Here is a 126,759-nt window from a genome sequence, read left to right on the forward strand (position 1 = left end):
ATGCCCACACAGTCACATGGCTGGCAAGCCACTCCCACCTGGTCACATGGCCGGCAAGCCACTCCCACAAAGCAGGCCACACCTACAGAAGAGGTTCTAAAAAAATTTGAAACCCACCACTGCACACGGGGGACAGGTGATGAATGGCATTGCCTCAGCAGCAAGAACTGGCCTGTCTACTGGGCTGCAATTCAAGTTCAGGTTGCCTGCAAACGAGGCGCCTTGCTCCTGCGAGAACAAACGTCCCACATGTGTCATGCCACTGATGTGCAGCTTTCTCTCCCTTCCACCTACAGATTTTCACTGGACACCAATCTACTTAGAGTTAGTCCTCAGGTTACAATTGGTTGCTCAGCAACCCTTCGAAGTTATGACGGACCCGGATAAAGGCAGAGTTAGCCATTAACTTACGACCACAACTGAGCCCAAAATTTATGTTGCTAAGGGAGACATTTGTTAAGTGAGTTGTGCCCCTTTCCTGCCATAGTTGTTAAGAGAATTCCTGTGGTTGGTAACAAGGTTGTTAAATGGATCTGGCTTCCCCATTGACTTTGCTTGTCAGAAGGTCGCAAAAAGTGGATCACATGACCCCAGAATGCTGCCACCGTCATAAATATGAACCAGATGTCAAGAGCCCGAATGTGACCATGGGGATGCTACAGTGTGAAATATGGTCATAAGTCATTTTTTCACTGCCGTTGAAACTTTTAACTAAATGGACTGTTGTAAGTCGAGGACTACCTAGGCTTGTGTCCTGTATTCAAAATTATGATGTCCGGGACTCCTTGAACTCACCCGACCACAATTTATAACGCTTTTGCCAGAAACTGAAAATAAACACCAGTAGGCACCAAAAAATGCCTTAGCGAATGATAGGTTTGCTGATCACAGTGTTCATTTTACGATCGCCGGATTCACTTAACTACCACCACAAAAAAGATTGCAAAATCGGTCACAATCACGTGGTGACTCATTTAATGATTACCATGGCCTATGACTGAAATTGAAGGCTCAATTATGATGGTATATCAAGGATTACCCTGTTTCCCTGAAAATAAGACTTCCCCGCATAATAAGCCCAATCGCATGTGCTAAAATAAGCCCTCCCCGAAAATATTGCAACACAGCAGCAGTCATGAGGTGACCATACTCGCGGCCTCCTGCACCTCAAAAATAATAAGACCTCTCCGAAAATAAGGCCAAGTGCTTATTTCAGGGGTCAAAAGAAAATAAGACCTTGTCTTATTTTGGGGGAAACACGGTACTAGTATTTCTTCCTATCTCCTTACACCATCCCCACCTTCTGAGATACTACCTCTGTCCCCTGCATATGACCATGTGTGCAAGTCAGAAGCTGAGCACGGTCCAGTCAGATTTCACCAAGTCTCCCCACACCCGTTTCTACTAGGTTGAGCTGCATAGATCAGTGGGTGATGTCCCAAAAGCTGTGGCTGCATGTGGACCTGTCTTTTAGGCAACAAATGGGGAATCCAGAGGAGGGAAAGAAAGGGGTGGGTGGGAGGGAGGGAGGGAGGGAGGGAGGGAGGGAGGAAGGAAGGAAGGAAGGAAGGAAGGAAGGAAGGAAGGAAGGAAGGAAGGAAGGAAGGAAAGGAAAGGAAAGGAAAGGAAAGAATAGGTGAAAATGAGGCTAACCGAGCAAGAAAACTTGCAAAGGTTTTGAAGCCAGTTCAGATTTTTAGAAACTCCATTTAACATATTTTTTTTGAAAAGACAATTAAGGGAGAATAAAGTGAACCTGCTGAGACTAGTCATCTGAGGCTTCAGAGGGGCCTCCAACCTCTCTGCCCAAACAAGGAAACGATTAAAAGCCCAACTATTAATAATGATCTCATCAAGATTAACTACCCTTAGAAATGAAATGAAATCAAAGTCACCTTTCATTTTTTTGCGATAGTCTGGCCTCCTGCTTTTGAAGGGTAGCCCCTGGCAAGCCATTCAAAGGCCAGAGATGTTTCTGAGGGTGAGCCAGCCACTTTGGTGAGGCACATCGTGGCCAGAGGCACCGCAAAAAGCTTTATAATTTAATGGGGAATTAGTTCGGTACTAATGGCATGGAAGAAGCTATGAGAACTTTTATGACACAATTAGGCAAAAAGGGGAAATTAGACTTTGCGCTGACGGGATATGGGCTCTGAGAGATGACCCAAAGGATGCAAACGTTGTATAAAAAGAGGTGGGAGGTGAGGGGGGGGAGAATCCCTGAAAATGTCTTAAAGAAAAGCTTTTGCTTTCCTGACAATGAATTCTGGTCTTTGAATATTCAATGAAGATCTAAACCTCCCCAAGGACAAGCAGAATCTTTTTGACTCAGAGATGAAATATCCCAAGCTTTTTCATTCCAAAATTGTTTCTCCTAAGCAGCTATTAGCAAATCTCCCAAAAAACTCTTAACTCAGATGAGGAATTATGCAATTAAACACCCCCAGGATAACACCACACACTTCTTTGCTGATTTGTAAGTTCCTCCACAGGAAAGCCCTTCACCTCTGAAGAATTTTGTAAGGAACTCAGCTGGCTTTACATGTCTAAGGATGTAAATCTGACCCATTTCTGAGCAATGACCACTGGACTTCTGCGGGTGACCTCCGAGACTTTGGAGAAGAATTTTAAGAAAGCGCTGTGGAAGAAAAAGGCATCTCTAGGTACTTGATTGCCTTTGATAGGGGTTGGGGTTGGAAATTTGAATTTTTTACTTCTTCCAAGGACCCCAGAAAAGTTATCACTGTTTTTCTTTTTGGTTTTAAAGACAACACAAAAAATCCAACTTGCTCTGGACTGAATCTGGAAAGAGATAAACCTGAATTTGAATGGGTTTATTTCTTTCTATTTGATTTTTAAACCACCACCACCCCTTATGACTTTACAAATAATTCAAGGCAATGAACATACATCATTCTCCTCCCGCCCCCACAACCTTGTGAGATGGATGGAACAGGGAGAGAAGGAGGGAGAGGGGGGTGGAGGGTGAAAGAAAAGGAAAACGGTGGTGGTGGTGAGAGAGAGAGGAGGAAATTGGAAATTGGAAATTTTGCACTAGCAGCATGTGGACTCTGAGCGATGACCATTCCGCCACAGTATGCAAACATTGTATGAAAAGGGAGGGACTAGAACAGTGATGGCAAACCTTTTTTCCCTCGGGTGCCAAAAGCGTGGACGCACAGTATTGCACATGCATGCATGCCCATATCTATAATGAAATCTCCCCAGTGTTGAAAAAGGCCTCCCACACCCAGAAATGAATTTCTGGTGGGCCCCGTGGACCGTTTTTCACCCTCCCCAGGCTCCAGGAAAGCCTCTGGAAGGCTGGGAAAGGTGAAGGGTGAAAAACAGGCCCACTGGAAGTTGGGAAACGTCCTGCCTGAGGAGGGTTGGGCGGGGGGGGAGGACTTTTTCAACATGGGGGGGGGATTTAATTACGATGTGGACACGCACATGCGCGATAGCCCTCTGGAAGGCCCAAAACCAGCTTTTCCAGCACATGTATCACTCTAGAACTGACATAGGGCAATACCCCGCTCTCAGATATGGCTTCATGTGCCATCTGTGGCACACATGCCATAGGTTCACCATCGCAGGACTAGAACTTACAGTCTCCTGGTGATTGGTTCAAAGTCACCCAGCCAACTTTCACGCCAAAGGCATGAACTAGAACTCACTTCTCTTGGTTTCTAAGCCAGCACCTTAACTACTACGGCCATACTGGTTCTCTGGGAAATGGCCAGAAGCATTAAGGAGAGAGATGGTTACTGGGAGTTTTGGGTTTCATAAGAAAGGCTTGGCAAAGACAACATCAGATGCTAAGTTAGTTCAGACTGCCATACTCCAGGAAGTGAGGGAAATGTCAGTGAGTGTGCAATTGTGATTATTATAAAGGCCAGTAAGTATCACCCTACCAAGTGGCGGGGAAACATCCATGAGTGTGTTATTGTGGTTATTATAAAAGACCAGTAAATATCTCCCTATCAGGCACATTAGAGACAAACTTTTCTGGGCTCCCTGGGAAAACAGTGCAGAATGGAGGATAGGAATCCTTTCCCCTATCTTGTGTCCTGCCAATACATTGGCACCCATCTCCCATCACTCCCAGCCGAGGACCGAAGGCCCAGAACCTCTGGAGGTCCCAAGCCTGCATTGAGCGATTGGGGAAGGGTAGACCTTGCGTCCCACTCCCCGGGGCTCCCCTCGGGCCAGCTCTGCCCGAGGAACCTGTCCAGAAAGCGGCCAGGGCAGCTTCGGGAAGCGGCGGGGCTCCTCAGGCCCAGCGAAGGACGAGGGCGACTCGGAGGAGGAGGAAAGGGGGCCGTCCCGCTGAGCCAGCAGCGCGTTCCGGGTGTCGAGTGTCGCGGCAGGTGGCACCGGCGGGGAGGGGCGGAGGCGCGGGGCCATCTCAGCTGCCCGGGGCCGGGGAGGGGGGTTCGGTGGCGTCCGTCCGAACTCGGACACGGAGGGGGCCGCGGGGGGTGGGAGCAGAGCGCTCGGGCCAGCCTCTCTCCGCGCCGCCGGGCTCGTCGGGCGCTGCCAACCTCACCTGGGCAGCGAACAGAGGCAGGAGCGCGCTCGCCCCCTCCGCCCGCCCGCCCCTCTCCGAGAAGCCGTCGGGGCGCCCCTTGAGCCAGCGGCAGCCACAGGAGAAGGAGGGCCGCGCTCTCTCGTCGATCATTCCGGTGAGCCGGGGCGCTTTCTCGGGGCAGGGGCTGCTGGAGGGAAGGGGGCTCCCGGGGGGCACTCCTCGGGCTCTCTACATCCCCGCTCGACTCTCCTGAAAGCCAGCGGAGAGGCTGCCAGGCGCCCCAAACTGGCAGCATCGTTGCTTCCCACTAAGCTTTCCAGAAGGGCAGGCAGAAACTCACCCGGTGGAGCCCATCTCCTAAGCTTCCACCAGCGCAGACAAAAAAAAACCCCTCAACAGGTAAAGCCCATATCCTGCTAAGTTTCCACCAGAGCAGGCAGGAACTTACTGGGTGAAGCCCACTACTTCGTCTGCCATTCCTCCTCACTTTCCTCTGAGGGGTTTCTTCTTGCTACTTCTTCCCTTGTTTTGCCCAGTGAAACCAATAGACCAGTTAAGGGAAATGTATTTGGGGGGGGGGGACTTTAATAACCAAAGCTGGTGGGGGGGAAGGTGTGGATTCCGTTTGAGTGAAGTGTTGATTCAACTGATGGGGGGAATCTTGTATCATTCTTTTGATGTAGCAGCCCCTTCCATTGGGGGGGGGGGGGTGCCAGGCCATTGGCCCCATTGCCATCTCCTAAATGAGGCCTTGCTCCACCTGCTGCTTTTCTGCCAGTTGCGCAGCTGCTCAGTTGTGGTTTTGCCCTTGCCGCCACCGTGCCGTATCCTTACAGCAACCTTTGCTTCTTTGCCATTGCATTTGTAACGGTGCATTTCTGATTCTTTCCCCTTTCCTTGTTGTCTGAACAACAATCTCAAGAGGTAGGCAACCAACTGAAAATATTTCTACAGCAGGTCTCAATTCAACATTTACATTTCTAGGGCAATCGAGAATAATAATCATAAAAAAAATTAAAAATTTGGAGTTCTCCCTTGGACGTCCAGCTTTGTGGAGATTTAAATGCCCATCACCCATCCTAAATCCAAATAATCTGCCCAACAATAAAAACTACAGGTACGTGAACCTCTGCTAAAAAAGATCCTACCAAAATTTCTGAGATTAAGAACCTATTGTCATTTTTTTCCCTTTTAGATGATTCTCCTCCCCCTTTACCTCCTGTCACTACCACCTCCTCCTTCTCCTCCTCCTCCTCCTCCTTCTCCTCCTCCTCCTCCTCCACCACCACCATCAACACCACCATCAACACCACCACCACCACAATACCACCTTCTACTGCTACCAACTTCTCACCTTCTTTTTCTTTTCCAGTGTTGCCAAACATCAGTGAGGCCTACTTCATATTGGGATCTGTAGCTCCGAAAGCAGCCAAAGATGACGCTTCTGGCATCTGAACAATCCATGCTCATTCGAAGAAGATTTCGTTCTGGTAGGTAGGACCAGCATTGGTGTGTCATTTCAAAAGACAGGAAGCGTTTTGTATTTTTGGGTTGGAGGCCCAGCTACCCCAATCCCTTCCCTAATAGGACCCGTAAACCTTTTTTTTTTTTTTTTCATTCTTTGCATCTTCATGTCACCAAATAATGAAACTATGATTTTGTCTGACTTTTGGACTTTGCTCGTTCTGAGGATTTGGGGATCATAATGTCCCTAGTATTTAAGCCTTAGTTTTACTTTTCCCCTTCCCCAGGCATCTCCTGCTCTATAAGAGAACAATTTATCCCAGCTTCCTCACCCTGATATGGTCGGGGTCTGCAGGAAGAGCAAATGATATAATCAGCATCCTGATATCATTACAATAATGCTGCAAATTATATATTTTCCAAATTGACTGGTGATCCACTTCTCAGAATTCCCAACTAGTACACAGTCGCTACTGTATATCCAACTATTGATGGCTAGTTGATTTAAATCAATATTGCTCAACCTTGCAACTTTAAGATGTGTGGATTTCATCCACCAGCATGCTGGCTGGGAAATTTTGGGAGTTGAAGTCTATACATCTTAAAGTTGGCAGGGTTGAGAAACAGTGGCTCAAACCCTTATACCCAAACCCTTATACCTGTGCAAGATACAGGAAAAGCAGTGTAAGTCAGACCCATCTATTAGTTTTTTTTGCCTGCTGTTTTCTTGGTTGTTTCCTGCTGCTTTTATGTTGCAAAATTTATGTTATAAATATACTTTATATTTTATTACACTGGGAAGTGCACTGTAGAGCTGAGTAGCAAAAGGTCAGAGGACCAATTTGTGGCATCTCCAGGTAGGGATGGACAAAGTTCTTCCCCAAATTCTGCAAAGTTGCAATTCCAGTCTGGATTTTAAAAAAAATTGATTAGAAAGGTCAGTGGTTTCATCTGACCTAAAGCGGCTTCTTAATGATTTAAAATCCCCATTCCCCAACACTTAATTAGAGCCAACTTTTGCCTTGTAGCATATTTAGAAGTATTCTAATAAGTGTGGAGTAATATATTCATACAATTTAACCATTCCATGGATGACAAGATTAAGCTCTTCCAACAGAATTCCAATATACCATATTTTTCAGAGTATAAGACGCACCAGAGTATAAAACGCACCAAGATTTTGAAGAGGCAAATTAAAAAAAAAAGTTTTTGCACTCTGCAGACATCCCAAAAATGCTCCATTTTTTGTGAAAACGGGCCCCTTTCCCCCCCCCCAAAAAGAGCATGAACAGCCTTTAGGAGGCTTGTAGAGTGCTGGCGGTGGGGGGGGGGCAAAGATGAGCAAAAATGCCCTGTTTTTCACGAACACGGGCCCATTTTTTGTCAAAAAAGGGCATGCATAGCATTTAGGAGGGTTACAGATTGCTCCTGGGGGAGCAGGGGCAAAATTGAGCAATAAACGGCCCCTTTTTCACTCATTTCTGCCCTCCCCAGTCCCCAGGGGCACTCTACAAGCCCCCTAAAGGCTATGTGTGGCCATTTTGGTGAAGGGGGCAGGATTTCAGGAAGCCAAAAATGCTGTATTCAGTGTATAAGACGCACCCAGATTTTCAGCCTTTTTTTAAAGGGAGAAAGGTGCGTCTTATACTCTGAAAAATACAGTAATGCCTGTGTTGTAATGTTGCTATAGGAACACTGTAGAAAAGTCAGTGGTTGTAAGAGAGAAGCCAAGTACCAGGATCTCCATGTCAACCACCAATAACCACTGAGCTTCTCCAAAACCATGAAGTGAAGGGAAAATAATCTGTTAAAATATGGGAAAGATGGGAAGAAGAAGTGATGAGTTTAGACTGCTTTCATTTAATAAATAACTATAATAGGAAATCAAATGCCAATAAAGTGTAGTCAAGTGTTTAATATGACTTCAGCTAGCTTGCAATAAAGATTGTTATTGAACTTCACCCTGATAAATGTGCGAGAAATTTTGGCTGAGTTTGATTCTAGCAGCCCTGCAAAGTTAAGGATTGAAGATTCCCACTCATATCCAAGTCTGGGGATCCTTGACAGTAATGACGTTTATGTTCTTGATCCAAAGGTACCCCAACCCACTCATTCACCACCATGCACATACATATACATAAGTCATACATTATTATGGATTTATGCATGTTCGTGTTTCAATTAAAAAGTCAAAATGACATCTCATAGACAATCCAGGAATCAAGACTGCCACATGTCCTTCCCTGGTTGATTACTTGTAATAGGGCACAGTGCAAAAAATACTAAGAAAATGGTAACTCACTTCTGTCAATCAGTTGCCTACTTAAAGCACAGGCTGGCCTTGAATTTGAATATGTAGATGTGTATAACCGCACCTCTGTTTATTACCTTTGTTAGGGCACTCTTCCATCATGAGTTAAGCCAAGTTGAGCCATCATGATTTGCATTTAATGAAAATGGGGGTGGAGGGGGGAAAAAGAGCAACCCATGTATTTATGGATTGCACATAAGAGACCTTTGAACATGGAGGGTGGAGGGTAGGCTGGGAAAGGGAAAAGACCCACCATCTTTCATTTTCAAAGATCTCACCTCCAATAATTGCTCTACATCAGTGTTTTTCAATCATGGTCACTTTAAAACGTGTGGTCTTTAACTCCCAGCGTTCTCCAATCACCATGCTGGCTGGGGGATGCTGGGAATTGAAGTCCAGACATCTTAAAGTGGCCAGGATTGAAAAATACTGGTTTAATTTGGCAATTGGCACCTGGCATGCCTCGAGCAGGATAGGGGTCTGCCTTGGTTCTCAAACCTAAGGATTTCCTTCAGTTCTTAAGTTTTAAAAAAATAAATATTCACAATGACTTTTTAAGCCCCTTTTACTAGCTGTAATGGAACGCATTGGTGACCTTAAAAAAAGGGGAGAAAGTGGTAGGAAACAATCAGAGAAGAGAGGAAGGAGCCCGTCGTCACTAAATGGCCAAAATGAATAAAACTAAGGAAGGAGTCCCTAATAGAGCAAGTAATTAATTTGTACTTTCAGATTTGCAAGAGCCTGTTATTAGAATCTTACAATAAAATAGATTTAGCTCATTTAATCATGATTCCTATCTAGTTTACCTGGGAGGTCTGACTTTCCTGTTGGCCAATCTCTACTGATAAGAAATATGATGTCCCCAAGAGCATGGTTTCTGCATAAACATCTGGATGGTCTTCATTGATGGTGCCCACTCTGCTGCTGTTTAGAACTGGGCTCTCCAACCATGGTACGTTTAAGCCCGGCGGACTTCAATCCCAGAATTCCCCAGTCTTCCAGGCTTAAAGTTGCCACTGTTGGAGACTCCTGGTTTAGAAGACCTGTGAAGATCTGGCTCTTTACCTAGGCCTTCAGGGAGAAAGACTGACACCCTGTACTTTTCTATTATTAGGTTTTATTAATTTTATTGTAATTTCTTTGATCGTTATGAGCTACCCAGGGTCGTTGACAGTGAAGCAACATATCAGTGTAATAAATTATTATTACTAACATCGTCACTTTTCTTTTTGTGCCTTCATGTCAGTATTAACTTGGCATCCGCCTGGACGTGTCCCTTCAGTTTTCTTGGCAAGATTTTTGGAAGTAGTTTGCCCTTGCCTGCTTCCTACAGCTGAGAGAGAATGGCTGGTTAGCCAGATGGCTTTGAACTTAAAGTAGGACTAGGTCTCTGAATGTCTAGCCTTGTACCTTAACCATTACAATTTAGATGGCTTGTTATAGGATTACATTGTCCTTCTCTGTAGTAATGACTGGAACATGGACAACACTAATAAATCAGATAGGAGTAGCAAAAGAAGAATTAAGGGATATAAGGAGCAGATCATCCAGCATAGAACATACTGTACAGATGGTCCTCAATTTATGACTCTAATTGGGACTGGAAATCCAGTCATAAGTCATGGTGGTAAGTCAAAACACCCCACAAGATCAGGAATAATTTTCCGGCCTTTTCACAGCAATCATTAAGCAAATGCCATGGTCATCAAGCAAACCCATTCATTTGAATGGATGTTTTTAAACAAAATTTGACCCAAAGAAGCTCCAGAAACAGGCAAAAAAACATGAAGAATTAAGGTCACATGACTATGGAAGGCCATAACTGATAATAAAGCTGACTTGCCTGATATATGGTCATGTGGCCATGGGGGAGAGGGCATTGTGTCTATTTAGCACAGCAGATTGTGCTTTAAGGACCACAAAGGGCTGTAAATAGGGTGGTCATACCTTCACACAGTCTAAAACAAGTGGTCATACGTTGAGGACTACCTTTAATTAGGATAATCAAGCAAGTATTCCAACTGGGTAACAAAACATGCCCATTTAGACCAATATAATATATTTCTTAAAGGACGCTGTGGTTCAGTGGCTAAGACGCTGAACTTGTCGATTAGAAAGATTGGCAGTTTGGTGGTTTGAATCCCTAGTGCCACGTAACGGAGTGAGCTCCCGTTATTTGTCCCAGTTTCTGCCAACCTACCAATTCGAAAGCATGTAAAAAAATGCAAATAGAAAAATAGGAACCACCTTTGGTTGGAAGGTAACAGCGTTCCGTGCACCTTCGCCATTTAGTCAGGCCAGCCACATGACCACGGAAATGACACTGCTGTCTTTTCGGCTGTCAAACGGAGATGAGCACTGCCCCCACCCCCTAGAGTTGGGAACGACTAGCATGCATGTGAGAAGGGAACCTTTACCTTAATATCATTCTAGTTGCAAGAAGTTTTATGGCCCAGCGCTCCTCATGAATGATACCTGGTCTCTACCAGTCTCTGTCTTTAGGACCGAACTCCTAAAAACTCAACCTACTTCTGGATTTTTCTTGCTTACTGCAAAGTAGCAATGTATTGAATCTTGTGTGCCTTCCCATTTACGGTAAAATATTCTTCAGAATTATTCCACACATTTCATTTTTACGGTATTGCCATGGTATTGCTTCTGACATGTCTCCATGAAAATATGTTTGTTTAAATGCAAAGTCAGACCACTTGCCAGCTTTTGGGTACTCTGGATTATAAAACATAATGGCACTGAAGCATTATCCCAATAGAAGAGAATATCTGCAGCTCAGGGTTGAACTGTGGAGTTCTTGGCAGTCCCTGAGCCTGGTTGTTTGCTCACAGACCGTTCATTATCCAACTAGGCAACGTCATCAGTGCAAGGGAGTGTGTAGTTAGTTGTTCAAAAGAGGCAATTTAAAAAAAAAGTCTAAAAGAGACTATTTAAGAAAAAACTTTGAAGAAAACAGATTAGAGCACATGCCCTCCAGCAAACCACATTCAGATAAGGAATGATCAATATCAGACAAAACATCAGGCAGAAAAAAATACTCCAGTCAAGGAAGAAACCACATACCCACCCAAGCTGACAGGACAGGACTATTCTACTTCCAGAATCCCAGAAACACACGTACAGCTAATTTTGATGCAAACATTTGTCCATGCTGATCCGTTGACTGATTGCTAAGAAGCTAGATGATTGCTTCACTAAATTTTCTTCCATGGCTTGACAAACGTCGTGAAAATGAGAAGGTAGGGGGCAATCGAATGCTCCTTTGGTCAGATACCTGGAACCCTGCAATTAATCCCCACCGAGGTGCACCTGTGTCCTATATGAAGGGGCTCTCATACTGCATATTCTGTGGGTATCACCCACAGAACCCCAGCCCTTACAGCCTCTGGCCTGGGAATCGGGCATCTTGTATTTCCATCCTTTTAAATAAATAGCTAGTGGCGTCACCCCAGCTGTTGCTGACAACAGGAGAAATGCCAGCCAAGCAGGGGGCACAGGAATAGAAACGCTTAGAGCAATCCCACCCTCCAGAGATATGACGTGCCTGCTCTTGGAGGATGGGCAAAGGGGGCTCACCTATCTCACCCACCCCTGTGGGCTCTTCCTTTGCCCAAGGATTACCCTTGCCAGGACAGGGAGCCATTGTCCCCAGAAGGAGGGTACAGTATGCTGAGTTCAGTGCACAGAGCGACTTTTCAAAAGAAGAGTTCTCGGATGCCTTTTGATTTCATACCTAGCGAGTTGAGTTCAGGTTTCCATGCCAGGTCAGCCATTGAATTTCTGAAAGATTGCCAACCAGAATGTGGAGCAGCAGCATTCTGTCGCACCAGAGGGTAAGACTAGCCTCAATGGGTAGAGTGAGACATGCAGGGAAGCAGATGTTGGCTAACCTTTAGGAAAAACTCTAAAGACGAAAGCTGTTCCGTAATAGAACAGGCTTTCTTGGGGAGGTAGAAGTTTCCTACTCTGAAGCTAGTTCAGCAGAAAGTGGACGCCATCTGGCCATAATGCCTTAGCAACCACTTCCCAGCAACCAGCAGGAATTAGTTCAGGTCATCTTATACCTGTATTTTCCAACCTTAAGCGGGTGAAGGACGGCATGCGTCTGGGTTTCAATTCCAGAATTCTCTAGCCAGCCATGGAGGCTGGAGAATTCTGGGAGCTGGTCTGCACACCTTAAAAGTTCCCAAGGTTGGGAAATATTGGTTTAGGTGATCTCCAAAATGTTCTTCCATCTGAATTTGCCTTCCAGTAATCTCTCTGCCAGAATTATGATAAGCAAAAATGGCCATTGATGGTCTGTTTTCCTTCCTGGGTTTAGAACAACTCATGGCCTTTTCTTTCCAGGGTCAGAGTTCAAATCAGCTCTCCCAAGAAACTGAAGACAGCTAGAGAGATATTTGAATTAGAAATGACAGTCACGGTTCTGTCTTCATTGTTGCAGACAGGAATTGTAATTCTGTACAATTCTCAGGGGTTGGATTCAGTCGGTTCAGACTGGTTCTGGCGAGCTGATAGCTCAAATAATCAGCTGAGAACAAACCCGTTCGCTCTGACGATCAGATTGGCCTGCACACATACACCCTGTGCTTTACTTACCTATATCTTCTCAGCTGATTAGCATGGCAGAGTGGATTGCCACGCCTCCAGCTGTGTTACTCCCCAAGTAGTAACGTGGAAGGTAAGTTTTGGTAGAACTGTGCACACATGCATAGCGCATGTCAGGTGATTGCAAAACACATTATCACCGAACTGGTTGTTAAACTGACAGGATCCCACTACTGCATATACTGTATTAAGCATTCTGTCTGAAATTTCAACTTAAATCTCTTTAGAGGCTGAAATCTCAAATGATTTGGATTAGAGAAATGCCAAATGCTTCATGTCGTCTTGATCCATCAGTGGTGTTGTGTTGCGAGGAACAGAACATGATTTTTGAGCTAGTGTTAATTCCCAATCCGCCCGTGGAAGATGCTAAGTTTTACAAGTGTCTCCATTTCAGCTCCATTTCCTAAGTTAGCAGCATTTGCATGAACTGATATAGCAATCTTCATCTAGCATTATTTAATCCTTTAACTGTTCTTGTATTTATAATTTTTAACATATTTCTATTTTTATTACATGGTAAGTGATCGGAGTTACATTGGACAGTGGGATGGATGGCATATCAATTTAATAAATAAAATTGCCTTTTTGAAAAAAAAATTATAACATTGGCTTGTGAAAGATAAGCACTGTTGTATATACTTGTGGAACTGGTAGGATTGTGAGATTTTCCTGATTTTTCGTTCATTTAATATTTGCATGCGGATATTTGGGTCATGTGGAAAACCCATATATGTTGCTGCTGTAGTGTATGTTGAGAAACACAGGTCTTCTCCTAATGGTAGAGGATGAAAGAGATAAATGCAGAAAGAACAAGAAATATCCAAAATTCGCTCTAGTGATTTTCATTGCTACTCAGCTTTTCCTAATGTAAGCGCAAACCAACAATACACCATTCCATTCTATCTTAAGGAAGTGATTTTCAGCAGAGACTAAAAAGTTGTGTCATTGGATCATCTTCACACATTTTAGGTATGCCAAGGAGATACACTTGATCCCTGGGAATTCAATCTGTAAAACGGGAAGTCCATCTGTTGTCTTTGAGGTGCACCATATGGCTGGCCCATCCATGCAGGTGTCTTAAATGATCTCGCCATGGCTCCCTTAGGCTGACATATATTTTTTTTCTTGGGGAATGACCACAAGGAACAATTTTGTGCATCCATTATTCATCAGCTCATTTATGTGAACCAAGCTTATCTTGTTAGCAAACTCAATTGCCCATCCAATCCTCTACAACAGGAGTGTCCAACCTTGGCAACTTTAAGACTTGTGGATTTCAACTGGTTGGCTGAGGAATTCTGGGAGTTGAAGTCCACAAAACTTAAGGTTGAATATACCTGCTCTATACTATAGTATAGACCAGTGTTTCTCAACCTTGGTAACTTGAAGATGTCCGGACTTCAACTCCCAGAATTCCCCAGCCAGCGAATGCTGGCTGGGGAATTCTGGGAGTTGAAGTCCAGACATCTTCAAGTTACCAAGGTTGAGAAACACTGGTATAGACCATGGGTATCAAACTCACTGCGACACAATGCCATCACGTGACAATTTCCCCATTTGTGGAGCTGGGGTGGGCGTGGCCTGTGTGTGACGCATCCGGCCTGTGGGCCACAAGTTTGATATCCCTGGCATAGAGTATATGAGCAGAATTTACTGTGCAATTCTAAAACTCTCCTCTAGTTTTTCATTAGGAAGGTCATTCTCAAGCAATCATGCATTTATTTTGTAAAAACTGGAGACGGATTGATGCTGCAGACTCAGCTCCATAAGGTTAATTCAATTATGATAATTTATTAGCCAAAGCACACTACTATAATTCTTAATTTCTTAAATACTGATTTTAATCTAATCATCTGGTAGCACTTTGAGATTTTCCATTTCAGCTCCATTTTCTGGGTGTGCTTGAAAGAGGGAGAGCGTGTTCGTGTGAAGGTGTGCACGCACTTGTGTCCATGTTTTGCCTAAGTTGTTGCATTTTTCCTTTCTGTATCATTGACAAATATTACATGAATATATGTAACATGATCGTTGATGGCATTTGCCAGTATTCCAACCAGTCTTATTTTATTTAATGGCAACAATCCTGGAACTCCAAGAAATAGTTTCAGAGGAACTGTGTTGCTTTGTCATCCAAATTTTATTTATTTAAAACAATTCTATATCTGTTTCCATGCTTTTAAAAAAAGGAAATAGTTCATGGTAAAATTCAAGCAGTTGATAGAATAGTTTTTAAGCATCGCAAACCCAGATATAGCTTACACTGCCCAATAGCATGCTTGCTGTATTACAGTTTTTCTTGATTTCTTAAAGAAGGGTTCCTGCTTCCAACTTTGGCAATCTTGTTTCCCAGTATTAGCTGTTTCCTGGTATGTGGACCTCAACGCCCAGAATTTCAAAGCCAGCATAGCCGTTGCTGAGAATTTGGGGAGTTGAAGTCCACTCGCCTTGAATTTGCCAAGTTTGGGAAATTCTAGGCAAGTTAAGAGGTTTTAACAGAATAACAGAACAGTCCAATCTCTTTAAAACTTCCAGTTTTGGAGCACTCACAACTTTTGGAGGCAAGTCATTTCATTGATTCATTGTTCTAACTGTCTAATTAATCTCTTTGATTAGTTTCCATCCGCTGCTTCTTGTTCTCAGGTGTTTTGGAGAAAAGGTTGACTCAGTGGTGGGTTCCTACCTGTTCAGACCGGTTCAGCCAAACTAGCAGTAGCTTCGCAGCCTGGGTTGCTGGAACTGGCAGCGTCCCAGGCATGCCACGCCCTGAACCGGTTCTCCCGACAGCGCCATAGGCGGCGCCATCTTGTTTTTTGCTTTTTCACGTGCTTCTTCAGAGCAATTTTAGTTGCACTGTACATGCGCACGCAAGGTGCATCAAGCAAATGTGTGTGGCGCATCCCTGAGCGAACCGGCTATAGCGCCTGGGTTGACCCACTCCTTTTTGTGGCAGCCCCTGAAATATTGAAACACTGCTATCATGTCACCCCCTAGTCCTTCTTTTCATTAAACCAGACATACCCAATTCTTGCAAATATTCATATGTTTTAGCCTCCAGTCCCTCATATTTGCTGCTCTTGTCTGCACTCTTTCTAGTCTCAAAATCTTTTTTATATTGTAGCAGCCAAAACTGGATGCAATATTCCAAATGTGGTTTTACCAAAGTGGTATTAACATCTGGATTCTATACCCCTGTTAATGCAGCCTAGGACTGCATTAGCTTTTTTGGCAGCTGCAGCACACTTTTAAAATGATATTTGATTGTCTATTAGGATTCTAAGATCCCCCTCACAATTAGTACTAGTGAGCTAGATACCACCTATTCTATACCTGTGCATTAGTTTTTCTTGTCTAAACTAAAACCTTACTTTTCTCACCATTGTATTTCATTTTCTTAGAAAGGACCCAGTGTTCAAGTCTGTCAAGATCCTTTTGTATTTTGAGCCTATCTTCTGAAGTGTTGACTATTCCCGCTAGCTTGGTGTCATCTGCAAATTTGATGAGCTCCCCTTCTATCCCCACATCTAAATCATTGATGAAGATATTGAAGAGTACTGAGCCTAAGACAGGGCCTTGTGGGTTCCCCACTGTGTACTTCCTACCAGACAGATGCAATTTCATTAAGGACCACACATTGGGTGTCGATTGGTCAGCCTATTACAAATCCATTTGGTGGTGATGCTGTCTAACTCACATTTTTTAATCTTATCAAGTAGTAGGTTGTGGTCTACTTATTAAATGCCAAACAAATTATATCTGCAGTGTTTCACTGGTCCATTAATTTTGTCACTGTCAAAGAATGCAGTAAGATTTATTTGGCATGATCTGTTTTTGACAAACTAATGTTGGCTTTTGGTTACGACTTTGTTTGCCTCTAGGTGTTTGTAGATTCATTGCTTGATTATCTTTTCCAGAATCTTCCCAGGCATTGATGTCAGACTGATAGGTCTGTAGTTTCCTGGTTCCATTGTTTCTCCCTTTTTTGAAGATGGGAATTGCATCAGCCCTATTCCAGTCCTCTGGTCATTCCCTAGTGCTCCAGGATCTTTGAAAGACGTTGTTCAGTGGTTTTGAGATCACTGGGATCACTTTGAACCCATATTATAGAAAGCTAAACTGATAGTTGCAGGCAACACTGAATTCAATGGATCCATTTGTGGTGTCACTTCTTGCCCATTATCAAATAGCAGCTTTACCTGTTCTCTTTTACCAGATCCCCATTCTGTATTGTTCATATTCATTCTCTGACCTATTCTCTCCCTGTCTTTTAGAAGGGTCAACCAGATATGTCCAAAAATGTCAAGATGGCAATCTGGACTGCATGATCATACTTATGATGCACACAAAAAGAGTGGGCCCTTGTTCACTTAGTCTGGATCTGCACCTTCACTTTCACTGTGGCACAATAGATATAAATTTTAAAAAATCCCTAGAAAAAGCACAGCAACATCCCATATTTCTGGTAATGTGCTTTGTTCCTTGCTAGTTTGTGGTTTGAGAACAAGAGGTACAAGAGATGACAGAACACCAAAAGTTATGAATGCTATAATACCTTTATTATGAGTTTATAGTAATAGAATCTTGTATGTCTTGATATGCTTTCCACCCTCCCTGTTTTAGTCTCCATGAAAATTATGGAGGGTTAGTTTTCTCAAATTACATTTCTGCCTGAGACTCAAATTTCTCTTATTTGTCTATTGTCTTCTTTGTACCTGTTATTCCTATTCCTCAAGGTTATTCCTATTTCCTGTTTAGAGGAAGGGACTGTCTTCCTTATTGAAACTACTCATTCCATGGGGGTCTTTGGGGGTGTGATCATTGAAGACTGGAATAGCCAATCAAAGTAGTCATTATAGAAGAAAGAGGAAATGGGAACTTTTGAGGGGTAAATGGAAGGAGTGGTTTGAGAAAGAATCGAGTCTAATATTTTAATTAGGTATATGCTTATGACTAAGCACACTGGTAGTCCTTGCATTACAACCAGAATGGAGCCTGACTTTCAGTGATAAGTCGTGATGGTTGTAAAATGGGTTGGTTGTGGCCAGTGGAGGGGGGGGCAACAATTAGAACTAAGTTGCCCCAAAGTAGTCTGTCATAATTTTGAACAGTCGCTAAGTGACTGTTGATGAGTTGAGGACTACCTGTACTTAAATAGATAAAATGTACTTATCTCCACAATAACCCTGTGAGATAGGCTGGACTGAGAAAGAGCGCCTGATCTAAAATACGGTAATCCAGAAAGCTTCTATGACTGAGGGGGGACTAGATCCTGCATTTCCCTACTCTTGACTCTTATATCTTGACGACTACAATACACTGATCTCTCCCTTCTAGCCAGTGGTGGGTTGTAGGCGGTACGTCCCAGTACAGGCGTACTGGATCCTGCCCGGAGCACCAGATACCATTCCGGTACGGTGCTCCGGAGGGTCCACCTGCCCGCCTGCGCTCCTTACCGGTGCATTATGCTGTTGGCACTTCTGCACATGACACGTATGGGGCCTGCGCAATGCTCTGCGGAACAGCTGGAGGGTCATGGAGATTTGCAGAAGTGTCATTTGACGCTAGATTGCATCCGTGCGCTGCGTGCATTCATGTAGATAATTCCGGGGCTGTTCCAACTGTACTGGTTGGAACAGAATTCGGAACCCACCACTGCTTCTAGCCCAGAAAATACTTCCATCTGTCTAGTAGGCAGAGTTCGGAATACATTTAACTAGGCCCAGACTGAGTGGAATCAAGTGATAAACCATTTCCAAGTTATTTAAGAAAAGTCAGTTGTCTTTGTTTAAGTGTTAATCAAGGGCTGTGCTTTCCTATGTCTTCCCCATGTTCCTTGGACATAAAAGATAATGAAGTGGGTGGGGAAGAAAGGAGTGTCTAACCGGAACAGGGCTTAAGGGAGCAACAAGCCAAATGCTGGAGATCCCATAGAGTTCTCATAGACCTCTCTGAATTGGTTTAATTTGAAAAGAGCATAAGGAAAAGACAGCCACAATTAAAAGGGCATTCGTGATGGAGAATCAGTGGAAACCAGCGCAACGAAGATTATGGGGACTAGTTTAATCTCTGTTAAACGGAAAGACCTTGAATCTGCAGGTCTCCATTGTCCTTGTCCTCCCACACGCCCTATTTTAATGCTTAGCGCTAGCAGAAGCATTACCATGGAAGATTTATACCAGAGGAACATGGCGTAAGCAAAACAGGGCCCCTGGAGTATTACTTCCCACCCACCCTCATCCCTGCCAGGGTCGAACTCTCTCTGTTTGCTGGCAGATGGATGCCTCAATTACATCTTCGCCCCACTTGGACAGCTGTCGAAGGAGATTAAATACGGCTCTCATCGTGAACTTGTTTCCACTCGCTCCTTTTGATTTGTCTGTTTAATTTTTGCTTTTAAAATATTAAGTAGTGCTGAGTAACCTCACTTCAGCTCCATTTAGAAGGGGATTATTACAAGCCTGCCATGTGAGCCTTGGGGAGGGGAAAAATTGCCTCCCACCTTGTTAGTTTGATGCATGCATCCTGAAGGTGCTGTGCCCGGACACCTTTGCATAATATCTCTAGCTTTTGCCCTGGAGGGAAGCCACAACGGCCCAATTGAGTTGCATTCAGCATAATTTATTTAAAAGAATCTTCTCTGCCAGCCAGACTCTTATCAGGCAGCAGATGTGGGGAGAAGGCTGAATACATGTATGCACAATAGCAGAAAAAATCTCTGTTTTACATTTTGAGCTGAACTTTGGGGGAAAATAATCCTCAATTTGGTAATGCAACTGAGTATTTGCCAGGAGGAATAGCTTGTTCTTTTAAAGCAGGTGAGTCTGACCTTGGCAACTTAAATGCCTCTGGACTTCAATTCCCAGAATCCCCCAGCCTGCCACAAGTCTTAAAGTTGCCACGGTTGGGTCCTCTTGCTTTAAACACTGCCAGTATAATTTATAACACTCATTTGACAGGTTGCATCCTAATCTCGAATCTGTTGCTGTGGGGGCTTGTGGCACTGTTGCTATGGGGTTTTGTGGGGTGAGTTTTCAGCGAGTTTGATTTTAGAATGTGCATTTCACTTTATGCTTTCATGTGCCCCTTGGCTGATGCAACCCATCATTCTCACGATGCCTTCCTGGTGGCCTCTCTCCAGTGCTCCAAATGCGAATGCAGCATCGGAGGTCCCAAGAACAGCTCTCTGAACGACACTTAATTCCAGGTGAGTCTTATAAAAAGCCAAGAAAATCAGATGGCAAAAAAAGATGCGGGGGGGAGAGGAGTGGATGCCCGGGAAAAGAGTTGGCACCAACATCAGAATATTAATGGAGAAAGCTTTCCTGCCATAAAGAGAAAGCTGCACCTTTTGATTTTCTGTAATCCTCAGCTTACAATTGGTCACTTAGTGACTATTCAAAGTTATGAGTGGCCTACCTGGGAGCTACTTGGGACCAGTGTTCAAAGTTACAACAGCCAGGCCCACCTTCCTGGATCAAATGACTGAATTTCAGACACTCGGCTGCCAGCCTGCATTTACAATCATTTGCAACCATCGACAATTATGTGATCACGTTTTACGTTGTCTTGCTGAAAACTGAAGTTCCTTCCGGTTTTTTGGCAAAACTGCACCCGTAGTGAACCATTGGTTTGCTTAACGGTCATGGCATTTCCTTAGCAACTGCCACAAGAAAGGTTGTAAAAATCAGGTCGATCGCATGATCAATCTGTTTTACAACCATCGCGAATCACAGCCATAATGGGCAAACAGTAACACCACTGCTTGAATTCCTTGATTTCTGGTGCACACCCAAGAGAGGACTTCAATTAACCCAGTCAGGAGAATGTTCAGTCAATGCAAGCTTTGAAAAGTTAAAACTCAACATTTGCTTTGATTTCTGCAATGGAGGCACCGAAGTTTTATCTCTCCTATCAAGAGCCATAACAACAACTTGAGCCAAAATGGGTAACAGCATAAATGCTAAATAGATGGAAGGCTCTCCTTTTTTGCCATGCATACCCTGTTTACCCCAAAATAAGATCTCAGTGAATAATAAGCCCAAACGGGCTTTTGAGCGCATGTGCTAAAATAAGCCCTGCCCCCAAAATAAGCCCTCCCTGAAAGTATTGCAACACAGCATCAGCCATGAGGTGACCATGCTCGCCGCCTCCTGCACCTCAAACATAATAAGACCTCCCCATAAATAAGACCATGCACTTACTTTTTGGGGGGTGGGAGTCAAAAAAATAAGCACATGGTCTTTTTTTCGGGAAAACACTGTAATACGGAAGGTTTTTTTTAATGACATTTTAAAAGAGAATCCCCAAAACAATCATTTCTATGCTAGATTTTGTAATCGAATAAAATACCAAGCCTAAATAACACAGCCAGTTCAAACAATTTCATAGCTGAGAATACAAAAGTGGACTGAACACATGTCAAAAGACTCAGCTAAGGGTTGTGTCCAAGTCTCTCCACTTTCTAGAAGGATTGGACTACCCTATATATGCTCCTAAACTAGGAGGGAAGCGTAGTGATGGATGGCAGAACGCTTCCTCTGGTGCTTATCTGATATTTTTTTTTCCTTTTTACCCTCCAGGGCTCAGCAAATCCCTCCCAACTTTCTCGCAGCCTAGTGGGACACAAGGGCAGACCAGGGTGAGTATAAATGGGATTATGTCACTAGCCTGCTATTTGGACAGTAGGGCTGGCTGTCAATAAAAATGGCAGCTAAGTAGAGATCCATGTTCTGCACCATCCATCATCCATAACTCTTGGCTTGCCTCAAAATGTATATAAGTTTCTCAAGCTCTGTCCTCTTTCCCATTAACATAGTGAACCAGATAGGACAGACAAACAGAAACCGATATATACTGATTTAGGCAGGGGTGGGCTGCTACGAGTTCTCCCATGTTCGGGAGAACCCGGAGCTATGGCCGGTTTGGAGGACCTCCAAATCCCACCCTTGGCTGTCTCCCCTGCCTCCTCCTCCCATCCTGCCCCTCCCCTCCCAGGAGTCTCCACGTGGCCCGTTTTGGATGCAAGGTAAGTGCACGGAGGCTCGGGGAGGGGGGGAAACAGACCGCCCAGAAGGTCTCTGGAGCCCAGGAGAGGCAGTTTCCACCCTCCTAGAGCTCAAGGAAAGCCTCCAGAGCCTGGGGAAGATGAACATTCTCCCCACACACCATGGTGCAGGACGCTGACCAGGCCACGCCTACTCAGCAATCGGGCAGAGAACCCGTTGCTGAAATTTTTGAAGCCCATCCCTGGATTTAGTCCATTGGCCCATCTTGCTAAATATGCTTATTTCCCACTTTTCCAATAGAATGTTTTACAAATGCAATGAATATGGATCCGCAATTCCCACTTAACATGGAACAAGCCGAGGCCTTCCAAGCGAAGATGATTGTCCTGTAGTATCACTACTCTAAATTGCTATTGTGATCAACAGTGCATTTCCAAAGTTTAGGACAGAGGGAGGTGGCATATAGTATCTATGGATTGGAAATACATGTAGTCTCCTATATCCAAAACGTTTCTCATTAAGTTTCCAGGTGTGTTTCTATCACCTTTGATATTAGAACTGAACACCAAGGGTAATCTAAATCTCCTTCTTTTAAAAACATTAAATGACATCACCCAGATTTAAAACTCTATGCAGAATCCCATTAATTCTACTTATGATAGCTATATAAATAAATTAGACCACTTGAGATGTCTGATGGAACAACATGGCTGGCATGTTCATTCATAACATGGCTTATTGAAATGGGATATGCTTGTCTAAACATGGTTAGCACTCTGTTGAGGAGACCTTATACTTGACTTTTTCATTTTCTTCCCTTGGTTGTCCTAGTACAGTGTTTCCAAGCCTTGGCAATTTCCAAATGATGGGGCTTTTATTCCCACAATTCTCCAGCTAGCATTATTATTAAAGAGAATTCTGGGAATTAATATCTACAGATTTGGAAGTTGCCAAGTTTGGGAGTGTATTGTAGAGTGTCAACCACAGGCACAATGAACCCTTCAGGCTAAACAATTGTTTCAGCTCAAAACTCCGTGATTGATTGAGATATTATTACAGAGAGACTGAAGAAGTAGTTCTAGTGATGACTAGACAATCCCATGAGCTGTTGGGTCATCATTTCAGATATATTTCCTTACCCGATTCCTTAGTATCTTCAATGGCAAAACTTCTAATGTTCTGGAAATATTCTTTAAAAATCAGGGAAATATTCAGACATGTGTCTGCCTTGAAAGCAGCCCATGTTGAACATTATAGCACAATCGAACACCTGGAGTTGACCACAGGAAGTGTTTTATGATATTTATATTATGTCATGAAATGTTTTATAAAATTTGGCAAATTTTAATTCTACGGGAATCAAAGATTCTGGATTTTGGATGAATTCCCGTAAGTTAGCCCATTTAAGTAGCTTGATTCAAACATTGTTGCCCTATGCACTATTTTACTTGATTAAAGTTTACAGGGAAGACAGTTTTAGTGATATATAAATTGTCTGGGCATATTGGCTGTGTTATGAAGTTTTTCCTTTGCTTCTCTCAGGCCAATGAGACTGCCAAGCTCAAAGTTTCACCCCGGCCTCACAAGACCAGCTCTGCTAAGGGCCAGCTGGCTGAAGGTAGGGAAAAACACAGTATCTGTCCAGATTGGAAACCTCTCTGCCGATCCAACATCATAATCTGAAAATCAAGATGTTGGGTTTGTATAACATACTAGACAAGGCTCAACATGGGTTGAGTAGTTTGTGGAATTGTATTGTGAGAATACTTAGGCTAGCACCTTAAGCCATGATATTGGATTTTTTTAGGCGTAATATATTACGTGAGGAAGGCACTAATGTTTTGTCAATACAGAGTAAAGGATATGTTGTGTAAACGCAGGCAAATCGCTTTAAAACTCTGAGACAAAATCCAAATCTTTTTGTGGAAACCATTTTTCACCTACGTATCTTCAAAATCCTGCCAGATCCTTCTTTTCCTTTTTTTTTTTTTAACTATTTCCAGGAGAGAATCGTGTTTTTGATCTTTCCGATTTTTCCATGGTTCTAAGCAGAACATTTGTGTTTGATTAGCAAGTATGGGAATAAAAATTATGACACTCTCGTAGCAAATTTTGAGGTGCATTGGCAACGTTTATAAAACTCAGAGGGTGGGCAATCTCCTTTCATAAAAGTATTTTCATACTTTATTTCTGTTTGCAAAACCTTTTTGCAATTAGTGATATGGGTGGGGGCGGCGGCAAGGGGTAGGATCATGTTGTCCCAATTACCTTTGTTAGCTAGAAATATTTTTTTTAATAGTGCCCCATCTTTCCAGCTTCCACTTGCTGTGCTGCTGAATATCATAGCTCTGGGAAGCGAGAACAATTCTCAGCACAGCCCTGATCAAATGAATACATGCACCATTATAAATAAATAACAAGGGGAGAGATTTAGAATGAGTTTTGCTCTTAAATTTTGTAGGGGGAAAAAAAAAACCTCTTCTTCCACCAGTTTTCTCTATACTCTCTTCCAACAACTTCAGGTGTTACTCCTTCAAAGAATGAGGTTAAGATGATGAGAAGGAACTTTAGAGCTTAATGTTTTCCACTCGACTCCCTAATGGTAACAGTGAAAAGAGTTCTCATTCTCCAGGCTCAGTGATATATTCTGATATCAGGAATCCTCCTTCCCTCAAGAGAAAAAAATGCTCAGCCTTAAGGGTTGGATGATAAGTCCTATAGCTGTGATGGTGAACCTATGGCACGTGTGCCAGAAGTAGCACACAGAGCCATCTCTCTGGGCACATGAGCTGACACTCGTTGCCCTTCCTGGTGGGCCGTCCAGCTGGTCTTCACCAGGCGCATGCTGGGAAGATGATCTTCCAGTTTCTGGTGTACACATGCACACTGGCCACCTGGTCTTCTGGTTTCTGGCACACATGAAGACCAGAAACCAGAAGATCATGCTCCTGGCGCATGCATGCATACCAGCCAGCTGGTCTTTGCGTGCATGCATGCCAGAAACCGAAAGATTAAGTGGCCAGCGCGCATGCGCACACCGGAAACTAGAGGATCATCTTCCCAGCCCATGCCTGTGCATCAGGTGGCTGCTCTTCCAGTTTCCAGCACGCATGCATGCTCATTTTGGCACTCGGTGCTGAAAAGGTTCACCAACACTGTCTTATAGGAAACCTCCCCCCCCCCCGCATCCTTTTCAGTGCCTCTTTCCCCCTGCCTATCTGAAGCCCTGCCTTTCACTCGCCTTCATTTTCTAATTTGAACTAGCTTAGACATCTGGAAGTCACTTAGGAGGAATTTAACTCACTTTTCTGGGGGAAAAAACAAGTCCCCCGCCCCCCTTGAAACCAAAATCCAGATTTAGGCCATGAATGTTCACTTTGAGCCAGCCTTTTTTAAAGGCCACCTGGTTATTGTTGAGGAGAAAAATTGGAGAAGGAACTACTTTGTGCACAATCTTGAAGTCCTAAATGAAAGTCAGAATAGAATATACCCACCTAACAATCCCATCAGTGATTCTAGCTTACAGGTAGCCCTTGACTTACGACTACAATTGAGCCCAAAATTTCTGTTGCTAAGCAAGGCAATTGTTAAGTGAGTTGTTCATTCTGTGACCCTTTTTGCCACAGACATTAGGTGAATTGCTACAGTTAAGTAAATCAAGCAGTTATTAAGCAAATCTAGCTTACCCCATTGGCTTTACTTGCCAGAAACCAATTGGAAAGGTCGCAAATGACAATCTGACACAACCCTGGGATGCCGCAACTTTCTTAAATACATGTTTTGTGCCAATCATGTGACTAGGAATGCAGGGACGGTCGTGAAAGTGGGTCACCTTTTTCCCTCCATTGTAACTTTGGTCACTAAATGAATGGTTATAATTCGAGGGCTACATGTACTCTGAATGATCCCCAGGGGATGATAAAATCCTTTGTAATTATTTGCGATCATCTTGTTTTAGATTCAGGCTTCTACGTGAGGTAAAATTCCCCTCAGATCTAGCCAGGTTGTTCTGATTTTACCTCATCTGCTTTCCATGAACACTGAATTCCTTCTGGTCCTCCATTTCAGCGTCTCAAGGGGACCGTTCCGAGTTGCAGGAAAAGAAGGCTCGCTTGGCCGAAGACTTGAGCGAGAAGATCTTGCATCGTCCTGGGCCACTTGAGTTGGTGAAGAAAAACATTCTCCCCTTGGAGCCTGGTATCACGGATGTGGTGGCAGGTAATGACATTGTTAATAGTACTTCAGAAGGAGGAGAGAACCCAGCCTCATGCAAGCTTCATTCTTTCATAGCTACTCCCGATTGTACGGGAGAAAGTATATTTAAAAGAGTGGGTGTAATGGGGTGAGATGACTGGAATTATAATCTTGCGATTGAAGAAAGCTTCAAATGTACCCACCATTCATTTAGCAACCATTTGAAGTTGGAACAACACTGAAAAAAGATATTTATGACGCTTAAAACTCATAGCGTCCCTAGGATCATGTGATCAAAATTTGGGTGGCTGGCAACTAGGATGTATTTACAAGAGTTGTAGCATCTCAGGAACATGGTGACCTTCTCAGCTGGCTTACAAGCATAAAAAGCAATATAGAAAGCTCAATTTGTTTAACAACCACATGATTCGCTTTACAAATTATCGACCATGGCAAAAAAAAATCATAAAATTGGGCGCAATTCACTTAACAATTGCATTGTATAGCAATAGAAATCCAGGTCCCAATTGTGGTCGTAAATCAAGGACTTCTTGTACTATGGCCCAGAATAAGTTTTGTTGACTGTGAGATCTCCAAGAACAGAACGATTAGACATTTATGACGCAGATAAATGGATCGTCAAGCTCAATATAAAATGTTTTTGTGGATAATAAAGGAACAGGATAGCGTTTTCCTTTCACTCTATTGTGAGTTCCAAGTAATTTGTCCTGCCTTTCTACCTCTTCTTTCCCCCAACACCATCTTCAGATGCAGCCCGTTGTAGAACTCCAGAGTCCTTCAACTTTGAAGAAGATCTTAGCAGTTCCTCTTCCTCCTCCTCCCCATGTTTTGCATTGTCTCCAGGAAGTGGTCAAGGAAATCCTTCCACTTCAGAAGCAGTTTTTCAAGTAAGCAACTTCTATGTATAGACATATCTCTCTGTATGTCTTTCTGTGGTTTGTTGAAATATTGTTTGATGAAAGTTGAAAAGCTCCAGGATACAGTGGGGAGCTCCTTGCTATTTGGAGGAACTGATTAAAAGTAGTGTTTTTCAACTTTGGTGACTTTAAGACATGTGGACTTCAAATCCCAGAATCCCATAGCCAGCTGGGGAATTCTGGGAGTTGAAGTCCACATGTTTTAAAGTTGCTGAGGTTGTGAAACGCTGGGTATGCTAACATGAAACTACCTAAAGCAAGGATGATGCCTTTATGGGAGCCCAACTTCTATCTTCCATGCTGTCTGTGGCTAATAGAATTAAGAATCCATATTGTGCCTTACTCCATAAACCATAAACCATAAACCTCCCAAGTTTAAAATTCTTGTCCAGGAACAAGAATTGATGTTTTTGGAACAGAATCTACTTTGGATCTTGATGCAATGTAACAGAGCCATAGCCAAGGAAATAGAGTTTCCTAGATCAGCTAGCAATACTTGAAGATAAAAATGACTTGCATACCCTGGGATGTCCATTAAAAGTGGTGCATTATAACTATTTCTAATATCTCTATAAAAGAGGCAGTGTAGTCAAATATAACACAAACAGAACTACACTAACACTCTTACATTCATGCAGAGCGGGACTACTGGGGATTTGCAGGGGGGTTGGGAGAACCTCTAGCTAAGATTCTGTGCAGTTTGGAGAACCCTCAAATCCTATTCCTGGCTGGCACTGCCTGCCCCTCCCAGGAGCTCCCATGTGGCCCATTTTGAATGTAGGTAAGTGCAGGGCGCACGGGGGGGGGGGGGGGGCGGCTCGGGGAGGGTGAAAAACGGGCCTAGCAGAAGTTCGGGAAAAGGGCCTCCAGAGCCTGAGGAGGATTACACCTCCCTGATGTGCATGAGGCTGACTAGGCCATTCCCACCCAGCAACCAGGCAGAGAACCCCTTACTAAACATTTTGAAGCCCACCCCTGCATGCATGCATGCATGCATGCATGCATGCATGCTTGCTTACATACATACATACATACATACATACATACATACATACATACATACATACATATATTTCCTGGTGCTCCAAATAGTTTGTGCTAATAGGATTGCATCCATTCCATTTCCAATTAGATAACCAAAATTTAATAATGAAAACCACAGGCAGCAACAATTCCTAACAAAAATAAAGCTACAGGCTGGTCACTGTAAAAATCCCTTAATCACATTCAGAATCAATTAAATTACACCATTTTAATAGCTCTGCAGAATATCAATAGAGAAGTGCCAGGTACAAACGGCAAGATTTTCACAGAACAGGAACAGCTGCAGAATAGCAATTCTGTGTTCATCAAACAGAAGAGGTCAACACCTAAAAGAAAAGTTTTTCCAGCAATAATCATTAAATTTGACCCATAGGAACAGTTACCAACACGCCGGCTAGGGAATTCTGGGAGTTGAAGTCCACACATCTTAAGAGCTCTGAGACTGAGGAACACTAGTGGAAGTGTTTGCCTTATGTGACTAACCGTTACATTTTCTTCCATAAACAAAGACACTTTGCTCTGACTGGTTCCTAGAATATCCTGACATATATGACTTCCTTATATGTGACTTGTTCATTTAGAGAGCACAGAGAAAGGTCTTTATTTCTACCTCCAGTGAGAATTGTTGCTCCATATCTCCCCAAATATATTATTTGTTTTCAAATTTATTTAATGCCCTCCTTTATTATTTTTATAAATAATTCAAGGTCACAAACAGACCTAATACATTTCCCACCTCCTATTTTCCTGACAACAGTGAGGTGAGTTGGGCTGAGAGGGGGGGGGACAGGGCCAAAGTCACCCAGCTGGGTTTCAGGCCTGAGCAGGGACTAGAACTCACAGTCTACTGGTGATTGGCCCAAAGTCATCCAACTGGCTCTTTCAAGTCTAAGACAGGACTAGAACTCCAGTTTTCCTAGCTTCCTCTCTCTTTCTCTCCCTCCCTCCTCCCCTTGCCCCTTCTTTTTTCCCTCTCAATGAACCAAAATACTGATAGTGTAACTTGTACAGCTCACTTTAGCAACTGTGTGATTCATGGGTGGGCTTTTCTGACCTTCACCTTTATTAAACAGCCAGGGTTCAAATTATGGGGGAGAAGGTAAATGCAGTGTGGTATGGGGAGAAGACAAACTGAGTGATAGCCTTTGTGGCCTCTAGCATTAATACAAATGATTGAAATCCAGATGGAGCAGCACAGGTGGGTCTCTACACAAAATGTTGCAGTGTGTAGGGCTTTCTATTTGGGTTATGACATTCATTCCACTTCTAATAATATTTTTGTGGAGGTTTCCCAGCACCACTTCAGACTCTGCATCCTATGAATTGGAATAATCCTGCTGTTTACCATGGGGTTTTTTTCACTATTAAAAAAAGGAAGAAGTAAATATTGCATTCTTTCCCTAGCTGGCCTAACATCTTTTATGCGCTGTGCCGCTGTTGCTTTTAATGCCTATAAGCAAAGAGACTGACAGTCTGAAGGATGGAAATAGATTAATTGAACATCCTGGTGAAAATGCTCTATTCAGCTGCGGTTTCTCATGAAGTTTTATTGAATTACAGGCAATCCATAACTTACGACCACAATTGGACCAGGATTTCTGTTGCTATGCAACGCAATTGTTAAGTGAGTTGTGCCCAATTTGAAGACTGGTTTTTTTTTGCCATGGTTGTTAAGCGAATCACACTGAAGGTGTTAAGGACAGGACAGAGAATAGAATTCATTACTGGCCAAGTGTGATTGGACACACAAAGAATTTGTCTTTGGTGCATATGCTCTCAGTGTACATAAAAAGACAAGATACATTCATCAAGAATAATAAGGTACCGCACTTAATGATAGTCATATAAGCAATCAGGAAACAATCAATATCAATATAAATCGTAAGGATACAAGCAACAAAGTTACATGAAAATGAATAAATGAAGCTGTCGTTAAGCAAATTCAGGTTCCCCCATTGACTTTGCTTGTCGGAAGCAGACAAGGAAGGTCGCAAACGGTGATCACGTGTCTCTGGGATGCTGCAACAATTGTCAATGTGCTGGTTGCCAAGCATCCACATTTTGATCACGTGACACTGAGGATGCTGCAACAATCGTAAGTGCGAGACCAATCAAGAGATTTTTTCCAGTGGCATTGTAACTTCAAACGGTTGCTAAAAGAATGGTTGCAAGTTGAGGGCTAACTATATTGTGTGAGTAAAAGAAAGTGGTGCAAACTATTAAAATGTCTAGTGTCAGTTGGTTATGCCACTACTTTGCACACATCATGAAAAAAAATGGACTGCTAAAGTTCATGGCTTACTTCCAAGTACCACAATATTAATTCCTCAACATTTCTCTATTTTTTATTTACTGTTTTTTTTTAAAAAAAAAATCTTGGGGCTGTGGCTCTAATGAGCATAAAAATGTAGTGGCTGGGCTCAGTTGACAGGAAGCCCTTTATGGTTTTGTTAAATTAAAGAAGTTTGGCTTTATTTTCTTGGCTCAAATTTATAAATGAAGACTCTGGACAGCATCCAATATTAAAAGCAAGAAGAAAAAAACCCAAATAACAAAGAAAAGAGTGGTATTTGTGTTTCATACTGTTGTGTAGAATTAAATAAAAGCCTAAACTTGGAGGCAAAGCCGGTTCATTAAGACCTTTCAAACAGGGTAAGCGAGGCCCTGCAATAGAGGAGACCAATTTCCAGGATACCATCAAATGATATTGTTTAATTGATGGAATTCAGAGCAGGCCAACTCTGTCTAATCAGGCAGCTCAGACAGAAAGTATTGGGAGGAGAGATTGTCTCAACAAGTAGGTCAATTTACTCCTTTCCTCAACTTAAATAATGGAAATCAGGTTTTATTAAAAGCCAGGAAAGAGCCCTGTGGCATTGAAGTATACATTAAGGTTTTGTATGTGTATGTGTGTGTATGCGCACACATGTGTGCCCATATGTATGTATATTTGAGTGTATATATGTCTGTCTGTCTGTCTGTGTGGTAAACTGCTGCCCTCTGCAGGACACTTTGAAATATTGTTGAACTTGGAGCTGAAGTCCCCAATGTGGCAAATGCCTTCTTGATATTTCCTGTCTCATTTATATAGATAATCCTTAACTTACAACCAGTTGCCTAGCGACTATGGAATTTATAATGGACTGCCAAAAAAGGTACTTCCACCCCAGATTCAGTTTCAACAGCTACGCTTATACACACAGACAGACACAGACACAGACACACACCCGCCATGAGGGGTTCAGCAATCTGCATTTACAGCCATTTGCAGCATCCTGAGGTCATGTGACCACATATTTACTATAATATTTCTGAGAAATAGGTATTTACTTCTGGTTTTCAGCACAAAAAAACACACCCATTTCAGGAGAGAGGGGGGAGGGAAAGAAAGAAAGAAGGAAGGAAAGAAAGAAAGAAAGAAAGAAAGAAAGAAAGAAAGAAAGAAAGAAAGAAAGAAAGAAAGAAAGAAAGTAAGTAAGTTGCAACCTGGTTGCAACTTCTCCATTAAAGCTACTCCATCTTACTTGCCTAATCACCCTGCCGCTCACTTAATGATAACATATTTGCTTAAGAATTGTTGTAAAAAAAGTCATAAAATTGGGTGAGTCACATGATGGCTTGCTTAATGACAAGTATGATGTATGATTTCCGGGCTCCACAACAGTTGTAAGAGGATTACAGGTCAAACACTACATGTAAACTTCATATTTAACATATTTTAAATATTAAGACAAGTTATAAAAAGTTGGCAGGCTACAAAAGAAAGTATTGGTAATGAAAATCAACTTGTTCTCCTGTGCGCTGCTTGGGGAATCCTTGATTCTACAGGCATCTGTTTCCGGAACAGGTGCAGGAACAGGATCGGAACCAGGACCGCTCCGGTGCCAGGGATAGGGGCCGCCAGCAGTCCCAGAATCAGCCTCAGGGCTGGTGGCCAACTGTTCCTTTCGTAGATACTGGTGACTCGCGCGAGGTGGGGCCTATTGGCCGGCGCTTAACAGCCTTCACTCACCAATGGGCAGAGACCACCTCAGACACCTGGGCCCTCCAAACTGTGAGGCTGGGCCTCACTCCAGAATTTCTCTCCATTCCCCCAAGGTGTTTCATCAGGTGCCCCGTGCCCAGGTATCAGGTAAAGAGGTGTCTGATGGACATCGAAATCCAACATCTCTCTATCTACGCCATAGAAGAGGTACCAAAGGGGCAGGAGCAACTAGGGTGCTACTCTATCCTATTCCTAGTCCCCAAGAACTTGGGAGGATGGCGAGCCATCCTAGACTTGAAACGGCTCAACCTTTACCTAAAATATCAAAGATTCAAGATGCCATCACTCAAAAACATCTTATCCTGCATACGCCAAGGCGACCTGCTGACCTCTGTTTACATCAAGGAGGCATACCTGCACATGCCAATACATCCGGCACATCGGAGGTTCCTGAGGTTCCAGTTTGCAGGCCGTCTCATTGGCCTCACGAACTTTCATGAAGTTGCTGGCAGTCATTGCTGCCTCTCTTCGGTCAATACCCATAAGAGTCAATTGCTACCTGGACAACATCCTGGTCCTATTGTCATCCCAGAACTAGGCCATTCAAGACATGCAGTGCATGATCGACACCCTGCAGAGCACGGCTTCATCCTGAACTTTCCAAAGAGCCAACTGCAGCCAACCTCGTCCATCTTGCACCTCGGGACCGTCATCACCTCGAAAGGTGCGAGGTGTCCTTGTCTCAGGAGAGGCGACAAAGTCTGCACAACATGGTGAGTCACATGATGTCACAGAGATCCTTGCCGCTGGCAGTTCTTTCCCAGCTACTGCTCGACCGCTCCAATGGTTTTTGCTCCTCTTCTAGAGGCCCCGTACCAATCACTCACAAATCAGAGTCCAGCTCCACCCAAGGTGTTATGGTCTCTCCGGTGGCGGACATCCTCCAAGCTGCTCGGGGGATGCCTCTTCAAGGAGCCAGACCGCATCGTTGTGACGACGGATGCGAGCCTCTTCGGATGGGGAGCCCATGCCTTGGACCAAGTCGTGCAGGATCGCTGGATGGACCGGGAATTAAGGAACAGCATTAACTGGCTAGAGCTGCAAGCCATCCACCCAGCCCTCCATGAATTCCGAAACTTGATGACAAACAACCATGTACTAATTCTCACCAACAATGTGGCCTCCAAGACTAATGTCAACCGCCAGGGAGGCACGCGGTCCAAATCCCTGATGATGGAAGCGGAGAGACTCCACCACTGGGCAGAGAGACGGTTACTGTCAATCCGAGCAGAGCACATATCGGGCACAGCCAACACGCAAGCAGATTGGCTGAGCAAAACTACTGTGGACCAGGCGGAGTAGCGCCTCCATCTTGCTCTATTCCAGGAACTCTCTCATAGTTTCAGCGGGCCCGAAGTGGACCTCTTTGCACAGTATCACAACTCTCAGCTGCCAAGGTATTATACCAGGTACTGGACACCAGGGGCAGAGGGCATTGACGCACTCTGCTGTCCATGGCCGGAGGGCCTTCTTTATGCCTTCCTGCCTCTACCAATCATCCTGCTTGTCATTCAGAAAATCCTAGTGGAACAGGCGGAAGTTCTTCTGATCGAACCAATGTGGTTGCGTCGCCCTTGGTAAGCTGACCGTGTCCATCTGTCCATCTCATGATCTTGGAGAATCCCGGATGATTGGATCCACCTCTCCCAAGGGGCTCTCGTTCACCCGAACCCTCAACTGCTGCAGTTAGCTGCGTGGCATATGAGCAGGCTATCTTGACTCAACAACATTTTTCGGATAAGGTCATTGAGATGATTCAGGCGGTGTGACGCCTGTCCATGACTCGTATCTATGAGGCTACCTGGCAGGCCTTCTACAGATGGTATCGGACAGCCAGTGCTGACCCAATCAAGACGTCCGTATCACAGGTATTGGAATTTTTGCAGATGGCCTTGGACAAGGGTCTGATGCCCAACACTCTCCGCCACCAAGTTGCGGCCCTATCAACGGTGGTTGGCAGCAGGCAAGGCCATTCCCTGATGCAGCACCCAAGGGTCCGCTCAATCCTGAAGCGTGCTACGAATCTCAGGCTGCCGCTAGTGCATCGCTACCCTACCTGGGACTTGTCCCTGGTACTCAAAGCCCTCACGACTATGCCATTCGAGCCCATTTGCACAATCAGTCTCAGATTGCTGACCCTGAAAACTGTTTTCTTGGTGGCCATTACATCGGCCAGGAGGGTGTCAGAACTGCCGGCACTGTTGGTCCGTGCGGATCTCTGTATCTTTCATCCCAACAGAGTCGCCCTGCGGTTGGACCCGGCTTTCCTTCCAAAGATTAACACTTGGTTCCACAGGGCACAACAGCTCATTCTCCCGGACTTCTGCCCACATCCTTCACATCCACAGAACGTCGGTGGCATTACCTTGATATTCGCAGGGCACTTCGCCGCTATGTAAAATGCACTGTGGTGTTCAGAAGATCGGAGGCACTGTTTGTATCTTTTCAGCCATCATCCATGGGACAGAAGGTATCTTCACATACCATCGGCCACTAGTTAAAAGCATGCACCGCCCTGGCCTACGACAATCAATCCCGGCCGGTTCCCAGACACATCATTCCCCATTCCACCAGGAGTGCTGCTACTACAGCGCCCTGGGCAACACAGGCCTCAGTGGAGGACATTTGCAGGGCGGCAAACTAGTCATCGCCGTCGCCCTTTATCAGACATTATAAAGTGGACATGTATGCCTCGGCTGAGGCCTCCTTTGGGCGGCAAGTCTTGCAGAGGGTGCTCTCATCACCTGGGGCCCCTGACCACCCTAGCTACTGCCCTTGATTTTCATTGCTTTGGCATGTCCCATGCTTGGATTCCCCAAGCAGCGCACAGGAGAACGACGGTTGACTTACCTGAATGGTCCTTCTATGTGCTCTGCGAGGGGAATCCAAACCCGTCCTCGGCTTCGGCTAGTCCAGGCATTGATGTCAGACTTCGTTTCACTACTATGGCTACCTGCCTCTTGACTATTGACATTGGATCGATTTACTTACCTCATTGGCTACCGCCTTTCGTGACAATTGTTTCACCTCTTGGTTCGTCCGAGCCTTCGTACAAAACTGGACTATCCAGTCAGAGGAGGCGTGGTCAATAATTACATAACTCAGTCTCTAGACTAATGGACAAAATTAATCCATGCTTGGATTCCCCTCACGGCGCACATAGAAGGACCGTTCAGGTAAGTCAACGGTCGCGTTCCAGGATTTTTTTTGAATTCTATGTGCAAATGTTTTACAAAATAAATATGGGTGCTAGCCATCATGATACCCATAGGCGTAGCCATTCTGTGAATATGTATTCACCCCATGGCAGCCATTTTCTTTGAGGATCCACGATGCTTACCATCTTAAACTATCATATATCCTTGGCATGAAATAATAGCAATTAGGGAATTTAGGAACCATGGGTTCCACATAGGGTCTGTTGGATTCTTACTTTATATGAAACCACTACTCTGGTTTATTCACCAAAGCATAGTTTAAAGAACAAGGTCATTGTGCAAAACTCAGTACTGTATAAGTGTTTTTTGTCAGGACAGTAGAAATTGGAGAAGGCATATTGACCAACTCCATAGCCGCATTTCCAACTCCAAACTTAGACAACCAACAGTAACCCCTGCATGAGATAGTCAAAGCTGCATGAAACAAAATAGCAATCCCTCCACATCCAACTCAAGCCCAAGAGTTTCGGAAGACTTATCTGACTTCGATGCAGGCCCACAGCAAACTCCAAGTGAGTTAACTCCAGAAGCTCCAGCAACGGCCTGTGGAAAGTTCCAGGAGCTTCCATCAGGCAGAGCTGCGGAGCGAACAAGTCCGTCCGACTTGTCCGAAGGAACCATTCACACTGAACTGCGCAGGTGAGGCAGAGCTACGCAAAAGCCCACCTACCTGCATGACTACGTCACCCGTTGGATTGCTCTATCCTAGAGGGGAGGGGTGTTAGATATTCTCCCCTACTGATAGAGGTTTCCACCAAGGTCCACTGTTCCGGCAGGAACAGAGGTTTAATCACATTGGTCAAGAAGTCTGACAGATCCCTTTAAAAGGGGATGCTGCACGACTCTTCTTTAGCTGGATGTTTACCTGACTTGCAATAAAGAACTGTTGTTACTGGAGCCTTTGAGTGCCTTCCTTTACCCGATCTGGAACCCACCTGGAACCGACTGAAAATGAAATGCATGGAGGCCAAAAACATGACACACGGAGGGGGTGACAGGCTGTGGCGATCCCTGCAGCCTGGGACAGCTGATTGGCGGTATTCTGGGAGCCTGATCCAACTGCTAATCAACTGCTCATGCTGAATCAGGCTGCGATATCTTGCTGAAGCTGACCATGCTTTTTGCTGTTTGCTGCAAGGATGCTAGCCAGATGAATACTGATGGATGCTGGTAGGCAGAGGCAAAACAATTTGTGCGTCTTATACTCTGAAGCATCTTGTACTCTGAAAAATACGGTGTTTGTGTGTTGAATTTATGTTTTACCCACAAAGAAATAAAGGGAGGCTAGTATAGATCTATTTCAAGCTACTTAGCTCTCATCAGCTAGCCATACCCTTCTGGGATTCAGGTTCTAAATAGAGCTAAGTAGCTTGAAATAGATCTATACTAGTCTCCCTTTATTTCTTTGTCAGTAAAACATAAATTCAACTCAGTACTGTATGTGTAAGAGCCAGCATTATTGAGTTTTATCTTTCTTCCTGCAGCTGGACCTGCCCCCAGTCCTGGTGGATCAACAGCCTGCTGTCACTTCATCTACCTCTGATGCTGAGTTCTCTCTCCAAGGGGGAAGCCTCCTCAAGCCCACAATTTCACTCCCAAAGGTAGGCATGGGTCATTGGCAGAGAGGAGCCCAGTGGGAACATTGCTGGATAAAGTCTTTTCCACCATTTTTCACAGTGAAAGTGATCAGTCATGGCCTGCTGGCATGATTTTTCAAGGCTCTGCAGTGCATGTGCTGCAGGGTCCCTCCAGGAGATATGGAGTTGTTGCAACCATGAGTATCTGTAGGAAGGGGTCACATTTTATCTGATTTCTTTTTTAAAAAATTCTTATTTTAATATTTTTTATAGTTTAGTTTTTCTTGTATTGTAACAGTCCCTGGGGGAAGCATATTAGATACATAGATAAATGAAAGAAAATAGAGGATGGAAGGATGGGTGGATGGGGGAGAGAGAGAGAAAAAGAGAGAGAGAGAGAGTTGAAGACAGAGACAGACAGAAGGATGGATACATGTCAAAATGCTGGCTGCAGCTGCTTCATTAAAACTGCTCCATCTTAATTTTTGTAGTCTCTCTATGGAGGGGAAGCTGTTCTCCTTCCCCTGGTGTTCCTGCTTCATTTGTGGGTAAAATTTAACTAATTTTAGTTCATGATGGCAGTGCTGTACTGATTTTTAGCTGGCACAGTGTGTTTTTTTATTCCACTCTGCATGGATTATTGTTGAGAAGGCGTTTCTGTAAAGGGAAGCACGGCAGCTGCTGGCTATGAGTAGCCACAAGGAAGAATACCACTAATTCTGGCAACCTCTGCAAATCAGTTATAGGACAAAACAGGACAGGAAAGAACAGGACAGGACAGGACAGGAAAGAACAGGACAGGAAAAGGACAGGATAGGACAGGAAAGGGAGGAGAGGAAAGAAAAGGAAAGGAAAAAGGGAGAGATGAGAGTTGAAAAGAGGAGAGGATTTTATGCTGATTTTGTCCTAGCTTCCCTCTCTTGTCAGCTGAATGTAGTCAGAAAATAAAAGGTAACCCGGTGTTCATTCCAAATTGCAAAATACTACATTAACTAAAATTTCTCCAGCCTCTATAGGCCAGTTTTGCCCTGAATTCTCCCTTCCATTTTGTAAAAATTATAGTTTGTTGAATAAGTCATAGATACTGCTGGGCTACAGTTTCCGGCAATTCCAAGCAGCACGATCAATTTTCAGGGAGGATGAAAACAACATCTGGGGTGCCTCAGGATTCACGCTCCTGCTAGGAAGTTGTTATCTTTCCATCCCCTTCCCTCCTCTCGGCCCTGCTGCACAAGAGTCACACATTCAGTATCTGAAGCCTCCCCTGGCATGCAAGGACAGTCAAGGAGAGATGCTGAAACTTAGTTTGCTAAAGTTTGGCTGTTTGCATTAGGCGCACGTATTATTTATTTTATTTCAAAGTATACCCTGGCTTTCCACACTCCGGGAAGCAAATGGAGAAGTCCAGACATTAAAAAAATTGAGATTCATCCATATGTGCTGTTGCAATATTGTAAATGCCCTAAGAACTGGCCCCTGGCATTCTTCTTAATTTTAAGCACTAATCGAGTCAAATTTCCCCAAATTTATTTTCTCGGTATTTCCATTAAGTAGTAGGTGTGTGTACCAGAGAGGTTACTACTTTATGATATGAGGAGAAGCCTACTTAAGGATGCTGGGCCTCAGGAAAGGTGTGCCTGAATTATCTTCAGTACAGATAGTCCTCAACTTATGACCGAAGGAGATCTGGGCAATCGAATGGAGTAGGAGTGGCTACATTATTAGGGAGCCAAAAGGTTAGAAAAGGGAAAACAAGGACATTATCGAAGCTTAGCAACCCCAGCAAGAAAAACACAGAAGGCATAAACACAAACCTATTAATTATTATATATAAAAAAGGAAGATGTAATTTCTACCCTTCATCCAGATCAGCATTTCTCAACTGTGATACCTTTAAGGTGGGTGGACATCAATTCCTAGAATTCCCCATGTGCACTTCAACTCCCAGAATTCTCCAGCCAGCAAGGGGAATTCTGGGAGTTGAGGTCCGCACACCTTAAAGGTATCACAGTTAGAAGCACTAGTTTCTCTCTCTGCTTTGGTCCATCCTGAGCCATCTTTACTTTCCTTCCTTTTTCAATCCCGCTCTCTAGGCCTTACACAAAGTTCCTGAGGCTAGAAAGGCACCTCGACCCAAAAAGGCCAAGGAGCCCCGGCCCAAAGTCAAGAAGCTGAAGTACCACCAGTACATGCCTCCCGATCAGAAGGGGGAGCAGGCTCCCTTGCCCATGGACGCCGCCTACGCTCACCTCCTGCAGCAACAGCAGGTTTTTCTGCAGCTCCAGATATTGAATCAGCAGCAGCAGCCCATGCCCACCTCCCCAGCAACCTTCTGCGTTCAGGCTCTCCACGCCGTTCCCGCCAGGTAAGTCTTCGCTTTGCCCTGAGAATTCCACACAGGTATGGTTTGCAAGCAGGTTCATCTGCAAGGACGATCCAAAAAGTGGAGAGGAGACATTCCTTTTCTGCCCTCATGCCTGTCCTCCAGAGTGTTTTTTCCTCCTGAAATTAGGATCTCCCCTTGTTGGCCGTTCAGAAGACATAGTTATGTGTCCTGAGCGGGTGAGGGGGGGGGGGGCCTTACTTGGCTAAAGGTCGTCCTCAACGTATGCCACAATTGGGACCAGAATTTCTGTTGCTGAGCAAGGTAGTTGTTCACTGAGTCACGTTCAATTTTATGAGCTTTGTGGCCACAGTTGTTAAGCAAATCACTGCAGTTGTTAATTGAATCCACACAGTCATCAAGCAAGCAAACCTGGTTTTCCCGACTGACTTCGCTTGCCGGAAGCCATCTGGGAAGGTTGAAAATGGTGATCCCATGATCCCAGAGCATGGCAACTGTCGTAAATATATGCCAGTTTCCCAGGGGTGGTACTCACTTACCTTCCCTATTGGTTTCTCAAATGTGAGCGGGCCCCATCCGCACATGTGCTCAGCCTTCTGTGCACATGCTTTGATTAAACAAAGTGCCTAAATGGGATGGCATAGAGTGGGGGGGGGCAGATGGGCAGGCCTGCAACAGCCGCTAAATGAATGGTTGTAAGTTGAGGATTTTTTTTGTCTTTATTTTCTCTTTTTATATCGTGGTTAACTGGTAAAATGTTTTACGATTGTGTGCTGCCCAGAGTAGATGGGCAGCTATACAAAATAAAGAAATAAAGAGGCTGGCCAAATTCTTATGCAATTATTACCTGTACTTCTCTTGACTTTTTTGAGCATGCTTACCATCTTGCAGATGGTGCCCTGTTTGCCATAGGCTCACTCTTGATTCATGGCACACAGCTTGCTGTTGGGTGCTGCTAAAACATGTATATTTCTTTTGCTAAGATCCCCCAGAGACTCACCACTTATTCTCTACTTCAAGGAATTGCTCTCCAATTAAGGTTAAAGTGCATGTTGCTTTCCAATTAAGCAAGGAACATACCGCTATTTTTATTTCTTTGACTTTTTGGCTTTGGGGAAAGATGCCCCAGAAGAGCAAAAAGCAGTGTTAAATTAACTGACCATTTTTATTAAGTACCAGAATTCAGAATTAGTTAGTTACTCAAGAGAAGCATCTGCTGAAATTAGTCATGGTGAATTCACACAAGTCCCAATAATTGCAGTGGGACTTAATTGTGATTAGTATAACCTGAATGCCTATCCACCAATTCTAGAAACAACTAGAAAGAACCTCAAGACCCATCTTACATTCCTTTTTATAGTTAACACAACAAAGAAAAATGAAACAGGAAAGTTAGTTAGTCAAGATAAGAGTAACCCCCCCTCCTTGCACAGTAAATCAACTACAAAGCTTGTTAGAAGTTAGATAACCAGATGCCAGTTGACACAAAGAAATGTTTTCTTATCAGGAGATAGTCTCCAGACATCCTTCTATAAATTACCTTTTCAATTTTGGAATGTTAAAAGCTATCTAATCAATCCATACAACAAAGGGATAAAAGTTCTCCTACATTCCAGTTCTGCAATGAACCTGAACATAGAATATAAGTCAAATTAAAATACAAATCTAACATCTATATATGTTAGTACAGAAGTTACAAAATCTACCTCATGTGCCCCTCACTGATGGAATTCAGTTCCCCTCAGAAGGCAGCTGTTTCAACCAACCCCCAGAGATGAGGTGGAGTGCTCTTGAATTTGCAAACTTCCCTGCCAGCTTTCCCATTGACTTTCTGGGGAAGCTGGCAGAGAAGATTGGAAATGGTAATCCCATGATCTCAGGACGCTTCGCAACCAAGCTGTATGTTGCCAAGCATCCAGATTGCAACAGATAGCAAGCATCCAGATTCTGATCACATGACCACAATGATGGTGCAGCAAGACTTTGTAGTGGCGTCTAGGGAATGCTTTACAGACCACAAAGCACCATTTCTAATGCTGTTGTAATTCCAAACTGTCGTTATACAAAAGGTTATAGGCCAAGGTCTACCTGTACATGTATTGTAATAAAATTCTGTTCACATTTGGACATATGTAAGACAATATTTCATTTTGCTGAAATCTTATCCTACACTTCTTATTCTGGAGCTTTTCAGCTGGGATGCCACATCATCCTTAATGTCAGGAAGTTTCTCTTCTGTCTTAAGAACAGTTGAAGGCTGGCTTAGAGTTGCTTTGGTGAATTGTTTTATTTATCTTTACAGAACCCTCTTTTATTCCTCCTTCAAACAACCTTGGAAAGAATGGATGGCTCCCTTCCTCCACATTTGTTCTTCTCAATAATCTTGTGAGGGGCTTTGGTGGGGAGCCACTGATCGGTTTAAAAGCAGCCTTTCAGTTTCTTTACTAAGTGGAAATTTAAACCTACGGCTTCCAGTTTATGCTAACCCAAATAATAATAATATTCAATTAAATTTGCATGCTGCCCAATTTTGAACAAATTTAGACATCTGCTAGGTGAACTAATATCATTTTGTTCTTATAGTCTGAGGTAAAACTGTCCAGAAGCAATTGTTTATTTTCTTTCTCTGCTTCTCTCTCTCTCTATTTAACCCAGCAATGGTCCAGAGCAACTTTTGAATTTCCCTGGGACTCCGGCTCCCACAAGTGGGCCTCCAACACTCCCTCTTCCTTCTCCAGCCACCCCAATCTCTCCTTTGCCACCAAAACCGGAACTCTTACCTGCCAACTTAGAAGAGCTCACGGTAGGTTTGGGGGTTTATCAATGCAAATCTCCTAACTTGGTGTTAAGCAAATTACAGGCAAAGTATTGACTAAAGGCCCAGGAGCTATCCCCATGGAAGAACCCTCACCCCATTCACAAATAGAGTGGAGAGCAGAATAACTTTATTGTCACTTTGAATATACGCTAATCGGAATACATTAAAATGAAATTTCATTGCATACAGCGCTCAAAGGGTTACCATCTCCGATATACACTACATAAACATGACAAAATAAATAAATAAATACAAAATTCTGCATATGCCCACATATATTATATGACAAATACACAAGGGAAAGGGAAATGCTTATAAGTGGGCAGATGTGAGAGCCTGTTCGATGTGGTGGCCTAAAGATCCTGGTCTAAAAAACTTAGTTCTAGTCCCATCTAGCCATGAAAGTCAGTTTGGGTGGCTTGCAACCAATCACTAGGAGTTTGTGAGTTCTGGTCCCTCCTTAGGTATGAAAATTAATTGGGTGTCTTTGGACCAATCACCAGGAGACTATGAGTCTCAGTCCCACCTTAGCATGAAAGGCAGTTGGGTGCCCTTGAACCAGTCACTCTCAGCCCAACCTACCTCACAGGGTGGTTGTTGTGAGGAAAAAATAGGAGGAGGAAGATGTATTATATGTGTTTTCTGCCTCTGGTTATTTATAACAATAATAAAGGTGGGATCACAATGTAATAAATAAATATGTCCTCTGGGGAGAAGAAAAATGTGTGACCCGTCAAAACTGCGGTCCACTAAAGCGCGCCCAATTAAAGCATGTACCTGACGTCATCAGCAGCGTGACAAATAAAATTAAAAATAAATTAAATTAAAATTTAAAAAAATTAAAGCAAGCCGATTCACATAAAGGTAAGGGTTAGGGTTAGGGTTAGGTTAAGGGTTAGGGTTAGGTTTAGGGTTACGTTAAGCGTTAGGGTTAGGGTTAGGGTTAGGTTAAGGGTTAGCGTTAGGTTTAGCGTTAGGTTAAGGGTTAGGTTTAGGTTTAGGGTTAGGTTAAGGGTTAGGCTTAGGGTTAGGTTTAGGGTTAGGTTTGGGGGGGGTTAGGTTTAGATTTACGCGTTAATTTTAAGTTTATCGCTCACAGCGTGCTGTTTTGTCGCGCTGTGATGACGTCACGTACACGCTTTCGTCGAGCGCGCTTTAGTCTACCGCGGTTTTGTGGTGGAACCGAAAAATGACACGCGGTGGCTCAGTAGCTAAGACACTGAGCTTGTCAATCAGAAGGTTGGCAGTTCAGCAGTTCAAATCCCTAGTGCCGTGTAAGTAGAAAAATAGGGACTACCTTTGGTGGGAAGGTAACAGTGTTCCGTGCACCTTTGGTGTTTAGTCATGCCAGCCACATGACCATGGAGATGTCTTCAGACATCGCTGGCTCTTTGGCTTTGAAACGGAAATGAGCACTGCCCCCTAGAGTCGGGAACGACTAGCACGTATGTGCAAGAGGAACCTTTAGCTTTACATTTATGAGGAGAAGAGGTAAAAGGGAACCAATAAGTAAATCAATACAACCAATAGAGTTTGCTTAGTCATGTTCAAGTTGACATTGTACAGCCAGTCTGTCTTTTCTCTGCATCGAGGATATGACGGTTATCATATCATTGCCTGCCTGATTTCTCAGAAAAAGCAAGCCAGGGAGGTGAATTTGACCTTCTCAGGGCCGCCTGGGGAAGGAAAGGGAATCCATGACGGGTCTCCAACCTTAGCAACTTTAAGCAAAGCTGGCTGGGGAATTCTGGGAGTTGAAGTCCGTCAGGCTTAAAGTTGCCAAGGTTGGAGACCCATCATCCATGGCAAATCCAGTGGCTTTGGTGTTTCCCCTCTTTCTCTTCCCAGGGAAAAAAAGACACAATCGGGAAGAGATTGGGAAATGCACCAAAATGGTTATTCCAGCTCTGTTTGCCATGAGAGAGAACCCAAGCCTCAGGTCTGAAAGATCAGGATCCACATTTGTGGGGTGTCACTGTGTATCAGTTGTGCATGCATGTGCTTACTGGAGACCACAGCTAGTTTGCAGGCAGCAATGTGGAAGTGCTGGTGGCCTGTCCTGCAATCTCCAACATATCTCAGGTCATCAACAGCTCGAGATACTTCGATGGTTGCCTTGGTTACCATGGAAATCCAGAAGCAAAATACAGGCCGATGTAACAATCACAATTGGGATCAGAATATCTGTCCTAAATTGTACGTTGAGTCGGGCCTGATTTTATAGCCAATTTTACAACAGCCGTTAAGTGAATCACCACAGTTATTAAACAAATCCACAGTTGTTAAGTTGTGAAATATTTGAACCCGGCAATCTTCCAAATGAGCGTTTGATTCTGGGAACTGACAGGAAAAAAAATGCAAATAGTGGTATTGCGTGACTGCAGAACACTGCCACCACCGCTTGTAAATTCAAGCTGGTTGCCAGGCACTCGAGTTGCGATCATGTGACCATGAGAGTGGTTGTGCAAAAATCATAAGTGCGAGGACCATGCGCTTTTTCCCCAGCCCTGTCATAACTTCAAATGCTCAGTAAATGAATGGTTGTAAGTCGAGGACCACTAACCCAGCCACAAGGAGGCTGGTACCCCAGCAATCATCCCAACTCTTCCCTTCAGCCAGAGCATGTCACACTTGGTTATCTGCTAAGAGAAGCCTCTGAAAGGCTCTAACAATTCATGAATGACAACATCCATCACTCCTCCCCTCCCCTGGGATGCACAGCCTCCTCCCAAGATAAGTTGGTGAATAATGGAGGCTTTGTGACATGCCGACCTGCTATTCTATAACAACAGCTGAAATCCAGGACTGTTGCGAATCTGACAGCCAGACACTGAAGGTGGAAACCGAGAATGCGACAGCAGGAGCACTTTGAAACATGGGGAATGGTGTCCCTGAGCGCAGTCTGCCTGCAATTTCTATCACACTTCCCCGTCAAAATGGGCCCGCCTGATCACTTCTGCTGTACTTGCTTTGTTAGAGGCCCCATAATAATTGTAGAATTGCAGAGTGGGGAAGAGCCACAGGAGTCCTGTATTCCAAACTTCAACCATGTGGAGGGAAATCAGTTAAACTAGGGTGTCAAATTCAAGGCCGGATCCGGTCCATGGGGTGCTTAGATCTGGTCTGCAGGCCCACCATGGAATCAGCCCCCAGTGCCTTTGCCAGTGAAAATGGAGCTCTCTTTTCAGCCACAATGGCCTCCTGCAACCCTCTGCCAGTGAAAATGGAGCTCAGGGAGGCCACACACGGCCCGCTGAGGCTCTGTTTTTGTCCCGGCGGCCTTGTGGAGCCCTCTGCCAGCAAAAATAAAGCCGAGGGAGGCTGCTCCATTTTCGCTGGCAAAGGGCTCCAGGAAGGTGTCGTGGCTGAAAACGGAGTTTTGATGAGTGATGTCAAGCTGACCGCACTCCACCCCCACCCCTCACTGAGGTCAAACAATTCACTGATGTGGCCCTCAATCCGGGATATTTTTTTCACTGTCTTTCGATATAGGGAGCACAATGAACCCATAACTCTACCATCCAGCCCTTCCTTTGGCTTCCCACTCCTCTAATACCATTTTTTTTTCTGTGCCAGGATATTTAGTTTTGCTCTGTGGAAGGTTTTTCACTGAAAAGCGGAATAAAAGTGCATGAAACAAATCATAAATAGAGGTACAGGTAATCCTCGACTTACAACGGTTCATTTTGTCACCGTTCAAATTTACAACAACACCCGGAAGATGGAAGGGAGAAGGAGAGAGGGTAGGAAAGGAAAGGGGTAGAGAGATGTAGGGGAGAGGTAAGGGAAGAAGGAAGGGAAAGGAGGAAGGAAAGAAGTAGACAAGGGAAGGAGGGAGAAAAGAAAGGGAGAAGAAAGTGGTGTCAAAACAGGCGAGGGATGGTAAACAAAGCAACCCAAATGGAATATTATAATTCTATAAATGGAATGACAAATGTATAAGAAGCATGAATGTAAAAAAAGAATAATAACTATGTGAATGTATACCTACAATTGTATATAGAGAACAAAAAATTAAAAAAACTTTATATTCAAAGTTACGACACCAAAAAAATGTGACAAGTGTTTTTCACAGTTACGACCTTTGCAGCATCCCCACAATCATGTGATGAAAATCCAGACATTTGGCCACTGGTTCACCTTCATCACTATTTCTTTGTATCCCAAGGTCATGTGATCCACTTTTGCGACCTTCTGACAGTAAATGGGCAAGCCAGATTCATTTAACAACCAGGTTACTGCCTTATTGGCCGCAGTGATCCCTTAAACAACTGTGGCAAGAAAGATCGTAAAATGGGGCAAAACTCACTTATCAAAAAAAAAAAAAAAATCACTTAATGCCCAAAATTTGGGCCTCAATTGTGCTCGTAAGTCGAGGGTGACCTTTCTGTAATTGGGCTCAGAATTATGAAAGTCATACTAGTTATTAAGTGGATCATCACCTCACCACGCCCAATTTTAAAATGTTTATCATGGTCATTAAGTGACTGGCAGAGTTGTTAAGTGAACCCATTTCCCCAATAGGCATTTTTTGCCAGAAACCAGAAATAAACATTGATTTCCAGCAAAAAAAAGTGCTATAAAGACACTGCAAGCAACCATAAGTGCGGGATGGTTTCTGAGCTCCCCAAAAGAGAATTCAAGGGGGTGCAGTCATTGGAACTGGGTCATGACTATCTTTTTTGGGGGGGGAGGGGTCCTCTGTAATTTTAACAGTTGCTAAGCAACCAGTCATAAGCCAAGGACCACCTTTAACCTGTTCTCTGTGCATTTGATTACTATAGTCCTCAACTTAAGACCACAATTTGAGCCCAACATTTCAGTTGCTGAGCAAGACAGCTGTTAAGTGAGACATGCCGCATTTTGTGATCTTTTTGCCATGGCGGATAAGTAAATCACTGCAGTTGTTAAGTGAATCGTGGTCATTAAGCAAAGCTGGTTTCCCTCATTAACTTTATCAGAAGCCAGCTTTGAAGGTTACTTATGGTGATCATATGATCCCAGGAGACCACAACCATGATAAATATGCCAGTTGCCAGCTACCTGAGTTTTGATCATGTGACTATGGGGGTGCTTGCAACGGTCATAAGTGTGAGCACCTGTCATAAGTCACCTTTTCAGTGCCGTCTTAACTTCAAATGGTCATTAAGTGAATGGTGAGTTGAGGACTAGCTGTAATCTACCACCTCTTCATTATTTGTGGCCATGATTTTGCTTCTCAGGTCTCTGAACTCCGCCAGCAGCTCCGTAAGCGGGGCCTTCCTGTTTCGGGCACCAAGCCAGCCCTGCTGGAACGTCTCAAGCCTTACCAGGTGGCCCGGGTGAAGCCCCCACCTGCGCCACTCCCCAGCACCCGCTTGGCACCTCCTGAGTTGGAAGAAGAACCGCAGGCCCTGCAGGAGAAGCAGCGGGTGGTGGAGAATCTGGCGCTGAAGCTCCATCGAGAGCTGAAGCATCACGACAGCGACCCGCGAGAGGAGCTGGAGCTGCACAAGCAGATCAAGAATCGCCGGAAGGGAGCACTGCAGTCACCTGGCCAGCAGGAGGCTCCGCCCCCTCCTTACATCCCTAAGAGAGAGTGCGCCAAGGAGGGAGGAGGCACCGAAGACAGGTTCATGGTAAGCAAACCATCTTTCTTTGACTAGACTGAAAAGGAACCATGTGATAGGACAATGATGATGAACCTTTTAGACACGAAGTGCCCAAACTCTGCATGTCCGCATGCCCAAACTGAAAGGTGTGTGTGAATGTGCGCATGCACAGACATGCATGTGCGGAAATGCACACGTGCATGGACATTGGCGCATGCACAGCAGAGCCCCAAAGACCAGCTGGACGGCAGCACGCCAAGAGGTAAGATCTTTTTCTCTCGTGAGCTTTTGTTTCGTTTGCAGGGAAACAGAAGCTCATGAAAGTTACGCCATGGAGATCTGACCTGGGGCGGTGGCACATGTGCCAGCAGAGAAGGCTCTGCATGCCACCTCTGGCACGCATGCTATAGGTTCGTCATCACAGTGATAGAACCATGGGGGTTTGCTTGCAAAAGGGATAGCAATCTGATGGATCGAAGAAAATCTTGGAAAACAATTCTGATAGAATGAAGGGTTGTAAGAGTCTACGAATATCAGCGGGAGTCTGCAGATCAGCAGCCTGCTTCTAATGAGGCTCCACCAGAAGCTTCCTGAGATCCCAAAATCAGGGTATGACATTAACCCTTCCCAACCCTGCACACAATACTCAATATGGAAATTTCATGTAGTAATGGGGAGCAAAGATCATCAATCTATCTAATCCTCTTCAAAACCAACCAGAAGCCTATCTTGCAGCAAAGACTTTCCAAGGGTTTTAAAATCCATTCGTTTATTTAGTCTGCTCGCTTATTCATGCCCGGATACATCAAAGAGAAGAACCCAGAGGCATCAAAAAAATCCAGATTAATTGGTTTTTAAGAGTTATCCTTTCTTTTCATTAGGTAAGCTGCCCAGGTTTATTTGGGAGTCTGACAGACCTTCTAGCAATAAAGTAGCAAAAGCACTTAGACATATACCGCTTCATGGTGCATTACAGCCCTCTCTAAGCGGTTTACAGAGTCAGCATATTGCCCCCAGCAATCCTCATCATAATTGCCATGGAAGGATGAGTCAACCTTGAGCTGGTCAGGCTCAAACTCCTAGCAGTGGAATGCAGAGTTAGCCTGCAATACTGCATTCTAACCACTGTGCCACCAAAGCTTCTACATTTAATAAAATCAATAAATAATAAGTAAGATGACAGTAACTGAACCCTCAACCCTTTTTAATATGTGCATGTCAAAAGGGATTGGGGACCGGGCACCATGCAGTCTTGATCTTGACTTGTTTGATTCCTCCTTGATCTCTCCCCCATCCCGGAAGTACTCATCTTCCCTCTGAGCTGAAAAATGACAGATGTTTTTTGATTTCCCTGTATGAAAATCCTTTGGCTGACTCATCTGTTTCACTCTAAATCCAGGAAATGCAGCTTTCTGTAACATCTTTCCTTGGTTTGGTGCTCCCCCCCTGCCTCCAAAATATTTTGGCTGCTTGCCAGCACACCCCAGGAATTAAAGTGTTGATTAAACATTTCTGGGGGAACTCTTGTGTTTGTTATTTCATAAGAAACGTAAGAAAATTAAATAACGTAAGCAATGTAATACAAAATATGTTATATGTCTAAGTCAGCAAACTAGATGGATTTCAGTTTGCAGATGTTGCCATTTCTATCCTCTCAAATAAACCTATTTTCTCAAAGTAAATTTTACTTCCAAGTAGCTCCATAGATTCCATAGAGGCCCCTAACTGGGGGAAGCTATTTCATTTTTCATTTATTACTAAATAAATTATCCATAACAGAATCAAGTTGTGGAAATCTGTGGTCATTTGCTACTCGTAGATATTGATAAGAAGCTATGCTAGTGCCTTGTGTGCTAGGACATCAGTGTGCAAATGATGCAGATCACATACGTCACAACACTTGTGTGTGATGACATCACGATGGGTCTGTCATTACTTTCCCCATCCCCCAAAGTACCCATGTGATTTCCCCCACTATATCTGATCTCCAGGTAGATGAAATTACACCTTGGGTTATTTCTTTCTTCCAAGCAAGGGTTGGAACAAAGGTAGATAATTAGTTCCTAATTATATTAATTAATTATCTTAATTAATTTAAGATAATTAATTCCTTTAATTATTTTAGCAATTTTCTAACTATATAGATAGTGCTTGAATTATGGCCATAATAGAACCTTCCCATTATGATCAGCAGTTGTGATGGTCATAACTTTGCTCATCCACGTGACCAACCTGATTTTGCAACCTTTTTTGTGGCGTTGTTGTTAAGTGAACATGGCAGTCATTAACCAAACCAATGTTTTTTTATAATGGGTCGTTTTTGCTCACAATCAGAAGTAAATGCCAGTTTTCAGAAAACCATCATAAAATAGAGTCAGGGGATGACGGTATGCTGAAAACAACCATACATGGGGGCCAGTTGCCGCGTGCCCAAAGTGTGGTCAGTGCAGTTGCAGTTTCAATTAGACATCACTTCGTTTAAGGACTAACCTGTTGATACCCATTGTGGTCACTAATGTACTTACATAGGGAAGCTCCCATTCCATTCAGGCGACAATTTTGACAGGAGAGGCCATTCATCATGACTTTTGTCTATACTGAGTGGTCCTTTGGTGCCCATCTCTTAGTTCCACCTCCCCTCCCCCTTCATCTAATGAAAGGAGACAGTGCCAGATCAGTCAATCATAGAATTAACATTTGGGTATTCATATCAGTAAAAGTATGTGTGAGAGGTATTTCCTGGTCACCACATTATGTGAGAAGTCAATTGATGGACACGGAGAAACTGGCGATGTGGCTAGTGAGAGCAAAAGGTTAACTTTTTAGTTCTCTAAGGCAAGGAGAATAGTTTCTTCATTAGCAGGAAAGGGAAAGGGAAAGGCTCCTCTTGCACATATGTGCTAGTCGTTCCTGATTCTAGGGGGTGATGCTCATCTCTGTTTCAAAGCCAAAGGGTCAGCACTTCCTAAAGATGTCTCCATGGTCATGTGGCCGGCATGACTCAACGCCGAAGGCGCACGGAAAGCTGTTCCCTTCCCACCAAAGGTGGTCCCTATTTTTCTACTTGCATTTTTACATTCTTTCGAACTGCTAGGTTGGCAGAAGCTGGGACAAGTAACAGCAGCTCACTCCATTATGTGGCACTAGGGATTCGAATTGTCGAACTGATCAACAAGTCTTAGCCACCGAGCCACCGCTTCCCTAGTAGAAAAGAGGTCAGGGCAATTAACCGGATAGGGTGGGAACAGCTACATGGTTAGAGAGTAGAAAGGTTAGAAAAGAGACAAGCTAAGTCATTATCGAGGCTTTGCAGTACAGCAGGAAAAACACTGAAGACCTGAAAACAAATCTATAACTACTATACATCAAATAAACAGCCATAAGTCCTACCAACTACCAATGTTAAATCAACCTGGGTAACTTTTAAGGTATGGACAAGTTTGTAGGAGATCAGTTGGGCCATTCTCTGACTCAACCCAGGTGTAGTTTGGCCTTTTCAGGATTAAAATGCAGGAGCATCTTCACTTTGCTTTAATATCCAGTCTTATATTAACATTTATGACAGCAGTTAAACTGCCCCACAGATGTATCTACCCATAAATCCCCAAGTCATCTGGGCTCCCAATTACAACGTCCAATGATGTCCTTAGTTCCACTCTTGTAGTCAGCATTGACAAGAAAGCTCTAGGCTCCAGATATTCAGCATTGAGGTCCCAAAAAACCCTCGTTCGATGTTAAGATGACCTCTTTCAAGAGTGGTCTCCACCCCTTAGGTCCCAAGAGGAGTCAGATCTGCTATTTGAGAGATCCATATCCATCAATAAAAGAGACTAGAAAATCTCTCTGGGACATCTATTAAATTGGATTCTGCTCCCTTATCTGTTTTCTAATGTTTCTCAACCTTTTCTTCACCACTAAATACCTTTTGTGGCCACGGACTTCCAAGACTTAGCTCAATTTTTAAATCATAACATTTCTTCAGGCCTTCACGCACCCCCCTGTAATGCCATTGGAGCTCCCAAGTTTCGCAGATCACAGGCTGGGAACTACTGTATGAGTCTATTCTTATGGGACCAATAAAGGGTGATGGTGATTTACAGTTGGTGGTTACCATGGAGGGACCCAACTTTGTAGGGTCTTCTGACTTCTGGAAATGGTTGCTTGTTGGTCTCCCCTTTGGATGCCAGGATGAATGAGATCAATTTATATCTGCCATCTTCCGATTGCTCAGAGGTGGGTTGCTTCAGGTTTACCTGGGTTAGGGAGAACCCATAGCTAACGTTATGGCCAGTTCGGAGAACCTCCAAATCCCACCCCTGCCAACCCTCCCACCCCTCCACCGGAGTTTCTACACATCCATTTTGGATGTGAGGTAAATACACAGAGGCTCGGAGTGGGTGGAAACTGGCCTCCCGGAAGTTCCATTTCTGGCCTCCGGAGGGTCTCAGAAACCTTGGGGAGGCAGTTTCGACCTTCAAAATTCCCCCCTAACTGTGATGCAGGAGGCGGACTAGGCCACAACTTCCCAGCAACTGGGCAGAGAACCTGTTGCTGAAATTTTTGAAGCCCATCCCTGTTTTGTATCCCTTTGGATCTGTCTTTGGCTCACTAATCTAATACATCTTTTCACTCCTCCTCTATCTGACGGGTGGTTAAATATGATCCCCAAATCTCAAATCTACCGCACCATTGTGGAGTAGAAAAGCTGGAAAGGGTTAAAATGCCAGATTGTTTTCAGAGCTTCACAAGGCAGAGAGGAAAAATGCAATTTCCTTGAGGAAAAGTGGCAAGGAGAGGTTAACTTGATCATTTAAAAGTTCACATGCTGGTGAGCCTTTCAGAATAATTTTCTGACACCACCCAACTCTCCAAAGAGACCCTGGCAGCTAACATAAAATGAGAGCAATGAAAAGCAATAATTAATAATAACACAGATAAGGTAGAACGTATTTCCTAGGCCATCAAATCCACCATGCTCCAGCTAGATCAGAGATATTTAACAGCCCAACCCAAATGCCCAAAGGAAAAATTGGCCAACAGAATCAGGGCTAATTGAATTTCAGGAGAGAGATTAATCCAAAGGGTGGGGGCTGGCAGAGATAAGGCATGCCTCCTTCCCGTTGTTAGTTGTGAAGTCGTGTTCAACCCATCACAACCCCATGGACAACATTCCTCCAGGCTTTCCTGTCCTCTACCATCCCCTGGTGTCCATTTAAGTTCACGCCTACTGCTTCAGTGACTCCATCCAGCCACCTCATTCTCTGTTGTCCCCTTCTTCTTTTGCCCTACATCTTTCCCAGCATTAGGCTCTTCTCCAGTGAGTCCTTCGTTCTCATTAGGTGGGCAAAGTATTTGAGTTTCATCTTCAGGATCTGCCCTTCTAAAGAGCAGTCAGGGTTGATGGCCTCTAAGACTGTCACTAGGAAGGCATCTGAAGCTTATCCAGTCTGGGAGAGCATGAGATGGGTCATCATAACCAGAGATAACCTAGTGGTACCATAAATAGTCTGCTCCTCTGCCATTCAAAGCACCTTGGGCCACATCTGGAAGCCCATTAGAAACTTCTGAACCATGAAATGTTACATGGAAGGATTGTGACACATCCATAACTACTACAAGCTGCTGCTTCTTAGACCAATTGAAGATCCTCAGAGGCAAAAGTGAATTGCAGAAGTCCAATCAAGAGTTGACTAATGCATGAGTGACATGAGCAGGATCTCTCAATGCAAGAATGGCAGCAGATTTAGCACAAACAGGGAGTCTGCAACACAACAGGCAGAAGTGGGTTCCTACTGATTCAGCCGAACCGGTAGTAACTTGGCGGCCTGGGTTGCTGGAACTGGCAGCAATCCGAACCTGTCACACCCCTGAACTGGTTCTCTCCGCGGCGCCATAGGCACCACCATCTTGGTTTTGCCTTCTGCGCACACGCAGAGCAATTTTTGTTGTATTGTGCATGCACGCGCAGCGCGTCCCTGAGCAAACTGGCAGTAGCGGCAGCCGAAACCCACCCCTGACAACAGGGATGTTGGTATAGTACCAACCATCTGATCCCAGGTGCCCAACTTCACAAAAAGGGTCTCATACCCAGCTATCTATAGGGCAGTGCATCTGAAATCCAAGCCTTTTGTATTTACAGTGGTCATTCCTGTCCCTGCATTGAAGCCATGGCACAACTGAAACCCAAGTGGGCACATTTCCATAAGGGGAACGGCCTTGCCTAGCCAGGTTTCCATTACACGTGTCTGGTTGATCCTCTCATCCGTTATTGACTCACGCATAAGATTGGCTTTATTATAGAAGGACTTAGTATTGATTAAGTAACAATAGCTGACGTCCAGGCCTCCAAGCTCCATGGTCAGATATAGGAGCAGCACAGCCAAACTGGAATGCAGGATTTGTAGAAAACAGCAAAACCAAGGTATTTGAGAATGGCCTGCCCACTACCATATCTCCCTCTGCCTATCCCAACCTCGGTTTTTTCACCTGCCCCTCATCCCCACAACCTGCCAGCCTCCCTGATCTCTGTCAACTCTGTCTCCAGCCCAAGGCCCCCATCCATACATAGGACTCCAGGACCCTCCTGCTTGGCCACTCACTCAATGTCAGGCATTTCTGCCTAGCACTTATCAGAATCCTTATGAAACAATTAGCTTGAGACCAGGGTTTTTTTGTTTTTTTAATGGGTAATATTAAGCCAGTAGGGCATTTTGCCAGAAGAAATCAAGTAGAAATCTTAACATTTCTTCCACTTTCTTACTAGGTTTTATGCCCCACCTCGTGTGAGCCAATCCATTCTGATATGGAGCTGCCGCTCGAGATTACAGCCAGCCCTCCTGATCCAGCCCCAGCCACTCGCTCCCTTGAGGAAGAACTCCAAGAGGCCATTCAAAAGGCTCAGGTACTATTGCGGGGCATCTCTTTCAGTCTTTCTTGCGATCTGATCTTGCTTTGCACACAGGCTGTCCTAGAGAAAATGGCTACTTTTGTTTGCCAGAGTTCTCCAGGCTCTTCTGTTTGTTTGTTTGTTTGTTTGTCAAACATGTACAAGAGAGCAAGTATAAATATAAACATGGACATGAACAAAGAAAATGGGGACAAATAAATGGGGACAGTAGGACAGGGACGAAAGGCACGCTGGTGCACTTATGCACATCCCCCTTTACAGACCTCTTAGTGAGGTCCATGGTAGACAGTTAAAGTTGAAGCTGTGAGGGTTTGAGACTGTAACAACGGAGTAAGGTAGAGCATTCCAGGCATTGACCACTCTGCTGCTGAAGTTGTATTTTCTGCAATCGGGTTTGTAGCTGTTTATCTCGAGTTTGTATCGATGGTTTGCCTTTGTATTATTGTGGTTGAAGCTGAAGAAGTCGTTGACATATAGGATGTTGTAGCAGACAATTTTGTGTACTATGGTTAGGTTAATTCCTTGTTCCAGTTTAAATATTAGCAATATGGAACAATGGTACGGACAGTTATGGAAAGATGAATCCTTCTGAAGTCCTCCAACAGTTTTCAGAGTTCCTCCATTTCCATAGAGAGAAGGAACAGTCTTCTCCTGCTGAATGTCCTCTGCTGTACTTATAGCGTAAAACTTGCATTGGCTTTTCCCAAAGGTGCTTTTTTCAAGAGGCACCTGGACTTTCTGGGTTTTTCTTTGAAGACGTTTTGCTTCTCATCCAAGAAGCTTCTTCAGCTCTGAAGAACTGTCAGGCCTGAAGAAGCTTCTTGGATGAGAAGCGAAATGTCTTCAAAGAAAAACCCAGAAACTCCAGTTGCCTCTTGAAAAAAAGCACACCTTTGGGACCACCATGACCTGGATGACTGAGATTCTCCATAGAGATTTGCTTGGTTTGAGCATTGGTTTGGAAGTTCAGCAATTACAGCTGTAGCAGAACATGTTCTGGCTTTGTTTTTGAGACGTCTTCTCTTTTCTTCCCTTTCTATAGCTGGTGCCAAGCCAATCCATTGAAGAGATTTTAGAGGAACCACTGATGTGTACAGGTGAGATGACGGCTCTGTTTTGTTTGCAAACTCCAGTCAGGACTAGCTTGTAGAGGAATTAATAAGAGAAAAAACTGTCAGGAACAAAGAGGGAGCAATATAAGTTTTGAGAAAACAAGGAGTCGTAAGTTTGGGGAAGGGTAGGTTAAAGAGACAGTTGTTCCTCAGATGGCCACAACCACATGATCCAGCGCAAAATCCTTGTCTGGAAACATAATCTGTAGCTTTGCTTTTTAGCTTTAGAGCTAGGAAGTTTGGGGTGGGGGTGCGCTACTATGTCAAAATTTGCCCTCTTGTTTTGTGGCTTCTAGCTGACATTCTTCAAGCACCTGCTTTGACCTCAGAGGTTTCTGATCAAGTTTCCTTGTCCCCATTGGTCCACCAAGAAGCATCACCACCGAAGAAAACCTGCTCCAGCAATGAGCCACCTTTGGTGCCCTCTGCCATCTTTGATTTTCCGGGACCCTACGATTTCCTTTCGACAGCCTCCTCTTCATCTGCATCACTGGATTCGCTGTCCTCTGTTTTCTCCCCTGACTCTCTGGAGATGCCGCCATCTCCTCCAGATGTCTGGCAAGGAAGTGGGACCCGTGCCGGATTTGACCCTGTTGATTGGCTAGAAGCCTTGACGTCGGGTTCAGCATCAGGTCTCGGCTCCGCCAGTCCGGTTGGTAGCAGTATCTTCTGTACAGACCTTTTTGATTCTTCTGACTTGGGTGTCAACCACATGATAGACCTAATGGTGGAGCAGTGGTAGTAAGGGCACAAACAGCAGTCTGGTCCCCAATGCTTGATAGAAAAGGGAAGCATCTTCTTTTTATCCTTAAAAGGTCATCGTGGCACTAGAATCCAGCTAGATTGGGCAGTAATACTAACATCAAGCATCATCGTGCATGGTCTTCTTTCTGTTAATGACATGTCCAATTGCTCCCTTGGAAGAATGAAGCCATTGTTGTCTGGATGGTATCAGTCTATACTCATCTTGTATGGCCAGACATGCCAGAAATCCTGGCATTCACTTTGGACAGATAAAACCAATGATCAATCACCATTCAGCCACTTCAAATTCATGACATTATGGCTTCAACTTATTGTGAAGTAAAAAAAAAAAAAGTATTGGTTTTCTGTAATGTCAACTTTTAACATCACAACATAATGAAATAAGTTTTAGAAACTGGTTTCATGAAACAGTTGATACTTAGGTTCTTAACAACTTTCTGTGCCACCTTAGGATTTAAAATGTTGTGTTGGTTGTATTTGCTACATTGAACCTTGATTATTTGCCTGATGCCAACTTTGGAAACTAATAATTCTCAAAATCATGACATCTCCAAGAGGCCATATTTTATCAGTTGAAGCCTAATGTCATTTCTAGACATATCTGGACAGTGATGTTGATTTAGATGCTATATATCTGAGAATGACATGCACATATTCTAGCTTGCTTGGGCATGCTATCTTATTTTGTTCAGTGCCAACTCTGAAAAACAAATTGGGATTGTTCCATCTTGATGTGATGGAGAAGCTTTGATTTTCAGGGGCCATGAGAAGAGACTGCAACAGGAGCTGCAGCCTGCCGTTTCTTGAAAATATGGCATGGGGGTAGGAGAAGAACATCTTCTCTTTTAGGGATGATATCTTATTTTTGTAGCTGGTCATAAAAAGATGCCATTGGGACAGAAGATGCCATCTTTGGTGGATTGTGCCTTTCTAATTCTTATTTTTTTGTCATTTTTACTTGGTGTTATGAAACAAAAGGAACAGATGCACACAGATTCATATTTACACAGGTTCAAAATCATTCTTTGGGCTGGTGGTGGAACAGCACCCTAAGGGTGTTATGTAAGAAGATGTCTACTTTTTAACGGAGATGGGTGGCATTGGTGCCTTTTGTTCCAGTAGCCCAAGGTTGCTGGGAGATTTAGGCCAATGTGTTTATCCAAACATTAGCAGCTAGCTGTGGCAATTGCTCACCATGCTGTGTGAAAATATAGGGCACATCAAAACAAATGTTTGATCTGGTTGAATTATCTCTGCTAGAATTTCAGGTCTGGGAGGATGTACTTGGGCACACTGTCATAAAATTCACATGGAACCCACCAAATTACATTTCCCCAGCTTATTTGACAGGAATGCTATAAAAGGTAGGCAAATGAAAAGTGACTAAAAACTTTTTTTTGTAAAGGTATTCGCTTCGGGTATATTTGTACCTGTACTATATTCCCAAAAGTTACAGGGTGCCTTCCAGACCTTGTTGGGACTACAACTCCCAGAATTGCCAACTAGCATTCACTTGGCTACTTTGGTTGGAGATTATCAATTGTAATCTCAACTATCTGAGGGAGCACAAGAATTGGAAACGAGATCTGTAACAACAATTGTTATAGAGATTCTCAGTCATCCAGGTCATGGTGTCCCAAAGTTGCTTTTACAAGAGGCAGTTGGACTTTCTGGTTTTTCTTTGAAGATGTTTTGCTTCTTATCCAAGAAGCTCCTGCAGAAGAGAAGAGCTGAAGAAGCTTCTTGAATGAGAAGTGAAATGTCTTCAAGCAAAAAAACAGAAAGTCCAATTGCCTCTTGAACAAACACCTTTGGAACAACAATTGTTATAGTTTACTCTATCACAGTTTTTCAACTTCAGCAATCTTAAGGTCCAACTTCCAGAATTCCCCAGCCAGATTTGAAGTCCACACATCTTAAAGATGGTGACACTGAGCAAGGTTATTCTAGAATAGTATTTCCCAGCCTTGGCCACTTGAAGATATATGGACTTCAACTCCCAGAAATCTGGGAGTTGGAGTCCACACATCTTCAAATGGCCAAGATTGAGAAAACTGCTCTGATAGTCTTGACCTTTCTTGTGGTCTTGCAGATTCAACCTTATGGGGTTATATTTTTCAATTTGTAGCAGAAAGGAAAATGAATACCTATTAAATGAGCACCTTGGCATTGTGAATTATCTGTGTTTCTTCAGAGCCGTTTTTTTCAGCAAGAGATTAAAGAAAGGTGCTTTATTTTTGAGACATTAACTAGACGCTATATAAGGCATGAATGCAAAATTACCCAAATTAATCAGAGAAAGAAAGCAGCCCTGGGGGGAGGAAGCTAGCAAGAAAATCTGTGTTGCCCATGTTTGCTGCATGTTTGTCATTTGGAAGAATAATCCAGGGAGAAGCGAAACCTATTTCCGAAAGACAAAACTGCTGCATCAGGTTTTCTAGCCTTTCCCACCAATCCTTAGACTCATTCAGCAGAGCGATCAATCCAGTGATAATATCCTTTATTTCATCCACCGCTTATACCCCATTGAGTTCTCCAGCTGGGTTGTGCAGGAATAAAATGATTTATTCATGTCGTTTGATAGTGACAGAGCAAAGCAGCCTCTCTCTTGAATAGGCCATATGGGTTGGGACTGCAACTGCCAACTTTGGGCCCGGTGGCTGGCAATTCTGAAAGCTGCAGATCCAGCACATCTGGAAGACACCAGGATGGAGAAGCATGGGACATAGGCCGCCTCCTAGCTCATAGCTGTTTGCCCAGCCAGCTGCTTGTGATGTTTCCCCACTTCCCCAGTTTTTGGTGAGACCCTGATTTAGGTCAGTTTTAGGCTGGGGAAATGGGGCAGAACTCAGCAGGGAGAGGGTGGCTCGCTTAAAATGGTGCCAGACCAGTCCAACTTTCCTGCTGGGAAATGAATTAAAAAATCAGGTAGTCTCTTGTGCTTTCAACACAACGCAGAGAGTCAGAATTCAACCCTCCCTCGCCTGTTTCCCGGTTACTTTCTGAATAAACACCATTTCTTGCTGCCCGAGTGATGTGTGGATATTTGTCGAGGTTTTGTTCTTTGTTTTTACTATTTGATGGAGCTTTCTTACTGCAGATCTCACGCAAAGAAGTTAAGTCAAAAAGCTGGCATAATAGGGGAAGCCGAGGAGACTGCTGGTCAGGAAGAGAAGTTAATGTTGGAGCAAGATTGTAAAATCACCCTAAAATATTGCAGCAGTAGAAGATCCTTCAGGTGCTCATCTTCCAACCATTTGTTTAATGACTGTTCAAAATTATAAGGGCATTGAAAAAACGGATTTTCAAACTTGCCACTCCCATAGCCCTGAAAGAGCCCTGGTGGTTAAGGTACAATATTACAGGCAAACTCTGCCCACAGCCTGGAGTTCGTTTTCCATCTTTCCGAGGTTGTTAAAATGAGAACCCAGATTGTGGGAGCAATATGCAAAAAATGCTTGTGTTGTAAGCTGCACAGAGAGTGATTTAAAGCACCATGGGGCAGCCTATAAACTAACTCCGATTGCTATAGCATCTCTAGTCGCATGATCAAAATTTAGGCACTTGGCAACCAGCATGTATTTACAACAGTTGCAGTGTTCCATGATCATGTGATCATCATTTGCAACCTTCCAAGCTTCGTTTCCAACAAGCAAAGTCAATGGGGGAAGCTGGGTTCGCTTAATGACCATGTGATTCACTGCAATCAAGTGGGCGTGGCAGGGGAAGGATACTGCAAAATCCCCATTCTCTCCCCACTCCTGGGGCCAGCCAGAAGTGGTATTTGCCGATTCTCCGAACTACTCAAAATGTCCGCTATTGGTTCTCCAGAACCTGTCAGAACCTGCTGCATTTCACCCCTGGGAATAACTACTTACAATCACCTTGCTTAGCAACGAAAATTCTGCTCCCAATTGTCATAAGTCGAGAACTATCTGTATCAAATGTGTGTGTGTGTGTGTGTTTTTAGGAGACACTGAGTTTCTTCCTCTCTCTGTACCCTGGGCAATGCAGTAGGCCTGATTGCAAATACAAATGTATGCAAATTTCATTCTCGACTTACAACAGTTCATTTAGTGACCATCCAAAGTTACAGCAGCACTGAAAAAAGGGACATGGCTATTTTTCACATGACCACTACAGCACCCCCATGGTCATATGATTAAGATTCAGATGCTTGGCAACTGACTCATATTTATGACGGTTGCATTGTCCCGGAGTCATGACCATCTTTTGCCATTTTCTGACAAGCAAAGTCAATGGGGAAAACCAATTTCACTTAACAACCATGTTAGTAATTTAGCAACTGCAGTGATTCACTTAACAGCTGTGGCAAGAAAAGTTGTAAAATGGGTGGAAACTCACTTAACAAACTTTTCACTTAGGAAGAGAAATGTTGAGCTCAGTTGTGGTAATTTAAGTTGAGGACTACTTCTAGGCTGCTTTTATTTTTCTGTGTAAAATGGGCGTCTGCATAATGTTGTAAAAGATTCAAGATGGCGGCTGCAGAGGCTAAATCAAAGTCTATTTTTAATATGTTTTGTGGACCCTCCTCCAAAGAAGGATCGATTGGGGAAAGATCCATTGGAACAGCCTTCCTGCTGAATCCCTTCCCCCACCCCACCCCTTGTTTGCTCTTCTCTGGAAAATTATCTTTTTATTTTTATCTTTTTAAGACGTGCCAAATTGTCCTACCAAGTGTGCTTTCCCTCTCTGTGTGTAACTTGTGTGGAAGCCATTTCAAAAGATCATTTAAATAGACATTTGGGATTTTTTGCTTTAGTAGGAATGTGTAGATCCATATAAATCAAATCCACTTTACCATCTATGGGAGTAGGGTGATAGGTATTTTATGATTTTAAAAAAAAGTTTTTAAAAAATCAAAAATTCTGTAATTGTATTTGTTCATTATTAGCCTTGCATGCCGAAAGCATGCTCACATGTGACACCCCCATAATGCAATATACATGCAACATCCCCTGTGCACCCCGCACATGTGCGTGCAATACCCCCCCACTCCCCTCACCCCCATATACATGCACACATGACCTCCCATCCCAGCACCCCGTTTTGAGCCTAGCAGGCCTCCCTGAAACCTCCTAGGACCAAAAACGGGCTGCATGGGGGGTGCCGCTTCTCCCACACAACCACACGTGTCTCCTGCATGCACAGCAGACCCCCCCCAAAAAAAATCAGCTGTCTGGAGGGAGGTGCATGCCATGCGCATATGCGCAGTGGAGCTAAGCTGGGTGATGGCTTGCGTGCCTGCAGAGAGGGTTGGTTCCACATGTCGCTTGTGGCACTCCTGCCACAGGTTCGCCATTACGGTTATATACAGATTTTTACAATACAATTTTCCCAGAAAATACTCATTTCTTATCTTTCTTTAACTGATTAAACCAATGATTTCAAACCTGATAATTTTAAAACGCGTGGACTTCGATTCCCAGAGTTCCCCAGCCAGCATGCTGACTGGGGAGTTCTGGGTGTTGAAGTCCATACAACTTAAAGTTGTTAGGTTTGAAAATCCCTGCTTTGAACCATTTTTGCATTAATGGGAATGCCTAGAAAAGGACCAGGATTAGAGACAGGTCATCCTGATGGAGATCTATTTATGAGGTCGCTAAGACTTTACTTGAATTTGGCAACACACAAATCACCAATCAATCAGAAACACACTCCCCCCCACCCCTCGAACTTTATTTTTACAAATACATGAGAAGATTTGACTGTGGTCAGTCCTGGGATAGAAGAAACTAATTTGGATGAAAATTGCAAATCTTCTTCACTAGGATCTGGTGCAGATTTCCATAACATCCTAATCTTTAGTAAAGTAAATCCACTATATTTATGAAATCCAGCTAAATAAATCAAAATAAGAGCATAAAAATTCAAGATAAGGGAGGAGGAGCCAATGTCACAACGATACGGACTTGTGCTCTCGATGCTCCCAGACCACAGCCAATACTTTTGCTGCTCGGTGGTCCAATCGGACCTAAACCGTCCCACAGAGACAGTGAACAGAAAGAATACGTCTTGCTGATCTCAGGGACATTGCAAAGTCCCTGGTTGATCCAAGAGAAGTTCTTCAAGCCAGTGACAAAAATCCAGCCATTAGGCTGATGAAGTCGGGGCAGCTCCAAAATGGAAGGATATGGAAAGAGAAAGTGTTTCCAGCTGGTGAGGAATTTTTACCGTTTTAAAAGAGACTGCCTATAAAAAACTTAAAATTAATTTAAATTGGATAACGGAAGAAATAAGCGGCGGAATTAACTTTGGAATGGTTATCTTACTTTTTAAATGCTATCTTCATGGATGGAATTTATGCAAGCCTTTTAAAACGAATGGATTATGTTGTTTTCTTCTATTTTTTTCTTTTATTATTCTTTGTAACCTATGACTAAAATTCTCCTCTTTCATTACTGTGAGTGTTCTTCTAACTCATTCAAGAATCGGACTTTTTTTAACTTGAAATATTAAAAAGATACAAAAAGCAACAAATAAAATTGCAACAATAACACTGCTACTTGGAGGCTGGAGGTTTGTGTATTGGAAACAAAACACTCTTACTTTTCTCACTGATTATCCTGGCTTGGCACTCCAAGGTTTCCCTGCTTGTTTATAGAGAGTGATAAGAAGAAAAGCATACAGATGTCCCTTTGAAGTATATCTTTAACCAGAGAAAAGTGAAAACAAAACCTTATTGTGAATCTATGCTTAATCTTGTTAAAACCTTCTAAGCTAGAGCAGCAGTGTTTGTTAGCTGGAGATAATGCCACAATTTCAACAGCAGAAAAAAAATTTAAGTCTACAAAAGATATTCTCAGAAATACAGAAATTATCAAATACATATGAGAGGATAGAGAAGAAGCTGGAAGACTTAGAGCATCTAACAGTAAAATATGATGAAGAAGTTGGAGATGTTTATCAAGTGGAAATAGTGGTAGTTAAAATCCTAAAAATCAAAGGAAAATGAATATAAAGAAATTAAATTAGCTGATATTTATGGAGATTGGTTTGTCTCTGAAAATGGAAAGAGTGGAATACTGAAAGAGGAATTAAATGGAGGGGAAATCTACCCCAGATGGCAAGATACAAAAGAAGAAAAAACAAAAGAATTTATGGATTTAAAGAGAGAAATGTTATTAGCAACATCATTGATAACACTACCGACAATCAAAGATAAGCTGATTAAGGAACAGAAAAATTGCATCAAAATTACATGAGAGATTTTATAAGCAAGGAGTTTTTAAGAGGAGTCCATACAAAGTTGATTAAAGAAATGATCAGAGGATTGACACCACAAATGGCAGAAGATATGAGACTGTTTTGCTACTGGAAAGATACAGGTTGATAGATGGAAGAGTACAATTTAAAACTAGTTAAACTTAGTGAAATTTAGTGACAATAGATATAGTTAAATAAATAATTGTTAATGATAATAATGTATACAATGTGTAGTGTTATGATAAGTAATAATTTGATATGAATATTGAATGGTACCCATGAAAGGAAGATTAGAAATCCTTTTGGATTATATATAAAGGTTAATTAAAAAAAAGAACTAAGTTAGACACAGTTAAGTCTTGATTATTAGGGGGGAAATGTTATGATACAGGATATAGTTAAATAAAGGAGGGATAATGATAACAATGTGTATATATATATATATATATATATATATATATATATATATATATATATATATATATATATATATATATATATATATATATGGGTACAACATAACTGGAAACTGGATGTAAATTGTAAACAGTGATTTGGAAAGGAGTATTAGAAAATTTTGTTATTAAATATTATGGATGTTTAGCTAGAATAGAACATAAGAATTCAGTGTTATTAGAGGATTTTAGAAATAGTAAATGAAATGCCAATATGTGGTTATATATTAAATCTTGGTATATTTTATGATGAAGGACGTTTAAACAATTATAGTCAAATGAAAATGGAGGCATGATGATGGTAATATGTATAAATATATCTGAATTAAAATACTTGAGTTAATATGAATTATGTTTGATGACTGTGGAAGAGATGCACAAAAGCCTTTTTGTAACCAACTGATACACTTTCTACAGTATGTAAAGAAGGAAAATTTTATGTGTTGTGTTTGTTTTGAAAATAAAAAATAAAAAAAAAATATTTAAAAAAATTCAAGATAAGGAGAGTGCTGGCCACAAATAATTTCCAAGGGGCAGGGGACATTTTCCACTAACTCTCTGATTCACTGTCACTGTCACTGTCACTGTCACTCTCATCATTGTCATCGTCATCGTTGTCATCCTCCTCTTCCTCCTTAGATATATGACGATAATAAAATAAACTGTAAGGAAAAAAGGGGGATAACACTGTGGGAAATGAAGCAGAACACAGAAGCAGATTTCCAATTTTTAAGCTTTGATAAATTCCACCAACAATCTCTTTTTTTTTTACTGATGAGGCCCTTACACACACCAGATTTTGAGAATGCAATGAAAAATTCTATGATATGCCTTTAATTCATCTGCCATACTGGCTGGGCCTAGTGGGCCTTATTATTAATTTGCCCAAATTATTATGCGCATCTTTCAATAATGGGATGGGGGTGGGAGGGACACAGTCTCCTCCCTAAACCAGATTGCATATCCTGAGTATAAACACAAAATATTTGTTGCCTTTGGGGAAAAATCTACAGGTAGGTCTCAACTTATGATATAATTAGAACCAAAATTTTGGTCGTAAGTCCTTGTTATAAGTTGAAAAATCCACAGGACCAGACCTGATTTGTTTTTATGGTGGTCGCTAATCAAATCATGTAGTCATTAGTCTGAGTCACACATCTTAAGCAAATCCATTCTCTCACGTGTGTTTTTTGCTAGAAATGTTTAAAATGCCACAAATCTCAGTCACATGACTATGGATGTTGCAACCAGATATAAATGCAAACTGTTGCTAAGTGCCAGAAATACAGTCACAGGACAATGAGGGTGACATTTTACAATGACCAGAAGTGCTTTATGGGCCATAAAACACTCTTTTCAAAGCTGTTGTAACAGTCAAACCATTGTTAAAAGGTCCATGAGTTATAGTCCCACTTTAGGCACAATGCCAACTGGGTGACCTTGGGCCACTCACCTTGTCTCAGCCCTAGGAAGGAGGCAATGGCAAACCAAACAAAGATGATAAGGGGTCTTGAGGGTAAACTATCTGATCAGCAATTGAGGGATTTATGTACCATATTTTTTGGAGTATAAGACGCACTAGAGTATAAGACGCACCAAGGTTTTGAAGAGGCAATTTTTTAAAAAAAGTAGGTGGGTAACATACAGGGATAGAGAGGGAGAGAAAAACAGAGAAATACAGTAGGTAGGTATGGAGAGAGAGTGAATAGTTAAGTAGGTAGAAAAAGGGATAGAGAGAAAAATAGAAATACAGTAGATAGGGAGGGAGGGAGAGGGAGTGTGTGTGTGTTGGTAGGTAGGTAGGTAGGTAGGTAGGTAGGTAGAGGGATAGAGAAATAGAAATAGAACAAGAGAAAGATATAGAGAAAATTACAGTAGATAGGGAGACAGGGTAGGTTGGTAGGTAGATAAAAGGATAGAGAGAGAGAAATACAGTAGATAGGTAGAGAGAGAGAGTAGGTAGGTAGGTAGGTAAATAGAGGGGGGAGAGAGAAATACAGTAGGTAGGTAGGGAGAGAGAGAGTAGGTAGATAAGTAGATGTTTCCAGGTGTATTTCTCCATGTGCTGGAGAAGGAAATTGCTGACAATCGGCAGCACCTAAGTTTTTGTTTCTGCTGGCACAGCATTTGATCAATCTAATTCTCATCAATCAGTTAAAGAGCTTTCCAAAAGGAAAAAAAGTTTTTGCACTCTGCAAACCTCCCAAAAATGGCCCGTTTTTTGCAAAAACTGGCCTGCTTTTTTTAAAAGGCATGAATAGCCTTGGGGGGGAGGGCTTGTAGAGTGCTCCTGGGGGGCCAAAAACAAGCAAAATACGGCCCGTTTTTCATGAAAACAGGCTCGTTTTTTGTCAAAAAAAAATTGCATGCATAGCCTTATGGAGGTTTATAGAGTGCTGCTGGGGGCTGGGGGAGGAGGCAAAAATGGGCTGTTTTTGCTCATTTCTGCCCTCCCCAGTCCCCAGGAACTCTTTGAAAGACTCCATAAAGATATGCACAGCCATTTTGGTGAAGGGGGCGGAGCTTCTGGAGGCAAAAAATGTTGTATTCGATGTATAAGACACACCCAGATTTTCAGCCTCTTTTTTGAGGAAAAAAGGTGCGTCATACTCTGAAAAATACAGTATATCTAGTCCATGGGTGTCAAACTCGCCACGTCACATGACATATAACGATGTTTTTCCCCTTCATGAAGCTGGGAGGGGCATGGCCTGTGTGTGGCCACCAGTTTCACACCCCTGGCCTAATCTAACAAAGAAAAGGAACAGAGGTGATTATGATAGCAATCTTTCAATATTTGAAGGGTTGTTACAGAGAAGGGGGGGATTGACCTATTCTCCCAAACACCTGAAAGCAGGACAAGAAGTAATGGGTGGAAGATTATTGGAGAGAGATTCTACCAAAAGCTAGGGAAATTTTTTCTTTCTTTTTTCCATTCAAGGTTTTTTATTTTTTAATACAAATTATACATATTATAGGAACGAAGAGTTGTCTGGGTCTTTACTTTTACATCCACTCAATTACGTAGTCCTTTTTACACCATAGTTTTGTTTTTCACTTTCAGCCAAATTATTCTCTTCCATTATTTTCCAACTTTATAGTTATTTTTTCTTAATACATAAACAACATCTTCAATTGCCCCTTCAAAGTTACACCAAATTTTCATTTCTCATTTTCTCCATTGATATATTTTGCTGTAAACAACATACGCTCCCTAATTCAATTTAAGCACAGAGAGCATTTCTTTCCATTTTTTTCTACCATTAACAATATACTATCATTTCTTTATTTCTTAATTAGTTACATAACAATCTTACTACTATTCTTTTTAATCTACTAATATAACTCTTTTCGCCTTTCTTCCTCTTTTAACCATTTTCTCTTGGGCTCCCAAAAATCCCAGGTTTAATTCTTTTCCTTCTTCTCCCCCTTTCCCCTAACTTCTTCTTTTTCCTTCCCCTGCTTTTGTAGTTATTATATCTTTTCTTCAGCATATTTACTTTTATTATTCTAGTAACTTTCCCCAGGGTTTCCCCCCTTTCTCCTTCTTTCCTTACCATTTTGTGGTAGAATTGAAAATAAAATGCAGATGGAACATCTCACTGGGATTTACAATCAGAAAGGAAAAGTAGATAAAGGGGGAGATCTCCCAAAAAAGAAACCACAAAAAGAAATAGGGAAATTTTTCTCTATCAGTGGGAACAATTCATCAGTACTTGCCCCTGGATGTTTTTGCACCTCCATCACTGGAGGTTTTCTAGAAGAGACTGGACAGCTATTTGCCTGGAATGGTATCAGGTCTCCTGATTCCACAGAGGGGTGGACTAGAAGACCTCCAAGATCCCTCCCAACTCTATTATTTCATGTTCTAACCACTTCTGAAAAACCTGCCAAGAAAACTTGCAGGAACTTGTCCAGGCAATCTCCAAGAACCAGACTCAATTGAATTGAGAGAAAAAAAGGATGCCAGAGATGAGGCAGTGGCATCTCTCACTCAGTCTTCCCACCAGCTGCTGTTCCGATGTGATAGCCTTTGAAATTGATAGTTCCAAAGTATCAATTCAGTGTCATCTACTTCCAGTTATCCCCACAAAAAGCAACCGAGGCTACTGGTTTGTAAAGTGATGAGACTCACAAAGCAACAACAATGAAGGACAGCACACCTCCTGTAATCCCGCTCACTTTCCAAGCTGTCCAATCAGCTTCGGGGGGTGGAGCTCTGGAAGAAATCCCTAGGGTGAGAGAGTTTTTCACTGTCATAGGTGCCTGTGACAATAATGAAGGTGGTAGTAGGGGAGACAGTGATGATGGCTGTAAAACCAGTGGTGGTGGGTGGGTAAACCAGGTGGTATTCTCTTTTGAAGGTAGCACTGAAAAAAAAAGAGGAGAAGAGGAGAAATTTAAGAGACATCAAGGTGGGGATTAGGCATTTGGGGGGAAATTCTGTCAAGGCTCTGAATAATGAACTCAAGCAAATCAGAACCCTGAGACTTGGCTCCTTCTCAATGCTCTTCTTTAATGAGTACATCATATCAGCACAGCTTCAATTGAAAACCAATTCTAAATCTGTCCCGTGGTTTCAGTATAATTAAACTAGGAAATAACCCCATCCCCAAGTGTCACAGGTCACATTAGCCAATTGGGTTAATTGGCTCTTCAGGCACTCCTTCCCCAACCTTATCTGTTGCCAGTAGAGATGACCTTGGTTCTCATGAGAAACCTCTCAGTTGTGTCTACTAAGGCATTCCAACCTCATTCCCCCACCTGGGTGGCAACTGAGGGACAGAAAAATGGCTGTGCCAGGTTCGGTTCGAAGTTGCATTTAGAAGAGAAGGCATTCTATCTCTTTAAACTTCAGCCCCTGGCCAACTGGATAGGTCAGGGGTTGGCAACCTTAAATACTCAAAGAGCCATTTGGACCCATTTCCCACAGAAAAGAAAACACCGGGAGCCACAAAACCTTTCTGATGCCTGACTATTTTCTGAGTGGCTACAAAACTAGTATACTGTATGTAATTGAATTCTGTTTTCTTCTGAAACTTTTCTCTTCTTGGATTTATCCATGGTTGGCCTACTGGAGATCGGAAAGCTTGCCAGCCAGCAAGTGTTGCACATTGGCGGTTGTGATGTATTTTTGAGTGACAGGGAGCCGCAGCAGAGGGATGTAAGAGCCACATGTGGCTCTAGAGCTGCAGGTCCTGACACACACACACACACACACACACACACACACACACACACACACACACGGGTTAGATGAAGGGCTTGAAAACTGACATAAAGCAATCTACTTTAAAGGAAAACATATCTGATATTCAAAAGGCAGATGGACGGACTCCACCCAAGAAGAGAAATGCTCTCTTCATTATCACAAGATTGAAAAGGAGTCTCAGGGCCCCAGGGATATTATTATTATTTTTTACATTGCAATACTTGTAAAAAAAAAAAAGAGCAGGGATTTAATCGCATGGTTGAGCTGACCATCTAAACCTTTTTAACCTCCTCCCTGCAGATACACCTGAGGTCAAATACAGCAGCCTCTGCACAAACTATGTAGAGATGTCTTGGTTCCCCCCCCCTTCAGAACTCTTAATGAAAGGCAAGGAAGTGAAGATTTAATCAGCCATTAAAAACCACTTCCCTGCAGCCCAAACTTTGATTTTACAGACTAAAGTTACAAGCTTACATCTGTGCCAGAAAGCAGGTAAGCAAGCAACCTGCTCAGGTGTTCTGCATCCAGGCTATCTCAATTGCATCTTCCCACTGCCCAGTGGATTTATTTTCACTGGAGAGAGGAATAGTGTTACAGCCTTTCCTCTATATGACTGTCACAGTTTCTCCACCTCTAGTAAAAATTAAGAAAGAGCATCTCTTATGGATGGCCACTGTATGTGCCCACAGTCCACTTACAATCTGTCCTCCTCACAAATGCTATCCCCTCCAAAGAATTTCACAGGAGGTATAAAAACAATGACCATTAAATGGTAGCAGAATTACAGATCTTAGTGCAGTGTTTCTCAACCTTGGCAACTTGAAGATGACTGGACTTCAATTCCCAGAATTCCCCAGCCAGCGAATGCTGGCTGGGGAATTCTGGGAGTTGAAGTCCAGACATCTTCAAGTTGCCAAGGTTGAGAAACACTGTCTTAGTGTCTCTTTATTGACATCTAGTGGCTACCTCAATTTTTGCAGCCTAAGAATCATACCCCTAAGGTGAGCACCATCCCCATGTTATAGAAATGTGTTGGCGAACCTTTTTGGCAACGAGTGCCAAAATGAGAGAGCGTGTGCATGCATGCTAGAAACCAGAAGAGCAGCTGCCCGGTGTGCATCTGCGTGCCAGGAAGATGCTCTTCTGGTTTCCAGTGCATGCATGTGTACCGGCCAGCTGGTCTTCACATGAAACTGGAAGACCAGGTGGCTAGTACCCATACATGCACTGGAAACCAGAAGAGCATCTTCCTGACACGTGCATGTGCACTGGGCAACTGCTCTTCCAGTTTCTGCCGCTCCCATCCATGTGAACAATACCTGGCCGGTGCACTGGGACAAAGCTGCCAGAGAGATGGCTCTGCGTACCACTTCCAGCACACGCGCCACAGGTTCTCCATCACGGTTATAGAATGAGTCCCACTAAAGTTTGCAGAAAATCCTTCTAATTAATCATGACAGAGTTCATCCAAGCCCATATGTAGGAATATTACAAACAGTCCCCATTTAATGACTGTTCAGTGATCATTCAAAATTATAACAATGCTGAACAAAGGGGCTTATGACCTATACTTGAAATTATGGGCATTGCAGAGTCCTCGCAGTCAGGTGATAAAGATTCGGTATTTGGCAGTCTACCTTTTCATGCAACAAACCTCAGGTGTGCTGAAACTGCCCCTTCCTCCTTCCTATCTCAGCTGCCCAGCCCACCAGTGCATTGCAAGCTGGAAGGCACTGGAGGCCCAGGCCTATTCCCCATCCCACTACACCCAGCAGGCCTCACCATGGTTACGAGGCCCAGCAGCATATTTATGTTCACATTTCTCTACAGTTGCTGACAGGATTACCCAGCCAATGAGAGACATGGCCTTCTTAAAGAGGCCACTCCATGCCATTCTGCAAGCTTGCTCAATTTGGAGAAGCCGCCTTCCGAACGTTCACAAGAATGGCGCCTGGTTGGACTATGGTGCAAGATGCTAGGAAAAGAATCTTCCTGCCCTCCCAAATGTTTGTGTTTGCTAACCTTCTATGCTTCCTGGGCTCAAAGCCAGCGAATGCAATTGGAAGGCTCCCCCTTTGGGGAAGAAGGTCCTCCGAATCCCAATATTGAGCTTCTGAGGATGTTTTCCAGTCCTGATTTCACTGCACTCACCCACAACTTGAAAGTCAAGCTCGCTGTATTGATAGCCACTTGTGTCTACCATTTCACATCGGTATCTGCCTGCATCTTTCATATTGGCTTCTTTCTTGGTCAGAAAGGAATCTGCCCCACTGGCCATCAGCTGCTCCTTGTTTTTCACCTTCTGAGAAGAAGATGATCACATTATTTCTGTATCTACTTACCGTATTTTTCGGAGTATAAGACGCACCTTTCCCCCTCTAAAAGAGGGCTAAAATTTGGATGCGTCTTATACACCAAATGTAGCCCCACCCACCCACCGGCCCCCACCCTTTGGCCTCTGCCTCCTAGCAATTTATCTCCTTGCAGCAAGTGGAGAAAATGGGGCTTACGGCGACGGCAATAGGCAATATGGGGGAGCTCATAGGGGGGGTAGTGCGTGGGCATGCTTCACCCATAATGCAATGTGCGACCCCCAGTGTGCATGCGTGCAAGACAGACGCTCTCCCGCCGCCCCCAGAGGCCCTCCGGAGGCTTCAGGGACCTCCGGAGGACTAAAAAGGACCCTACGTTTCCAAACTTCCTGTTTGCCCATAGGGCCGTTTTTTTTTGCACTCTGGAGGTTTCAGGGAAGCTCCTGAAGCCTCCGGAGGGCATTCGCGGTGGGAGCTCTTTTTGCCCTCCCCAGGCTCCTATCAAGCCTCTGGAGCCTAGGGAGGGCGAAAAATGGCTTTAAAAAAAGGCTGAACTCAGCTGGCCAGTGCGCACATGCGCACTGGCCAGCTGACAGGGCAACGCCTTGCGTGCCCTGACAAATGACAGGTGGCACGCGTGCCATAGGTTCGCCATCCCGGGACTATGGCAATCTCTGCAGCCTGAAACAGCCCACGCTTAAATTGAAATTGAAAGTGAAACTTGCTGTTTGCTGCAAGGAGGCAAATTGCTGGAGACAGAGGCAGATTTTTTCTTCTTTTAATCAGGCTAAACTGAAACAGGCTGTTTGCTGCAAGGAGGTAAGTCAATAACTATAAATGCCTATAGAATGTTCAAATTATTACTTATTTTTTAAAAAACTGCTTTATTATTGTTCTAGATCAGTGGTTCACAAAGTGGGCGGTACCACCCCCCTGGGGGACGGTGGGATGTCTTAGGGGGGGCGCTAAGAGGCAAGGGGGCAGCACAGGGGTGTTTAGAGGCAAGGGTGGTGGCAGGGGAGACCGGAGGGGTGCTAAGAGGGCGAGGAAAAAAAGATTATGTATTGTGTTGGCTACAGAGAGCGTCACTCCCAGCTTGGTAGTTTCCCCTTAGCTAATTCTCAGATGGAAAGGAGAAACTAGCCGAGCAGAAAATGGATTGTTTAAAGTCCATCAACGCGGGCAGGAAGAAATTACCCAAACAAACCTGGAAATAGCTGCGGGTTTCCCTTTAAGCAATGTCACCACCCTCCCCTCCAATCACTGCCTTCCTCCCAGGAGAGGGGCGTGCGCCACTTCAATCACCTGCCTCCCCAACACTGCCGGCGTCTTAACCGACGGGCTTGGCTTGTGAAAAGTTTTTTTTTAAACGGTTGGTGGGTGAGGAGATCGTGCACAGTGTTGTTAGGGGGGGGGGAAACCCACCAATCAAATTCTAGTTGAGCTTGCGAGAAAGTTCTTTGCCACTGGTTTAAAAAACGGTCACATATTTAGTGCAATCCTTTTCCTTTGCATGGAGACACAACTGGGTAAAAGTAACTGGGGGGGAGGGGGGTGATGAGCGGAAGTGCGGTCGCTCTCTTAAATATTTTTTTATATTTAGACCACCAAATCTTAAAGACTATGCAGATGGTTTGGAAGGGGTTAGTAGCAAATCTAGTGTTGATATTGTGGAAATTAATGAAACTGAAAATTACAATGATGTTGTTGCAGGGATGTGATTATCCAGCTAAAGTTTTTTCTCTGACATTCTAAGACTTAGATGTCTGAGTGATATCAGGATCTTTTTTTGATGGAAATTCCGGATTGGGTGATAAATCCATTTTCAGATACTGAGGAAGATGGGGTAGTGGGGGAACAACTCATAGAGCTGCAAAATGACATTGAGCTTAAGCCAAAGTTTAAGAAATCGTACCAAGAGTTTTGGTTACAGAAATAAATTTCTGATTGCTATCCTGCACTATGGACAGTGGTTAAGAAGCTCCTTGTTGCATTTCCAACATCATATTTGGTGGAACGTGGATTCAGTGTGGTCATCGAACTTCTCTCTGAGCAAAGAAATCAACTCCAGATTACTGAACGTGGTGATTTAAGACTCCTGCTAAGTGACTTAAAACCAGACATTGGGAAACTGGTATCGCTTCATCAAGCCCATCCATCACATTAAGAATTTACTGAACAGTGAAGTAGTTACTAAATTTTACTGAATTTACTAAGTTGCTAGTTACTAAGGTTCTTGATAAATGACTATCAGACTTTGAAAACCTGGTATCACTGGATTATGTTCAACAATTTTGTTGAATTAACATTAACTAAAAAGGTTTTTAAATTGGATTTTGAATAAATGTGCAATTAATTGTTACAGTTTTGAATTTTACTGTTACTATCTTCCTTCCTTCATGCAAACCGCCAAGTCACATGACCCACCAAGCCACGCCCACCAAGCCACCCCCACAGAACCAGTAGTAAAAAAATTGAATTCCACCACTAGGTGGGGGGGCACTGAGGATCAGTTTGCAGCACCAAGGGGGCGGTGGACTGAAAAAGTTTGGGAACCACTGTTCTAGACAACTTAGCAAAATAAAAAATAAAATAAATGCTTGATCTGAAGATGCCCAGTGTTATTGTATCTTCTTTTAAATGGCAGAAAATAATGTATACTTCCAGAAAGCCACATCAATTTTAACAGCATCTGTACAAGTATAGTCTGAAATGTAACACTACAAACAGTGTATATCTTAAATACTGTTTGTTGGGAGGCAGAGGCAAATTTTTTTTCTCTTGTTTTCTTCCCCAAAATCCAAGTGTGTCTTATACTTCAGAGCGTCTTATACTCCGAAAAATACAGTAACAAAGTTGTTGCCATCCAGGATGAAAGAATGGGCGGCAGTACAAGCCCTCCACCGAAGGCTAGGATCATTCAATGGCACTACTAAAGTTTGGAAAATCAAACTCAAGAGTTAAGGAGACAAAATCAGTGGTGGGATTCAGCTAGTTCGCCCCTATCCAGGAGAACCGGCTGTTAACTTTCTAAGCAGTTTTCGGAGAACCGGCTGTTAACTTTCTAAGCAGTTCGGAGAACCGGTTGTCAACTTTTCAAGCAGTTCGGAGAACCGGTTGTTGGAGGAAATTTTTTTTTTTCCATTTTATAAGGCTAATCCTGTAAGGAAGGCAGGGAGGAAACATTCTAATGTTGTTTCTTTATTTCCCTGCTTACAGAAACTGCCTCTTCGGTTAACCCTTATTACATTGTGACAACTAAGGTGAAGCGCCCATCTACGTGAGTGATGTTGAGTTGGCCACACCCACCCAGTCACATGACCACACTGAGCCACGCCTACTCAGCTGGTCATTAGGGCAGAGAACCGGTTGTTAAATCATTTGAATCCCACCACTGGAAAGGGGATAGGGAAATAGGTTTGTGTCAGACAAACTGCTTTGTGGGAGACAATACTTACCCTGTAGAACTTGTATATCTTAACTCCATGGCTTGCCTTATGCCATTTCAGAGCACAATCCAAAATCAAATCTTCATCCATTTCCACTTGAACTTTCCGTTCTGCAAAAATCAGCATGTTATAATTCTACTGTCAGGCCATGCCAACAGCTGCTAACTTAAATTATATTAGGCTTTCTTGGTGCCTGAAGTGATGGGAGCAAGCAAAGAGGACCCTTTGAGTTATGTTTTTAGTAGCAAGACTCATATTTGATTAATGTTTCTAGTCCTTTGAAATAACAAGCAAGGATGTGAAATTCTGAGAAGGACCCAGCCAAACTGGCCGGAGACAAGAATTGCCCAAAGAGTTGACATTTAATAATCCAAAAACTCATTATAATGTAAAAACCTCACCTATTGAATATGTAATTGGTCATTAACAAATCATGCTAAGAATATTATGGGATGCTATGAATTGACATGTATAGCTATTGAGCATGCTTGATGACTCAAATTATGCTAACCAATGGAAGAGCCAAAATGTTTGAACTGTATATAAAGTAATAGTCTATCCTTTTAAGAGGCCTTTCACCTTATATCGTCTTCTATAAGAGATATTAGTCTACCTTTCCAGCTTGGATCCTATTTTTGGCAAAGGCACAGCAGGCTAAGAACCTCGCCATTGTTTACAGCTAACGAAAGTTTTGTGGGCCAGCAATTTAGACTGGATTCTTTACCTCTCTGTCCAACCAGGCTTTGTTATCTTCTAATCCAGCTCCAAACTACATGAGCCGATTTGGGGTTCTGCTCTATCAACACTTACCTCCACAGTTGGGCTTCTTGGTACAGGTCTGCTGATTTTTAATACACGAGCCGCAACTGATAAACATATAAACCATACGACCTGCAGAATAGGAATTAAATGAGAAGAGGACCAGAAGAGAGAAGCTAATGTACTGCATGCAAAGCAGAAGAAAACCAGAAGAGTAAACATGCCAGTCCTATGATTCTATGATCTTGCTGGCAAAAGACAAAACCACAGAACTCTGATGAGTAGGCATAGTTTGTCCAGAAAAGCCTTGGTCACACTACTCAGTTCTAGATACAGATGAATCTGGTCTCAGTTCCTCTTATTTTTTTTGCTAAAAGACCATTTGCAACTCAAAAACTCTGTGCAAAAAGACGTATGGCAAAGAATACATAGTGACATAGAAATGCATTATATTATGGGCAAAATTGCTTGCCTGCCAAAATGTACAGAAAAATAATCACTCAGAATCATTCAGAAACCTTTTTTTAAAAAATCTGACATACATACTGGGCAAAACAAAGTCAGTTCAAGAACATGAAAAAATGGCACAGCAAAATTTAACCTGAAATGGTATAGTGCCAGGATAGTGAACTATAGGCATGTGTGCCCAAAGTGGCACACGAAGTCATGTTGCCTGGCACGCCCAGGGCCTTGCCTGTTTGTCTCCTGGATTTCTGGCATGCATGCATGTGCAACGATCAACTGTCCTTCATGTGCGCAGCAACCAGCTGAAAACTGGCATGTGTACACGCGCCAATCAGCTGGTTGTGGGGTGTGCAGGCGTGCCAGAATGCAGAGGTTCAGCTTTTCTGGAGTGCATGCTGTACATGCACGGCAGTGCTGAAAACTGATGTGCCCATGCAGCTGATCGTCAGGCGTGCATGCACACTAGAACCTGGAAGTTTGGCTTTTCCAGAGCACAGGCCTGATGAGTTCATGGGTGCAATGTTTCTGCACAATCTTTTTGGCACTCGGCACTTGGTGCCGAAAAGGTTTGCCATCACTGGTATAGGGCTTCCTGCCTGAGCAGGGGGATTGGGCTAAAAGACCTCCAAGGTCCCTTCCAACTCTGTAATTCTGTTATTTAGTGTGATAGATTTGCTTTCTCCAATGGAGACAAAAAATGCCATTTGTAGTGGGTGACACTGACTAAGTTGCACCAGAATTCTGACTTATAATTGAAACTAGACAACCTGTGACTCCTTGGGTCATTGTTTCGGAGATACTTCCTTACCAGATTCCTCAATGCTTTCAGTAAATGGCAAAGCTTCTAATGTACTTGAAGAGTTCTTAAGAATTCAGAAACAAATTCAGAGATATATCTTCCTTGAAAGTGGTCAACTATACAGCACAGTCAAGCGTCATAAGCTGGCCACAGGAAATGTTTTGTGACATTGTGTACAGTGTTATGTCACAGAATATTTTGTCATAATTTTTATGTTATAAAGTATTTTATAACATTTGCCAAATTTCAATTTCATGGGAATTATGGGGCCCTGATTTTGAACACATCCTGTAAGTTAGTACATTTGAAATACCTCAGTTGAAAACTTGTTGCCCAATGATGCATCATTTTGCCCAGTTAAACATATATGAAAGTATTAATAACACATAAACTGGACATGAAACTAATCCTTCCTTCCTTCCCTTTCTCCCTCCCTCCCTCCCTCCTTTCCTCTTGAAACAGTTCTAATTATGTTAAGGACTAAATATAGGATAAGACTTGTAAGGAGGAGGGAACAATAGGCGAATATGACTCCTAACCTTGATCAGTTGTAGAAAACCACACATCTCCAAAACAACCCAACATTCATTTTAACTAATCTGATACTCACCACATTCATTGCTGCAAAAGACTACAAACCAAAAGGAGAAGCAAAGAAGGGCATTAATAAACAGACGGTTTATTTCCTCCAGCCCCAACCTCCTACCTAGCGATTTTGAACGAGTAGTAGTTGAAGTTGACATTCTGACATCAGTTTGAGCAAGCAGTGACTGAGCAAGCAAAGAACCAAGCTCAATTTCAGTTGACAGTATTAAATGATTCCGTTACAGATCAGTCAGAGGGAGAGAGGGAAGCAGCCGAGAATGGTTCCTTTGATGCTAGAGACCTATGGCTCTTCTGCTGTCTGTAACTGCCACTAAATGAAGCATTCGTTCTCAGACTGCTCTCTGCCTCCCTCCCACCCACACCCCAGTTGTCATTTTGGACAAAACACAGTTCTACTTCATGGAAGTGGCAAAAGAGAAGGCCAGCCTACCAGAATGGGCAAATTTGCAGCATCCAGCAATAAAGAAAACATCATTTATTTATTTTAATTTTATTTATTTATTTCGGTTTGTCAAGCATGTATGAAAAAACAAATATAAGTATGAATATAACATATCAACATATAAGTATAAGCAGGTATACGTGTGTGTGTGTGTGTGTGTGTGTGTGTGTGTGTGTGTGTGTGTGTGTGTATATACAAACCTGTGCTCTATTGCCTCTTAGGCAGATGTGTTAACCATTGAGCTACAGAGCTCAACTCTTTATCAGCCAGGCCAGGGTGAAAGGTATATATTTAAACATGATGAGAGCTAAATAGCTTGAAATAGATCTATACTAGTCTCCCTTTATTTATTTATCAGCACAAATATAACAAATGTAACAAAAAGGCAACAGTAAAAAATATTGGGTTTCTGTCTGGATGGTCTCTTGTGACGAGCCGAAGGACAGAGAATGGAAGTGTGATCTTCCTCCCATATTTGGGCATACCAGGGGTTGTGACTTTAAATAAATAAATAAATAAATAAATAAATAAATATATTTAAATTATATATATATATATATATATATATATATATATATATATATATATATATATATATATATATATATATATATATATATATATATATATATATATATATATATATATATATATATATATATATATATATACATACACACACACATACATACATACATACATACATACATACATACAAATAATAATAATAATAATTATATATATATATATATATATATATATATATATATATATATATATATATATATATATATATATATATACACACACATACATACATTCACACACACACACACAAGAAATGAGTACAAATAGATGGGAACAGAAGGACAGGGACAGTAGCAGAGGTGAGTTCCTACCAGTTCAGTCCAGTTCGGCCGAGTAGGTAGTAACTCGGCCCAAACCACTTCTATCAGCGGCGCCATAGGTGTTGCCATCTTGTTTTTTGCTTCTGCGTATGCTCAGAAGTGATTTTTTTAAACTTCTGCACATGCACATATAGCGCTCATCAAGCAAGTGCCCAAAGCACACGCATGTGCCCAAAGTGCATCCCTGAGTGAACCGGCAGTAAAAGGAACGGAACCCACCCCTGGACAGTAGGCACGCTGGTGCACTTATGCACGCCCCTTACAGACCACTTAGGAATGCGGTGAGGTCCACGGTGGACAGTTTAAGGTTAAAGTTTGGGGGGTTTGAGGATGTAACAACAGAGTCGGGTTGTGCATTCCATGGCATTGACCACTCTGTTGCTGGTCATATTTTCTGCAATCAGATTTGGGGTGGTTTATCTTGAGTTTGTATCCATTGTTTGCCCATGTATTATTGCGTTTGAAGCCGAATTATGGGGAACCATTGATTATGTTGATGGCAAAACAGAGATTCGCACCTGGTTGTTTAAACTTAGAACTACATCTTCCTTTCCCCCCCCCCCTTTTTAGAAGTAAATAGAACTTACGTTTTGCAACTGGTGGCATGACCTCACGAAAATAAGTCATCAATTTCTGGAGGCTCCACATCATTTCATTGAAAAGCTGCTCACCTGTTGAAAAGAAAGAAAATACTAAGAAGGTGTTACGGAAAATTTGTGACCTGGCTGGGCCACGGGACCCAGCTTGTTGGGGAAAGCACTGGAGCAGCCCATGAACCAAATTTAAAGAAAAGGCTTACAGGTCTTGCAACCACAGCTGAGCTCAAAATTTCCATTGCTAATGTGTCAGTTGTTAAGTGAGTAGCATCTCATTCTATGACCTTTTTTGCCACAGTTGTTAATGAATCATGCAGTCATTAAGCACATCTGTCTTCCCCCTTTCACTTTGCTTGTTGGAAGCTGGCTGGGAAGGTTACAACTGGTCATCATATGACCCAGGATAATGCAACTGTCATAAATACATGCCAGTTACCAAGCACCTGAATTTTGATCACATGACTGTGGGAATACTGCAACGGTGGTAAGTGTGAAAACCAGTCATACATCATTTTTTCAATGCTGTTGTAACTTCAAATGGTCACCAAATGAACGGTTGTAAGTCGAGGACTGCTTAAGAAAAAAAAAACTATTGTCTGTGATGTGGGAAAGGACTCACAGCTTCTACCATCTTCATGTATCTCCCACAGCTTTATTTTCTTATATATTTGTGGGAAGAAAGTCAACCTCCCCCATTATGTCAACTTTTCTCGGTTTTTTACCTGACTTCCAAAGAACAATAAGACAGAAGACTAAAGCCAATTTGACACCTAAGCTGAAACTGACAAAGCAAGTTTTAATACAGAGGAAATTGGTGAAAGGCACCAACGTAATCAAATAAGAACATCACCTCAAAGTACGGTATTAAATGTTCCCCATGCTGAACCTAGATTTCCTCACAAAATCCCTTCACTCCAGAGGTCACCATCTTGATTCAGAAAAGATTAAAGATCCTCAACTCCGCAGGCACCAACCTGCATTTTCTTTCCACCTGACTAAGTGCATTTACACACTTTCTAGAAACAATACAAGGACTTCTTCTACAGTCTGTGGAGATCTTCTATAGCAGGGGTGTCAAACTCACAGCCCGCAGGCCACCCGGTTTAGCAAGGAGGGGGGGGAGAGTTGTGATACATTATGTGACGACGTGCTGTTGTGAGTTTGACACCCCTGTTCTACAGTCTGTGGAGATCTAAATATGTCTGTTAAGATTAGCAAACCCAATCATAATGATTCATTAGAGTATCCAGTTGTTGAGCCTAGGATTAAAGGGTCATTAATATCCTCAGCCTCCTCACCTCCCAACATAGAGCAATTTTTCTCTACAGGGACATTGTATGTTGTCCACGAATCAACAAACATGAATTTGTTGATTCACGAGAGCAAATTCTCTGCTAGGTTTACTCCAGTTTCCACTGGCTCTGTTGTAAACATAGTTTATAATCACCAGTCATGAGATGGCTTCACTAAGTAAAGGTAAAGGTTTCCCGTGCTAGTCGTTACCAACTGTAGGGGGTGGTGCTCATGTCCGTTTCAAAGCAGAAGAGCCAGCGCTGTCCGAAGATGTCTCCATGGTCATGTGGCCAGCGTGACTAAATGCTGAAGGCGCACGGAACGCTGTTTCCTTCCCACTAAAGGTGGTTCCTATTTTTTCTACTTGCATTTTTACATGCTTTTGAATTGCTAGGTTGGAAGAAGCTGGGACAAGTAACAGGGGCTTGCTCCATTATGTGGAGCTAGAGATTCAAACCACTGAACTGCTGATCGACAAGCTCAGCGTCTTAGCCACTGAATCACCATGCCCCTTTGGCTTCACTATGGAACCTTTATTTGGGGTACCATTGTCTAAAGAAGAGGGTCTTTTGGAGAGAGAGAAAATATGTGATCCTGGCTTTGCTACCTCCCTCTTTGCAATCTTTTGCTGTGGTTCTAAACCTAGTCACAGTTAGCTACTACTTGTGAGAACCATTTTAAGATGCTTAGGCTAGAATTGCCTTTGAGGTGCATTTAAAAAATCGCTAATGTGGAGGGAAAGGAAGGAAAGGAAAGGAAATTGGGGAATATGAATGGGGGAAATCCTTTCTTCCCTTGGGTAAGGGAATTTCACAAAACCACCAGATGGTGCTGCGTAGTTAATTCCAAGAAAAAATATTATATTGGAATACATTACGATGGTGACTTTAGACAAAAGCAGCAAATAGGCCATGGGTGGGGGAATTGGGCAGGCAAGGCAAAACTTTATTGCGGTTTGTGGAGGATCTTGCACCTCTAACCCTGTTCTTAATGGACTGTAGTATGTCTAAATTCAAAATAATCCTGAGTGCCCTTCAAGAAGAACAAGTATTATGCATTCCTTTTATGCCCATATAGTACCATTCTTTTTAACAAGTCTCTCTACCTTCAAAGCCATTTTCCTTGATCTGGTTCAGAGAGCGTTTGAAGTAGGCAGCGAGTTTTTTTAATGTTAATTCATCTGAAAATAATGGAAAAGAGGAAGAATTGTAAGTAAAAGAAAATAGCCAGATTCCTTCCTCTCTGCTCATGCATTTGTCTTAAGAAATCTTGTTTAAATCAGTTTTCCATATATAGACCTCAATCCACAACTTCCGTTCAATATGTCCCTTTGTGAATTTCATGGCTTGCAAACATAAAACCTGTTTCCAAAACTTTTCCGGTTCAAACAAGCATTAACCTAAACATTGCTGGATTCATTTTGAGATAGTGTGTTGTGGACCCAATATAATTTATGTCTATTGTGCAGAAAAGTCCAAATCAAGAGTTCAAAATTGTAGCTTTACATTATGTGCAAATCTCTCCAAAAATGTCCTTATGGAATTTCACGCAAAGCCTGAATTCATTAGGGAACTGATTATTAACCCTGACTTTGCTTGTCAGAAAGTGGCAAAAGGTGATCACGTAAGTTGCGGTGAGACACCGCAACTGTCAGCAATATATGCCAATTGCCACGCGTCTGCATGATCACATGGCCACGGGGATGTTGCAAAACAGTCATAAGTCTATTGTAACTCCGAATCATACCTTACCTATCTGTACATAAGTGTTTGCTTCATTTTGAAGAGACATACGTTTTATCTTGCATAGGCACAAACACACATGGATATATTTTCAATTACTTTCCAATTATTTATAACCTCAAAGAAATGATATAAAAATAAACTATCAATTTGGTTTACTGGGTTTGATAGTAACCCTGTAGTAGCACATAGTCATATAGATCAGGGGTGTCAAACTCAATTTCATTTCAGGGTGGTGTTTGACCTCGGAGGGCAGAGGGTGTGTGGGGCATAGCCATGGTGTGTGGCCAGGGGTGGGCATAGCCAGGGGTGAGCATGGTCATGGTGGGCATGCACAGGACTCGTATCAGGGGCACCTATGGTGGCCAAATGCTAAGGCAGGATTTTCTTGAGACTGTCAGTCACTCTCACTATAATCTCCTTCCTTCCTTCCTTTCTTCTTTCCTGCCTGCCTTCCTTTCTTCCTTCCTTCCTTCCTTTTCTTCTTTCTCCTTCCCTTTTCCTTCTCCTTTCTTCTTCCTTCTCCTCTTTCCCTATTTTTCCTTCCTTTTTCTCTTCCCTTCTTTTTCTTTGTTTTTCCTCTTTCCCTTTTTCCTTTCCTGTCCCTTCTTCCTTGCTCAGATACAAAAGAGAAAAATATTCTCCTTTTGTTTTGTTCAGTTTGTTTTGAAAGCCCTCTGCCAACAAAATAGAGCTCAGAAAGGCCGCGCGCGCGCGCACACACACACACACACCAGCTCCATTTTTGTTAGCAGAGACTAACAAAACGGGTTGGTTCTGTTCTGTTTCCAGGTCAGCCCCACGGGCCAGATCTAAGCACCCCGCAGGCCGTATCTGGACTGCGGGCCTTGAGTTTGACACCCTGAGCTAGATGCTGAACCTGTGGCTGGATCCAGATCTTGTCTTACTTAAGATCCATTCAATAGGATAACTAACATCAGTTCCATACCAATGTACACACATGCAAAGAGGAAGGTTATCACAACAACCATTTTTGCAAATTTCAACATCTCTCCTATGGAAGCCTAAGCATGACTAGATCTCCATTTGAACAGGGTCTTTAAGTTCAGCACATCTTTTGTTAACAGAAGCACCCGTTTTCAGTGTTAGAAATGCAATGAAAAACCATGATGCAAGATTACAAGATTGAAATTGCCTGCATGAAATAGGGATATGATCAAAGGAAAGGAAAGGAGTCTCCAGTCTGCTCCTTTGGAGTTCTCAACTCCAAATTTGGTCTCAAAGAAGGGTTCAACTTAAAAGCTTTTTTTTAAAATCACTTCATTCATTCAGTAGGATATCTTCAGCTTGTATTCTCCCTTCACTGCCAAGGCTCAAAGCAATTGTCATCAGGATTTATGTTTTGTTGAGGCTTTTACTTTCACCCATCAAAGCAGCTCTGACTTTCTATTTGCCTTCTCTATTCAGTTATTTCTTTATTTATCTAGGAAACCAATAAGACCACCGCTCTTAAATACATAGTTCTGGACAGATGACAACCAGTTCACAAAAACCAATATAAAAGCCTCTACCACAGAATAGTTAAAAACAATCAATACCAAAAATCAACACCCCTTCTGAGGCAACATATAGAAAAATCATATCGAATATACATGTGTATGAAGCGTCTCCAAATCTTGGTCCACCCCAAGAGGCCGTAGGGCAGGTATCTGCAACCTTAAATACTCAAAGAGCCATTTCGACCCATTTCCCACAGAAAAAACTGGAAGCCGCAAATCCTGGGTGGGCATGGCCAACTCAATGTCACTCACCCAGTCACATGACAACCCCCCCCAGCCACGCCTACATAGGTTTTGTGGCTCCCAGTGTTTTCTTTTCTATGGGAAATATCTCTCTCTCTCTCTCTCTCTCTCTCTCTCTCTCTCTCTCTCTCCCCTCCTTCCCTCCCTCTCCCCATCCCCCCCCTCTCTCTCCCTCCCTCTCCTTCTCCCTCCCCCTCTCCCCCTCCGTCTCCCTCTCTCTCTCCCCCCCCTCCCCCTCCGTCTCCCTCTCTCTCCCCCCCCCTCTCCCCTGGTAGGGTGGAAGGAACCTCTGAACTGGTGCTGAGTGGTGGGAATTTGATGCCCGGAGGCCGATGAGCCCAGGAGCTGAAGACCAGTTGGCTGGTAAGGAAATGGGCATCACAACATCGGCAGCTATGCAGAAAAGCAACTGACATCGGGTAGGTCAGAGCGAGCCCATGACGCCACTGTTCTTGCTAAGGGCAAGTGAGGAAGGTGTCATAATGGGGTCCAGGAGGAGGGGACCCGTCTTCCCCATTGTGAAGCGTGCTAAATTTTACTGTGCTGCACAGGTGCCGCGAGAGCGGCAACAGCAAATGCACCGCAACGAAGGAGGAATGCTGTTTCGCGCAAAGGCAAGTGCAGAGGTGCTTTACTCCCACACTAAGACTCCGCCCATCACCACTGCCGCGACGGGGAAACAGTTCTTTCATCCTTCTGCGGCAACAGGGAACCACAGCAGAGGGATGAAAGAGACACAAGGGGCTCTGGAGCCGCAGGTTGACAACATCCAACCTCAGGGAAAGGCCAGGTCTCTGTGGCTTTCTCAAAAATCAACAACTTCTTGGACTTCTAAATCTCAGTGGGGTAAATACCATGAAAGAGTAGAAATATTGATTTCATCCAACAAGATGACACAGTTTAAGACAGGGAGTAGAGACATGCTGACTTTGTTGGGTTTGGTGGGACAAGCAGAGATAAGTAGTCCCACAAAAAACCAGAACCCATTTATAATACACTATATTGCTAAAAGTATTCGCTCACAACTGATTCTGATTATGTGGATGGGTGAGCTAATACTTTTGGCAATATAGTGTATGTCCCTATAAAAAATGACTTTTTGTCCCCACCAATTTCTCTAACTTGGTCCTGCCAATGTTTGGGGATGAGGTTGTCATAGCACAGTGTTTCTCAATCTTGGCAACTTGAAGACTAAAACATATGAAGAATGGTTGCAGGAACTGGGTATGTCTAGTTTAATGAAAACAAGGACTAGGGGAGACATGATAGCAATGTTCCAATATCTCAGGGGCTGCCACAAAGAAGAGGGAGTCAAACCATTTCCCACCTGAAGGTAGAACAAGAAGCAATGGGTGGAAACTAATCAAGGAGAGAAGCAACTTAGAACCTGACAGTTAGAACAATTAATCAGTGGAACAGAAATTGCCTCCAGAAGTTGTGAATGCCCCAACACTGGAAATCTTTAAGAATATGTTGGATAGCCATTTGTCTGAAACGGTGTAGGGTTTCCTGCCTAGGCGGGGGTTGGACTAGAAGACCTCCAAGGTCCTTTCCAACTCTGCTATTGTATTGTATTGAAGAAGCGTGGACTTCAACTCCCAGAATTCCCCAGCGAGAAAAATATAAATCTTGTAAATCAATATAAGTTGGTAACGTAACCTCTTTGTTCCATATATAGGTTACTGTGTAAAATTCAAAACCTGCCCTTACGAAATGTTCACGGTGCCAGGATGTGGATTTAAGTCTGCCTAAAAAAGCTCTGATCACTCCTGAAAAATTTGGATCTTCTTGGAGAGCTACTGGAAGGAATGCATTCATACCAATTGAGCCCATGTATTTTTGTGGATCTATGGGTTGTTGCCACATCCTCTCCATGGTATTGTCCAGGAGCTGCTCCAATTTTGTTTTGAGATTAGGGTCTCTTTGAAGTTTTTTCCCCAGGTAGCTATTTTTGAACTCTTCTTGAAATGCCATGGCTTCTTTGCTACATTTTAAACAACCCTGAGATCCTGTGATGACCATGGCCAGGAGGAGCCCAAACTCTAACCGAGACATGATGATATCTTCCCTAGTCCGCTGCTGGAAGGGGCCTTGAACAGCAGAATAGTGACATCATAACCACGACCTCACAAAGCCTGCATGCTTTTCAATCAGAAGTGAATGTGACTCTTCCACTGAAATGTCCCCATTATGCTCAGCTGTGGCTCATAATTGGCTGAACACATCACAATGGGCTGGCTTTTTTTTTCATATTTAATGGAAACAGAAGAAGCCACATTATGGTTTAGCACAGTATATGAACGTTGCTACAGCATAAGTCAATGTTGCAACGGACAGAGAGATGCAATCTACACTTAACTTCCAATTAGCATCATGAAATGTTTTTTTAATCAGAAGATGGAGGCAATTTAGCTTCTGTCCTTTCTGATATACTTCCAATGCTCTCCTGCATATTTAATGCCTGTTCCTTATTATTCTTTCATTGGTGAGCTTGTGTTGGATGAACCATCTCTCACTAATATAATCCCTGTAAACTTGCATTGAACTATAATTTCTGTTTTGCTCAGCTGGCCTCTAGACCCGTGTTTCCCAATTGGGCATCTTTAAAATAGGGGGATTTCAACTCCCAGAATTCCCCAACCAGCCACGCTCACTGAGGAATTCTGGAAGTTGAAATCCCAATATCTTACAATAGTACATAAAAGTATCTGCTACAATGTCTCACCTGTCAATGGCTGCTTCAGCTTCAAGCACAATATACGAGCACACAATAGATACAAACTTAAGGTAAGCCGCTCCAAACTCGATTGCAGGAAATATGACTTCAGCAACAAGAGTGATCCACGCCTGGAATCCTCTACCTGACTCAGTGGTTTCTTCCCCAAACCCCCAAAACTTTAACAGACTGTGTACTGTCAACCTCACCCTGTTCCTAAGAGGTCTGTATAAAATCCCAGATTTTTTTAATTATTATTTTTTAATTATTACCAGAGTGCCTACTGACCCTGTCCTAATATTCCCTTTTATTCATATCCATTTATGCATTCATGATCATGTTTATACTTATATCTGTTATCCAACACATGCTCGACTAAATAAGTAAATAAGCAAACAAACAAACAAATAAATTGCAAAGGTTGTAAACACTGATCTAAACAATACTGAATAAGAGGAGCCATTCAAAGCAGGGGGACAGATTTCTTCTTGTAACTCTTTAGTAGAAAGGGGGTTTTTTAGTGTTGATTTATTTGAAAACCAATGAAGAAAGGAACCACTCCACGAATGAGGAAAGCAATTAGCTTCCTATCTGCAGCTAGTCTTTGGTCAGCCTTTGGTCAGCCAAATGAGTATAGATTATTCATAGCCTGCTTTCAGGCCACTGAAGCTGACAGCAGTGAAGACCATTCTAGCACTTTAAAGCAGCTGCTGGGAGCTTGGAAAGTGAGAAGATTTTCATTGTGGAAACGATCCAAAGTACTAATTTGTGGGTTGATGAATGTGTTTGCAACATCTTTGTATCAGAGGGATGAAATAAGTGGGCAGAATCAAATAATATTAAGTTTAAAATGGTAGTCCCCTTATAAGAAAACTAGAAATCATAGAATTCCCAGATTTGTTTTATTTTTTTATTTTTATTAAATTTACTTGCCACCCATGTCTCCATCAAGGGACTGCCTAGACTTTCCCTCCAAAACTCTTCTTCATGATACTGGTTGTTAATGTTTCTGTTATATTCTGCCTTTGTTCCAAGGATGAAATGCTACCGATTTGGACTGGTTCGCCCTAACCAGTAGTAAAAAAAATGCTACTGTTTTGGGCGAACTGGCATTTCCGACGATCAGCTGTGATGTACAATTTATATCATCTAGAAAGCAGGATTTCCTGCTTTCTAGCTAATCTAAATCACGTGGCGCAGCAGATTCCCCCGCCCTCGCTGTTCTACTTACCTTTTGCAGGCGCGCTTGGCAGCAGGCTCCGCCTACTCGGCCAGATGTCATCAAGGCCATTTTTAACTCTCTGCACATGTGCAGAAGGTCCTGCACATGCACAGAAGTTGCATGTGCGCACAAAGCAAGCATTCACATTTGCGAATTGGTAGCAAAGGTAGGTAGATTTCACCCCTGTTTTGCTCCCCAAAATTTAAGGCTATGAAGATATTCTGCCCAGTTTATCTTGAAAACAACCCTGCAAGGTAGGTTAGACTGAGACAGCCTTAGAAAACTGTGTGAAGGTTTGAATACATCAAATCCTCGTTCAGAGGTGTCCAACCTTGGCAAGTTTGGTTCCACCACAAAACCGCGGAGGACAAAATCGCGCTCAACGAAAGCGCGCATTTAACGTCATCACAGCGCGACGAAAACATCGCACTGTGATCGAAAAATGTAAAAAAAAGCGAAAACCTTACCCTAACCCCCCCAAACTTAACCCTAAATCTAACCCTAACCCTAACCGTTAACGTAACGCTAAACCTAACGCTAACCCTTAACCTAACGCTAAACGTAACCCTAGCTCTCTAAACCTAAACCTAACCCTTAACCTAACCCTAACCCTAACCCTAACCCTAACCCTAACCCTAACCCTAACCCTAACCTTTATGGGAATCGGCTTGCTTTAATTTTAATTTTATTTCAATTTTTAATTTTTTTCGTCGCGCTGTGATGACGTCACATGCGCGCTTTCATCGAGCGCAATTTTGTCCTCTGCGGTTTTGACGGGTCACGGGCAAGTTTAAGACTTGTGGATTTCAACACCCAGAATTCCCCAGCTAGCCATACTGGCTGTGGAATTCTGGGAGTTGAAGTCCATGTATCTTAAGCTTGCAAAAATTGGACACTCCTGAGTTAGACCAATATAACAACTACCCAGTCATTGCATAGTCTCCCTCATTTTCTGATTTGGGCAAATTAGCCTTTTCAAACGGCAAAACTCTCTTATTCTGCAAACAGGAAATGCACCTCAAGATTTCAGCCTGGTTGACTTGCATACCAAGTGACCCTGGAGTTGACAATAACAGGAGAAATTTCTTGTACATAAGTAGGGAATGTAGACAAGAGAAAAATTTCTATAGGAAAGGGTTTTTTAAATGAATGAATTGATTTTAAAATTGATAATAAATAATCAAGAAATTAAGAGCTAATTTACTTAAGGTATAGGCTAGAAATAGGTGATGGTGAGTTCTAGTTTCTCCTTACACATGAAAGCTAGCTGGGGACTTTGGGTCAATCATTAGCAGGCAGTGAGTTCTAGTCCCACCATAGGCATGAAAGCTGGTTGGATTATTTTGGGCCAATCACTAGGAGATGGTAAATTTTAGTTCCACCTTAGTCATCCTCTCTCTCTCTTTGCCCAAATAACAGGAAAATAGCAGGAAGAAGGAGTGTTGGATATGTTTATTGCCTTGAGTTGTTTATAAAATAAATACATTTCCTGCCTTGAGTTGTTAAATAAACAAACCAGCAAATGTCACATACATTGAATCAAACAATGGTTTGCCTTTTAATGTAGCTTGCTTCCAAAATGAATTCAACTTTCCCTTAAATTTAGCGCTCCCCCACCCCCCGGCTGACCCCCGAGAAGGTCAGGTCCCCACAGTCTCCTCTTTCTTCCCTTCGGTCCTCTCACCCTCCACGCCTCATAATCTTCTAAATTCCTGGGCTGTGTCCCCCTTTCATCACATCTTGTATATCAGGACTTTGGGACCACCTGGCCATATGGGGTCAAAATAACTGTGGTCACGGTCTGCTCTGCATTAATTAACCTTTGATCCTTAATGGGCACCTCGGGGAAGAAGAGGTGGGAGGGCCTCGCAAAAAAAAACCAGAGAGATTAATAACCAGCCAACCAGCAATTTCACTTTCAGAGCTTGGGACAGCTGGGGGGTGGGGAGTAGAGATGGAGCAGCTCGTCGACGGGTGAGGGGGTGGGAGGAAAGGGCAGGGATTTGGGAAGTGGGGAGGGAGCATCTTGGCCTGAAATGACAACGCAACTGCACCGAGGGTTGCCAACTGCTTAAGGGGAAAACCAGCCCGTGCTTAGCAGTTGGATTTGCAGGAATCTCAAAATAGAAATGAACTTCACCATCTGCTTCAGATCTGTGTTTAAGGCTCACAGACAGAGAGGGAGCAGAAAAACTGGCGATTCTAGCTGTGAGCCCAAATTATAGGGTTTCGGTCTGGTGGCACAATTTGAAAGTTTATCTTAAATTGTGTGAAAATTGCAAGCTTCAGAATATTTTGACAAGTGGCTGAGGTTTGGGATTTGGATCTGCTGAATTTACCAAAATATGAATTATTGTTAGAGCAATATGTGTAATTGCTAAAATTCCCCTTTTCCGTGCCAAGCATTATTGTTAAGTATTTGGATGCTGATGTGGATTGCAAATCATTGCCAAAGGCTTTTGGTCAGCATTGGATTAATGTTAAAGTAAAATCTCTTACACCACATAAGACACATGTTATCAAAAGGAGAAGAGAGCAAAAATCACATAGATTTGCATAGTATTTATATGCATACTAATTTGCATACTCTCATAAAAATAATTTACATAATTTAAATAGAATTCCCTTCATGGAGAAGATGTTAACTATCAGATTACAATCCTTTTCTCCATATAGCAACGTCAAGGCTTCAGTGCCTCTTTATAGTATAGGTAGTCTTTGATTTACAACAATCCCCCTATTAGCAGTATGATGTTATGACTTTTTTTTGAGACTCTCGTTAAGCAAACCAATTTACTACAGGCCAGTTTTGCCAAAACCCAGGAATAAATGCCAGTTTTTGGCAAAACCATTGTAAAATGTGATCATGTAACCAAGGGACACATGATCACAAATGGTTGTAAATGCAGACTGGTTGCCAAAAGTCCAACATGCAGTCACATGACTCAAGGGGGAGTGGCCATCAGAACTTTGGAACCATGTCCTAAGTAAATCCAGATATCGTTATGGTCGCAAGTTGAGGACTTCCTTCATTAGTAAGATTGAAGCTTTACTTTTAACTCCAAGAAAAGGCTATTTTTTCTGGCTCTGGATCCCATCATGCCATATTTGTACAATATCAAAATCTTTCAGTCAATCTTACAGAAGTTCACAGTATTCCATATCATGAACTCATATTCTGAGTATATTAATTGATTGGTTGATTAATATTAATTATTTACATTATAATGTCAGGAAGTTCCAAGACTATCTTAAGAGACTCACTAGTTTGACATGACTGCCAATCTATTGCTGCTTTATACATTTAGCCTCTCACTTTTCATTCTGATTATTTTAATATGAAGAAAGTTCTGTGCCTTGTTCTACTTACTGCCTAGAAAGTTTCTTTGATTATTTAAATTTATTAAAATTTAATCAAGTTATTGAATATACCCAGATGATTAAGTGAATGTAATAACAAAACTGTAATACAGTCTCCTTCTTGAGCTTATTAAAAGACAGTTTAATAAGCTAATTTAATGATCAGTTAATAAGCAAATTTAACCTCAGTGGAAGGAAATTTCAGCTAGGGTTTGTTTTATTCTTTGAACAAAAACAAATGTTAGGAACACACAGAGAGAGAGAGACACACACACACACACAAACACATGAGGTAGGCATTCTGCTTGGGTCTGTCAATAGAATAAGACTCTGAAAACAAAACTGAATTGGATAAGATTTGGTGTGGCACGATGTAGGTAATGGAAAAAGAACAATCAAATTAAAAATGGGTTGTATCTGGTTGATTAAGGGGGGGAAATGAAGAAAGAAATATTCTCAATGCCCCTTTGATGGGAAATTGGGCAACGTCTTCACAACAGCACTGAAAAAAGTAACTTATGACAGGTTACAATCATTGCAGCATCCCCAGGGTCACATGATCAGAATTTGGGCACTTGGCAAACCTACAATGTTTGCCGTGTGCCAGGATGATGTCATCATTATTGGCGACCTTCCCAGCTGGTTTCCAATAAGCAGAGCCAATGGGGGAAGACAGATTCCATTAACAACCACCTGATTCACTTAAACAATTGCAGTGAATTGCTTAACAAACGTAGCCCACCCCCCACCCCCAAAAAGGTCACAAAGTTGGGTGTGTCTCACTAACAATTGCTTTGCTAAGCAACAGAAATTCTGGTACCAATTGTAGTCATAAATCAAGGACTCCCTGTATTTTCCTGGGCATGCGTGGCTGTAGGATGAGTTCAGGAAAATCCAGTTTCTTTAAGAAGCAGCCAAGAAAATGCACCCACGATAGATTCAAAGCACATTTGTCCACTTAGGTGCCAAATACAACACACCTGTACTTCTGAAAGCAAACAGCATTGTATGTAGTCCTTAAATAATGGTGTGTTTTTCTTAGACCTCCAGAGCAAAATGGACAAGCTAAAGATATAGGAGTAGACATTGTGGTCTTTCTGTACCTAGGATGGATTTTCTCTTGGGTGGAAAGGCTAGACCAAACTAACTCACCACTAGACCAAACTGGATCTCCAATTGTAGACCAAATAAGATTAAATGACAACATCCAAAAATTAAAGGAAGGGTCACATGCATTGAAGAAGTGAATTAAAGGGTCACCTTTCCTCCCTAATATTGAACTTTCTGGAAGGCCATCTCTTACTTTTCTGCCTCTGAGAAAGGTGGAGTTTTGTGAGAACAAGAAAGTATTGCAATATAAGGATGACCCAGGTCCCAAATCTTTATTCATCTCCTTTATGATCCCCTCATACCCTTTGGATATGTGAAGATTGGAATCAACTCTATTAGGTTTTTTTGTTTTTCCTGCTTAAATCCTGTTGGTCTACAATCTTTCTTTTTCTGGTGGGCCATTTTTACTTTGCCCCCTTTCCTTTGTATATATGTGTGTGTGTGTGTGTCCTCTGTTCAGTATCCTGTATTACTAGCCCACCTGTCTGCATGTGTTTGGCTTCTGTCCCAACAGTGGGATTTACTCCCTTCTTTGACTCATGAAGGTCTCTGTTGGGAGTCCCCTCATGCAGAGCAATGCCATCAGGAAATGTAGCAACCCCAGATCAAAGCCTCTGAGATCTGGAAAAGTGTTTTACTCTCCTGATTCCAGGACTGGGTGAGAAACCTGACTATCAAATTTTGTGTTAACTCATGAACACTTTAACAGATCTCCAGAGGCACCGTTTCCCGTCTCTCCCCACCTCCGTCAGTCACCCTCCCAATCCATACATCCAACAAGACGACTGTCTAGTATTTTTACCCAACAGCTTGTAAAACTTGCTAAACTTCCTCTTAAACTCTCAACAAAGAGGATTTCATTTTTAAGAAACTCCAGCCTGGCTGATATCAAATTCCAGAAAGCTCGGTGGATAGTGGAGTTGGACGCAGGCTCCAGACACAACAATTGGGGGAGAAAAGGTGGGTTTGCTCTCATCACTCTACTATATCATTGTCTTCTTGTTTCCCACTATTTTTCTGCATTCGCTTCTTCAATGCATGTGAAATTCTACCCTGACAGTGGACCCCGCCAGCCCCAAATGTGGTAAGGTAAATATTTAGGGTGGCAAAGTCTGTTCTTTCCTACCTGCATTAAGTTGGCTTTTCTTGATAGATAGATAGATAGATAGATAGATAGATAGATAGATAGATAGATAGATAGATAGATAGATAGATAGATAGACAGACAGACAGACAGACAGACAGACAGACAGACCGACCTGAATAACTATTGTAATATAATGTGGATCCAGTTATTAAAGAGCAAGATGTATGACACTGACGCTGAAAACCTGCAATGTTTACACTGCAGTTATTATTTGAACAAAGCTGTAATATCTCAGATGATGCAGGCAAACAAAATGTTATAAAGGATATCCAAGCCACAGAGATAGACAGTGTGTCGGTGCTTATATTGCTAAATATATCAATATTTACTGCAGACCTTTGGCAATAAAATGTGTAATAGACGCAGAGGAATGTGAGTGGTTTTGTAGCTAATGGTTCATTTGTTGTTCATATTTTGGGGCTTAGTGACAATTTTGTGGGGAACTGCAAGAGCTTTTCAAGATTTCTTAAAATGTATGGCGAGATGAAAGTTCCCCCAAGCATTTGCATCTTAAGACCTCTCTAATCTGCCATTTGCCTGTTTCACTGTATGTTTGAAATCAGAAGAAATGCCCGAAATTTCCACAGTGTCATGTTTAAATTATTACAATTTTCTATACAATACTTCTTAGAGTACCGCAGGTTGGAAAATAAAGAAGTGCTGAGACTGATTCTATTATTCTGCACCTTGAATCAGCTTTATGTTGATGTCAGCTATTTAATTTTTCATGTATGTGATAGAATCTATGCTACTTCAATAGACGTTGTTGAAATATTTGCTGTTTTAAAGCATGCAAATGTTATTGCTTCAAAACAGCCTTTATTATTATATGAGTGTTCTTCAACCTATTTTTAAATACATTGGGTTTTTAAAAAAATCATTTCTTCTATATCTGTAGAATCTAGAGATTTGTGTACTACTGAACATTTGTGTGAAAATTCATTAACAGCCAAAAATTTCCATAATTTTGGAGAAATTGATCATTGATTTTGTAGCATCAAACTTTCAGATTAATAGTCACTAAAATATTCCTCCCACACTCCAAAAATACATTGGAGGGGATTTTTTTTAAATTCCTTAAAATAATTCTCCCTGCCCTCCTTTACAACTTATAGACTAGTTTCTCTTTATGTATGGTCATACATGTTTATGATACATGACTAATAAGCTTATTTTATGGCACAGAAGGCAAATGAATTATTAGCAAAATTTACTACACAGGGTTACTAAATCACACCTCCATTTTAAAAGTTCCAAATAAATGGTGAAAGATTGTTACTATGCTGGAACCAAAATTTCTACTCCATTAAAAAATTGCATTGAAGCACCTTAACAAAATTTGAGAATCCTTAGTGACAAATGTCAATATTAGATGGTATTAAGTTTATTTGGTTTGGGAAAAGCTTTGATCGATTTAATATGTCTGAAAATGGAAAACAAAACAATAATATGAGCTCTGAAGTTGGCACCTCCTGCTATACATTTGAGAAATCTTCAGATTTCTATATTTTTCTACAACTTAGAAATTATGCACCTTTAAGAACTATTATATTTTTCTGTATAAATCCCAAACTTTATTTTGCTAATATTTTAGCTGTTAGTCTTGGTAGATATTGATAAACATTGTAAAAAGCTCTTAAAACTCATATGAAAACTATTATCAAGGAATATATTTAACAAATACTTAACAAAATGGTTATATATACTTGTGTAAATGTCCCATTAGAAGAGAATTTATAAATACAAGAATTGATTACCAAAAAAAACCTCTTCATGTAATGGTTGAGAACTTCATGACAATAAACAGTCCAGTATTCTTTTTTAATAGGTGATGTACCTAAAATTACAGTAAGCTGCTTTGCAAATTTTAACAATAAGGAAATGTTTCAAAGTCAATAAGATACAGAAATAAGTTTCATTGGTGTTTGCGCTATGCAATATGGTTATTTACTTTATAATATTTATTAATTCATTGCCAGACAATGCCAGATTTAATTTTTAAAAAATCCTTTTCTATGGTATTTTAATCACAATCAGAGTTGAAACTAAGAGACTGGCCAGCAACATCAAATAAGTTGTATCTTCCAGCCATCTGCATGATACTTGGTTTTAAAACTGTACTCTATGCAATTGATGAGCTCATTGTTCCTTTATGGGTAGATTAATTATCAAAGGCAAACTTACTTAAAAGCTTGTTTTCCTTTTCTCTGTAATTTATAGCTCCAGGAATGTTTTAACACGTGCACTAGATTTGGAAGGCACATTCATTTCTTGTGTATCTAATTGGGATGAAATAGACATTCATATTTTTTAACCACAGGGCCGGACTTACTTGAAATTCAGACTTCTCTAAATGTGTAAACTGCAGTTATAAGAAAGATAGTTTACAAAAATTATATTAATTTTTTTTTTTAAAGTTACATTTAGACATATATCCATATATCCATATTTTGGATCCGTTTAAGAAAACCCTGTACAGGAATGGGAGAAACAAAATTTATAGAGGATAAATTAAAACTGACATATTTGCATAAATGAAAAGCTTTTTTGCGGTGTACGTAAAAATGAGTTGCAGTTAACAAACTCTTACGGTGAGAGCTCTGATGAACTTAGAAATCGAGATGCAAAAAAAGTTTCTTTGAAGTCCCAAAGTTTGAAAACTGCTGCTTGCCTTTGTTTTCATTCTTGATATTTGTAGTGCAGTACTGTAAATGTTGGGTGTTTATAGACAGGTTCTAGCGTGATAAGAAAAAAAAAAAAAACGATATGCCCAGAAAGTCACAAAAAGAAGAGATATTCCACCAAATCACATGAACAAAGCAAGATATAGTGAAATTCTTGTCTGGAAAGGATTATCAGCTAAAAACTGAAAATCATATACTTGCTTCCAAACACATTTACATTAATATATTTTAATTATAAAAGTTGGGATTCAGATCCTAACAGTAAAATCCTACACAAAATTATGATGTCCCATTGAATCCAAAGATGACTCCTACACCAAGAAGGCAATTCTACTCATACTTTAACTTAGAACACATGTACAATTAACATGTATTGTATAGTAATTGTATTTAGGCCATATTAAAGTCAAGGGGCACTTGGGTTGCCGTCTGAATCCCACAGAATTCAGTGGGAATGAAATGTCATTAAGCTCTGGATCCAACCTAAAGACTTTTCATTAGTAAACACTTTGTTTTCAAAACTTTTAGTATTTCAACAGATGAATAAGACGTATTTATGACAGCCTTGTTCTTTCAACTCTCTCCACCTCATTCCTCATAAATATAATGCTAAAAATTCAGTTTTTTGTCTTCACTCCGTGCCAGCACCTCCTTTGCTTTATAGTACATGCATCAGAATCTTTCCCATGCCTTATAAGTATAACAAATTGAGATACCAGAATACATTGGCAACACTTCAAAACCTAACCTACTTTTTGCTAATTTGTGTTCACTTGTATCTTTTTGTTTAAAAGTTTTAAATAAAATTATATATAAATAATAATAATTACAACAGCAACAGCAACTCTAGTTGGGAATTCTGTGCATGGCTTCTTAAGGTCCAAATTGTAGATATGTGACTTTTGTCAGAGTTCAAAGAATAAACTGGAAGTTTAGAACAATTGTTGAAGAATAACAACTGCAAGGCTATAACTAACTCAAGCTGCCCCAAAGAGAAAAATACAGCAAACAGAGCAACAATCTCTATACCAAGGATCTTCCTGGCATTTACACACAAGTTAAGCATGTGCTGTATAGGATTGCAGGTCTATTATCCCCAAAAGAGAATGACTTGTAGAAACATCAACGTGGATTGATCTAGGTTTTGTGTTGTGTAAACTCAGTCCTTGAGGTTTCAGAATATTGTTTATGGAATAGCAATATGCGAGTGTCCACCCAGTTGTTAATTAACAAACTATAGTTAAAATATGGCTTAGACTATGGCTTAGAGTGATATATGAAACCAGCAGAGATATAAGGAGGAAATGAATTATATCTGAACCACAGGGCTACACTGAAATTCTATAAAACAGGAGCAGGGGAATCATGATTTGACTCCTTTAATGACCTACCCATAACATCCAGCAAAAACGGTCTCTTTGTGCACATTAATGTCCCATTCATACTCAGGGTATGAAAGTTCTGAGGCATTTTTAGTATTTATTGGCTTTTTACTTTTATCATAGAAATGCCAGCCCTTCACAAGAATGGTAAGTGGTCCCACTTGGATCGTAATCATGTTCCAATTACAGAGAGGCCACTCTGGTTATTCATATTCATATTATTTTTATTTTTGCTTAATTTATTTGATCCCTATTGCTGCGCATCCCAGCAAGTGACGCTGGGTAGAGTACATCATAAATTTAAAAACAATGAAATACTATTAAAATAATTTAAGCAGTAGAGAATAAAGGTACATATAGTGGTGAAGGTGGCTAGGCTAGAAACAAGGAGAGCTTAAATTCCCTAGTTCCGCCTTAGGCATGAAAGCCAGCTGGGTTACTTTGGACCGATCACCAGGAGACAGTGAATTCTAGTCTTGCCTTAGGCATAAAGGGTGGCTGAGTGACTTTGGGTCAGTCTCTCTCTCTCAGCCCAATCCACATCACAGGATTATTGCTATGGGGAAAACAGGAAGAGGAAAGAGCATTATGTATGTTCATCATCTTGAATTAATTATAACAATAAAAATCTAATAAATAATAAATATGGATCCAAGTAGAACTGTTACTATGCTTGTTAATACAGCCAGGAAATTGGGTCCTTAACATAAACAGGGCCTTACAATCAAGAATGTATGTTATGGTTGGTTTTTTAAAGTATATCCAAATCAATTGCCTTTTTCAGACATCCCGCCTAGCTATCCAGATATATAGTTATTTCCAGTTCTAAGTACATTTTACACAGAAAAGAGTCATATAGTTCTGCGAACTTTATTTCCTGGTAATGCATAGTTCAAGTTGCTGACTTCAGCAATTTTTCCTAGGTTTTCTCTAGACATAATAAAATGAAAAGTTTAATGTTTTCCTCTTTTATCAGCAATCTAAACTTCAGTCGTTGGATTTGAACACTGCTTGCAGCACAAAATTGAACAGAAAGGAGGAATATGAATTGAATAAGCAAAAAATACTATAAATTAGTTGTGCATATTTTTCTGTTAACATCCCATTTTTTAAAACCTTCTAAAACTTTGAGAGGCTCAATAGTGTCTATATAATTTGTCATGGAGTTACAAATTTGAAAGATACATTCCTCTATATTTAAGATAGATTAGAAAGTTGCTACTGGACATAATTTTTAAAAAGCCGATTGAAATAAAATAAGTACACTTCATCGGAAGGTTTTTAAATTACATTTTGTATACTATATTTTACATTTTGCTCACCATACTGAATTTTGGAATGTGCAAGGGTGAAAAAAAATCAATCCACGATATACATAGAAATTTGTTTGGGGAAGATTTTCAAAGTAGCCTTCTCAAGAAATTTGTAAGTGTTTGACATAAACCAGATGCAGGGAAGATTTTTGAGATAAATAGGGGAGATACAAGTTGTAGGACTCACAGTGGAAAATAGAAAATATATTGTATGCAATGTGTCTTACTTCTACATAGTAATCAGTCATACAGTTCCTTATAAATCATAAGGCTGGACTGAGACTCTTTGGAGCAAAACCTCAGCTTGGCATTTACAGAAGTTTTCAGCACCACAAAGAAAAGAAGAAAATATGTACTGCTGCAGCTCATTATTATCAAAGTGTTAATAGTACTAATATTAATCATTTACTAATAAAATTCAGCCTCCTATTAATGTATTGTTTTATGGTACGTTTGAAAATAGCCAGTTTATTGCAGTGTGCAGTTTGTAAGCTACACTCCATTTTATAGCATACAGTGATTGTTACTCCAATGGGTCCACAAAATATGCGATAGTCTTTAAATTGTCATAATATTCTTCTTCGTTGTTGTAATATTAACACAGCCTACCTATCCAAAAAGCTTTAATGCAAAAAAAAAAAAATCTGTTGCTTTGATACAATTAGGAATATATAAGAAAATGGCAAACTCTTGTAACTGTTTCTTAAATTTGCCCACAGGTGAAAGACTTAATAGGAATAAATTATGCAGAAAAACAGTAAGCATGCAATATTTGAGGAAATAATAAAATGAAGGGATTGAAATATCTGAAACTTGCGAATTTAGCTGGCACGTTGAAAATAGGTTGAAAACCCTCCAAAATCATGTTAATGTCTATCTCAACTAAAGGATTTTTCAGTGATCATTTGGACATTACCGTATATATTGTCATGGCAATGGGATCTAATAAATAACAGCATCATAAACAAGCAGACAAAAATCTCGGCATTGAACAGAACAGTTTTTTATCCTGATTATTTTTTTCTCCAATTTTCTATTGTTCTGAGCCAGAAGCCAAGGCTTGGTGGTTAGACAAGCTTCCACTAGTGAAGGATTTGCACTGTTAAAATGAAAATGATTGCGAAGGAAAGAGATGGCAGTTAAGTAGGAAACAATTGATTAGGTAAAAGGGAATGTTGCATTTAGAACAATCAAACAGATCAGCGACAATTATTGCTTTCATTTGCTGTAATAGCCATTGCTTGTTCACAGGAGAAAGCAAAGCAAAGCAGATTGTACATACAGAGCAAACAGGTAGCAAGTGCTTAGAAGCATTGCTGTGTTTTAATGTATTGGTGTTGCAAAGCGGAATACCACTTGGATTGTATTATACCAATAGAAGCTTATTTCATTTAATCTTTCAAAGAATGTGAGGAATGAGCTGGAGTTATTCAGACCAAAGACCATTCGAGTCCAACTTTCTGTTTTTACAGTTGTCAAGGGTATGGCTTTGGGAAGGCTGAAAACAAACTTTAGCAGAAATTTGGAACAAGAAAATATTTTTTTAAAAAAACTGCCTTTGAAATTTGTTGAGGATTGATTTTAGCCTAGGAAAAGCAAAAAAAAAAAAATCTTTCAACACAAGTAGCCACATGCAAAAAAAATTAAACATGCCATTTTGTTTCTAAATATTAAGGTTGCATTGTTTTATCAATTACAAATATATTACCAATGCATTTATTCTTAACCTATTCTGATGTAAATATTTTGCAATGGAGGAAAAGGAGAAAGGGTTAAATCAAAATATATGCTTAGGGCTACAATCTTGCTTGATTAAAAATATGTCTTTCCATTCATCAGCAATTTGTTTTCCTCCATTTTACTTGGTTGTAAATATCAGAGATTGTACAGAAAGAAATTGAGGAGTGGGGATGACAATTTCCCTGCATTTGTATTTCAAGTATTCAGTATTTCAAGTCACATGCTCATCTTTATGAATGTCTTTTTGTTGTTCTTTGTGGACCATTGCAAATAGCAGTGAGAATCATTTCAGTGCCAACCCATCTATTGTTTTGAATCCTTCGTAAAGTCCTACATCTCCACCCCCAAAGCCCCCCCTCATCTCAATCCCCAAAATTAGTGATGGTCCAAAACAGTATATGGGGGAAATGGCTGGTGAAAATTTAGGAGCAAAAATGTATTAAAATATATATTCTATACATTCTACAAGGCAGCCTTGTCTACACAAGGATTGAGGAGAAAAAGAAAAAAAAATCTCAGATATATTTTAGGGAATAAAGTCTTCAGGGGAACTTTAAAAAACATTACAGATGTTATGTGTCCTCTCTGACAAAGGAACGCTCCATGCTCTAAGATGATAATAGTTAAAACATATATCATGCCAAAACGAGTCACGCACGCTCTCACTTCTGATCTACCATTTTCTGAAAATATATGCAAATAGAATAGTTTGTTTATAATCAATAAAACCTAACGATACATAGAGATATCTTTGTTCAGGTGAAATTTTTGCACTAAATTAACGTATAGAGGAAATACATGGAAGTTTTAGATAAATCGGGAGACTTATGTCACCTTTGCTGGTGCTAAATAGCAACTAGGAATTATTCAGAAGACCATATAATTGCTTCTCTGAAGATTTGCCAGAAGCCAAACTTCCCAGTATTTTGAAAAAATGAAATAAAAATGTTTCCCTTGAGTTTTTTTTAAAAATGCAGTTTAACATTCCGCATGTTTATCAAAAAAAAATCGTGCTTATTCCCAGGCATTTATTTCTCAGTACATGCCATATATCATTCCAGTTCTACGATTAAATTATATGTGATGCTTAAGTCACATATTCCCTCTTCCCCGATTTTTAAATTTTGTAAAACGTAGACATGGAAATCGATACAGATCAGGGGCTGATTTTATGAGTCTAAAACCAAATCCCCTTCTGGGGTCCCCCGTTTCTACCAAATAACTATTTTTTTTAACCCAGAGAGGAACTGAATCCCCAAGCGGTGCAAAATCACAGTAGATTTGGGGGTATCAGTGACATCTCTCAGACATGCACCAGATGCCTGGAGCAGATTTACAAACTTTTTATTGCTGTATTTTCTAAGAGGAAGGTATGCCTGTGCGTATGAGTGAGTACGCATTCATGCATTTTGATTCCTGCTTTTGCAAGTATCATTCTTAACACCCTTCTATCCTCTTTTGCTTATCTTACTCTCTATTAGATCTGACAGAAGCTATATATTTTTAACTCAGTAATAGCCCCGGATAGCTCTGTTATCTGATTAAAGATAGCTAGAAACCTTAAAATTGCCTCAGAATGTTATTATCAATGGTTCAGAATTATTCGAGGTCTGGCAATACATAGTGGAATATATCTTTTCTTACTTTCTCTATTTATACATATATATGAGGCATATTTTGAATTAGACCTAGAACCCTGTTGAATAAACAGTTCATTGGTTTATAGCAACAATTGAAGCAAGATCGGAATGTAATATAAACCCAAGTCTTTTTTTTAATGACATAAGACACAGGAATTGGATTGAGCAAGGAATATTACTTTTGTAATTTAGGGAAATCTGCTAAAATTGCAGTTGGTTCCAAAACACGTCATTCATGTTTATGGAAAATGTTTGTGAAATTATAACCACAGTTTTGTGTTATTTTTGGTACTGTTTGAAGATGGGAAATATTGAGAACAGGTTCTTAAAGGTTGTTGAGTGATTCACCCCTGTTTTTGCAGGCATAATAAAGAGGTTTATGACGCATTAAAGAATACCAATTTATTAAACATCAGCATCTTGAATGACTCTTTTTAGCAGCAGATATGTTAGCCTCTTCCAGGCAAACAACATGACTCTCTGTTGATTAAAATAATTATTCCTGCTAGTAGGTGGAATGGATGATTCTTAAAATTTCAGTTGGTCTCCGTTCCTCATTTTTTTGAATTTTAAATTCAGCACATTCAAACTCACATCAATCTGAGATTCTTTTTTAAATTTGCACAAACAATGGATATAATATGGATGTACAGATTTTAATACTTTTTCATGGTCTTTATAATTGTCCCTGATATAGTGTGTTTATGCATTGTTTTTGTAACCCACATATTTGTTTAAAATATTTTCACTAGATATATATATTTTTAGAAAGTTTGATAATTAGAAAACTACTTGACAAAATTCAGAGTGAATTTCAGTAATACTTCAGCTCATGTATTAGTTAAAACTAAATAAGTGCGCACCATAGATATTTGTTTTTTCCCGTATCAATATCACTTAATAATGCCTTGGCAAGGCCACACTTGGAATACTGCACCCAGTTTTGATCGCTATGAGGTAAAAAAAAGATGTGGAGACTCTAGAAAGAGTGCAGAGAAGAGCAACAAAGATGATTAGGACTGGGGGTGACACAATAGCAGTGTTCCAATATCTCAGGGGATACCACAAAGAAGAGGGAGTCAGGCTATTCTCCAAAGCATCTCAGGGGAGGACAATAAGTAATGGGTGGAAACTAATCAAGGAGAGAAGCAACTTAGAATTAAAGAGAAATTTCCTGACAGTTTGAACCAGGGGTGGGTTCCTGCCAGTTCTAATCTCTTCTATAGAGATTCTACAGTGCCGTTTAGAACCGGTTCCAGCTCCCGCCGCCCACCCGTCCGCACATCATCAAGATGAAGAGCGAGAGGAGGAATTCTGGGAGTTGAAGTCCACAAGTCTTAAAGCTGTCAAGTTTGAACACCCGTGGGGTTTTTTTCTAAAGGGTTAGGGGTGCAAGGGTCTTGTAACTTGACAGCTTTAAGACTTGCGTGCTTCAAATGCCAGAGTTTCTGAGTCAACATTTTGGTTGCTAAGCAAGAGCATTGTTAAGTGAGTTTCACCACATTTTACAAATTGGCCATGCCCACCCAGTCACATGGCCGGCAAGCCACTCCCACTCAGTCACATGGCCAATAAGCCACTCCCACAAAGTAGGCCACACCTACAGAAGAGGTTCTAAAAAAATTTGGAACCCACCACTGGTTTGAACAATTAATCAATGAAACAACTTCCCTCCAGAAGTTGTAAATGCTCCAACACTGGACATTTTTAAGAAGATGTTGGATATCCATTTGTCTGAAGTGATGTAGGATTTTCTGCCTAAGCAGTGGGTTGGACTAGGAGACCTTCAAGGTCTCTCCCAACTCTGTTATTCTAAATTTTAAATACCATATTGATTGTGATGCAATCCCACCCTCTCCCTTCTTACTTGTGTTGTTGCATTGGAAAAACAGATTTATTTCACAATATCAAAATGTGAGTCTTATGTGTGTTCCATCTCCAGGCACTTAAATATACATTTTGGAATTTCTATTACATAGTAATATTATGATTGTAGGAGAGGAGTACCAAGCCAAACATGGAATTCTTTTAGATGTGTCTGTGCTTTTAAATAATTATGAAGGACTGTTTCATTGAATTGCTTTTGGGGTGCACTATAATCCTTTAAATCTCCTTTGAAACAGGGGAAATTCAACAACAGGTCAAAAGAATCAAGAATATGGCCACAGCAGCAAAAAAAAAACAAAAAAAAACCCTCTTTGCATGCAGAGCCAGTTTGGTGTAGTGGTTAAAACACCAGGCTAGAAAGCTGTAGACCATGAATTCAAGTCTTACTTTAGCCACGAAATCCAGCTGGGTGACTTTGGGCCAGTCACTTTCTCTCAGCCCAACTCACTGTGAGAGGGATCTTGGAGTCCTAATGGACAGTCACTTAAGTATCAGCCCGCAATGTCTGGTGGCAGCCAAAAAAGTCAATGCAATCCTAAGAGGGATAGAATCAAGATCATGTGAAGTATTAATACCGCTTTATAAAGCCTCAGTAAGGCCACGCTTAGAATACTGCACCCAGTTTTGATCACCATGTTATAAAAATGGGGCTCTGGAAAGATTGCAGAGAAGAGCAACAAAGACTATTAGAAGCCTGGAAGCTAAAACATATGAAGAACAGTTGCAGGAACAGGGTATGTCTAGTCTAGCGAAAAGACTTAAGAGAAATTTCCTAACAGTTAGAACAATTAACTAGTGGAACGGCTTGCTTTCAGAAGTTGTGGATGGTCCATTACTGGAGGCTTTTAAGAAGAGACTGGTCAGCCAATTGTCTGAAATAGTATAGGGTCTTCTGCTTGGGTTGGACTAGAAGACCTCCAAGGTACCTTCCAACTCAGTTATTCTGTTATCTCACAGGGTTATTGTGGAGAAAATAGGAAGAGGAAAATGTGTTGGATAGGTTGGCCGCCTTGAGTTGTTTATACAAATAATAAAGGTGATATACAAATAAATACATGGATAAATAAGATGTGAGGCTCTGATTAGACACTTGCAGCTTGCTTTGATAGCACCATATTTTTTGCCAGAGGGCATATTTGTGCTAGCATGGTGTCTAAGAAAGAAAGAAACTCAGACAGAAGGCAAAAGCAGAATTGCTTGTGGCCGTTTCTTCCAAGTTAGAGGTTGGCTATCCCATGGCTGTAAAAGTGCCATTCTTCCTTTTCATCAAAGTATGATGTCAAGGGTGGGGCTTGTTTCTGGCAATGCAAAGCTCCTCCTGTGCTTAACCAGATGCAGCAGCAAAAGGAGATGAAATGGAGACAGGCTGCGGGAAGCCAAGAGCCGCATATTCTTCAGCAAGAGGCATTAACACAGAGAAAAAATTAAAAAAAATAAAAAATAAAGAAAATCTGACATCATGGAATGGATGTCACGAGAGCCAACAGCCTGAGTGAGATGGAGAAATCGAGATGGCCCTTTAGCCAGTCGGAATCCCTGCTGCTTGCAGTTTGCTTAAGTAAAGACACATGACAAAATAATGTAACCTTCTAATCCTCAAACCACTAAGTCTTTGTTTTTGCTCCGGGGTGGAAGTGAGATGGATTGGTAGCATGGAAACATTAAAGCAAAAGAGAGAATCCAAACACAAAGAGGATTTTCAACTGATAAAAAAGATAAATGGCCCTTAATATTTAGCAAAATGTGTCTTTCATTCCAAGAATTTTGTAGACACTGTAATTAAACACATATACCCATAAAGATGACACATATAGACAGTATACTTCAGTACAGTACATGGCCCATGATCAGAGATGGGTTGCAAATCCCGGCGCTACCGGTTCACGCGCAACACTTCCGCACATGCGCAGAAGCATCTGGGCAGGTGGGCGGAACCTCCCGCCATCACCACTACTGGTTTGCCTGATACGGGCCGAACCGGAAGCAGCCCACCAATGCCCATGATACTCTGTAGTATCTTGAAGTATTTCTATCTTGAAGAAGCAAGATAGAAATAGCATGGACGTGTTTTAAATGTGGTGTTGGAGGAGATTCCTGGGAATAGCATAAGCAAACAAATCAATGAATCATTAAACAAATCAACCAAGTTCTCAATCAAGGCACAAATGATCAAACTCCAATTATCATATTTCAGATACTTAACGTGAAGACTTAATTCTCTAGATTAGGCTTCAATGCTGGGAAAGATGGAAGGAAAGAGAAGAAGAGGACAAAAGGCAGTAAAGTAGATGGACTCAGTTACAAAAAGTGATGAATACACCTTTGTAAGGCCTGAAGGATCAGGCTAGGGACAAATCATGAGGGAGAAAATGTAGCTACACCAGGGATCTGCAATCTTAGCCACTTAGCTAGCTGGGGAATTCTGGGAGTTGAAGTCCACACATGTTAAAGTGGCCACGGCTGGACAAGACTAGATTTCTGGAAGCACAGAGAGGAACCTGCCCCACTGTATATCAAGGGGGGGCTGTGTAGAGAAGTTTCCTCTAAGTGCTTATTAGTCAAGATCTCACCTGGAAAAAAAAGTTGGATCATAAGAAAGGCTGAGTGCCAAAGAATTGAGTCCTTTGAACTATGGTGCTGGAGAAGACTCCTGCAAGTCCCTTGGACTGCAAGACAATCAAACCGGTCAGTACTAGAACAGATCAACCCTGACTACTCTTTAGAAGGTCTGATCCTGAAGATGAAACTCAAGTACTTTGGCCACCTAATGAGAAGGAAGGACTCACTGGAGAAGAGCCTAATGCTGGGAAAGATTGAGAAGATTGTGAAAGAAGAAGGGGACGACAGAGAAGGATGTGGCTGGGTGGGGTCACCGAAGCAGTCGGCGTGAGCTTAAATGGACTCTAGAGAATGGTAGAGGACAGGAAGGCCTGGAGGAACAGGTCGCAATAGGTCGCACACAACTTCGCAACTAACAACAACAACACCTGGAAAAACAGCACATCCCTGGTGATTGGCAAGGCCTACCAGAGACTTCATTTCCTTAGTCCTGAGAAAAAATCAACAGCGGATGACTGCATTCAGTATGGTATACTGGATTAACTTCTGCAGACAGGAAGGCACTACAGAGAGTGATCAATTTGCTACGAAAAACCATTGGTTGCCTTCTAATACCACTGGATGACATCGCCAGATCTCGCTGCTTTAGCAGAGTAAGGAAGATACTCAGAGATAATTCATACACTGGTCAGTATCTCTTCACTCTTCTATCATCCGGCAGAAGACATTGAAGCATAGCCAGCCGAACAAATAGGTTTAAAAATAGTTTCTAGCCTTGGGCTGTCAGACTCTTAAACGCAACCGCAATCACTCCACACACATGTAGAAACTTATGAGTAGTTTTTCTTTTTTCTTTCTCCCCCCCCCCCGCATTACTTGCATAGGGATTATTCTTTATATTCTTTATGTTGTTTGTATTTTTTGTCATGGATTGCACGAGTGAGCCTAAAACAAATTTCGTTGGTAGAATGACAATAAAGGCTATACTACTACATCCCTGATCTGTACAGTCACTAAAGTCCCAGCATCAACTGGATGGCACATAATCAACCAATAATTCAATGCAATGTTAGCATTACTAGGCTATGATATCAGTGCAACATATGCAAAAAAGGATTGGGCTTTGATTACATGACTATGGCTGCCATCGTGAATTTTTTTTTTTTTTTGGACATATAACCCTCCCATTGGAAACACCCCATCCAGAAAGATGTTGTTTTACATGTAGTCCTTGGCTTACAAGCATTTGTTGAGCAACTATTGGCACTGAAAAAAATTACTTACAACCGGTCCTTAAAGTTGCAACCACCAAAGCATCCCCATGGTCACGGGAGCAAATGGCATGTATTTATGCGTGACCCGTCAAAACCGCAGACGACAAAAGCGCGCTAGATGAAAGCGCGTACCTGACGTCATCAGCAGCGCGACGAAAAAATTAAAAAATAAATTAAAATAAAATTAAAATAAAATTAAAGCAAGCCGATTCACATAAAGGTAAGGGTTAGGTTAAGGGTTAGGGTTAGGGTTAGGTTAAGGGTTAGGGTTAGGTTTAGGGTTACGTTAAGCGTTAGCGTTAGGTTTAGCGTTAGGTTAAGGGTTAGCGTTCGGTTTAGCGTTAGGTTAAGGGTTAGGTTTAACGTTAGGGTTAGGGTTAGGTTAAGGGTTAGGTTTAGGGTTAGGTTTTGGTTTGGGGGGGTTAGGGTAAGGTTTTCGCTTTAATTTTAAATTTTCCGCTCACAGCGCGATGTTTTCGTCGCGCTGTGATGACGTCATGTACGCGCTTTCGTCAAGCGCGATTTTGTCGTCCGCGGTTTTGTGGTGGAACCGTATTTATGATGGTTGCAGCATCTCGGGGGTCATATGTTTACTATTTTTAATCTTGTTGTGGCCCACAGGCAGCCAATGGAGCTGGCAGCACAGTCAGACTGTGAGGAGGTTGGGGAGGAACATGAGCAGGTTCTAGGAGTTGAGGAAAGCTCAGGTGAGGGTTCTGTGTCGGAGGCAGAAGAACAGCTGGAGTCTGTTCCCAGTGTGTGCATGTGCAGAGCTGCCAGAAGACAAGAACAACTAAGAAAGCAGGGCCAACTTAAGAGTAAAGTCACACATTGGAGGTGATTGGCCTCTCCCATAGGAAAAAAAAGAGGAGTGAACAGGGAGTGGGTTTTTGCAGGAAACAATTTGTTCAGTCGGTGGTGTCAAGAGTGGAAAGTTCTGTTTGTGACTATAAGAAACTCTGTGCCAAGTGTTTCTTTGCCCTGTGTTTGGAAGCTTGTTATCTGGGCAGCACTCCAACCAAGATAAGGTGCGTGTGGATAAACATTCCTTTGAAAGACTGTTTGCTAAGCCTTGCTGACTGTGAATGAAAGGAATTCACAGTCGTGTAAATAAAAGAGGTTTTGTCGGGACCAAGACTTTGCTTCTTGCTTTCTAAGGAAGCCTAGGTCAGACAAATCTTCTCAGCTGCATTCTGACAAGCAAGGTCAATAAGGGACCACCAACCATGACAAAAAAGGACATTAAATGTGTGTAAACAACCTCCTTGTTTAGCAATAGAAATTCTGGTGCCAATTGTGATTGTAAGTCAAGGACTATCTGCCGTATTTTTGTGTGGGATAGAGATACTAAGGCAGAATCCTGAGTGTCTTACAACAGCTTCTCAACAGTTCAGATGTACGGTATCTGGTTTCTTGAAATTCAACACATTTTGGCATCAATCTTCTGGGTTTTCTGAATCAGGTTTTTTTTAAAAATTGAAGCTCTTCATGTCAATGGCAGGGACTGAAATGGAGGCCTTGGGTGCCATATCGTTAAATTGTAGTTCTTACTCCTTGATTGTTTGCTCCAGAAGAAAAACTCCTAAGCATCCAGAGAAAAACTAGAATTTTTATTTCCTGCATTCCCTCTGTGCCAAAATACTTTCTAAAGCAGTGCCCCAGTTCCTTTCCATCTTCTCCTGAGTCATTCACACCCAGCAGATTGGAGAAGGTGACACAACATATGTGGAACGAATTAGTACAGACCTTGCGGCTTCCACAAAAATTGATGGCAGGGGAAACAGGAGGGAAAACATGTGGATAGTTGATGGGAAGAAGTCAGTCGCTTTTAGCCATGATTTATGCTTCACATACCCCTTCCTGGAACGGCAGAGGCTCTAACCACCTGCCCTCTGGAGATGCCAAGAAGTGTCGGATGCTCAAATTGTAGCCAACACACCAAGGACAATTCCACCGCCCTAATTCCTGCCGATTTTTGCTTTATAGAGCTGGAAGAAAAATGCGAACTTCTTTGATTAATAGCTAGCTCAATAGGGCAAGCTATCTCTGAGTTCTACATGGGTTTATTTTAAGTCCTCTGAGTCTTGATGGTGTCTGCCCCCAAGGCTAAGGCAGGATGGATCTCCAACAAATTCCCGCTGCAGCTCTTTTTCACAGAGAAGAAGGCCCAACTCTCGAAAGAGAGGAGAGAAAGACAAATTCTACATGTATAGAACACAGCTGGATTTTAGGTTTAGGCTCTGTTAACATGCCCCAAGAGGTGTAGATATAAACGGGGGAATGGGAAGAGGAATGTAACATGGTACAATAGTCCTCAACTTACAACCATTTGTAAATCCAGTGACCATTCACAGCAGCACGGAAAATGTGGCTTATAACTGGTCTTAGTCTTTACAATCAAGAGAGCCATCCTCATCATCGTCATCATGTCCCATGCAGAGCACATTGGGCATCCAGGGGCGGGCTTCAAAAATGGCAGCAACAGGTTTCTTCCCTGTTGATGGGTGGGTGTGGCCATGGTGCGGGTGGCCTAGTCAGCCTCCTGCACCACGGTGGGAGGGAGTTTTTCGCCTTCCCCAGGCTCCCGAGTTTCCCCCAAGCCTCCGGGAGGATGAAAACTGCTTCCCGCAGGCTCCAGAGGCCCTCTGGAGGTTGGAAACAGGCCTCTTTCCAGACTACCAGAACCTCCGGTAGGCCCATTTTCCCCACTCCCCGAGCCTTCGCGTGGGCCCTACACTTACCTGGCATGATGAAGGGCCACGTGGAGACTCCCGGGAGGGGCAGGGGCGGTCGGTGTGGCTAGCCAGGGATGGCATTTAAGGGTTTGCCAAACTAGGCAGAATCCTACCTAGAAGATTGCCCGAACCGTGCAAACTCCCAGCAGCCCACCCCTGGTGAATCCCCATGGTCACATGATCAAAATTCAGTTGCACGTATTTACAATGGTTGCCATGTCCAGAGGTCATGTGGTAACCCTTTAAAACTTTCCCAATTGACTTCTAACAAGTCAATGGGGGAAGCTGGATTCTCTTAACAACTGTGTGGTTCACTTAACACTGCAATGAGTCGCTTAACAACCATAGTAAAACGTCTCATGAAATTAGGCACAATTCGCTTAACAAACTCTTCGCTTAATAATGGAAATTCTGGCCTCAGTTATGGTCATAAATTGAAGATTACTTATATATAAAATCTTGCCTCCCAGCTAATCATGGGTTGTGTTGTAAAACTAACAGCAAACATCAACCTCCTGCAAGCATCATCTTGACATAATACATTTAGCACAGTTGTAACAATCTGTTCAAGTATTGTCTCTTAATATTACCAGTGATTGAAAGTCCATTTCTATTGTTGATTTTCACTTGCCACATGAAGATCTTTTTGGATACTAATTATTGGAATGCAGCCTGTCTCTGTGTCCCCAACCCAAGAAACCTACAATTTTATGCCCGTGTCGGGAAATTAAGAAAACAGCCAGCACTGCACAAAATTTAGAGACTGTAAATATAGAAATGTTACAGGCAGAATTATCAGAAATGTTTTTAGTGCAAGAGTTTCTCTCAATAGACCAACCTATTGATCTTCAGATTATTATGGACTAGAAGCAGCTGCATGCTGAGCAAGTGGCTATGTAAATTGAGTAAGGTAAAGGTTCCCCTCTGACATATATGCTAGTCATTCCTGACTCTAGGGGGCGGTGTTCATCTCCTTTTCAAAGCCGAAGAGCCAGCGCTGTCCGAAGACGTCTCCGTGGTCATGTGGCCGGCATGACAAAATGCAGAAGGTGCAGGGAATGCTTTTACTTTCCCACCAAAGGTGGTTCCTTTTTTTACATGCTTTCGAACTGCTAGATTGGCAGAAGCTGGGACAAGTAACGGGAGGTCACTCCGTTATGCGGTGTTAGGGATTTGAACTGTCAACCTTTCTGATCGACAAGCTCAACGTCTTTGCCACTGAGACATCGCGTCCCTACGTAAATTGAGTATATAAATATAAATCGATTGATTAATAAATGTTCATGGATTAGTAGGAAGCACGACAATATGGCACAAGTATGGAGATAATAAGAGCCACGGTGGTGCAGTAGTTAGAATGTAGTACTACAGGCTACTTCTGCTGACCGCTGTCTGCCTGCAATTTGGTAGTTCAAATCAAGGGTTGACTCAGCCTTCCATCCGTCTGAGATCAGTAAAATTGTAAAATGCTTTTGAGATCAGTAAAATCATTTTTAAAAAGTTGTCTGGGTCTAAAATGTACCCAGATTGATGGGGACAATATTCTGACTCTGTAAACCACTTAGGTTTGTAAAGCACTGTAAAGTGGTATATAAGTCTAAGTGCTATTGGTTTTGCTATTCGCACCAGCTTTCAGACTGCCACTGCTGCTGGCATTGGAAAAACCAGCCAGGATAAGCTCACCAACTGACTAGTTTTGTCATAGCATCCACAAGTGGTGTCAAAAAATTCAAGATGGTAGCCACAACTGCACAACTGAAGTTCTCTCCCTGCTTTATGTGTGCTGCAGATGCCCACATTTCGTAATACTGTTTGGACAACTAAAAAATAATAATAATCGAGACGGAGAGATACAGTCCTTTCAGCTACTTTTAAGATAAGTTTACCATCTTGTAACCATCCATATTTTTTTCAGGGCAGATTTAGTAGCTCTCTTTTGGAATGACTCGAGGGGTATTTTCAATGGGCAAACGTTTTGCAGCTGAGAACTATGCAGGGGTGGGATTCAGCTGGTTCGGATAGCTCGGGCGAACCGAATGTTAATTTTAATCTGGTTCGCCAAACCGGTAGTTACAATGACCAACTAACGCCACCCACTCATCACTGCCCTTCCCAGGAGTCTCCACGTGGCCTGTTCATCATGCCAGGTAAGTACAAGTGCGAGGGCAAAAAAACAGGCCTACCAGAAGAAATGGAAGTCTGGAAACAGGCCCGTTTCTGGCCTCCAAAAGACTTCCGGAGCCTAGGGAGGCCATTTTCGCCCTCCATGAGGCTTGAGGAAAGCCTCCGGAGTCATTGTGGTGCATCCACTGCCATGGTGCAGGAAGCTGACTAGGCCACGCCCCATGGCCACGCCCCCCAGCAACAGACAAAGAACTGGTTGCTAATTTTTTTCAATCCCACCCCCTGGAACTATGTAAGTAATAGAGCCAGGATTTTCTACAGGTAGAAATTGAGGCCAGAAGATTTCCATTGCTAAAAAAGTGGTTGTTAAGTCACTAATTTTATGATATATTTTTTTTGCATTTCTTGTTAAGCAAATCTCTGCACTTAAACAAATCCAACTTCCCCAATTTACTTTGCTTGTAAAAAGCCAGCTGGGAAGGTTACAAATGATGATCACATGACCCTGGGATCCTGCAACCATCATAAAAACATGCTGGTTACCAAGGGTCAGAATTTTGATCGTGGCTATGAGAATGCTGCAAAGGTTGTAAATGTGAGGTCCTGTAGTTAAATCAATTTTTTCAGTGCCGTTATAACTTTGAACCAGGGATGGGATTCAGCAGATTCACACGATTTCGGGCAAACCGGATGTTAATTTTGCATCCAGTTCACTGAACCAGTTGTTGTGAGAACAGGCTGCCCCTGTCCCTAGCACTCCTCCCCTCCCAGGAGTCTCCACGCGGCTTGTTCATCATGCCAGGTAATTGCAGGGCCCGCGTGGAGGCTCCGGGAGAGCAAAAACAGGCCCCACCCAGAGGTCCAGAACAGGGCCCATTTAGAGCCTCCTGCGGGCCTCCAGAGCCCAGGCTCATGGAAAGACTCCGGAGCCTGGGGAGAGTGAAAAACGGAAATCCAAAAACTGGCCCATTTCCGGCCTCTGGAGGGCCTCCGGAGCCCAGGGGAAATTGTTTTCGTTCCCCCCAGAGGCTTGAGGAAAGAGTCTGGGGAGGGTGAAAACTCCCCCCCCCCCCCGCTGTGGTGAAGGTGGCTGAGTCGGCCACATCCAACATGGCCAAACCCACCGAGCAATCAGACAGAGAACGGTTGCTAACATTTTTCAATCCCACCCCTTCTTTGAAATGTCATTAAACAAATGGTTGTAAGTCAAAGGCTGTCCATAAAATTTGCACCTAAAAGGGATGTTAGAAAGCAATTACGCAAAGGATTCTGTCAATTTATCAGTGCAAGAACAACCGAACAGGAGTAGATTTGGTGAAGCCATGAAAGAAGGCCTGAGTTCAAAAAAGGATCAGACCTGTTTGGGATGCAAAGGCTCCCCCGATTCTTTTCTGCACAGGAAGCAGAAAACGGAGGGAAGATGGGGAAAGAGGATAGGCAGCCATTATTGGCCAAAGGGGCAGAACTAACTTCCTGCCGTGGCTTCTTCTCTGGAGGATAGATGCCGTAATGATCTTCCTGGGATCCAGAGGGAGCAGCTTCCAGCTTCCAGAATGTGCTGATGTACTGTTTTTGTGATGACAAATTGTAGGTTCTAATTGGACACGACTGTATCTTTGAAATGACCTCTGCTCCAAAGTTCTTGCTCTGCAAACAAGCTCTCTCCACTTGTGCCAGCAAACACCCCAAAGCAGGGCAGAGCAACAGAGCACAGCCAAAATCAATTAGGTTTTTAGCAGCTCAGTTAATCTACACAAACTCTAATTCTGTCCCGTTATCGAACTCAGCTTCATTCCACTTCAATCTTCCTTAACCTATCAGTTCTCCCAATATATTGGACTCGGGAGTGGTATTCACTTACTTTCTCTACCAGTTCACAAATGTGAGCATCAGTGATGGATTCCGGATTCCGTTCCAACCGGTATGGTTGAAACAACCCCGGCATCACCCACGTGCGTCATACTTGCCTGCGACGCTTCCGCAAGCCTCCGCGGTGCTCCAGCTGCTTGGTGGAGTGTCGCACAGGCACCATACATGCCATGTGCGTGCATGGAAGCACCAAAAGCTTAAAGCACGGGTAAGGAGTGTGGGCGGGCGGGTAGGCCCTCCAGAGCTCCGTACCAGAACGGTACCTGGTGCTCCAGGCAGGATCCGGTATGCCCGTACCGGGCATACCGCCTGCAACCCACTACTGGTGAACATGCATTCGGCCTTCGGTGCATATTTTTTGATCACACATGTGGCTTGTACGCAGGTGTGCAGCTTGAAAACATGCCAAAATAGGACAGCATTGATCCAGGATGGGTGGGCCAGCCCACCCGCAATTTCCACTACCAGTTCGAAGGAACCGTTCTGAAGCGGCTGAATACTACCTCTGATTGGACTACAATTCCTATAATGTTCATCTTACACAATGTGGGAAGAAATATCCTTCGGGTTCAGTGCCAAGCTGGGAAAAAGGCACTGGAGAGAAAATGGAGGGTGGAGGCTGATTAGAAAGAGGATCCATTTATTGATGAAACAGAACCACCAAGCACGTGTCATTCTGGGTAGCTGACCACATGGAGTTGAGAGTGTGTGGGGGGGGGGGAGTTATACCTTCTCTTGGATTTTGCACTTGAACTTCCTGTTCCTGTTCAAGAACATGAATTCTATTGGTTGTATATAGAGGTCATAGCTGGCTCTCTAGGTTGTCTGAGCTCCCAGGTTTGGTTAAAGTTTCTGAGGGTGATGCAACGAAGTGGCATTGGGCAATTCCTCTTGTAGCTGAGGGTTAATCCTACTTTTATAAGATCTTGGAGGAGGGTTTTTGCTTATGAATAGAGCTATCTACCTCTTTATCTCTTAATGCTGACATCTGCTATGGGCTATTAAGGAAGTTGGGGCTGCTTTCTCCCTCTAAAAACATGTTTCTGCTTCTCCCTTTGGGAAATATAACATTCTACCTTTTTAATATTTCTCAAAACATTTCGCTCTTCTAGGAGAGGGGTGGATGCTAACTTTCTACAACAGAAAGAAGCTTATTGGCTTATGAGCTTCAATACATCAAGAAGGTGCTGAGTTGGTTTTATTACAGGTTGTCCTTGTTTAGCAACCACAGTTGGGCCCACAACCCAGTCATTAAGCAAACTGGCCACTAAGTAAAACTGCACTGGGCTTATGATCTGACTTCAGCTTTCTTTTGCTTGACAAACCAGGCTGTAAGAAGGCTGTAAAAAGTTCCTTTTTCACCACGGTCATAACTGTGAACATTTGCTAAACAAGACAGATGCTAAATGAGGACTGCATTTGAAACTTCTCAACAGGGAAGCCATAATTTTACTTCTTGCTAAATATTGAGAAGGTCCATGTTAATTACTGCAACTGCTGCTTTAATAATAAACAATATAATTTGCATTGATAGCAGTCAAATGTAGCAGAGGCATATGGTTACATAAATCAAACTGTCAAGATTTAAAGTCAGAGGAAATTGACCTATTTACAATGGAAAAGTTTACCAGTTGCAATTATCCAACCTAAAATAATGAAAATAAAAATCCCAAGTAATTGACATTCTCAGCAAATATGCTTCAAATCTATTCCCTACCATATTTCCTCCCTATAACAACCATGGTATTAAAGCGCATTTTTTCTCAAATCTCTACAGTGTTAAGTTTCACCAGACTGACATCTTCGGCAATTGTGTTAAATTAATGCTAATATAAATTATTCTCCCCATAATCCCTCTCCCAAAGGTATATTCCTATGCTATCTGTTTTAGATGACAGACCAATATTGAGGTTAAAGGATTAAGCAAAATGCAATTTCCTTCCAATCTTTGGGATGGGTCCCTGGGTGTTTCTTGCAACCTGAGACCAACGCATACTTCCAAGACAGTTCTTCCAAAATTACTTTTCCTGTGGGGTGAAGTAACAGGATGTGACCCTGTGTGCTTCAAAAAGCATAATTTAAATCAGGGGTGTCCAACTTTGGCAACTTTAAGATTTGTGGACTTCAACTCCCAGAATTCCTCAATTAGCCATGCTGGCTAGGGAATTCTGGGAGTTGAAGTCCACAAGTCTTAAAGTTGCCAAAGTTGGACACCTCTGACTTAAATCAAGAGTTGGAGGAAAAAGGTCCGAAAGTACTATGAGCTGTACTAAATGACGTGGATTGGGGTGTATAAAAGTTAGTGAGGTCAGAAAGTGGACACTTTAAAAACAAAAGGAAAAACACCTTTTTGAAATTGGAAATGTAACTCTTCCCATTTTTAAAAGCATTAATGAGGTTGAATAAAATGCTTTGCTGCCTTTTGACAGGGAATATTACTACTGCTACTACTGCTATTTCTACTATCACTATACTACTACAATTACTACTACTACAGAATTTCAATGCTAACCTGGGGGCGGGGGCTAGGAATCTATTCTGGAAGAGCGTTGTGTGAGTCAATGGCACTATTGGCTCAGTGTGGGATTCATTTTTTAACTACCGGTTCTGTGGGCGTGGCTTGGTGAGTGTGGCAGGGGAAGGTTACTGCAAAATCTCCATTTCCTCCCGATCATCTGTGAGAATGATTGGGAGGAAATGGAGGGAATATAAGAGCCGAGGTGGCGCAGTGGTTAAATGCAGCACTGCAGGCTACTTCAGCTGACTGCAGTTCTGTAGTTCGGCTGTTCAAATCTCACTGGCTCAGGGTTGACTCAGCCTTCCATCCTTCCAAGGTGGGTAAAATGAGAGCCCGGATTATTGTTGGGGGCAATATGCTGACTCTGTAAACCGCTTAGAGAGGGCTGAAAGCCCTATGAAGCGGTATATAAGTCTAACTGCTATTGCTATTGCTAGAATAGATGGGAGTGGGGAGATCCAGAAATGGCATTTACTGGTTCTCTGAACTAGTCAAAATTTCCATATTGGCTCCCATTATTATAATACACACACACACACACACACACACACACACACACACACACACACTCCTTCCCTCCCTCTCTCTCCCTCACTCCATCCCTCTCTCTTGTCTTTGACAATCAAGAGTTTTAAAGTCCAAATGGCTACTTTCCGTTGAAATAAATGGCATATTTGTCTAACTAATGAAGATCACTTTTGCTTTTTGGCTGGTCAAATGTACTTACTTGAAGAATGTTATGGAATTACCATAAATACAGGTAATCTTCAACTTACAATTGTTTGCTTAGCAACCATTCAAAATTACAACCAGAGGTGGAATTCAGCAGGTTCTGACCAGTTCTGGAGAACCGGTAGCGGAAATTTTGAGTAGTTCGGAGAACCGGTAAATACCATCTCTGACTGGCTCCACCCCCATCTATTCTCTGCCTCCCGAGTCCCAGATGATTGGGAGGAAATGGGGATTTTGCAGTAACCTTCCCCTGCCACTGCCCACCAAGCCATGCCCACCAAGCCAAGGCGACAGAACCTGTAGTAAAATCCCACCATTGGTTACAACACACTTACTAAACGGGACAATGATCTGGATCTGACATTCCAGTGATCTTCCCTTCCCCTCCCCCCTGCATTCTTACAAAAAACTGTACTTTTGGGGCACTTTGCAATATAGCTGCAACGCCATTTATAGCATCCTGCAGCCGTAATCACATTTTATGATGGTTTTGCCAAAATCTAGCACATAGTTCTAGTTTTTGGCAAAACCATGCCATAGCGAACAATGGGTTCGCTTAATGACTGCGCCGTTCAGTTAATGACTATGGCGTTCCCACTTATGACCGCTGCATTCACTTAACAAGTACTGCAAAAAAAAAATTCATCTAATTGGGTTAGTTGGTGCTTTTTTTCATAACTGTCATCCCTTACAACTGCAATGGGCAGCCTGCATTACAGTCGTAACTCAAGGACTACCTTTGCAGCTTTTGTGATCTTTACTCTTTTATTGTATGAACTGGATATGCGAATGACAACAGTCCAAGGGAAACGCAGGTCTTATTTTATTTTTCCGCATTTCCACACTAAGGTTTTCGTTCGCTCTCTTTCATCTGAGCATTGGCCTTGATTTGCAAAAAAATGTAGTGAAGGTAGCAGTGCAAAATCTTAAAGCCTTGTTCCATACCTTCCTTTTAAAAGAAAGATTTTTGTTCTGCTTGACAAATGATCTATTGAAATTCCAGATGGTTTTGAAACTCTCTTGCGTTATGTCAAGATGGTCTACTAGGAGGGGGAGGGGGGGAGAGGTGCTTGGTTTGGCAGCTTTGAAAAGAAATTTATTCCCTCCCCCCCACCCATGCCTCTTTGCTAACATGACGGGGTCAATTTCCCAAAAGGAACAATAGAAACGGATGCCAGATCCTCGTCTTGGTTTCTCCCTCTGCAGAGCAGGTGCTAAGACAGAAGGGCTGCCACGGAGGATGTTAAGAATTGGACAAGATGGCATGAAGTCAAACCTGGGATGTTTCACATATGGTAGCAGAGTGACAATTTGACAATTAGAAGTAACACCATTAAGACAGTCAAATTGGGTGGCTTTACCCGGGGACCTCCAGCAGTTGTGTATTGGGTAGCCTTAAACCTATGAACACAATTGAGCCTGGAATTATGGTCATAAGCCATGCTGGTTGTTAAGCAGGTCATTGTGAAGGTGGGGGAGGGAAGAGGGAAGGAAGGAAAGAGGCAGGGAGGGAGGGAGGGAGGGAGGGAGGGAGGGAGGAAGGAGGGAGAGACTTTTGAAAATACAAAAAATCCACTGACAATCCAAACCGTCGATTTTACAACAACAAAGTCGAAACTGTTTCACGTTTAATATGTGAATGCAGCAAAATTGCACAAACTGGGTACAAAGCTAGACATGACTGAGTTGCTAAATTAATCCACTGGTCATTATGTAAAAAATAACAACTTACCTATATCCATACCTACATCTTTACCTATAGTCAGGGGAGCACAAAGTGGAAAAAGTTGTCGAAAATGAGAAGGTGATTTTGTAGGACTTTCGAATACAGACGGATCGTCATTTGGAACACAACACACCAGATATCATGGTTGTAGAGGGCCGAAATGTACAATTTATTGACATCATGGTACCAGGAGATACCAGAGACAAAGAAAAAGAACTGGGAAAAAATTATTTATTTATTTATTTATTTATTTATTTTATTAAATATATTTATATGCCGCCCAATCCCGAAGGACTCCGGGCGGCTTACAAAAAAATATAAGAAAAAAAAAACACATCACGATGAAAGAAAACAGTTTAAAAACAGCAACACCCTCATACATTCATTCTAATTGGGGCTGGACCTCAACAGTGAGGTCAACAGCCCCAGGCCTGCCGGAACAGCCAAGTTTTTACAGCTTTCCTGAAGGCCATGAGAGTGGGTATGGTCAGGATCTCCGGGGGTAGCTGGTCGGAGCAGCCACAGAGGAGGCTCTCCTCTGAGGGCCCGCCAGCTGACACTGTTTGGCTGACGGCATCTGAAGGAGGCCCAATCTGTGGGATCTTACTGGCCGCTGGGAGGTATGTGGCAGCAGGCGGTCTCGAAGGTACCCTGGCCCTAAGTCATGTAGGGCTTTAAAGGTAATAACCAACACCTTGAATTGAGTCCAGAGACCAATTGGTAGCCAGTGCAGCTCACGAAGGATAGGTGTAACGTGGGTGTACCTCAGCACACCCAATATCGCTCGCGCGGTCGCATTCTGAACTAACTGCAGTCTCCGAACGCTTTTCAGGGGTAGCCCCATGTAGAGCGCATTGCAATAATCCAGCCTCGAGGTGACAAGGGCGTGAGTGACCGTTTGAAGTGCCTCCCGACCCAAACAGGGCCGCAGTTGGTGCACCAGATGAACTTGGGCAAAGGCCCCCCTGGTCACAGCCGACAGATGATGTTCCAGTTTCAGCTGTGAATCCAGGAGGACTCCCAAATTGCGAGCCCTCTCTGAGGGGCATACATTTTCACCTCCCAGGGTTAAGGATGGACTGTCCAAGCAGTCCTTCGGGGGCAACATTCAAAGCCACTCAGTCTTATCGGGATTGAGCACAAGTTTGTTCACCCCCATCCAGATCCTAACAGCCTCCAGGCATCGGCACATCACATCCACCGCTACACTGAGCTGGCACGGGGCAGAAAGATACAATTAAGTATCGTCCACATACTGGTGGTACTTTACTCCGTGCTGTTGCATGATCTCACCCAGTGGCTTCATGTAGATGTTAAATAGGATGGGGGGACAAGACCGAACCCTGTGGCACACCACATTTGAGGGGCCTAGGGGTCAACCTTTGCCCCCCAACCAACACCGACTGCGACCTGTCATAGAGGTAAGAGGAGAACCACCGTAAAACAGTGCCTCTCACTCCCCCTCCCCTAGGCGCCGCAGAAGGATACCATGGTCGATAGTATCGAAGGTATGAAATATTGCACCTGGCCATCGAAACTACACTGCTATGGATGAAACATGTAACAGTGATACCCATTGTCATCGGGTCACTTGGTATCATGTCCAAGAATTTTACAAAATACATCAAGAAATTGCAGCTTCCTGCAATAACACCAGTGGAACTGCAAAAAACTCGGAACATCATATATTTTAAGAATACTTGGTTGATACATAGGATACTGGCAACAACCTGTATTAACCATTAGGACCAGTCAATGGTATTTGTGACACATTTTTTAAATGTTCAGTTGACTGAGTTTCATGTTTACGTAATAAAAGAGATAATAATAATAATAATAATAATAATAATAATAATAATAATAATAACAACCATCATAATAATCATGATCACAATCATAAAGGAACAAATTGGTATGGGCCAGAATCTACTCGACTTACAACCACAATTGGGAGAAAACCTCTCTCATTAAACAATGTGGTTGTTAAGTGAGTCATGCCTGATTTCCTGATCTTTGTGCCACTGTTGTTAAGTAAATCATCATGGTCTTTAAGCAAATCACAGGGTCACTAAGTGAACCTGACTTCCCCCATTGATTTTGCTTGCTGGAAGACTCCTGTGAAGGTTGCAAATGGCAGTCACATGACTTTGGGGTGCTACAACCTTTGTAAATACACCCTGGTTGCCAAGCACCCAAATTTTAATTGCATGTCTGCGGGGACACTGAGATGACCGTAAGTGGTGAGGACCAGTCGTAAGTTACATTTTTATCACCATCATAAATTTAAACAGTCATTAAACAAATGGTTGTAAATCAAGGACTACCTGGAAATCATTCTTCAAGCATGGGAAGGAAAAATCCATTGATAAACTGGGTGAACATTTTCCAGCCTTGGAGTAAGATGAGTTGCTTGATTGTTGAGAGGGCAGAAAGATCTATTTCTGTCATCCATGCAAAAGATCTGGAACAGCTGAGATGTAATCCATCATCACCCAGCTGTACATCTGTAAAATGGAAGGAAGTTTCTAGTATTAAATTGGCAGCCCCAGAAATTTTAGTACCAAAAGGGGACAATGATTGGCCAGTTCCAGAAAAGTAAATTGACCCATAGGGACATATCTGCATCTCCGGCAGCTTGGAGAAGGGATCATACATATTTCATAAAGTCTTAGCAAGTGGTCTTAAGTTCTGAACATCTATTTTTTTCCTGCTTCCTAAGCATAAAGAAACTCATTGGTTGCACAGATTCCAGAGGAGTCTTCAGGGGAGGTTCTGGGACAATCCTAATGAATCCAAACTCAAATTGATGGCTCAGGAAGTATGGCCAGCATGTCTGTGCAGATCCCCTGGGGCACTTAGATACAGGGAAACACTGATTTAATTTCAGAAGCAGTGGTTTATGGGGTCCAGCCCACCATTCCTCAACCAGGTACTCCTCAAATGGGGCAGATTTCCGCATTTATAATTCCTAATCAACGTAGCCAAATCTCATCAACACCTGTCTGTGAACCTGCTGTACGATGTTTTAACTATTGATCGGAAAGCAATTGCAACCCCTCCCCAAAAAATAATGACCCATAATTTGAGAAGGGTCTTTCACTGTCATTGTAACTTCAAGCAGTTGCTAAATACATGGTTGTAAATTGAGAATTAGCTGCAGCTATTAAACTTTTCGTAATTAAAAGGATTTTTGTTCCCTTTCTTTCACGCCCTGTCCATTTCTATCTTGCTTCATGTCATTTCCATCCAACACTCTCTACTTTTCCCTTCCTAGTGCAGCTGTTCTTTCCATATCTCTTCATTTGTTTCAGTGCTGTTGTTTGTCGAGATTCTCAGTCATCCAGTTCATAGTTGTCCCAAAGGTGCTTTTTCAGGAGGCAACTGGACTTCAGGAGGCAACTGTATTGGCTATCCAATGAGGGATGAGGACCCTTTGAATGGTGTGGGAGTGGGGATGGATTTCCAAGGGTTGCAGACTGCTGGAACCAGGAACGCTACTCAGGTGATCCTGAAGACATAGATCAGTGATGGTGAACCTTTCTGTGTTGGGTGCCAAAAATGCAAGGGCGTGCATGCGTGCCAGCACTCATAATGCAAAGCACCCCCCACATGCGCATGCACGCACAACCCCTGCCCCATACTCCCCCCCCCATGCACGCCCCACTGCTCTCCTCCAAGCTGAGCTTAGTATTTCCTCTGGGGGTCCAGGCGAGGCCCTTTTTGCCCTCCCCAGGCTCCAGGAGAGCCTCCGGTGCCTGGGGAGGGTGAAAAACAGGCCCAATGAGCCAACTGGAAGTTCAGAAACAGACTTCCGGTAGGTCCGTTGGGCCTGTTATTCGCCCTCCCCAGGCACCAGAGGCTTTCCTGGAGCCCAGGGACAGCAAAAACAAGCTTCCCGGCCCTCTGGAAGGCCGAAAATCAGCTGGTCAACATGCACATGCGCATTGGAGCTGACAGCTCACATGCCGGCAGAAATGGTACCACGTGCCACCTGTAGCAGGCATGCCATAGGTTCCACATTACGGACATAGATAAACCTCCAAGTGCTTCAACGACCCACTAAAAGGATGCAAATGACCAGCAAAGAATACACAGATAAATCCTTCCATTCCCCTCTCTCCCCAAGAGAGCTTCTTGGACGACAAGGTTCTTTTGATGACATTTCTTGGAGTGAAATGTCTTCAAAAGAAAAAAAAACAAAGAAGTGCAGTTGCCTGCTGAAAAAGCACCTTTGGGACAATGCTGTTGTTGTTTTTATCATTTTTCCTGGAAGGAGAGAGGGGTGTTCAGGTCTGTATTGTGTGTACTTCTGTGTTTCTCCATGGGAAAGGAAAGAGTAGAGTTGCGAGTCTGTGGAGTTCGGAATCAATTAATGTTATAAGATACCTTATTTCACAGGTAATTAATTCTAATCAGTAGCTATTAATATATTGTTTCCCCTGATTCTACTTTTTTCACCAATGTGGCTTCTGGAAGATATAAATACATGTGCATATATTTATTTTAGGGGGAAAGAAAAACTTCAGATTCACTTGCCTTGTTATGTGCAGACATAGTCATGAGTTCCCACTGGAAGGAAAGGAAGGATATGACCGAAATAAATAAAATGTTCGGTCAGAAGCAATCCATCTTATCCTACATATTATTAGTGCAATAGAATCACTTTTCAATATCAACAAACAATGAAATACCGTATTTTTCAGTGTATAAGATGCACTGGAGTATAAGACACACCAAGATTTTGAAGAGGAAAATGTAAAAAAAAAAGTTTTTGCACTCTGCAGACCTCCCATAAACAGGCTGATTTTTTATTTTTTTTATTTTTTGCAAAAACAGGTCTGGTTTTTGTCAAAAAACGGGGGGGGCATGCATAGCCTTTAGGAGGCTTATAGAGTGCTCCTGGGGGCTGGGGAAGACACAAATGAGCAAAAAGGCCCGTTTTAAGCTCATTTTTGCCATCCCCAGCCCCAGGAGCACTCTGAAAGTCTCCTAAAGGCTATGCACGGCCATTTTTGCAAAAGGGGCAGGGTTTCAGGAGGCCAAAAATGCTGTATTCGGTGTATAATTTGTTGAACTCCTGCCGCTTTGCGTGCATCTTATACACACATGGGTAGAATTGCATTTTAAGCCCCATAATGTTTCCAGCTATAGGTCAGCTCTGGAAGAAAGAATAATATGCACAGACCACTAGTTCCAAAGGTCACATGCAGACCACCAAGGAAGCCATGCCCAACCTGGAATTTGCAAAAGAGGCAAAGTTTGCAAGATGGATGAAATTCTGGCTTGTAGCATGTAGCATAGGGTTGCACCATGCATGAAAATCAGAAAAACCACATAGTCTGCAAGAGACACCATCTCTCTGGTGGCTGAGGATTATCCCACCAGCAACCTCCTTAAGGCAATTAGCAACCAGAGGAGGGAAAGTGATAGGCAAGCTGGAGACATTACATCCCTCTCTGGCAATGATGATCCCCTATCAAGGGGGAAGAAACCATAGATTAGACTTGCAAGGTCTCCAAGGGGTTAGAATAGAATAGAATAGAATAGAATAGAATAGAATAGAATAGAATAGAATAGAATAGAATAGAATAGCAGAGTTGGAAGGGACCTTGGAGGTCTTCTAGTCCAACCCCCTGCCTAGGCAGGAAACCCTACACCACTTCAGACAAATGGGTTCCTCAACTCATCCCTTAATTAACAGCCCTGCTAAATTGCCAAGCTCTATTCGGAGCTATCTTTACAAGGCAGATGCCAAGATTATGTGGTTTATGGGTTTATGGCCATTTTTATGCTTCTCACGCTGTATTTTTGGAAAATGACACTAAAAGTGCCTCTTTGTGTTATGGATAAGAGAGGTATTTAAGTCTAAGTGCATGAAAAGGCAATCTAGGTGGTCCTTGACATACAACTATTGATTTAGTGACTGTTCAAAGTTACAATGGCACTGAAAATAGCATTTTACAACCAGTCCTGGTACTTTCAATCATCCCACGGTCACAAGATCAAAATTTGGATGCTTGGCAATCAGCATGTGTTTTCTGAGTGTTGCAGCAAATGGTGATGTGACCATCACTTGTGACCTTCTCAGCTGGATTCTGACAAACAAAGTCAATGAGGGAAATTATATTTGCTTAATAGCCGTGTTATTCACTTAACAACCATGGCAAAAAAAAAGGTAATAAAATCATGTGTGACTCACTTAACAATCACCCCAATTGTGGTGATAAGTCGAGCACTGCCTGGCAGTAACCCCCCCCCAAAAAAAAACCCATCAATGCAGCTATTTTTATCTAAGACAAACTGCATCTATTTTTAATATGCTACTGTTTGCACTGCACCTTGTCAAGTCATTTTGCATTGGAATAAGCCAGGATTCCTCGGTTTTGGGGGAAAGAGTTCTAAATGATTTTGTTTTAGCTTGCCACATCATTCCACCATTTATTACAAGTGATAAATAGTTGGGATCAATAACTATTAAGGATAAATATTTGGGACGTATTTCTTCCTGTTAT

At 42.3% G+C, this 126,759-nt stretch overlaps 2 protein-coding genes across 3 annotated transcripts; one reads left to right on the forward strand and one right to left on the reverse strand.

Moving 5' to 3' along the window:
- Positions 1 to 4,448: 4,448 nt before the first annotated feature.
- LOC106538475 (myocardin) lies at positions 4,449 to 59,512 on the forward strand. Of its 2 annotated transcripts, XM_014052966.2 has the most exons (15): positions 4,449 to 4,685; positions 5,516 to 5,648; positions 5,904 to 6,021; positions 20,062 to 20,127; positions 21,503 to 21,561; positions 23,471 to 23,546; positions 25,997 to 26,146; positions 26,891 to 27,030; positions 36,852 to 36,968; positions 39,038 to 39,309; positions 41,944 to 42,091; positions 47,329 to 47,724; positions 54,461 to 54,598; positions 55,647 to 55,701; positions 56,013 to 59,512. In XM_014052966.2, the coding sequence occupies exons 3-15, from the start codon at positions 5,967 to 5,969 to the stop codon at positions 56,456 to 56,458; spliced, it is 2,118 nt and encodes a 705-aa protein (XP_013908441.2). In that variant the 5' UTR covers positions 4,449 to 4,685; positions 5,516 to 5,648; positions 5,904 to 5,966; the 3' UTR covers positions 56,459 to 59,512. The 2 variants fall into 2 exon arrangements, with proteins under 2 accessions (XP_013908441.2, XP_013908440.2); XM_014052965.2 differs by lacking the exon at positions 5,516 to 5,648.
- Positions 59,513 to 64,713: 5,201 nt separating this feature from the next.
- On the reverse strand, positions 64,714 to 86,564 carry IZUMO1 (izumo sperm-oocyte fusion 1). Its single transcript, XM_087714672.1, has 9 exons — positions 86,330 to 86,564; positions 82,110 to 82,184; positions 79,703 to 79,786; positions 77,770 to 77,790; positions 75,947 to 76,027; positions 75,146 to 75,246; positions 71,527 to 71,677; positions 68,299 to 68,533; positions 64,714 to 64,825 (listed from the first exon to the last, which is right to left on the reverse strand). The coding sequence occupies exons 1-9, from the start codon at positions 86,562 to 86,564 to the stop codon at positions 64,714 to 64,716; spliced, it is 1,095 nt and encodes a 364-aa protein (XP_087570798.1).
- Between the last annotated feature and the right edge of the window lie 40,195 nt (positions 86,565 to 126,759).

Source organism: Thamnophis sirtalis, unplaced genomic scaffold (genome assembly GCF_051295495.1).
Source record: "Thamnophis sirtalis isolate CommonGarterSnake01/CBP01778 unplaced genomic scaffold, rThaSir2_p1.2 scaffold_4, whole genome shotgun sequence".
Classification (NCBI taxonomy): domain Eukaryota; kingdom Metazoa; phylum Chordata; class Lepidosauria; order Squamata; family Natricidae; genus Thamnophis; species Thamnophis sirtalis.

Excerpts from the sequence above, each read along its gene's own strand:
- IZUMO1 (XM_087714672.1), bottom strand. The coding sequence starts at position 86,564 with ATGTCTCGGTTAGAGTTTGGGCTCCTCCTGGCCATGGTCATCACAGGA. Across the intron at positions 76,028-77,769 it reads CTTTTGCAGCAATGAATGTG|GTCGTATGGTTTATATGTTT; the intron begins GTGAGTATCAGA and ends CCTATTCTGCAG. Across the intron at positions 75,247-75,946 it reads CAAGAAGCCCAACTGTGGAG|AACGGAAAGTTCAAGTGGAA; the intron begins GTAAGTGTTGAT and ends TGATTTTTGCAG.
- LOC106538475 (XM_014052966.2), top strand. The coding sequence starts at position 5,967 with ATGACGCTTCTGGCATCTGAACAATCCATGCTCATTCGAAGAAGATTT. Across the intron at positions 6,022-20,061 it reads TCGAAGAAGATTTCGTTCTG|TGCTCCAAATGCGAATGCAG; the intron begins GTAGGTAGGACC and ends GCCTCTCTCCAG. Across the intron at positions 54,599-55,646 it reads AGGCCATTCAAAAGGCTCAG|CTGGTGCCAAGCCAATCCAT; the intron begins GTACTATTGCGG and ends CCCTTTCTATAG.